Source organism: Juglans regia, chromosome 8 (genome assembly GCF_001411555.2).
Source record: "Juglans regia cultivar Chandler chromosome 8, Walnut 2.0, whole genome shotgun sequence".
Classification (NCBI taxonomy): Eukaryota; Viridiplantae; Streptophyta; class Magnoliopsida; order Fagales; family Juglandaceae; genus Juglans; species Juglans regia.
The window spans coordinates 11,072,352-11,216,530 of NC_049908.1; the positions used below are offsets into that span (position 1 = coordinate 11,072,352).

General features: G+C 36.5%; 8 protein-coding genes across 15 annotated transcripts in view; 5 read left to right on the forward strand and 3 right to left on the reverse strand.

The window, feature by feature from the left end:
• Positions 1-2,545, reverse strand: part of LOC108980661 (60S ribosomal protein L18-2-like) — a 2,884-nt gene extending 339 nt beyond the window's left edge. The window contains exons 1-6 of one of the 2 annotated variants that reach the window (XR_001994417.2): positions 2,417-2,532; positions 2,237-2,326; positions 1,993-2,121; positions 1,395-1,577; positions 458-664; positions 46-162 (exon numbers count right to left, since the gene is read on the reverse strand). Coding sequence is in view for 1 of the 2 variants with exons in the window: in XM_018951661.2 (XP_018807206.1) it covers positions 4-162; positions 1,395-1,577; positions 1,993-2,121; positions 2,237-2,326; positions 2,417-2,419 (564 nt within the window). In the remaining variant the exon portion in view is untranslated. Of the gene's footprint in view, positions 163-457; positions 665-1,394; positions 1,578-1,992; positions 2,122-2,236; positions 2,327-2,416 lie in introns of both variants that reach the window. The other variant, XM_018951661.2, reaches the window with a different exon arrangement.
• A 16,267-nt stretch (positions 2,546-18,812) lies between these two features.
• On the forward strand, positions 18,813-22,424 carry LOC108980660 (exocyst complex component SEC15B-like). Of its 2 annotated transcripts, none has more exons than XM_035693210.1 (4): positions 18,813-21,389; positions 21,709-21,844; positions 22,011-22,063; positions 22,138-22,424. In XM_035693210.1, the coding sequence occupies exon 1, from the start codon at positions 18,977-18,979 to the stop codon at positions 21,383-21,385; it is 2,409 nt and encodes an 802-aa protein (XP_035549103.1). In that variant the 5' UTR covers positions 18,813-18,976; the 3' UTR covers positions 21,386-21,389; positions 21,709-21,844; positions 22,011-22,063; positions 22,138-22,424. The 2 variants fall into 2 exon arrangements, with proteins under 2 accessions (XP_035549103.1, XP_035549102.1); XM_035693209.1 differs by having other exon boundaries at positions 21,734-21,844.
• Positions 22,425-25,591: 3,167 nt separating this feature from the next.
• LOC108980659 lies at positions 25,592-26,354 on the forward strand. Its single transcript, XM_018951659.2, has one exon. The coding sequence runs from the start codon at positions 25,705-25,707 to the stop codon at positions 26,221-26,223; it is 519 nt and encodes a 172-aa protein (XP_018807204.2). The 5' UTR covers positions 25,592-25,704; the 3' UTR covers positions 26,224-26,354.
• A 17,957-nt stretch (positions 26,355-44,311) lies between these two features.
• Positions 44,312-45,262, forward strand: LOC118349242. The gene has a single exon (XM_035692996.1). It carries the CDS (start codon positions 44,500-44,502, stop codon positions 45,013-45,015), a length of 516 nt encoding a protein of 171 aa, XP_035548889.1. The 5' UTR covers positions 44,312-44,499; the 3' UTR covers positions 45,016-45,262.
• A 10,164-nt stretch (positions 45,263-55,426) lies between these two features.
• LOC108979822 (indole-3-acetic acid-induced protein ARG2-like) lies at positions 55,427-56,132 on the reverse strand. Its single transcript, XM_018950591.2, has 2 exons — positions 55,929-56,132; positions 55,427-55,775 (listed from the first exon to the last, which is right to left on the reverse strand). Exons 1-2 carry the CDS (start codon positions 56,000-56,002, stop codon positions 55,541-55,543), a joined length of 309 nt encoding a protein of 102 aa, XP_018806136.1. The 5' UTR covers positions 56,003-56,132; the 3' UTR covers positions 55,427-55,540.
• Positions 56,133-61,628: 5,496 nt separating this feature from the next.
• On the forward strand, positions 61,629-64,048 carry LOC109008091 (U1 small nuclear ribonucleoprotein A-like). 2 transcript variants are annotated; one of them, XM_018988065.2, is made up of 5 exons: positions 61,629-61,783; positions 61,874-62,046; positions 62,261-62,354; positions 62,990-63,078; positions 63,273-64,048. In XM_018988065.2, exons 1-5 carry the CDS (start codon positions 61,699-61,701, stop codon positions 63,555-63,557), a joined length of 726 nt encoding a protein of 241 aa, XP_018843610.1. In that variant the 5' UTR covers positions 61,629-61,698; the 3' UTR covers positions 63,558-64,048. The 2 variants fall into 2 exon arrangements, with proteins under 2 accessions (XP_018843610.1, XP_018843609.1); XM_018988064.2 differs by having other exon boundaries at positions 61,631-61,783; positions 63,264-64,048.
• Positions 64,049-64,280: 232 nt separating this feature from the next.
• On the reverse strand, positions 64,281-68,118 carry LOC109008092 (mediator of RNA polymerase II transcription subunit 28-like). The gene is made up of 4 exons (XM_035693433.1): positions 68,030-68,118; positions 67,752-67,931; positions 64,734-64,846; positions 64,281-64,586 (listed from the first exon to the last, which is right to left on the reverse strand). The coding sequence occupies exons 2-4, from the start codon at positions 67,927-67,929 to the stop codon at positions 64,452-64,454; spliced, it is 426 nt and encodes a 141-aa protein (XP_035549326.1). The 5' UTR covers positions 67,930-67,931; positions 68,030-68,118; the 3' UTR covers positions 64,281-64,451.
• A 15,717-nt stretch (positions 68,119-83,835) lies between these two features.
• Positions 83,836-92,192, forward strand: LOC109020314 (gamma-tubulin complex component 4 homolog). 5 transcript variants are annotated; one of them, XM_035693632.1, is made up of 16 exons: positions 83,836-84,176; positions 84,266-84,554; positions 84,650-84,786; positions 85,058-85,156; positions 85,244-85,349; positions 86,553-86,825; positions 87,037-87,117; positions 87,192-87,275; positions 88,047-88,133; positions 88,275-88,330; positions 88,468-88,665; positions 88,799-89,024; positions 89,679-89,767; positions 90,275-90,324; positions 90,413-90,478; positions 91,272-91,378. In XM_035693632.1, the coding sequence occupies exons 1-16, from the start codon at positions 83,842-83,844 to the stop codon at positions 91,277-91,279; spliced, it is 2,184 nt and encodes a 727-aa protein (XP_035549525.1). In that variant the 5' UTR covers positions 83,836-83,841; the 3' UTR covers positions 91,280-91,378. The 5 variants fall into 5 exon arrangements, with proteins under 5 accessions (XP_035549525.1, XP_035549526.1, XP_035549528.1 ...); XM_035693631.1 differs by lacking the exon at positions 90,275-90,324 and adding an exon at positions 91,473-92,192 and having other exon boundaries at positions 83,838-84,176; positions 90,325-90,478; positions 91,272-91,394; XM_035693633.1 differs by lacking the exons at positions 90,275-90,324; positions 90,413-90,478; positions 91,272-91,378 and adding an exon at positions 89,132-89,184 and having other exon boundaries at positions 89,679-89,770.
• Positions 92,193-144,179: the final 51,987 nt, after the last annotated feature.

Sequence of the window (144,179 nt, forward strand, 5' to 3'; positions counted from 1 at the left end):
AGCTCAAACTCTGAAACCTTTGCTGTTCCTTTTTCCTCTAGCCCGCTCAAATTTCCTTCCTTTTGACCGTATATAAGGTTTTGAGTGGCTGTGTGGCACACCTGGGGCTGGTCCAAAATGCTTGACAGCTTCCCGAGCATTCTTTGGACCTCTGAGGAGAACCTGCAGTGTTTTCCATTAATCAATTTCCCATACAGTTCCTCTCACTTAACCATAAGATAATATCAATAAAAAAATGCCTTACATGAAATAGAAAGAATCAGTAGTGTAAGGCATAATATTGGAGATAAGTTCTGATTTCTATATCCATTATATTTAATAAATATAGGATTAATTAAGTTATATCAATTAAAAACAGACAACAACTTATTTATTTGAATTCCCAGCAGAACCCACCCCATTTTTATTTGCAAATTCTAGTAACCAGAACCAATCATAGAGAAGAACAAGAACTTACATTTACAAGCCGGAAATGCATCTTTCTTGTTACCATTAAAAAGCCTCTTTCATGCTCCTGTCCTAACCTACCTAAAAAATTAGCTTCCTCAACCCACCTCTGACAAATTACCTAATCAACCCATTGGACCTAACCACTTGACAGCAAATCTAGAAGTCCATCTGGACCACCAAAATTAGTAAGTGCATACACAATTGAAGGAACGTTCTGCAAACATACTCAGAGAAACCGTTCAGTTCATGAAAAATGGCACCCATGAGATATTACAAATATGAAAAATTTACCTAACCATCAAACTAGAGAGAATAAAATGCAAACCTAATTGAAAGGGCACATCACTCTCATTGGATTAGTTAAAGTTAAAGGATATTTTTTATGAATGTAAGAGAAATTTGACTTTTAACTATTCTATTCACATAAATATTCACATTGGAATAGCTATTTTTTCATTATATAATAATAAAATAATATAAGATGAATTTGATTTTAATTATTCACATCAAATCTCCACATTAGATTATATATTTATTTATTATATAGTAATGAATAATTAATAATTTCAAAAATATTTAATTTTTTTAATTATGAAATTATTTTATTTTATTATATTTTACTATTCATAATATTATATATTAATTAGTAATCATATTCTAATTAAATTATAGATTAAAAATAGAAACTAGAAAGACATTGATGGAGACTTTGGGAGAGAGAAACAAATAATATAAAATAGATTTGATGAATAAACAGTGTCTTTCAAATTTAAAAATAACTTTAGAAGTTACTGTAGCTATATTCTAAATATTTAGAATATAGCTATTCCAATGTGATACATTTTATGGTTCAATAGCTAAATTTTCATTAAATTTAACTTTTAATTAATCTAATGAGAGTGCTTTAAACATAGTGAGTTTAGCAATAATTCCAAATAACATACCGTGTTCTGCCCAAGAGGAGCTCTAAGAGTCAGCTGGTCAAATGTCAAGCATTCCCCACCAGCCTTCTCAATCCTAGCTCTGGCAGTCTCTGTGAACCTCAGGGCAGTTACTTTAAGGGCAGGGACTTCATACACGCGAATGTCATCAGTCACCGTCCCAACAATCACAGCAATCTTATTCTCCTATAAACAAAACCAGAAACCGTGTCAATAATAAATGTAAGAAACAATTTCAACCTACACTACAAGGTACTAATAGCATAAACAAATTATATAAAAATTAAACTTTATATCTTAACCCAGTTTCGATACTGAAATCGGACATAGCAACTGAAAAGCGAATCTAAAGTTCAAATTTTTAATTACTCATTTCTAACTAAATGTATTGACAGAATTAAGTTCTTCTACTCAAATTTCCAGATTCCCAAATGATATGCCGTTAGATCACTGTCTCAAAAAAAATTGTATATATTCTTCACTTCTTCTCATTTTTACAGAAAAATAGAAGATATACAGAGAAATACTTATCAAGAATAAGATATATATATATATATAGATATAGAGAGAGAGAGAGAGAGAGAGAGAGAGAGAGAAGCACCTTGCCCTTCATGAAACGAATCAACCTGGAGAGAGACATAGGCGGCTTGTTGACCTTGCTCATGAAGAGCCTCTTCAGTATAACCGCATTGAAACAGCTCCCCGTCCTCCGCACCAGAAACCGGTACAACTGTTCACAGGTCAGCAATACACGTCAACCACAAGCCAAATCCTCCATAGCCACACATACAAATCAGTAAAAATGCATATTTATATACACAAACGCAACGAGAAAGAGAGAGGACCTTGACGAGGAGCTTGAGGTAGATATCGTCGGATTTGGGGGCAGTTCGCTTGGACTTCTTGCTCTTGCCACCTGCGACCAAATCGATACCCTACAAAAGTAGAGAGAAGGTGAAGGTGAGTTCACGAACAGGAGAGGAAATGACCTCTGCGTCGTTAGGTTTCACGGGGTAAGCATATACCATGGCTGCTTATGCTGCTGCACGGCGCGGCCGCAAGAATCGCAGACTAGAGGGGGGATAGCCTAGGGTTTAGGGACCGGGAGAGTCATGTCAAAGTGCTGAGGTCACATTGCACATCGATGGATGCTCATCTCTAGCCGGACACGTGGCAGACATATAATTGATAGAATACTACGTACATGAAAAAATATAGGAAATATACATTTATAATTTGTTATATCATATTAATTTATAAATTTTAATAAAATATTTTTCTGGATCAGAAATTTGTTTAAATTAAGTTGATGGTTAATGTTGTTCTGTGGTCTTTGTTTAACTTGCTTAAAGATGTATTATATAAATAAGAAAAACTCTATGAGCAGTTGATTTTGCACACCCATTGCACACGAATCTATCTAGCATGCCACCCACAAAATGAAACAGAACGTTTTGGCGTGAGAAAATGAGGTGTTGGGAATGAGCGGGAGATGAAAAACAAAGGGGAAAATGTGCACTTTAAATGAAAAGGTGCATTTCCTTCTATTGAAATGGTGAGTTTCGTTTTGTCGATCTTCGTTCTCCGCATGAATCCTTCTCTCCATTCTCCTTCAATTCCCCCGTCCATTCTTCTTCTCTCCTCCATTCCGCTCCCGAACCCTAACTCTAATCGTAGTCAAAGGTTCCGTCGATCCTCTTTCTCCGCGTGAATCCTTCTCTACATTCTCTGTCCATTCCCCCGTTCATTCTCCATCTCCTCCATCCCACGCCCGAACCCTAACCCTAATCCTAGCCAAAGTGCACAAATCAGTATATCCCTTCTCCTTCTCTCCCTAACCCACAGGCACTTAATTATCTTCTCCTTCTGAAAATCCCATAATCAATCTCTCTCTTCTCTCTCTCTGTGTGATTTTTGATAAACTTAGGTTGATTAAGTATGTGGGATGTAAAAGTTAGGTATTTAATTTGTAGTTTTAAGATGCATTTTTTTGTCAAAATTTGATTGTTTGGGTACAAGGATGGTAACGTGATTAGTTTATATCTATGGACTAAAATGGCAATGATATTTCCTCTGATTGTTTCCAGCTTTAGTTTATCTTTGGTTTGAGTTAATCTTAATCCCACGTGTTCTTTTGTTTACTAGATGATGATGCAATTTTGTTGTTTTTATGTGCGTTTCCTTCTGATTTTGAAGAGTTACTTTTGGAAGTTTTATTACAGTTGCTTGTTAGTTTTGCTTGTTTCCATGTTGTTTGCTGCACTTTTTGGAATGTTTTGCATAACAGTATAGAAAAAATAAAATTCTACTTGAGTCAAAAAGAAAAGAAGAAGAGTACTACATGTGATAGAGAGTAAGCTTTGATGCCCCAATTATGATGACCGTAATTGTTTTAGCAAGATGTAAAAGTTAATTTTTAGTGGAAAGTTGCAATCCTTGAGTTTGATATGTGTTTCTTCTTAAATATGAGTTCTAATTGATTTTTCCATGTGTTTGATGCCATTGGAGATGTAGGATTTTTCTCCTCATTTTATGCTAATTCTGGTTTAATAGAAAATCATCATATTATTTGTATATAATCGACTTCTTGTGATTTAGGGTTTTAGTGATCAAGCGTGTTATGTTAAGATCAAATACTAGAACCCTCTAAGGTACAGTTGCAAGTGTTGGACTATGTCAGCACATGTATGTTTGTGCTCATTGACTTATTTTGCATCTTCCTTTTCATATACGATTTTACTGGTTAGAAGTTATGCTTGCATATTGTGCTGGAGCAGTTTAGAAGGATCAATATTATTTGACTTGTCGAGCTGAATGGTTTTGTGAGCATGATGGGTTAAACTGAGTTTGGATTTTGTTTTAATTATTGGGAGCACAAAGGCACTAAGTGTCATGTGTCATGGATATTGGGTGTTAGAGAATTTTTATTTTTCTAGTTTTAGCTTTATTTTTTCGCGACCACACGCACTCAATGTCATTAGAACAAGCGTTGTAACTCTTAACAGATTTAGAATGACATTGTCAGTTTCTTTATCTTCTCTTATTAACCGAGCTTCGAGGAACAACCCAGCGTGCATCTACGGTCATAAAGCTCCACTTAGAACATCAAATACGCCAAGAAATCTGGAACGATCATTATATGGTTGTCCAAAGTACAATATAGAGGTAGAACATATTTTCATTACTCTAACATTTCATTGGCTTTTACAAAACTTTGATATCTAATATACTAGTCGTTTGTTTGTGTATAATCAAGGATTACCATATTGCAACTATTTCAAATGGGCAAATAGTAGTAAAGAGAAAGAGAGAGAACTTGTAAAGATAAAAGCTGAATTATTAAGGAATGAGGAAGAAATTAAAAAAAGAGAGGAAGAGATTGTAAAGAGGGAGTTGAGAGTTCACAATGAATAAGTCGTAATTCAAAGACAACAAACAGACATCAGACGTGAACACACCCTACTTCATGTGTATTGGGTTATTACCATATTAATATCATTATACTTGATACAATCAAAGTGAAACTCCACTAAATGAAAGCTTTCTACATTGTATGTTGGGGACTATTTGGAATGTTATTGTGTATTTTGGAACCTTTCATTAAATTTCATATTAGTGTTGACAATGCTCATTTATGTTAAAGCCACTTTCTAAGATATTTACTTCTTCTCTTAGTCCATGTATGAAGCATAGGGTCTTGAAGATTTTGTATTACTATTTATTTTAAAAAATGCTGAGGTAACTACAGCGTTGAGGGCTGAAGCCGTGCAATTAGCCATCTGAAAATGCCACTTTTGCTCAAACATCCATAAGAATGAACAAAGAGCTAACAAATCCAACATTCAGTAAAAGTAAACTATGGTTCAAAAAAGATAATGACGACTTTGCAATAGGATTAACACAAGTATTTACTTGATCTCCTTTATTGATCTATAATCAGTTGCTCCAACCTATTTCTCATCTCAATTTGAGAAGAAACCCAAAAACTCTTCATACCTAAAAGATGACCTTAATTGCATTCCACCCAGTATTTTAAAAGGTGGCAACCATGAAGACATTACACCTGAGTTGACACTTTTCGATAGAAGCAAATGTAAAGTACTAACTACACAAAAAAGTTTCTTTTGAAAACCACACACTACATGGAAAAACCAATAAATAATTTTAACAGTCCAGGAAGGATTTTTACACAAATTAATAGTTCTATATCCATTAATGCTTGGATTTGCTCTTGGTTGCTGACACACGAGGATTAAAAGTACTTGTAACTTCACCAACACTTGAACTGCCTTAAACTACAGGGTTAAGATATTGCAATTAGCAAAACCTTCAGTCCAAATAAACCAACTAGTAACTTCATCCATACACTTCATATAAATGAACAACTTCAAACATTTTAAGTACATTTTTAAGGAGACATACTAATGATCCGCATGAAGTACATGCTCAATATCCTTGGAATGACAAACCAAAATCCTCCACTACAGCTCCATATAGCTCTGATTGTCTCCCATCACCATTATCCGGCCGTGTTCCATCCACCCCAAGATGCAACTGTGAAGATAATATAATGTAATATAACAGTTAAAAACCAGCCTCATTGATAATGCAAACACCAACATCAACATTAGAGAGCAAAAAAGTTAACATGATTAAGTACACTTTCTTGAGTCTCAATAATTGGTTAGCCAAATTGTGTTCCACTATTTTCCAAAACCTCCATGGTGTTTCCACACGGCTAATAAAAAAAGGTGAGCTTACAATTTAGCTACAAATAAAAATACAATATAATTTAAATAAAAACAAAATATTATTTAAATAGTACAATTTAATAAACATGAATGTGAATACTATCTTATATCCCAACTACAATTTCGCCAAGTAAATTACTGTAGGTGTCAGCAACTTGGGTATCTCCTCCATGCGACTAAGAATCAATATACAAAACCAAATTACATAAAACTAAATTCCAATTTCACTTGATGTATGTCAAACATTGGCCAAAAATATATATATATATATATATATGTATATAACAAACATATTACCTATCTACATTTTCCCCTCTAAGTAGCCTTTTTCATTGTGGTTTTGCACACTCTCAATCATGTTTACTCTCCTCAAATATGACAGTTTGCCTTTGCCTCTCATAACAAGGGGTATGAGTACTTTCTTCGAATTTGCAATTGTAGTTGTATCGACAGTTATAACTTCAACATTGGAACCAGTTTGTTAGGGTGGCATATTGGTGCAGTAGGCCTTGTTCATTGCACATAACTTATGAATCATATTCTCAGTATGCTCATCACAAGACACTGCATTTGCTACAACGTCGCAACGCATTTTCATGATACAAGAATATATGTTCACTTGTAGCCTCGAATCAGCAGCGTCATAACTATTTCGAATAAGACTATATCTCCTTTCATGTCTTTCCTCCATTGATCCAATATGTATTTCTTTGGCAGCGAACGAGTTCAATTAGCATTGAAAATGACAAATACATGTCTATACAATATCTCTCTCTCATCTTAAATAATCCGCATAAACACTTCACCTAACACTCAACCTCATTAAAGTACATAGAATGGGTAACCTCCTTGATGAAATCATCAAGGGGGACTTCATCTTCTATAGGGTACATGACAATTGCACCATCCTTTTGGTGTAGAACTGGAAGATAACCAAGCATCTCCATCACTTCTTGCTAGGCTTCTCTAAATTCAGAGTTCATGTACAACTCCTGAAATATCTTTTCAAGTGGAGAGGTAGAGATGATGGGAATTGTGACATTAAATGATTGGAAGTCTGCTCCATTTTCATTCTCAACTTTCTTCCTCAACCCATTATTCAATTGATCGAAAAACTTTTTTAAGTTTGCTTTAGCATAAACATACCCGTCGAAAAAAGCATTTAACTTCGTTGGGTTGTACTCATTCCAACCCATAAGGAATCTTTGAGGAATACTGGTGCCTATTACGTACACTCAGTATATAAACTCTGAAACCAAGTGTTCTCTTGCAAGTTATACGTTGTAACACTTCCCAACATTTCTCAAACTCCTCAGTAGTTTGAGAGTCATACACATACTGTAGCAACTGACTTTTCAACCTGGTTTTGTATGCAGTATGGGAACCAAGCTTCTCAAGTACCTTTTTCAATATGTGCCACAAGTAAAATCTAAGTCGGCTATTTGGAAACACAGTAGCAATCACATTTTTCATTACTCTATCTTGATCTGTAATAATACTATTTGGAGTTTTACCATCCATACAATTCAACTAAGTCTCAAACAACCATGTAAACATTTCTATATCCTCATTAGAAATCAATCCTACTCCCAGAAGGATTGACTAGCTATGGTGGTTTACACCCATAAAATGATGTAAACGACATCCCAAATCTCTTAGTCAAATATGTGGTGTCGAATGTTACATCATCACTAAAATATTTGTAGGCTGCCCTACTTCGTGCATCCGCCTAGAAAATATTCCTCAACCTAAAATTATTATTCAAATTCATTAGCACAAAGAAGACAAGATTCTTGTATTGCATCCTAACAAAATACTCACAGAGTGCTCTAGCACTGCCACTCCCAAAACATCGTAGGTGGCATGCCTTGTCAATATAATTATGTTAGTCGTTTTTTAAGAATGGCAACTTCTCAAACCCACTCGTTTTCATGCACAAGAGTCGTAAAACTCTTATTCACGTCACTATTGCATCGAAAGAACCTTGACTTTTGTGGACTTAGGTCGTGATTGTGTGTATTTTGAACAGTTAACACTTTCAACATCCCATCAATTAACGTAGCATTTATCTTTGCCTTACAATCTATCTTTAATGCGGGACGTGGTCTCGTGACATTTGACGTTAGGTTCCATGCCTTCCCACCACGAGCACAACCCAACGTGACATATCTGAGACTCTCATTCTTGTCCCTTTTACTCATTTGCGTCATTACCCTGAAACCGCATTGTTTCCTATATCTCTTATAATAATAAAAACTAAGTCTTCTTCGAATTTAAACATCATTCCTAACAATGTTATCACCTCTTTCAATATGCACGGTATTTTGTGTCTCGAACTCATCATCAACTTTGGCTTCAGCATTATTATGCATAGATGGCATAAACAAAGTTTCGGCCTCCCCAGAGTCAAGTGTGGCCTCTTGAATTTCTTCCTCATGAAGCTTGTAGAGTTCAAACCAATCAGTGGGCTAATTGAAGAGTGAAATGTGGACACAAGATTTCCCTCCAGTTTACAACAATATAAATTCATGTTTAAATCAACATAAGTATAATAAAAAATAAGTACACTACTTAAAAGAACGAACTCATCACGAACTAGTCCATGGAGATGGGTTGGTATCATGACGAGAACAAAGGGTGGTAACCACGCATTGGTACATGGCATCCATGCATATAATTTGAGAACTTCAGATATCACCTGACATATAAACCAATATAAATAAAAGAACTAACTATGTAGTGATAAATCTGGACATTAATAGAATAGTTAAATAAACTTCAATTAAAATTCTAAATACCTGGGGGGCTAGATTGGTTAATGGATTTGTGGTAAGAGGCATTGAGAAATGTGGATTAAATTATCTTTGTATCACTTAAGATATAAACTAGTCATGATAATGAACCAAAAATGAATTTTAAATAATATTCTGAATACCTGGGTTGATGGATTTGTATATGGATCTGTGGCAGGAGGTGTTATAGGAGATGCGTGCTCTCTCTCTTTCCCCATTCTAGAGAATATTTATCAATATTTTACAACAAAATCATCTTCTAATTGAAAAATTCAAACAGAAAATATCAACACCTCATGAACTTAAAAAGATCAATACATTTTAACCCAATTTGAGCATATATATGCACATTGGAATTTTAACAACAACTTTATCACAAGTTGGAGCTAAATGTGCATTGCATTTAATAAGCACACCCAATCCCTTTAATTTTTTTTTTCGCACAAAATCCATGATAAATTATATCATGGAGTCTATCTACTTGAAAACTAATATATAACAACACATATTTTATATTTTTGACATAACAACATTCAATTTGGTAGAGAAATTTAAAATTAAAATATCTTGCAAATGAATGCTTTTAATTGGTACTCTCATGACTACAAATGAATGCTTTAAATCCAAAAATAAATAAATAAATTATACAGGTGCCAAGAACAATAAAACGTTCGAAGTCTATGAAGAATAATGAATAATACAATCATCAGCAAGGCTTCCAAAATTTGAACTACAAGGTATAGGGGAGGGAGTGTTAATATAAAGTATAAATAATTAAACCTATATCTTTTCATCAATTTAAACTTTTGAAATAAATGTTGATTTCACAGTGGAAACAATACGTAAACAGCAATATTAGAACTTTCAAAATTACATCTTTTTAGCATTTCATAGATAATTAGAGCTAAGGTGGAGATCAAAGGCAGGCAATCTGGCTATATTTCTAAACAAGTATTACTTCAAACGTGTGATCATCGAGCAAGTTATGGGATTTGAATGATCAACATTAGAATTTGTTACCTAATTTTTAAGCTCATAGAGTACATGGAACAAACAATTAATTTGATTGTGAGCAAATACTGGAAAATGAGAACAACTATAGAAGTCCAAGTGCAAATAAACAGATATAATTTTTAAAGGATATTAACTTGCCAGCAGTCTTAATGCCTAAGAATATTAAATTAGCTATTAAGCAGGTCTAGTTTTTACTGGGTATTTACTTTTGTGAGTTTTCATATTAATCCTATTGAAATCCTCATGACCCATTCAAAATAAACAATGATATATATGAGGCATGGGAAAAACAAAGCAGGCCTCCAAATACAGAGCATGCCTCTTTGCTACAAGTTTTGAAGATAGAGACTGGGGCAAAGCATCAAATCCAAAATAACTTGTTAACTCTTTCAAGAACATAGTGAATCATATCCTCAGTTTCTAACTCTTCCAAGAACAAAGAATCTAGGGTTTTCCTTCGTATAATCCAAGAAAATCAAATAACGCCAACCAAAAATGTTAATGGGGGAAATGTGCGTACCAACCAAAGATGACACCAAAGAGTGGGGAGCTTCTAGTGGATCTAATGATGGAGGCATGCAACGGACCTTTACGATCTCAGAGAGAGATGTTGGTCAAAATGGCACCCACAAACAGAGAAAATGGGGAGTGCGAAAAAGGGATTTTGATAGACAAACGAGATTTGGGGAAGAACGAGGGACCTAGGCTTTCCTTCTGTCGTCTTCTTCTTGTTTTGTTTTTTTTATTTTTTTAAATATAATATAACTATTCTGCCACGTCGGCGAAGTGTGCAATTTTGTCTACGAACTTGCCTATAAGTAGAAGAACTGTAGAAATAAAATAAAAAAAAATAGTCAAATTTTGCTAGCATTGCACATAGCTGCATTCAACTATAATTTCACAAATGTTAGTTTGACGAGAAAAATCCACAATATTATAAACAATTATAATTTGACACTCATCATTTTTAAGATGTTGACGTCCCACCTTATTTACACTTTTTTCCCATAATAACAATCTCATGCGGTATCGTCCTCTCATTCTATGAAGGGTGAGGTTCTCTCTTTGTCCAGACAAAAGTTTGTCTCTTAGGCTTGTGAGATTAAAAAGAGAAGTATGGAGGATGAATTAGTAAGAATGCGGGAAGGTTTTAGCCTCATTGATAAAGAGAGGCAGGAACTTATTCAACCAACAACAAATTTGCATGAATCTTTGTAAAAAGGGAAGTCATGTCTACTAGCCTCAATCCTCGCAGACAAAGCAATCAACAAAGAGGCTTTCAAGTTGACTACGTCGAAGATATGGAAGTTAGAAGGATGGATTCAATTCAAAGAAGTTGGAGATAACCGTTTCTTATTGGAGTTTCAGGAAAAACAAGACAATGACAAAGTGATGCTTGGAAGGCCTTAGTTATTTGACAGATTCCATGTATGTCTACAAGAGTTTGAAGGCCACACTCCCCCAAAAGACATATCCCAAAAGACATATCCTTTTCGAAGGAAGCTTTCTGGATCCAATTACATAACATGCCCATGCCTAGCATTACCAAGAGGATGGGTACTCAAATAAGCTCTGGGATTGGGATTGTGATGGCAGTAGAGGTGGATGACAAAGTGCATAGATGGGGAAAATTCATGGGAACAAGAGTGGAAATTGACATTACAAGTCCTTTAGCTAGAGGAAGATTGTTTAAATTTGATGAGAGGCAAATATAGATTCCTTTCAAGTATGAACACCTACCAACATTCTGCTTCCAGTGTGGTGTTATAAAATATATTAAAAAGTCATGTCCAAATATGAAGATGAGGTCAAGTTCTGCAGATGAAAACAATCCCAGTATGGGCCATGGTTACGTGCAACTTCTGTAAAATTCAGCAGCTGTGACTCAAGGAGGTATGGTGGTGACTAGAAACCTCAAACAGGGTGGTAGACTAGGAACTTCGATGAGGAAACAAGTGACATAGATGGAAAATGAATCTTTGCTCTCCAGCCACAATCAAAGGGGAAACTAAAGGAATCTCTAGCTATACAAGGAATTAACATCCCATTAAAGAAGGAGGAAATCTCTGTGAATTCCCCAGATCAAGATAGTGAGGGAAAAAAGGAGCCAATATATCAGGAGTTGACGAAAGAGTCCTTAATTTATTGAAGTGGAACTGATAAGGGATTTCCTTCCAAATTAAGAGACCTAGGGATAATGCAAAAAGTAATAATGGAAGATTTGGAGACTCAAAGATAGCAAGGAGTAGTTATCAATAAAGCCAACCATCAACACGACTCATCCCTTGAGAAACAAGTAAGTTCTTTGGACTAGTTTCTATATGATCAATTACTTTTCCTTGTTAATTCCAAAAATTAAGCTAGTAGGAAGGGAAGAGTCAAGGAGAAATTTTATCATGATCTTATAAAATCCCCCACAATCTGTAACAATGAAAGTAAGATTGGCTCTAAGAAAAGGCCTGTGAATACCTGTGTGGTGGAGGAACTACATGAAGTAGAGGTTAAAAAACTAAAAACTATGCTCATACCTAGAAGGAGCTTAACTCAGGTAGAATTGGTGGAGGCTGCTAAGCAGTCCCACTAACAGCCATGAATTGCATAAGTTGAAACTACCGAGGGCTTGAAAACTCCCAGATAGTTAGAGACCTTCACCATATGGTGTAGAATAAGAACCCAAGTCTCATATTCCTCACTGAAACTAAGGCCTCGTTTGGATACAGATTCGATTTTACCTCATCTTATCTCATCATTACAATTTTCTCAAATTCTCACAAAAAATATAATAAACTATTCAACTTTATCAAATCTCAAAATAATAATAATATTAAAAAATAATATTCTAATAATATTTTATTCAACTTTCATGTAAAACTATCCCATCTTATCTCACTATCCAAACGTGACCTAAATGTAGCAGGAAAAAGATGGAGAAAGTCATGAGATCTATCATAAGTTTCAAGCATAGCTTTGTAGTTGGTAGCGAAGGGCTTAGTGGTGGATTGGCTTTTCTGTGGAAAGATCATATATCAGTGGCCCTAGAATCCTATACCCAATTCCATATCTCTATAAGGATCACTCATCTTGGAATTGATAAGAAATGGCTGGTAACTAGTTTTTATGGCAATCCTCTGACTTTTAAAAAAAAAACAGTTGGTAGTTTCTAAAAGCTTTAAAACTAGAGGCAGGAAGGGCATGAATGTGTATTGGGCACTTCAATGAGATACTTCATCAGCATGAAAAAAGTGGTGCTGCTATTAGGCCTTATAGCCAACTAGAGAGTTTCAGATTAGCTGTTGAAGGCAGTGGACTCAATGACCTAGGCTTCCATGGTGACAAATACACGTATAGTAATAATAGGGAAGACAAAGCTTTTACAAAAGAGAGACTAGATAGAGCTTTTGGCAACTCTATGTAGCATGATTTGTTTGCTGCTACTAGCATTAGAACCTTGACAACACAAAGTTCTGATCATAGCCCCCTTCTAATCTCACTGGAACACATAATACATGAGGAAAGTAGAAGAAGAAAAATGTTTAGATATGAAGCAAGTTTGGCTTAAAGAGAGGATTGTCATCTCTTAATCAAGACTGAACAAAATAAACCAGTAGTGGAAGAAAATAAGTTGATGGCTACTTCAAAAAGACTACAGAGATGCAAAGAAAAATTAATTGTTTGGAGCAAAGAGGCATTTTGGCAGTCTAAGTCCCTTACCAATCCAAACTCAACGAGATCTCGTATTGGCAAAAGGTGAACTGACTAGCAGGATAAAAGGCATGCAAAAAGAAGTTGATTTGTTGCTCGAAGTGGAAAACCTCAAATTGAAACAAAGAGCAAAATAGAAATGGTTAAAGGACGGGGAAAGAAATACCAAGTTCTTCCACCAATGTGCAAGCCAAAGAAGGAAATGCAACACCATTTATAGAATCACAAATGAGGCAGGCAAAATGAAAACAAACCCAGAGGATGTTAGTGCTCACTTTGAAGAATGTTTTTCAGAACTTGTTTACATCCTCCCAACCTGTAGGTTTTGAAGAATGCTTACAATACATGGACACCAAAGTTACTGTAGAGATGAATAGAAACTTAATCAGATAATTTACAACTCAAGAATTGAAAGATACTCTCTTACAAATGAATCATCTAAGTTCCCAGATCCTGATGGATTTCTTGCTACATTCTATCATAATCACTAGGGCACAATTGGGAAAAAAGTCAATGAAGCAGTTTTGTCTGTACTCAATTCAGATGGGAAGGTTGATAAAATCAATGTGACTTATATAGCTCTCGTTCCTAAAAAAAAAAAAAAAAAATCTCATACTAAAGCATTTGGTTTAGGTCAATCAGTCTCTGCAATGTCATTTAGTAAATCATTTCTAAGATACTAGCCAACATATAATAGATTTTACCTGGGATTATATCTCCAATTCAATCAGCTTTTGTTCCAGATAGGTTGATTTCAAACAATATCATTGTAGCTTATGAAGCAACGCACACCATGAATAGCATATTATCAAAAAAGTCAGGTTAAATGGCTTTGAAACTTGATATGAGCAAGACATATGATTGGGTATAATGGAATTTCTTAATAGCATTACTGAGTAAAATGAGATTCAATCAAAGATAGACCAAATTGATGATGAAGTGTGTTGAGTCTGTTACTTCCTCTATTCTTATCAATGGCAATCCTCAATGTCTCTTCAAACCCTCTAGAGGAATTAGGCAAGATGATCCATTATCACTTTACTTATTCATCCTATGTGCTGAAGCATTAAACTCTTTACTAAATTATGCTGAGCAATCAAGAGCAATATTAGGGATCCCTTTGGCAAGAGGAGAAATTCACATTAACCATCTCTATTTTTTTTAGATGACAATTAATATTTTGTAAAGTCAATTCTTTAGAATGGAGTAGAATGATAAGCATACTGGAATGTTATGAGAAGGCTTCTAGACAAAAGCTGAATATGGACAAAACCTCAATACAGTTTAGCAGGAATACCCCGAGAGACTCACAAAAAATTGTATTGAGTATTGCAAGAATCAGATCCACACTATCATATGAAATTTATCATGGATTACCTGCCCTTGTTGGTAGATCTTGAGCAAACTCATTCAGAAGCATCCTAGGCAAAGTTAGACAGAAGATCAGAAACTAACAAATGAAATTCCTCACTTAAGCAAGGAAAGAAATCTTGCTCAAAGCAATAGTGTAATCCTTACCCACATTCAGCATGAGAGTGTTCAAGCTTCCAGGATGTCTATTAAGAGATAGTAACAGAGTAATGCACAATTATTGGTGGGGTTAGCTAATGAATAACAGAAAAATCCATTGGATCTCTTGGAGCAAGATGGGGAAAGCAAAATCAACTGGTGGTCTTGGGTTTAGGGACTTGGAAAGCTTTAATCTAGCTATGTTAGCCAAACAAGGATGGAGATTGACTCAAAACCCCAATTCTTTAGTAGCTCATGTGTTACAACAAAAATATTATCTTGAGCAATCATTTCTTCAAGCCAAGCTAGGCTATAGACCATCATACATCTGGATAAGTATTTTAGCAATAAGGCACTTATTGAACAAATGACTATTCTGGGGAATAGGTAATGGTGAGCAAACTCTAATATGGCAAGACAAGTGGATCCCAAAACCCTCTTCATTCAAAATACAAAGTGCAGTCAAAATTCTGGATAAAGAAGCAAAAGTAAATGAGCTGATTGATTGTGAAGTAAGAACTTGGAGGACCTCTCTGATTGATGAAATCTTCCCAAATGAAGAAGCTAAGATCATAAAGAATATTCCTATTAGCCTTTGTAGCAAGCCTGATAAGATAATTTGGAAAGGAATCTCAAATGGATAATTTATAGTGAGAAATGCTTATCATATGCACAAATAAATGTAGGAACAACACAAGGGGCATACATCTTGCAGTAGAATTCAAAAGCATCCCTGGTCAGTCATATGGAAATTAAAAATACCTCAGGCTAATAAAGTTTTTTGTGTGGAAAGCATGTCATGAAGCTATACCAACAAACTTAAATTTCTACAAAAAGAAAGTCCTAGAGAACCCAAATTGTTGTTTAGAAGAAGAAGAATCAGTAACTCATGCCCTGTGGAGATGTACAACAACACAAGACATATGGAGCCAGTGTTCCAAGCAAATTCAAAAAATTCATTTCAGCAAGGATTCATTTTCAGAAATCATGGAGGCAATGTATGAAAAATATGAGCAAGAACAATTAGAGGCGATTGTTGTGACTGTTAAAGGACTTGATAGAGAAGAAATAAATTTATTTTCCAAGCTGAATTCATCCACCCACACATGGTAGTGAAACAATCAAAAGAGATTATGCAAAACCTAAAAGAAACAAGTTACCAAAGCATAAGAAGGTCATAATAGTTAGTAGCACAAACCAAAAATGAGATCCTTCACCTCAGAATATTATTAAGATAAATTGGGATGCTGCTATTGATAAAGTTCACTGCAACATAGGAATTTGAGTAATTGCTCGTGACTAGGAAGGTAAAATTCTGGCCACAATGAAGATAAACATAAATTTATTCCCTGACCCTCTACCTGTAGAAGCCTCTGGTGCTCTTCATGCTATAATGTTTGCTCTTGATTTGGGTCTAACGAGAATAATACTTTAGGGGGACTCACTGTAGGTGATTCAAGCCATTAAAAAGGAAGAGGAAGATTGGAGAAGTGCAGGGATGGTGATTAGTGATATTAAGCAAAAGATTAAAAACTTCTCTAAGTGGATTGTGAATCATATCAAAAGAGAAACTAATGTTGTAGCCCACACTTTGACTAAAAATGCTTTACATATTTCTGATGTAATTGTTGATATGGAGGAATGCCCTTTCATGTGTTCTTTCCTTGTTATCAAGGATTTGATCAATAAAATGATCTTGTTTAAAAAAAGACATCCCACATTATTTAAGGTACAATGCATTTAATTCCTCCCCTGGCCTCTGCATTTGAGCCAGTTTTTTTTTTTTTTTTTTCATTCAATTAGAAAATTCAGGAAATTGAGTTCATTTAAATATTCGTTAGAATTTTACTCGTACAAGTATCTAGATTTCGCATCCGCTTCTATTAGGATGCGAGTTGGAAATGGGGTGTTTGCACCCAGCTAGGTTGGGCTAAGACGCTCTCCCCAACCCTTGATCCATGACTCAGCGAGCTAGGTAATGCAAGGAATAAAGTCCAAGCCAACCCATGGGGGAAGAGAAAGGCCGCCCTCCCTCGAGCCCAGTGCATTAATGAGGGAAAGACCGGTTGAAATCATTTCCCCTGAAGAATCGGCAGCATTAAATGCGATGTTAAATGATGACATCGAAGTCGGGTCCCTGTTGCTGATAGGAACGACCATATTAAATGCAGCATCATGCCATCAAGAATGGAGGATATTCATTACAATGACAACAAGGTCTGGGATCACTCAAAAGACTTAGTATAAATGGGAAAAGGCTGGTAAGAGAAGGAGGTTGATCACTCTCTTTAGGTTCCCAGTAGAAAACATATTTTGAGTCTAGTATCAAAGGTATCATGGACACACTTGACCACCGGATCTTCCTCCTTTGCAGGCACTCGAGACGTCGTCGTAACTGGAGGTTACAAAACACGTCTTAACACGAGTACGGTTATATAATATAAGTTCTGGATTAATATTCGATACCTATAATTGGTTTTACATTTAAAAAAATTACTTTATAGATAAAGTGATATATGTCATTTTGTATTTATAGCCATCTTCTTTAAAATAGTTTTTAACAAATTTGGGTACCCAATTACAACACAGATAACTAACTACATAGTCACAGTTTTTAACTAAGATTCCATCCGAGTTATAATCGATTAATCCGAACGGATATCTAGATTGCATTATAAACTCATATGTAAATTTAAGTATCTGAATCTGCATCCAAGTTCGCAACCCTACCTCCCATTGTTGGAAAATGAACAAGGAACATTCTCCCGTTGTCGGGGGCAAGAAGCAAGGATCACTCCATCCATCCCTCTTCATATATGAATTGTTGTAATTTTATTTTATTTTATTTACTTCTTTATTTTTAATTTTTTAAATGACATGAAAACTTTATATACATGTACGTGCGTTTTCTGTGTGAACACGTTTTGATTTTTAATATAATGTAACATGATAAAATTGTGACGTGGGCAGATTTTATTGGGTCGGCAGGCGAGCTATAAATCCAACAATCACATACTAGATCATAAAATTGAAACTAAAATCTCTTCTTGAAAAAACATATAAATCCAACAATATATAAAAATTAATTTTTTTCATGTGAGTCCTATATTTTATTTTTTTTTTTAAAAACGATTATGCGACGGTTGTATAATTTACGATTGTAAATATATTTTTTCATAAATAAATAAATAATATCTATTTTTAAAAGAACAATATTAGGGTTACCAAATCCACCGAAAAATTGTTCCGTATAAATTTTTTTAACCCTTTTTTTATATATATATTCCTTTTTAAAAAATATATAAAAACCTAATCGAAGCAAATTATATTTGAGATCTCCTATAGAAATAACTATCAGAATTTAGAAAGAATAATGATATATACACAATATATTATATAATATATTACTTAATAATATTATAAAATGAAGATATATTTAGAAAATATTTTATAAAAATATATTTTATTTAAAATATAATTATATAAAATGTTGTAAAAAATATTATATATAAATTATTTTTCATTTGGAAAAGTTCTCGTACAACATCCACCATTTTATCTTTTGCTTTCTTGGTTCGGACCGCCATTCCGTGTCAAACCTCCGTTACCGGATTAGAAAATAGAAAGCCAATTGAGTCAATGACAATGTAATCCTCCCCCCCTCCACAAATACCAAACTACCCTCGTTCAATCCCTCAAGAGTCAAGACTCGAGTTTTACCCACCATGTTCCAACTGCTACTGTTCTCTTTCTCACGCAGTCTCGCCGAATAAATCTGAATCTCCACCGTTACGTTCACTCCACCACGCGCATCACGATGCACTCGACGAAGTCACGCCGGAAAGTGGCTCCGAACGGAGCTTCAGCCGCCGTAGATAACGGCGCAGACTCGGCAGACAAGCTGGAACAGCTCCTTCTCTCCTCGGCCATCTGCAACAACGAAGACTTGGGCCCGTTCATCCGCAAAGCGTTCTTGTCGGGGAAGCCCGAGACGCTGCTCCTCCACCTCCGCCACTTCGCCCGATCTAAAGAGTCCGAAATCGAGGAGGTCTGTAAGGCCCACTACCAGGACTTCATCCTCGCCGTGGATGACCTCAAGTCACTCCTCTCCGACGTCGATTCTCTCAAGTCCTCCCTCTCCGACTCCAACTCCAGGCTGCAGTCCGTCGCCGGCCCACTCCTCTCCTCCCTCGATGCCTTCCTTGAGTCTCGCACGGTTTCTCAAAATGTCAATCTTGCCCTCGAATCGCTCGCCAACTGTAGCCGTCTGATCGAGGTCTGTTCCCGATCCAACTACCACTTGTCCAACAACAACCTCTACATGGCGTTGAAGTGCTTGGACTCCATTGAGACCGAGTTCCTCGACAAAACGCCGTCTTCCACGCTGAAGAGGATGCTGGAAAAGAAAATCCCGGAGATTCGAGCGCACATAGAGAGGAAAGTGAGCAAAGAGTTTGGCGATTGGCTGGTGGAGATCCGGGTCGTGAGCCGCAACCTCGGCCAATTAGCTATCGGCCAAGCCTCCTCGGCGCGCCAGCGCGAAGAGGATCTCCGAATCAAGCAACGTCAAGCCGAGGAGCAGAGCCGGCTCAGTCTTCGCGACTGTGTTTATGCTCTGCAGGAAGAGGACGACGACGAAGATGATCACAACGCACCGAGCAATGACAGTAACAGCAGCTTCGATTTGACTCCTCTATACAGAGCTTATCACATACACCAAACCCTAGGTCTTGAGGACCGGTTCAAGCAATACTACTTCGAGAACCGGAAGCTCCAATTGACGTCGGACTTTCAGGTATCTTCTATGACTCCGTTTCTAGAATCCCATCAAACATTTTTCGCGCAGATCGCCGGGTTTTTCATTGTTGAAGACCGGATTTTGAGGACTGGTGGGGGTTTGATTTCGAAATTGGAGGTCGAGAACTTGTGGGAGACAGCCGTGAGTAAAATGTGTTCCGTCTTAGAGGACCAGTTTTCTAGGATGCAGACTGCGAACCATTTATTGTTGATTAAGGACTATGTGAGCTTGTTGGGAGTGACTTTGAGGAGGTATGGGTACCCGGTGGATTCCTTGTTGGATGTCTTGAGCAAACATAGGGATAAATACCATGAGCTTTTGTTGTCGGATTGCCGGAGACAGATTAGTGAAGCCCTCGCGGCCGATAAGTTTGAGCAGATGCTAATGAAGAAGGAGTACGAGTATTCTATGAATGTGCTTTCCTTTCAGCTACAAACGTCGGATATTGTGCCGGCCTTTCCTTATGTGTCACCCTTTTCATCTACGGTGCCGGACTGTTGTCGAATTGTGAGGTCCTTTGTGGAGGATTCCGTGAGTTTCATGTCCTATGGTGGGCAGTTGGATTTTTATGATGTGGTTAAGAAGTATTTAGATAGGCTGTTGAGTGAGGTTCTGGATGAGGATTTATCGAAGCTTATCAATACATCTGTGCATGGGGTTTCACAGGCTATGCAGATGGCTGCCAACATGGCTGTCATGGAGCGTGCTTGTGATTTCTTCTTTCGACATGCGGCACAGCTCTCGGGGATTCCCTTGAGAATGGCTGAGAGGGGCAGGAGACAGTTTCCATTGAGTAGAGCCCGTGATGTGGCAGAAGATATGCTCTCTGGGTTGCTGAAAGCCAAGGTTGATGGTTTCATGACACTAATTGAGAATGTGAACTGGATGGCTGATGAGCCTCCACAGAGTGGGAACGAATATTTAAATGAGGTTATTATATATTTGGAAACTCTGGTTTCAACTGCTCAGCAGATATTGCCGGCTCAGGTCCTCAAAAGGGTTTTACAAGATGTTCTTTCTCACATCTCTGAGAGGATTGTTGGAGAATTATATGGTGACTCAGTTAAGAGGTTTAATGTAAATGCGATAATGGGGATTGATGTTGATATCCGGTTGTTAGAATCGTTTGCGGACAATCAAGCTCCAATTTTCTCTGATGGGGATGCAAATCAATTGAAAATGGCGCTTGCTGAGTCGAGGCAACTGATTAATTTGCTCTTGAGCAATCATCCAGAGAATTTTCTGAATCCAGTAATCAGAGAGAAGAGTTACAATACTTTGGACTACAAGAAAGTCGTAACAATTTCAGAAAAGCTGAGGGATTCTTCAGATCGGCTATTTGGAACCTTTGGGACACGGGGAGCCAAGCAGAACCCGAAAAAGAAGTCCCTGGACGCTTTGATTAAAAGACTTAGGGAAGTTAGCTGATTGGGTATGGGACCGTATGTACAATCCTTCTTCTTCTTCTTCTCTTACCTGTGCTGATTGTCATTTGGATTTGTTCACAGTGGTTCTTTTCTAACATTATTTCTGAGGGTAAAGCCTGCCAATTGTTGTCCACTGACTGTCTCATGAAATTTTCATATTTTATTTGTATGTATCATTCATAATAGCTATGTATTGGTTGTGTTCTGATATTTTTTAATCCATGTTAGTTGATTTGCTTTTATATCTTACTTTGACTTCCTTGGATTTATCTCTGATCTATGAATGCAAATGTAACTCTATCCTTATGTGCTAACTCTTCCAAGTATCATGACATCTGCTGCATGAAAGTATGACGTGATGTGTCATGGTCACATGCTGATGTGGGCTGAAGTTACTCGAGCCTAAGGAAAAACGTTTGAACGGGTTACGTCAGATTTAGTCAATTTATAGTACAAATTGGTATGTCATTTCACTATTAAGTCAATGTTATTTTCCATTTTCTTTTTCATTACTTAAGTTTTGAGAGAAAATGCATGTGTCTATGATTGGGATGAGTTATTCCTTTTATTTTGGAATTTATTTCCTTGTTGCTTGTATGACTGATAGATGTCACCAATGTGACTAGGTCTAACCAAGACTGATCAGATAAGTTGCATCAAGGCGATCTGCACCAGTTTGGTAAATAAAATAACTAATTGCACGATGTTGATTCACTCTAGAACTGCTGCTTCTAACCTTTTTTATACTGTTAGGTGCCATGGTAGGCCAGATGCCATGTTCAGGTCCTCTCTTTGAGTGTGTCTGGATAAAAGGATTGGAGAAGGAAATTTATGGGGATGATGGATAAATCCATTGTTTGATCGCTAAACGAGGATTGAGAGGAAATAGAAGTGGGGTTGGATAGGCTTACCACTTGGATATTTTCAACATGGAAAATGGTAGGGGGACTGAGAATGATGGTCCCCCATTTTGACGGATACTTTTTTTATTTTTTTTACTTAATGATTAAAGAAGTGACTATTAGTGAATTGTTTTTTTTTAAATGTTTAAAGATATTTGGAAAAAAAAAAAAAGTGCATTTGCACTTATCGGTACAATGCTGGGGGCACCATTCTTTTCAATATTCTGCAATTATAAATTGAAACTAGTAACACTCTGATGCCAGCCATCTCATTCACTATTATCTCCTCTGCCTGAGAGCCTGCTTTAGTTCACTTTGAATTGTGCATGGTCTCGAAGATTATCTGACATTATTGAAATGATCAATAAAGGGACACCATTTTAGTGATTAGGCATGGGATCGATATTAACAAAAGACTTTTAAGTACTTGATTTTAACCTCAATATTATGCTGTTTGAAACTGCTAGGACAACTCTTGAAAGAAAACACAAGAAATGAAACAAAATGAGGTTAGGTAATACAGGATGCAAACTTAGGCATATATACTTGTAATGCTGGCATTCCAGCTTCCTACCTATGGCCACAAAGGCAACTGCTTAACTTATCATAACATACTATGGTGGATCACGCTAAGGTTCGTGGCTTGTACATCTATCACATTCACACAACTACATTGGTATCATGCATCTCTTATGACCATTTTTAAAGCTTTTTTCATAATTTGTCTTTTATATTTCTTATCATGATGCATGTAGAATACATAATGACATAGCTTATCGTGATCATAATTGAAAACATATCATGATGCATGTAAAACATATAATAACATGACATTGAAACTCATTTTCATCATGTCATAGCTGGATACGTAAAAATGAGCTTTCAATACACAATCGTACATGCATAATACATTTTTCTTATTGGTACCGGGTGGCCGAGAACAAAGTCTCGACTAATGTCTGTTTGCACATGCTCTCGATAAGGATTTTTCCGTAAGTGCTCTTCTGGTACTTTAGGGGGAAGTTTCCCTAGTCCGATAGTCTATAGAAATTGTTTACATTCAAGAAGATTCGTCATACATACATAATACTTTAAAAAAAAAACATTGTTTACCATACATGTAAGGATATGATCATGCTCTTTATCTCTTTGCTTCTATCGATAACAAACGCGTCGATAATCACCTACTTGAAGTTGTCAGAAAAGGGTTGGACTTGATAGGATGAGACTGGTGCTTTTTTTAATCTCTTGAAACTGCAACAGTTATTCACTCCGTTTGGATACAATAACCGTTTCATCTCATATTATTTCATCATTATAACTTTCTCAAATTTATAAACAAAATATAATAAACAATTCAATATTTTCAAATTTCAAAACAATAATAATATTAAAAAATAATATTCTAATAATATTTTGTTCGACTTTCATCTCAACTCACTATTCAAACCCACCTTAGTGTATTGGTATTTCTTAAAATATTTGAAGATATATATAATAAATATTTGAAAGAAAAAGAAAAGAAAAAATACAATTTGTACTAGAGGCACGCCAAACCGTCAAACTTGAGCGGCATGGTAGAATCACCCAACATTTACATATGGGCTATTTAGATACAATCTTCAATGAGATCTAAGGAGAAAGAATTAATTGAGAACCAAGGTAGTCTTAACAATCTGAGAGCATCTTTGACCCCTAATGGTTTTAACAAGCAGCAAGCTTGAAATAAATATCCTGTTGATGGAAGCGTTGTTGGAACAAATAGAAGAATATATGTTACGACCTTTCTTTATCATCACAAAATTGAGACTGCTCACTAAGGGATGGCAAAAATGAAGTGAAATGAAATAAGAAGATGATTGATGATGAATTGGGATAAATAGAAACGCTGGCAAGTGGCGATGAAGCTAGGAATTTGTGAATAATAAGTACAATTATATGTGAGTATTACCTGCCCAAGAAGGTTTTTACAACGGATTACTCACTCTATGCCCCATAAATATATATATGCATTGGCTTTAAATAAATCTAAATCCAATGCCTAACAATTAACATTGAGCCTTTTGCTCGTTTGGATTCAGAGAGTGTTTCTTCACATTTCATTTTATCTTATCAATTTTCTCAAATTTTTACACAAAATATAATAAACAATTCAATTTTTTCAAATCTCAAAATAATAATATTCTAATAATATTTTATTTAATTTTTAATTTTTATCTAAAATTATTTCATCTCATCTTATTATCCAAATCAACCCCACAATGATAAACTCTTCTTCTTCTTCAAATTATGAAGCCTTCAGTAAATTTTCAAGCCCATGAGTCTATACTCCAACTCCCAACAAAATTCCAAGCTCTATTTCCAAAGTGGATGTAATGAAAAGAGTAGTGTTGTTTAAAAGGGTTTACATCACACATTATTCACGTAATATGATTTGATTTAAAAAATAAATTTTAAATTTTACAAATTAAATCATGTCATGTGAATAATGTGTAGTGTAAAAATCTTCAAATGAAATTATTGTAATTAAAATGAGTAATTTTAGATGCAATCATATATAACGATGTACTATTCAAACAAGTTGGATAAATAAATAGAAGATAATAACTAATTTATAATTCTTTAATATTATATCTATGAAATAATGATGATTATAAATAACTTTAAAAATCGATGTTTTTACAAAATTAGCAAGAATTTGCAGGTAAGTCTGCTTTTTAAAAACTCGACCATACTTTGCAGAGTCGTTATGATGTTTTCCTTCCATCCAGTTCTATGAACGGCATTACTATTGTTTTTAATAATGTTTTATTTACAAAATGGTTGCATGTCTATCATTTTATCTCAATGAGAATACGTTAAAATGTCGGAGATAAATTTTTATTAAATTTATGTATTACATCATGCATATTCAATAAAATATCATTAATAGATAATGAGGACTTAAAATATGTGATATGAATAAAGAAAAATTATTCTCATCAGTCAATATTCAACTCTCCATGTCTTATGAAGAACACCTACACATTTTATGAAAAACGTCTCACATCCTATGAAAATGTTATAGATGTGGAGTGTGAGAATGAATAGTAGCTGATGCATAGCATTCCTCTTCAACAACTACGATTAAAAATGATTAAACTTAACATAAAATAAAAATGACATTTTGCAATGATCATCCACGAACACTCAAACGTATATAAAAGGAATATCCTTTTTATTCAACCAATTTTCCTATCCATCATCTACCCCTTGCATCACCTGTATATATAAACATATGTCCTTTTAACTTAATTCCTACCCACCAGACTGTTCACTAAACACAAACCAGGAAGTCAAAGAAACCCATCTACCAGTAGTACTAGTACCACCAAAGACTTGTTATTCAGCAGATCATTGGCCGGGAAATAGTAAAAACATGAAACCCATGTCTCCCATCGTTACTATTCTGTGCCTAATCCTCTTCTTTCTCCTCTCCTTTGCAACCCCATCTCCATCTCATGACTCCCTCACTGCGTACCAAGTTGTTGAAGAATATGACTTCCCGGTGGGCATTCTTCCCAAGGGCGTCTTAGGCTACGAACTGGATAATTCCACGGGTAAATTCTCTGTGTATCTGAATGGCTCTTGCACTTTTTCCATTGATTCTTACGAGTTGAAGTACAAGTCCACCGTCACGGGTGTCATAGCCAATGACAAGATCTCCAGTTTGAGTGGCATCAAAGTCAAGGTGCTCTTCCTATGGCTCAGCATTGTGAGCGTCACTCGGGACGACGATGAGCTGGCATTCTCCGTTGGGATCGCCTCGGCGGATTTTCCGGTCAGTAATTTCACTGAGAGCCCAACCTGTGGATGTGGCTTTGATTGTGTGACGAGTGGTGAAGGAATTAGGAAGATTAATAAGCCCCTGATTAGTGATCTTCTGTACTCTTCCTAAATCAGATTTGCTTTTTGAATCGAATAAAATGGCTGTAACAATATTAGAATTAGCAATGACTTTGCTGGCAATCCTAGGGAAGATGCAATGACTTGTCTTTATCTTAATTTCATCTCGGAATTGGGTGTGTTTTCTCGGTGTCTTTTAAGAATGTTTCAAAACAGATAAAGCATAGTTCTAAACAGAAATCTTACGCTAAAAAACTTATAAATTGACGTGATTTAGACTCTATTTAGATAGTAAAATTATTTCATCTTACTTCATCTTATTTTATTATTATAATTATTTTAAATTTTTATATAAAATATTATAAATAATTTAATTTATTCAAATCTCAAAATAATAATAATATTAAAAAATAATATTTTATTAAATTTTTAATTTTCATTTTAATTCATCTCATTTCAACTCATTATCTATATATCATGTTGTAATAAGATATGTGTTGGATCTAATTATGTGTTCCGGAGATCAAAGGACACATAGTACTTATAAAGTGGTCAAACATGGGTTTTTTCTATATAATATTTTTCTGATTTTCCCTAAACACATATTAATATTTATACAGCGATCCGTAGAGAAACTGACATAATATGATTTGAGTGGTAAAAAAAATTAATTAATTTATTTTTTAAATTAAATTATATTATCACCGTGTAACCTTGTAAGTTATGCATGTAACTCATAATTCTGGTTTTTAGTATACATAATTGTTATTGCAAAAAGTGGCGAAGTAGTTTTTTTATTTTTATTTTTTGCAATGGCAGATTTTGTTGAAAAAATTTAGTACATTTAATGCAAAAAAAAATCATACCGTTCGAATGATTTTGCCCGAACATGCAGTTCATACCCCTGCATACAATGAATAGTATTATAACTCTTTAGTATATCGTATAATTTTTTTAAATTTTTATATAAAATATAATAAATAATTTAATTTTTTTAAATCTCTAAATAATAATAATATTTTAACAATATTTTATTCAACTTATCTAAAATCATCTCATCTCATTTTTCAAGTGAAGACTTTCAAAATATTTAAATACGGTTTGGATGCTGAGTTAAGATGAGATAAATTGAGATAAAAGATGAAAATTAAAAATTAAATAAAATATTATTTTAAGATTTAAAAAATTAAATTATTTATTATATTTAAATAAAAATTTAAAAAAATTATAATAATAAAATAAGACAAAACACTTTTAATAGGAATATACCGTATTTTGTCTGAACTTTGCAAAGTGTTCCAACACCATCATGAACAGTAATAATTAATTAGGCTTAGGAGTTTGTACCTATCGATCATGCGCACCAAACCTCGTTGGCAGAATTATTGTTGTAATTTTCAAAGCATTTTGACCTGTTGGTTACACTCATGCAACTTTTATATATTATATGCTCTCTCTCTCTCTCTCTCTCTCTCTGAAATTCAGATAACAAAAATAAGAATTGTTGACGGTTGGCCCATATCCATATATATAACAAAAGAAATACTTGATTTATAAAGAATTTCTATAAAAAGAATTAAATTTATAAACTTGATTTGTTTTGATGTGATGCATTGTATTATAAAATTTCATTTTATCATAAATTATATTTAGGACTTGCTTGGATATAAAAATTATATCATCTCATTCCATTTATTATTAAGATTTTTTTAAATTTTTATATAAAATATAATAAATTAATCAATTTTTTTAAATTATAAAATAATAATAATATTAAAAAATAAATATTCTAATAATATTTTATTCAACATATATAAAACCATCGCATCTCATCTTCATATCCAAACGAGCCATTAGTATATTATTTGAAACTATGTTAATTTACTAAATTTATACTTATAAGATCTTTTTATAAATATAACACTTTTATGCACCATCGAAACCATTTTAGATTAGCATCGTGGATTGAGAGTGCATTCTTAACTACCACTAACTAAAATGATCTTGTAATCGTGTCTTTTATCTTCTAAGCGTATGTCCTAGGAGATTAGCATGGATTAAACTTGCTAGTTATGATAACACTAAATCCTTGTAGATGTCAAAAAAAAAAAAAAACATTAATCCTTGTCATAATCAATCAAATCAAAATGACATTTATCCCGCGCTAAAAACACAAAATACCTAAATCAATCAAACGTGACACACGTACTCTCCACAACCATGCCACTAATTACTAGTGTAAAGGGTCCAATTCCGTTCGATTTAAAAGAAATTTTAGAATGAATTGGTATATATAAGTTTTAGAAATTTAAAAATTAATACGGATCGATTTATTATTAAAATTAAAACTTTTAATTTTTTCAGTTTCAATTCTATCCGATCCAATTTTTTGGTTTATCATATACATGTGTAACATTATATAAATTTAATATTATAAATTTTTTAATAGTAAACTTAATCTTCAGAATTTAATATTTATTATTAACAATTTCTAATTTAGTAATGTTCAATTATACTAGTATAGTATAAGTAGCATCAAACTTATTAGTGAGATTAATAAACTTGAATAATAAGATTAAAATAATATAATTAGTATCTAATTATACTAGTATATTAATTTTATGCTATAAAATTAATAGATTTGAATAATAAAATTAGAATTTCATATTATATTAATTAGAAATTTAACATATAATATATATAATATAAAAAATTAAATATATATATATATATACAGGTCCAGTTCAGCTTAAGCCGGTTTTCAAAATTTTAAAACGGGTACCGCACCAGACCGGTTACAAACTAGACGGTCCGGTCCGATCAGGTTCAACCAGCTTTCTAATTTTTTCCTATACCCATACCACTAATAACAATACATTATCAACAGAAAATGAAAACTTACCAACTGAAAACCCCTTTATCACGGCAATGGCTACCACATCCATATTTGCAGCAGCTAATTCTCAATTTTGTCAACTTTATATTTTTGTCAATTACCTTGTATAACTAGTCTCCAACGGTACAATACCTCTTGTATTGATGTAGTATAGATTATAAATAACAATAGTAGACTCTCAGTATCACTCACGGTGACTGAGATATTTTATCAAACAGTTTAAGCTCACATTGTCTTTATAGTATCCAGAGCCCGTGTTAGTGAAAAGAGCATTCCTCCATGGAGACCATTGCTCTCAACGTGGAAACTTTGTTACTCTATGACTCAACAATAGCAACTATCCTTTTTGGTGTGAACAACTCCTAGCCTTGGCTAAGAGCCAAGATCTCGTTGATCATCTCCTCCGTGAGGACTCTGCTCCTCCAGAATTTGACATCCCGTCCAATGGAGCATCAGGTTCAGGCAAATCAGAACATTCCATAGATTATTTGCAATGGCTAGCTCATCGGCACTCTCTCAAAAGAGGCTATCAGCCTCATCATGGGTTTGGACTTTGCCCACCAAATCTGGGTGGCCCTTAAGGGGGCATATGCACATGACTCTCAGGAGCGAGAGTTCCATCTCACTCAACAGTTAACCTACCTAAAGAAGGAACCCATGACTCCTCTTATAGATCACCTCTGCGCCTTCAAAGGTTTGTGCGACAACTTGGCCTCAATTGGACGACCAGTTGCTGACGAGATGAAGGTGTTTTCTCTATTGAACAGCCTCGATGCCCGCTATGAACCTTTCACCACCTCGATGCTAAAACCACCCATGTCATCCTATGTCGAGATCCTCCCACTTCTCCAAGGGTATGAAATCCGCACTTCTCTTCATGACTCTAACTCATCTTTTGCTTTCTATGGCCAATAGACAAGTACAACGACTTCTAAAGACCACCTTGGTGGTGGCCGATCTCAGCAAAGGGGGTTCTCCTCTCGTGGCCAAGGGTTTCACCTTGCAAGCCACTCAACCTGAGAGTCTCGCACAGGAGCTCCTTTAGGAGCTCCATCTTCTACATGTGAGCCTAATGATTGACCCACCAGACACCTATCAAATCAGTGGTAAAAAGGGTTATCTTGCCCTAAAGTGCTAGAAAACATTTAACCACTTGTTCCAGCCTGATGATATTCCTCAAATACTGGCCGCCATGATGTTGGAAAGTCTTTCTCCTTATAATGAATGGATTGTAGACACTAGAGCATTTGTCCATATGACAGGTAATATAAGTATGCTTGAAAATTTAAGTCTATATCTTGGTACTGATGATGTCATTATTAGCGATGGTAGTTCACATGCTATTATACATGTTGTTGATACAGATATAAATAATGATAACACTAAAATTAAGTTACGTGATGTACTTTTAGTGCCTACACTAAAAATATCTTTTATCTATTGGGCAAATTACCAATGATTATTCTTATAACTGTGAATTTTATGGTGTTGATTTTTTTGTTAACAAAAGGGAGACCAACCGCGTCCTAATAAGTGGACGACAGAAGGGTAATCTTTACATCTTATCTACACCTTACGAAGCGCACTTCTCCACTTGTTTTTGGACTGCCTCTAAAGAAGTGTTACATTAGCGTTTGGAACATCCTCAGTCCTCTACTATCCAAGTACTAAAATCCAAAGGACTTATTCAACTTTCTAGACCAAATAAAACTCAGTCTATTTGTGAAAGTTGCTAGTTAGGCAAACTGAGCAAATTTTCTTTTTTACCCTCTTCTATTTTAAATCATGCTATATTTGATAAAGTTTATTATGATTAATGGGGACCTGCCCCTGTTATTTTTGTTCATAAATTTCATTGTTATGCATGCTTGGTTGATACTTTTTCTAAATTTATGTGATTCATTTCGCTTTGAAAAAAATTTGATTTTTTCTCAGCCTTTGTTATTTTTGAAAAATATTTAGAATGTCAATTTAATAAAAAAAAATTTCAAACCGATGGGTTGGTGAATTTGCTAACAATCAATTGACCTCTCATTTAAAATAAAAAGACATTATTCACTAGTTTTCATGCCCTCATACCCTTGAACAAAATGGCGTTGTGGAATGTCGTCATTGTACCATCTGTGAACTTGGTATGATGATGTTTTTCCACTATAGCGTTCCAAAACATTTTTGGGTTGAAGTCTTTGCCACTGCTACCTTTTTAATTAATCGTCTTCCCACTACTACTCTTAATTTACAATCACATTTTTTTATTCTTTATGAAATTTTTCCTAATTATCGTTCTTTGCGTGTTTTTGGATCATCCATAGACTTGGGACACCAAGCACAATAAATTTGATCCCAAAACCTTACCATGTGTCTTTTTAGGATACAGTGATCGACATCATAGGTACAAATGCTATCACCCTCCTACTTTTCATACTTACATTTCTTACCATGTTGTTTTTTATGAACTTAGTTTTCCTTATAAACATCCCAGGAATCTTCATCGTAGCTAACCCTCTGACTTGACTTTGTTTATATTTGACCTCTGGATTACACCTCCCTCTGCCCTACCTCCCCCTACTCCCTCCTCCATTCTCCCTGAACTAAATATTCCCTTACCACCAACCACCACCTCTCACACCCCTGACCCAATCCTTCACCTTCCTACTCCCTAAAACTTTGCATCGCCTCCATCTCCATGTACTTCGTCTTCCCCAACCCCACCTCAGCCCCTTGAACATAACATGATTACTTGCTCCCGTGCCGGTATTCCCAAACACAATCCCAAATATGCAAATCTCCATGATATCTCTACCATACCCAAAGAGCCCAAAACCATCCGCTCTGCCCTCAATCACCCAGGTTGGACCCAAGCTATGATTGATGAGCTGAAAGCATTGTATGTAACAATTGGACTCTTGTCCCTCCATGGTTGTTATTGGTTGCAAATGAGTTTTTAAAACCAAACTCAATGCTGATTGTACTCTTGATCAATTGAAAGCTCATTTAGTAGCAAAAGACTTTCCCCAAATAGATGGAATTAAACTACCATGAAACTTTTTCTCCGGTGATCCAACCAGGCACTATCCGCACTATTATCACTATTACTCTGATCAATCATTGGGACATTCGTTAGCCAGACATCAAGAATTTTTTTTTCTTAACGGTGATCTTCATGAATCTGTCTGCATGGAACAACTTCCAGGTTTTATCCTCTCAACTCACTTTTCTCATGTTTGTAAATTAAATAAAGCTTTGTATGGTTTAAAACAAGCCCCATGTGCATGGTTTGTTAAGTTCGGTAGTTTTTTACTCACTTATGATTTTAGTTGTAGCATTGGTGATTCCTCTTTATTTGTTTATCGTTCTTCTTGTGGTTGTCATATATTACTCCTATATGTTGATGATATTCTACTCCCTAGTTCCTCCACAAATTTCCTTCATGAGTTTATCTCAACCCTTAGCAGTCAATTTTCCATGAAAGATCTAGGTCCTCTCCAGTATTTTTTAGGATCCAGATCACTCTAACTCTTGATGGCCTTACCCTGACCCAAACTAAATATGCTCTTGACATTTTAGACCATGTCCAAGTGACTCACTGTAACCCCATGGGTAGTCCCATGATGGCTAAGACCAAAGGTCTTACGTCCACTACTCCTTTTACTAACCCAGCTAAGTATCGCAGTCTTGTCGGTGCTCTTACCCTCACTCGCCTTGACCTTGCATACAATGCTCACTTTGTGTCTCAATTTATTTACTCTCCTACTGAAGCTCATTTTAAAATGGTTAAACGTATACTTTGTAAAGGCACAATAGATTTTGGACTTCATTTTATATCCAACTCTACACTTGATCTTTATGCTTTATTTGATGCAGATTGGGTTGGATGCTCTCTCACCCGATGCTCCACGATAGACTATTGTGTCTTTCTCGATAGTAATGGCATTGCTTGGTCTGCCAAAAAGCAACATATTGTATCTTGCTCGAGCACTAAAGCTGAATATAGAGTTATGGCCCACACTACTGCTGAGCTCACTTGGATCTCTTTCCTTCTTCAGGACCTCGACATCACGCTCCACACATCACCATTATTGCTTTGTGATAATCTATATGCAATTTATATAACTGTTAACCCAGTCTTCCATACTCAAAGCAAACACATTGAGATCGATTACCACTATGTACGTGAACGTGTTGCTCTTAGTCTTCTTCATACTTGACATGTTCCAGCATCTTTGCAACTTGCTGATCTTTTTACCAAACCACTTGGGCGCCCAGCTCTCTATCCTCTTTGCACCAAACTTGGCCTCGTATCTCGACACAATTTGCGAAGGCATAATAAAAATACATCATCAACGGCAAATGAAAACTTACCAAATGAAGACCCCACCATCATGGCAACGGCTACCACATCCATATTTGCAGCAAATCCTCCCAATTTTGTATTTTGTCAACTTTGTATTTTTGCCAATTACCTTGCATAACTAGTCTCTAACAGTACAATACCTCTTGTATTGATGTAGTATAAATTATAAATAGTAATAGTATACTCTTAGTATCACTCACGATGATTGAGACATTTTATCAAATAGTTTAAGCTCACATTGTCTTTAGCCACCACATGACACACCCACCCCATTATCCCTCTCTCACCTCTACATGATCTCATAAACGAACATCCCTAGGAATATAATCTCCTTTAAATGTCTAATGCACACTAACTCAAACATACCATCAAAAAGGCTAATCATACAAATATGCTTGGCTCATCACATGTGGCAAGTCAACCAACTCAACACCTATAACGTCCGAACGCCGTGTTCGAAGAGTATCATGATCTCATGGGTAGTCCTAGTAGAAAAACACAACTTTAAAATGGTTATAGATGAGATCACCCTAATAATAAATTGACTAAAGAAGTTGGAAAAATGAATGGGTAGTGCTATTGTGCCATCCAAGTTTGCCCACTTGATGTGCCCCCTAATGCAAATTCTACTTTTTAAAAAAAAATAAAATACAAGTGCACTAATAGTCATTTCCTTAACCATTAATTAAAAAAATATTAATAAAATAAAATACATGAGCAGTCAAATTGAGACGGCAAACTCAGGGGGTATAATATCATTTTTCAAAATGAATAGACTCAAGATTTCTAGGTTTTGGAGGAACAAAAGCGATTATGATTCTTCTTATTGAGGGGGAGAAGAGCTCCTGGGGGAGGAGGAGTCGGAGAAGTACATCAGGTGAGGGGGCTTGGGAGGGGAGTTGGGGGAAAATCAAGTTTATGGGGGTTTGAAGAAAGAAAAATGAGGAAAAGGGTGAGAATGGATATTGGGATGGTGGTAAATAAGCATGTCAATCAAAAAAGTTTTACGGGTATAAAAATATTATATAGAAATAAATTTATAAAATGACTTAATTTCATGTATTTCATTAGAATTATTTCATGTATTGATTTTCTGCTGGATCAAGAGGATATTAAATGGAAGCAAAGGGCAAAACGACATTGGCTAGAAAAGGGGGATAGGAATACCAAATTTTATCATGCTTGTGTCAACCAACGACGAAAGAAAAATTGCATTAAGAAGATTATGACCGCGGATGGGGTGGTGCTAACCGAATTTGAAGATATTATGAATGGTTTCTGGCAACACTTTTCTCAGGTATTTCTTTCTACTTATCCTACTGAAGCTTGTATTAATAAATGTCTAGATGGGGTGAACACTAAAATTTATGAAGCTATGAGGTATGATTTGGAAAAAGAGTTTACGAGTGAAGAAGTGGTATTTGCTTTAAAACAAATGTCGCCTCTTAAAGCTCCCGGACCCGATGGTTTCAGTGCTAGTTTTTTCCAACATCATTGGGAGATAGTTGGTAGTGAGGTGACTCAAGCTGTCTTGACTTTTCTGAAGAATGGTATTATGCCTGCGGGTTTAAACCATACCATTATTGCTTTGGTTCCTAAGGTAAACTCTCCATCTTCTATGAATGAGTTTTGCCCCATCAGCTTATGTAATGTATTATACAAATTAATTTCCAAAGTCTTGGCAAATAGAATGAAGAAGGTGTTGGCTTTGGTGATTTCCTGGAATCAAAGTACTTTTATTCTCGGTAGGCTTATTACGGATAATATTATGGTAGCCTATGAACTCTTACACACAATGCAATCAAGGAAAAAAGGCAAGGTGGGTAACGTGGCAATTAAATTAGATATGTCTAAGGCATACGATAGGGTTGAATGAGATTTTCTAGAGGCCATTATGTTGAAACTGGGCTTTGGAGAGAAATGGACAAAGCTGATTATGATATGTGTTAAATCAGTGTCTTATTCAGTTAAAGTGAATAGTAACTATGGTAAAACTTTGTTTCCTTCAAGAGGCCTAAGACAAGGTGATCCCTTGTCACCTTATCTATTTCTTCTTTGTGCTGAGGGGCTTAGCTCTTTATTCCAACAAGCTGCGAGGAATGGTATTATCAAAGGGGTAGCTGCGTCAAGGGGTAGTTTGTCCATTAATCACCTATTATTTGTAGATGATTGCGTCATTTTTTGTAAAGCAACACAAGAAGAATGGTGCTCAGTAGAACAGATTCTATGTTTGTATGAATGTGCTTCGGGTCAGACTTTGAATAAGCAAAAAACTTCTGTTATTTTCAGTCCTAACACAAACTCTGAGGAAAGAGAGTTGATTATTGATTCTACTAATGGAGAGTTGTTTGAACTTTAATCGATACTTGGGCTTGCCTATTATGGTTGGGAGATCCAAGTATAATACATTTAGTGTCTAAAGGAGAAAATTTGGAGAAGAATTAGTGGCTGGAAATCTGCGATGCTTTATGCAGCTGGGAAGGAAATTCTTATTAAGAGTGTGTTGCAAGCTATTCCTACTTATACTATGAGTGTGTTTAGATTATCATCCGGTTTGATTAAGGAAATTAAAGCTTTGTTCTCTCAGTTTTGGTGGAGCCATAAGAGGGGTGTTAAAAGCATTCATTGGAGGAGTTGGGAAAGACTAGGGGAGATTAAGAGCAAAGGAGGGCTGGGATTCAGAAATCTAACTAGTTTCAATAGAGCTTTCTTAGCAAAACAGGTATGGCGAATGCTTCAATCTCCAAATTCTTTGGTGGCCCAGATTTTTAAAAATAAATATTTTAGAAATTGTGGCATATTGGAGTCAAAAATAGGATACTCTTCTTCTCATATATGGAGGAGTCTATGGTCTTCTATCAACCTTTTGAAGGAAGGTGCAATATGGAGAGTTGGAAATGGACACAGTATAAAAATTTGGTTCGATAGGTGGCTACCACAATCATCTTCTTTTAAAGTTCAGACCCCGATAAATCAGCTGGATAGGGATGTTACAGTTGCTGAGTTAATAGATGGTGCCTCTTGTAGTTGGAAGCTTGAGTTGGTACAAGCAGTTTTTAATTCAGAAGAGGCGAAAAGCATATGTAGTATTCCTCTTAGTAGAAGGGAGATTAGTGACCAACTGATATGGGCAAGAAATGCTAAGGGGATATTTTCAGTAAAAAGTGCTTATGTTTTGGACTGTATATTGTCTAAGCAGTCTAAGGGTGAGTCATCGAATGGAGAGGCTAGTGAGAAGCTGTGGAGGCAGTTATGGCAGCTGCAGATCCCAGGGAAAATTAAACAATTTCTATGGAGGGCTCTAACCAACACTTTACCAACAAAGCAGGTGTTGAGGAAAAAATTGGTAGTGGAGGAGGGGTTGTGTCCAGTTTGTTTGAGGAACGAGGAGTCCATTATTCATGTGCTTTGGAACTGTCCTGCTTCAATGGATGTTTGGGGTGATCAGGATAGTCCTTTAAGGAAATGGAATTCAAATTTCCAAGACTTTAAACAGCTTTGGGAGAGTCTATTCAGAAAATTGGATGATGTGGTTTTAGCGCAAGTGGCTGGTATATTTTACAAGTTGTGGTCCAGGAGGAACTGCTTTATTTTTAATAACAATTTTCATGGTCCATATGTTCTTCTCAAATCTGCATTAACTGATATGGAGATATTTCAAGACATTCATAAGCTCCCATTGGCTAATATTGACTGTATACCTCGATAGGTATCTGATATGAAGTGGACACCACCAGTTGATCCTTTGTGCAAACTAAACTTTGATGCGGCCTATGACGCTGAGAAGCGACTTATGGGCATTGGTATTGTGGTGAGAAATAGCAGGGGAGAGGTTGACATCGTGGTGGCTGCTTCATGGATGCATGTTGCTTCTGTTTTTTTAGCAGAATGTTATGCTCTTATAAGAGGTATCCGACTCTGCCAGGAAATGAATTTCACTCAGGTGCTTTTGAGGGCGATGCTAAACAAGTGATTGATGGGGTAAATGGGAATACTGAGGATTATCTTCGGAGGGCCAACTGATTGAAGATATACAGGCTGTATTTTTTGCTCAAGCTGGATGGAAACTGTGCTTTACCAGACGATGCAGCAACCAGGCTGCCAAAATTGGTATAAGTTTAGAAGTGGAGTCTGTATGGATTGAGGATTGTCCTTTGGATATGATGACTATGATTCAGTCGAATAAGTCCTGTATCTCTTGATTATTTTAATGAAATTCATTATTCTTTCAAAAAAAAAAACACTTTTGTGTCGAGAAAGAGTTGCATATGCCAAATTATTTTCGTTGTTGGAAAGGTTGAATGATTTGGTTCGTTGTGAAGTAATATAGTAAAATTTAAATATTGTATAAATTATTTTTTTAAGTTAAAATCTTAATATGACGAGGGATGCTTGCAAACGAAATGATAGATTTGGATCTATATATATCCATAAGAGGGCTGCTAGGTACAGTCCCAAAGGGGAGGCCCCGTGCACGACATTGGTTGTCGTTTAGTACATATCAGCAAACTGGAAATGACCAAAATGGGCAGAATACGATTTCCGTAATTTGAGTAAAATACATACCTCTGCGTTGTGCCGTAATTTGGCCAGAAACCGAATACGGGAGGAGCCTTTCGAATTCGTTTTGCCGCTTACCCAGCGTGACCTCTGCGCTGTGCTGTGCCGTTCGAATTCCGGTGTCGTCCTCAGCTCCACCACCACCACCACCATCGGGAACTTAGACCCATCCCAGCCCATCCCAACCCAGCCCAACCCAGTCCACGCGAGGTTCCTCCACCACTGTGTTTCTTTGCTCCTCCACATCCATCAGAGGTAATGTGGCCTAAATGTTAAAGAATTTTTTTTTTTTGCACAAATCTGAATGTTCTCAACCAGTGGTTGAATTAAATTTGTTGAATGTGTGTCGATCGTTTTTTTTTTTTTTGTCAATATTAATTTATATAATAATAATATTAGATTACAAATGCGAGTCCCCTCTCATAAAAATAGGTAGATTTAGAGTAATAGTCAGTGTTATGCATAAGATTTTAGAGTAATAAATGAGGATTTTGGTCAGTGTTATGCATAAGATTTTAGAGTAATAAATGAATGCATATACGGGAGTCTAGTAGATTGAAATCCACATTTGTTTTTCTTGAGATTGGGTCATTACTCATTAAATATTACATAGGGGTGGGTTCATTTTTTATAGAAAAGTCGATGGAAAAAGGGAAAGAAAGCACAAGGCGTACGAGTAGTGACACAAGGCCTACTAGCACTACTGCATTCACTGAGGTATTATTTTTCCATTCAAAAGTCATGTTATTTGTCTGATTTTTAATTTGGAAATAAATCATTATCCGATTTTATTTCAAGAAATACCAAAACCATATTATCCAGATTGGACAGCATATAGCTATATGCATAGTTACCATGGGATGATGCCACAATCATTTTTTCCACCATTTGCTCCTCGTCCAAATGCCGACCCTTATACATGGAGAAACGAGGTAATAAACTTTATGATTCAGAAGTTTCAAAAGTTTCTATGCTTGCTTAAATCCACTTTGTGAATGCTACATTTATGATTTTTTATTGTAAATTACAGCAGCCAACGGGAGTACCGTTTAGACCAGCAAATCCATATCCTTTTGCTCCTCCAATTCCCTATTCGGGATGTTCAAGTAATCCTAAGGAGATGATAGAACCCACCTCATCTACTAGGCGATCATTATTTTCTTCTGAAAGTAATACTTATAATGATAGCTCAAATGTGGGAGACGAGTTTATTGAACAACAACAGGTATACCACAAATTGTTGCATTGGGTTTGGTTTATACCTTCCTTCCTGATGATCTGTGTCATGGTATATTACAGGAGTCTGATAATGCAACCGTTGAAGAAGTACCATCAATGGTTGAGGAAGTACCATCAATGGTTGAGGAAGTACCATCAATGGTTGAGGAAGTAGTACCGAGCAGTCATGGAAATGATGATGATGGTGTTATGGATCCAAGGCCAGGGATGTCATTTAAAACTGAGGAAGAGTTGTTGGACTTCTACAAGCAATATGGAAAACAGGCTGGATTTGGTGTAATAACCCAAAGAAGTAAAAGAGAAGAGGATGGGAGTGTTAGATATTTAACACTTGGTTGTGCTCGTGGTGGTAAGGCAAGAAACCGTACTACGAATGTTGCTAAACCACGTCCGACTACGAAGACGAACTGTAAGGCAAAGATTAATGCTATTTTGCTTGATGGGGTATTGCGTATAACAACTGTTGAGAATGCACACAACCATGGGCTAAGTCCGAAAAAGGCAAGATTCTTTAGATGTAATCAACAGATTGATGAGTCTGTAAAAAGACAGTTAGATATCAATGACAAAGCTGGCATAAGTATGGCTAAAAGCTTCAACTCATTAGTTGTCGAGGCAGGTGGATTTGATAAGCTTCCATTTGTTGAGAAAGATGCAAGGAATTATATTGACAAGGCCCGACACCTTAGACTTGGTAAGGGAGGTGCTGATGCACTTCGTCAATATTTTGAGAGAATGCAGTATAAGAATGATGGGTTTTATTCTATGATGGATTTGGATGACAATGGCAGATTAAAGAATGTTTTCTGGGCCGATGCACGTAGCAGAGCAGCCTATGGGTATTTTGGGGATGTTGTGACATTTGATACAACTTACCTAACAAATAGATATGGTATGCCATTCACTCCTTTTGTAGGAGTGAACCACCACGGACAATCTATACTTTTTGGAGCAGCTCTGATTTCAAGCGAAGACACTGATACATTTGTTTGGCTATTTGAAACTTGGTTGAAATGTATGGATGGGAGAGCTCCAAAGGCAATCATCACTGACCAGGACAGGGCTATGAAAAATGCGATAGCAATAGTTTTCCCTAATACTCGGCACAAATTTTGTTTATGGCACATCATGCGAAAGCTACCAGAGAAGTTGGGTTCCCATTCACAGTATAGTTGTGGTTTAAAAAGTGCATTGCAAAAATGTGTTTATGATTGCCAGACTTCTAAAGACTTTGAGAAGTCTTGGGAGATGTTTATTGGTACATATAATTTGCATGAAAATGCATGGCTTCACAGTCTATATAGTGAGAGAGAGCATTGGGTTCCTGTATATATGAAAGATACATTTTGGGCTGGAATGAGCACAACTCAGAGGAGTGAGAGCATGAATGCATTTTTTGATGGTTTTGTGCATTCAGGGACGACATTAAAAGAATTCGTTGATCAGTTTGACAGTGCATTGAAAAAGAAAGTAGAGAATGAGATTGCAGCGGACTTTCACTCATTCAACTGCTCAATTCCATGTATTACCCATTTACCAGTAGAGAAGCAATTTCAAGAATTATATACTAACTCTAAGTTTAAGGAAGTACAGTCCAAAGTAATGGGGATTATTTATTCTCATTGTATTCTCATCAAGACAGAAGGTAAATTTCAACGTATCAAGTTAATGATCAGTTGCAAGTTGAAGATAGTATCAAACGAGTTACCTACCAAGCATACTTCAACGAAGATGAGTGTGAGGCAAAGTGCATGTGTGGACCATTTGAGATGAGAGGCATTTTATGTAGACACATTCTCCGTGAAGGATGTCCGATCGGTGCCTTTAAAGTACATTATGGATAGGTGGGGGAAGGACATTAAACGTATGTATGCTTTAATTCGCAGCAGTTATGATGATTTGAGTGGTAAACCAGCTGCTGGTAGGTACTCTAATTTGATTAAGCTTTGCTATGAAGTCGCCACAAATGCAGCAGGAGATGAAGATAATTCAATGGATATGATGCAGAAGTTACAGGCAATGAATTTGCTTTACTCAAAGACCAAGAACCAACCTGCACTACCAAATGAGAGTACTTTGGTCAATGAAGTTGAAGTTAGAAGTTCGAAAAAAGTGTTAAGTCCTCTCGTTGCAAGAGGTAAAGGGAGGCCCCCATCGAAGAGGTTGACACCTGCAATAGAAAAGGTCACAAAGAAGTTACAAACTAAAAATAAACAGTCCGAGACTGGTGCCAAGAGGAGAAGAAAAAATGTATTCTCATTGTTTCTCATACAATTTTTTAAGTTCGTTTCCCAATTATATTTAATTTACATTTTGTGTGGTTAAAATGTAGGCAACCAAACTTCCAGAAAATGTAGGCAACCAAAGTGGCGCTGCAAAAACAACAGATGAGATGTTGAACATGACTGGCGCTGCAAAAACAACAGATGAGATGTTGAACATGACTGGCGCTGCAGCAAGAACAGATGAGGTCGTACTTCCTATCACACAACAAAGTGTCCTTACACAGGTATGTAGTAGTTCATATATATGAATTTTTACTTAAGTATGACAATACACTTAAATGTGATTTTTAAGTGTACATTGTTTTTTTACCCAGTTACAGGTGGATCCTCAACATCATACCTATCTTGACAATTGATAATCGGAAGTTTGCAATACATTGTGGTCGCCTTGGGTTTTAATTTGTATTAAGCTGGTTCCTTCAATGTAAGTTGGTAGTACATGGAGGTGTTTGTGTTAAGTTGGTTAAGTGTAGTTTGTATTAAGTTGGTTAAGTTGGTTGTTTGTATTAAGTTGGTTCCTTCAATGTAAGTTGGCAGTACATGGGAGGTGTTTGTATTAAGTTAGTTAAGTTGGTTGGTTGTTTGTATTAAGTTGGTAGTTTGTATTAAGTTCGTTCCTTCAATGTATCTTGGCAGTACATGGGAGGTGTTTGTATTAAGTTGGTAGTTTGTATTAAGTTCGTTCCTTCAATGTATCTTGGCAGTACATGGGAGGTGTTTGTATTAAGTTGGTTAAGTTGGTTGTTTGTATTAAGTTGGCAGTATATAAAAGGAGTTTCTATTAAGTTGGTTGTTGTATTAAGTTATTTCCAGACAATTGGAGAATGCAAATTACTTGTTGGACTTCTATTGATGAAGAATGCAAATTTATTGTGTATTGCATACATTATCCCAGCTTACTAATAGTAGAAAAGACATTATATTGAAGGGATCATAAGTCTGGTTACACTGCATATTACAACTTCGACAAGGCTACATATTAATGCAGGATGTTTACAAGTCAATGAAACGACTAATCGTAGCATACAACATGATATTACAAGTCCAAACTTAATCTTCTATTGATCTTGATCGTAGCATACAACATGATATTATAATTGAAAGTCCCCAATATACGCAGAGTAGCATGCGTGCATGACTAACATCTTTGACTTGACTATGAAGCTCTTCCCGTTCATTAAGAAGATTCAACACTTTTATTTGAATGTCCTCTTCTCTTTTACGAATCTCTTCCCTTGCATGTTGGAGTTCTTTCTCTCTTTTTTCGACTTCGACCTCTCTTTTTTCAATTTCTTCCTCTCTTTGTTGGAGTTATCTTTCCCTGACAATTGGACTTTCATTTTCTTCTTCAAAATCTGCCCATATAAAGTAATTGCAGTATGGCTTCCCTCCTTATTGTACTTTGGACAAGTATAAAAAGGTCTTCTTGGATTTCTTGAGGTGTTCGAGACTTTGAGACATGCAATCAACCCACATAAACATGTTGGAGCATTTTTCAAATGACGATCAACCAAAGAAGATGATGATTGTGATTGCGATGAAGACATTGCACTTTATTACACACAAACAGCCTTGCAACAAGTAATATTAAAAGATTAGTATACCCTCAAAACTATTTTAAAACAAATATACACAAACAGCCTTGAGACAAGTATACACAAGCAGCCATGACACATGCTTTGGTGCTGGAACAAGTATACACAAACAGCCTTGACACAAGCAGCCAGCACTCATTTACACTTAGGTAGATAGTTAGCACTTACACATTTACACATCTCACTGCAGTATGACAAATTAAGCACTAATATTCCAAAATCAACACAGAGGAATACAAGAGACAAGCATACCCAGTTACCTGCAGCATAGATTTATACAAGACAACACAAGGATCCAGACTCCATCTCACTGCAGTATGACAAATTAAGCACTAATATTCCAAAATCAACACAGAGGAATACAAGAGACAAGCATTATTTGATTACCTGCAGCACAGATTAATACAAGACAACACAGATTTATACAAGACAACAAGCATCGACCTTCCATGTCTGAGTAAAATACAACTCGGCAGGGACAAGTGCATTTTTTAGTTAATAAAAACAATGGGTGCCAAGGAAATAAACAATAACATGTAAAAGATTTTTCCGTGCAAAGATTCAGATATCCAACAACAAGCATCAACCTTCCAGTTGTCAGGACAACACAAGACAACACAGATTTCTCAGCAAAGCAAAGTTTTATACAAGACAACAAAAAGAAAAATACATTAACAAATTTACAATGGGTGCCAAGGAAATAAACAATAAAAAGTACAAGATTTTTCAGTGCAAAGCATCAGATATCCAACATGTCGAAAATAGAAAAAAGAGATTGGGAAATGAAGGGTACGACGCACGAAGGGGACTCGGTTAGGGCTCAGACGGGGCTCAAGATGAATCTCAATCGGTTTAGAATGCATCGGCTATCCGGAGGAAATGAACCAGCGGCAAATGCGAATGCCTCGTCGTCCTCAAGAGTGCGTCGTCGTCCTTAAGAGTGGATTGCTCAGAAAGGAACGAAAGGAACAAAGGGGTATGGCGGCTAGGGATTCTGTGCAAAGAAAGGGGAGAAAGGGGAGAAAGGGTTTGACGACGTCGTTTGTAGAATCCACGCTGGGGGCTTGCACTTGCAGAGTCCGTTTCTGCACGACGTCGTTTGTAGATTAATGAAACGGTCCGTTTCAGTCCACGCTGAGGCTTGCACTTGCAGACCTGTACTCGGGAGTGTATTAAGAATTTCTCTTTCCATAATCCCATATCTCTATTGTCCATATGTGCTTTAGGCCTTCTGGTTTGACTAGAAGAACTGCCACGTGAAAGCTGCAATGCAACTCGTTGGTTATCTACGTGACCCGTTTTTCCAGTTTGTCCTTTCCTGGCATCCAAACAACCCCCGAACATCGAAAGTCGAAACAGGAAAAAAAGGGAAGGAAAAAAAGATCCATATTCGAAGAAAATGGAGAAAACCCCAATGTCTCTCACGGCAATCCTCACCCTTTTCCTTCTCCTATCAACACTCGCCGCATCATCCCCCACAACCACCACCGACGATGCGCAGTCCGTGTACAAGGCCATCCAAGACTTCAACTTCCCCGTTGGTCTGCTCCCCAAAGGTGCCTTGGGATACGAGCTGGACCGATCCAACGGCAAATTCAGCGCATTTCTGAACGGCTCTTGCAGTTTCTCCCTCGAGGGCTCATATGACTTGAAATACAAGTCCACCATCAGCGGCTACATCTCCGAGAACAGGCTCACCAACTTGAGCGGTATCAGCGTCAAGGTCTTGTTCTTGTGGCTGGATATCGTGGAGGTGGTTAGGGACGGGGACCAGCTTGAGTTCTCTGTGGGTATTGCATCGGCTTCTTTTCCTATCGATAGTTTCTACGATTCCCCGCAGTGTGGGTGTGGATTCGATTGCGATAATGGCCAAGTAAGGAAATTTAAATTCAATCCTTTTGTATCTTCTATGTAATCGGAATTCTGAACTCTATCATTTTTTTTTTTGTGGGATTTGGATGGTGGGTTATATTTCACAAGAGATTAATGGCAATAGGTTTCGGTTATCTATCTCGCAAATGATGAATTCTGGAACAAAGTCTTTTGTTTTACTGAGGTTTGATTATTTAACTTTTGAGTGGTCGTTTACATTTCTTGTATAGAAATTCGATTTGTACAGAACCACCTGCAATGAAAATTAATAGGGACTGCGGTTTGTTTGATGTTCTGGGAATATGGTTGTGATCTTGTTTCGAAAACACTGTAAGCTGGCCTGGTGGGAGAGAATGGAAATGGCTTGAGTACTTTGTTTTCATGTCAAAAGGGAACCTTCTGTTACGGACCTTGGCTGAGATTTGTGCTACGTGGATTGGGGAGGAATAGGCGAACTGGAATCATTCCAAAAATTGTTGAGCTGAATAGCTCTGTTGAATTGATTTTATATTGGGGGAAATGGGAAAAGTTTTCTGACTACGCTAGATTGAAGTGGGAGATGCAATCAAGATTAGACTCTGGCATGGTGTATGTAGTGTCATGGTATGGCTAATCAAGGAGGTTTCCCTGATGTGTACAGTGTTGCTGCTCTTGTCAAAGAGACAGAGGTTTCTATGGCAGATCATCTGGAGGAGTAATGACAAAACCGGTTTTACAGCTACATTTTTAAGACCTCATTTGTTTTCAGAAAACATTTTATCTCATCTAATCATTACAACTTTTCCAACTTTCAATACAAAATAAAATAAACAATTCAACTTTTTCAAATTCTAAAATAAAAATAATATTAAAAAATATATTCTAACAATATTTTATTCAACTTTTTAACTTTAATCTCAACTCATCTCATCTCATCTACGAAAACAAATGGGGCCTAAATTGAGGGCACTTTTGTAATATAAGTTGTAAAATAGTTATAGGAGAATCATTAATTTACAAAATGCAGTGATGCACCCATTTGAAAGAGATTTGTAAAAAGGGTTGTATCTTTATAATTTTCCTTAAGATATCTAGCAACCTTTAATGTAAGTTTTATTCAAAAGGCCCATGATTGGGCTGTAGGGGCCTATACAATATTCTTTTATATGTTATATCCAATAGTTGGAGAAGCAGAGGGGGTGAACGCAAGCTCCTGCAGACCCCTTCCAAGAAAGGGATGTTAAATGCCCTGTCTTTCTATATTTGTTCTTATCCCCTGTGAATCTGCGATAACAAGCCGGCGGACTAAAGTCCCCCAAGATCTGTGTAATTTTCTTGGATAGCCTCATCAGAGGCATTAACACCAGGGATAGTCTAAGAAAAAGACACATTGTTGTGATTGATTGATTTAGCATGCGTAAGAGGAGTGGGGAGCCTATGGATCACGTTTTACTCCATTGTGAAACGGCGGGTGGGGAGTGTCTTATTCAGCCAAGTTAGATTGGCTTGGGTCATGGCAAGAAGTGCAGTGGACCTTTTTAACTCTTGGAGAGGGTTACGTGATTGCCCATAAATTGCAGCAATGTGGAAAATGGGTACCTGTTTTCATTATATGGTGTATCCAGAGGAAAATGAATGATAGAAATTTTTATGAGTGTGAACAGAGGATGAAGGAGCTATCGAATACTATTATTACTTTTCACATACTTTTACTATTATTCAATATTCTATTATTACTTTTTCATTACTTTTTTACTATTATTCACAAACATTCTCAAACACTTTCACTGTCCAAACGTATTAGTTTGATGGCTATTAGTTTGATGTATCCATGCTTAAGGGTCCATGTTTGCTTCTCATCGAAGCCACTATTTACCTGCTGAGGGTTACTTTGTTGATATATGATGTGACAAATCTTAACATACAAAAATGATGACGAATGCTATGGCAGTTTGTAAATTTGAAAGATCTATGTATCATGTAGTTGTGTTTGGATGTTGAGATGATCTGAGTTGATTTATGAATAGTAATATTTTGTTGGTCCCATTGAAATGTGTTTGAATGGAAATAGATTGATATATGTGTTTAAATGTATGAAATAGGTTGAGATGAGCATTTAACTTTTTTATGAAAAGTTGAAAAAGTAATAGATCCACATAGCATAGTAACTGTCTTAAGCTCAGATAAAGGAAGTAGGTGATTGGTGAATGATTTGCATGAACAAAAGAATGATTTGCATGTACTTTTGTTCACTCGATTTTTTTTTCTAAGTCACTCCTTGATTATTAGCAGACAATACGATGAACTGTTACTAAATTTGTGCCATATTGTAGAGCTGAACTGTGTTTGTTCCTCAACAGTGCAGTTGCCTTATTTAAACTCAAAAGCTTGCATATAAAATCTAGGGAATTTCAAAATTAGTAAGGTTGTATGATTGGAAGACATTTCATTGCTAGTTTTCTATACATAAAGAAAGCGTAGATAGGACTGTTCACCTGACCTGAACGGGTCAAAAATTTTACTTCTGTACCGACCTAAATTTTTCGGGTCGGATGAAATATTTTTTAACCGAAAAGGTCTAGCCGGATTTTCGTCCCAAAATTGCCTGGATTTTTTAACCAAATATTTTTGAAAAAGAGTGGAGTCTATTATTAAAAAATTAATTTTTCATGTAAATTCTATATTTATTTATTTTTTATAAAATGAGTGCACGACACTTGTATAACTCATGACTGCAAATATTATTTTTCTTTTATTTTTTTCCCAATGAATGAAGGGAAGCAAGACGTGTCTATAGATTAGGCACCTTAATTTCGGATGAGAAAGTGTTGTAATATGTTAAAGAACAAGTTAAATGCGGGAAAAGTTAAATGTTTTATGGGCACAAATCCTCATTCTATCGGTGTTTCTTTTGAACGAAACGCCTTATGTTGGTGTTGCAACTAAAGATTATGAAGTTGATGTTTTGTAAAGACTACAGCCGGGCACGTATGAGGAAGAGAGTGGGAAATTGGATTTCCAAGCGTTTTGACCTGAACTCTCGAATCTAAAGTGGGATAATCTAGAGTAGAGAGATATAGATATATAAAGTGAGTCTCACAATATTTATAGTTGTCATAGTGAATTTTTTATTAATAAATAATGTGACTCATTTTATGTATTTATCTTTCTTCCACTCAGCATTGGTCATTCAACTCTAATAGCGGGTCCTAGTTTTAGAGAGAGAGACTCATTCTCTTTAGAAACCACTACCAAATCAAAACTTGCGCAGAGGGGGGATGAGCTTTGGCTTCTCTCTCTCTCCTCCCTCTTTCATCCCTCCATCTCCTATCTAGTTTTCTTCTTTCTTTTTCTTTTTTTGGTTGTTTTTTAGGGCTAAGTATGGCGGAAGGTCGATCTGTTGCTCTCTAGTGCCCAGCGACCACCATGCCCCCTACCGTAGGTTTTCCAAGGCGGGTAAAGAATTTCGCCAAATGGCGCTACTCGTCAGCCGCACGCACAATCCAAAGTGGGCGCGTGAAATCCACGTGTCACCGCTAAGGGTATTCTTTTGCCGCCACGTGCAGCTTTTCTCGATCCAAGGCCACCGGTTACTTCAGACTTGACTGACCGTCATACTCCCAGGGTGGCGTGTAGCTCTCACACGCCCTCACAATCATTTTGTTTTTTTTTTTTTCCTCAAAGGTTGAAAATGCGGTTTTATGTCTTTCTAAGATGTAATTCATTTTTTTATCATGTATCTTTAATTTATGTTATGTCTTTTGTTTTAGAAAAATAAAAACAAAAAATACATAATCTCTTGGACTTTTGTGACTTTTGTCCATAAAGTGTGTCTCTTGGATTTTTGTCCATAGAGTGTATCATCTACTCTGTCTTAGACAAAGTATGGGGTTTGTAAATTCTGTCTTGGACAGAGTTGTGTTGTCTCTCAGATAGTGGTTTGTAGATATTTACAGTATGGACTAGACCATATCAGTCACAGTTGTGTATTGGAAAGCTATTAATATTATAGTTGACTTATTATGTATGTTTCATGTCACAGTTGTAATATTCGTTATTAGTAACTGTAGTATATTTAAAAAAAGAGTCTTTCTTCCTCTCTAAACTCTAGGATTTTTGTCGGGATCCAAATCTCAAATCACCCCCAAAAGTAGTTTTATTTTGTCAGAAGTCTTAAAACGCTACCAATTGATTTCTCTTTACCCCATAACATGTGACAAATGTTAACCCTGTTACCTATAAATTTTTTCAGATCCAACTCCTATTATAAATTTTACGACCTCGTTCGTATTGAATGAGACAAGCAAAAGAATAAAGATTGAAGTACAAATACTTTTTTATATTACCTGATTTTATAGGTTTTTTTACATACTAATGTATGGTGATTCAATAAATGTGTTTATATATTGATTATTTTCATAAATGGTAGGCTCCTAAATTAGTGATGTGTTTGACATTTGGAATTCTCTCTATCTTTCCAAGTTAGATCTCTTTTTTTTGTTATTTTTTTTCTATCTTTTGTGTCAGCTTTAAACCTTGTCCTTCATGCGTCTGTCTTGTCCCATTAGCTTTATCTTTGTCTCCTCTCCTCTCCTCTCCTCTGTCAGTGGGCTTTAACTTGTTATGCGCCTTTGATTGGGCTTACACGTTTAAATTAATTTAACCCCCGAAACATCGGCAAACAGGCATTTTTCTAAAGTTTATGCTATTGCTTATTTGACTTGGAAAGATCTTGAATAGAGATATTTTCAAATTACTCATACGAATTGGATGGTCTAATCACTAATATTTGAAAAAGGTGCAGATTCTATATAAATGCTTTATTTATATCTCTCTAAAGTTGCGTTTGAATATTGAATTAAGCTTAATTTTTTTATAAATAGTACTAAGTTGAGTAGTAGAGAGAATTATATGAGATCCATCTAAACTGAATTTAAATTATATTTAGATGTTAATATGAATTTAGTACTTTTTATAAAAAGTTAAAAAATATTATGGGTTCTACGTATAAAGATGTGTCAAGTTGAAATATGTTATGGATCTCACGTGTAATGAGATTTTGAGTTGAAATAAGTTTAGTAATTTGAAAGTTAGATATTTGGATGTTAGACTCGGCTTAAAATGAAGCTAAGCTTAGCTAAGTGTTGTAACCAAATGCAGCCTAGATTAAACTATATAATTCGATCAAGCAATTAAAAAATCGGAATTTTCAAAGAAATTGCTAGAAGTGATACATAAGTGTACGTATATTATGATAGCAAAAGGTTCCTTATCAATGAAGAAGATTTATAGCAGAAGGTATAACAGCCGTGGAAGTTATAATGTCCTCCATTATTATTAAATCCAATCCATAAATCGTCCTCGTATTGCCTGCACTCATAGCTTCTCTCTTTCTTCCTCTTACAGGAATATAATTGTTCTCAGATCTTACTTTAATTTCACTATTACTTCACTATTATTTACAATTCATATAATATGCTCTTAGGTCTAGTTTGATTAATCAGATACGAGAAATTTATGAATAATAATGAGACAGTTTATGAATAATAGCAGTAAAATAGTTTAAATTAAGATGATTTATGATATTTTAGAAAATGAAAAAAAGAAATTGAATAAAAATATTATATAGTTAAAATATTGTTAGATATAATTTTTTAATATTGTTTTTATTTTGAAATTTAAAAAAGTTGAATTATTTTTTATATTTTGTTTGGAAGTTTGAGAAAAATATAATGATTAGGTAATAATTAGATGAAAAAATTAAGAATTTTAAATTTTAAAATTGAAAAGTGTTTGCATTTAAATGATGTTTAGATAATGAGATGAGATTCGGGCTCGTTCAAATAGTGAGATGAGATAGTTTCAGATAAATTGAATAAAATATTATTAGAATATTATTATTGTTTTGAGATTTGAAAAAGTTGAATTATTTATTATAATTTGTATGAGAATTTAGAAAAATTGTAATTATAAGATGAGAAGAATTAAGAGTTTCTATATTTAAATGTAATCGAAATAAAATGAAATGAAATGAGATGGATTGAGATTATTTATGATACCAAACAGGACTCAGTATCCAAGCGGATCCTTAATTGTTTTGGATACAAAGTCCCATTGAAATTGCATGAATTCCGGAAGGAAATTAAGGTCAAAGCCAACGTTATCAACTCTTATACGTAAACTGCAACGGCCAATTCCTCCCATACATCTCTCCAAATTGATGAGCAGTTAGCAGAACAAATTGTGCTCTTTGTTGACGTGACATATTCTTACCTTATTTAATATAAAGGGTATCGGCAAGTCACCACATCTACCTTCCAACATATACAAGTAATGTACACTTCATTAAAAAAAAAAAAAAATTGAATTTATTATTAAATATTTATTTTTTTACGTAAATTCTAGATTTATTTACCTTTTTTAAAAAGAACATATGAGATTTGAACACATTAAAATTATAAATATCATTACTCTTTTATTTTTTTTAATAAAAAGCAGAATTAAATTTATAAATAATAGGTACCTCTCTTTAGAACTAATAATAATTAGTAGTGGAAAACTAATAAACGTGAGCGAGAGCGTAAATAAAATATAGCAATGCTACATACAATCTCTATTTAGCAATACAAGTCTAGGTAATTTTATCTTTAAAATTTTCTAAAATTATAAAAATATCTCTTTTAAAATTATGATTTTTCTCATTTAATAAAGAGTCTGCACATACCGTCTCCACTTAGAAACTGTAAATAGAATTTCTCAATAAAATAAGCTAATCTCATATTTCTTGACGTAATATTTTGTTGGGAATAGAGTGATTTTTTACATGATCTAAGCTTCTCCCCTATATTATAGTATCACATAAGACACAAATTAAAAAAAAAAAATTAATAATACAGCATGGCGAGGAGTGTTTGAGACATTGAAACCACGCACATGGACAGAGTTTAGGATGTTCATAAGAAAAGGTACATAATATTTTTCTTCTTTTGTATGATAAGCATTATATTCCATCAACAGTGCCTTGGAGAGCCAACTATTTTAAATAGAAAAATGATATTAACATTTTTAGAGTTTATAAGTCTCACACATTTCTTTAAAAAAATAAATTCTTTTGAGATTTAAATAAAAAAATTATTATTTAATAATAAATTATATTTTTTTAAAAAAAATACGTAAAATTTACACACTAATTCTAAGATTATATCTAAACTTACTCATTTAAATATAAGTTAGTGTAAAGAACAAAACCGAGCTTGAATATTATTATTTTTAATTCATGCAACCAATCCATTAATGCATGTTTTTTTTTTATATTTTTCAAAAAGGTATATTGTCTCCACCACACGATTTATTTTATAATATGGTGTTGGAAGATAGAATCTTAATCGGCACATGCCAACCTTCAAAAAGAGCCACCTAGCTAATTTCATGGCAGCTACTATGCAGGGACATTGGAGTGTGCGAAACCCAATCATTCGTTAATATTTATTGAAAATATAATATAATTAAAATAAAGATGGAGCATAGTGGAGTAAGAAAGATTTGCTGCATATTTTTTATTCTCGGTGGTATTAGAGGTTGGCTACATTTGTTTTATTAAGAGTAATTGAAAGAGAAAGATAAACTTTCTTTTTAGAAAGCTCAAATCACTCTGAGTGTTTTCACTGAAAATGAGGATGAGATTGTGTGAATATATTTTTCATCTTCCTCTCTCTCTCTTTTTTCTTTCTATTATTATTGTGTGAATATGCTTTCATAGTAGTGTATGTTTTCTCTCTCCTCTCCACCAGTTCTATTTTCGTTAGATTTATTGCACTTCGACCACCATCAGTCGACAAGTATCCCACCACACAACGTTACTACCACCGATCTACTGGAATGTAGAAAAGAAGTAGCAATTATTACAATGAGTATAAAAAATCTAGCATGGCAAATCGTTTTGGGGGCTAGTGACCAATCGATGGCCGGTGATCCAAAAATGCACAAATAAGTTTTGTGTTGTCATGATCCAAGTAGATTCATTGCATCTAAGTGGTGCGACGAAGTAGGACAAGGTATGAGTTTCTAACTGCATCAATTCTAAAATTTGTTGTTGAAATTCTCTTCTCACATTCTCACTACTTCACATATTTAGATCGAAAGAGCTAAAATTATGTATAAAGAGATTGAGAAGGTCACTTCCAACATGGAACACTATTGGTGTCTATTGAGACACTAACCAAAATGGTAGCAACATATGTCCATGTTGTTAACAAGAACAAAACTACGTGGAAAACGCCCAACTATGACAGAATCGACTCCATTAGGAGACGACACGATAGATGACAATATATAGGTCATTTCTGAGAGACCTCTAGGCAAGAAGGTTAAAACAGAAAGAGAGAGAAAGAAGAAGGCTAGAGAACCTTCCGATGCTGAATTTGTTGAGGTCTAAACTAGCATGAGAAATGATTAAGCCATATGCACTTTTGAAAGAAGATAAGCTGTCAGCAATTTAAATTCTAATAGGGCATAATTACTAATGGAGAAAAAGAGGAAGAATGATATAGAGAAAAGGAAAATCGATATGAAGATAATGAAGTTAGATCTTGTTGGCATGAATGGAATGCAGCAAGAGTATTTCTTAAATCTTCAAATAAAGATTTTCGAGGATTCAAGGAAGCGATTTTCATCTCCATCTCCATTTCAACCTTTAGAAGATGTGTAGCCTTTTGTTGGTGTAATGTTTTGAGATTATTCTTATCCACTTAATATTGTAATTAAACACTTTACAATTGGTTTTAGTAGTTGGGCAACTACATGTGGTTGAAATACATGTGGCTGTGGCTGGGCAGCAACTATTGCTTATGCTATTTTGTGACTTTTTGTTATTTTGGACTTAATATGGGTGTTTGTGATTGTGGGAAGCAACTATATGTGAACGTTGTACTGATGAAAATTTTCTATTTTGGGTGTTATATATTTTTAGTTCAAGTGATGAAACCTGTTGTGAAGCAGTACCATCTTAGGTGTTATATATTTTTGGTTCAACTATATGTGAAGCAGTACCATATGTGAAACAAACATGTATTTTCTAACTTGGCTCGTTTTCATCTCTGCATGAAATATAGCAGGCAGTGTTGGATTGTGATTGTTATTTGTGTGTAAGTATATTTGTGTTGGATTGTTGGGTTATAGAAGGCAGTGTTGGATTGTGCACATGAGATTTTTATTTACATATGAAACTGTTATTGACGATTATTAAAATAAAATAAAAAGTAATTAAAAATTAAAATTAATTAAAGAAATAAAAATAATAAAATTTTATTATTATAGAGAGTATGATAGTTAATCTAATATAATTTATAAATTTTAAATTTTGAGTGATTAACTAAATATAAAAAATTTACATATTAATCAAATTTTAAAGAATGGGATGAACAATTCAACGCCCCGAAATTTCGTAAACTTCAAAGTTTAAACTCAGATATAAAGCGTTTTTAATTTGAACTTTAAGTTTTGTTTTCTAGGTTGCTACCTTGTTGTTGACAGCTTCCTTGTTCAAATGGGTTTTATTAGCAAAACTCTTTCAAATTGTCAATTTTTTTTATTTTTTTATTTTTTGTGAAAGTTTTAAAAGTGGATGTTGAAGTTCACTCAATTTTATTTGAATAGTAGTAAATTGAATAGTAATGAATTGAATAGTAGAAAGAGTTATGTCAATATGTGATCTATCTAAACTGAATTTAAAGTGTATTTAGATATTAAGATGAGTTTAGTACTTTTTACGAAAAGTTGAAAAAAATTATGAATCTCAAGTATAAAGATATGTTAAGTTAAAAAAATATTGTAGATCTCACATGTAAGGAGATTTTGAGTTGAGATGAGTTTAATAATTTAAGAATTAAGTGTTTAAATATTAGATTTAATTTAAAATTAGACTGAAGTCAATTGAGTCTTAAAACCAAACCCAGTTTTAAATATCTAAATGTATACTCTCTTACGTGTTTTTCCTTAAAAAAAAAAAAAAGATATATATCAACCCACAAAACAAATTATTTAGTATGGAATAACTTTTAAATTCCAATTTCCCAGCATAAATTGTCCAAGTTGGGAGACCCTGACGAAAGACAAAATAAAAAGCAGATGCAGATCGATATATAGAGTATAAAAACAAAAACCAAGCAAGAAGAGAACCGCCCCACGATCCCATGGCTTAACCCTTACACACAAAAGGGACATCCAACATCAACCGCCGACGCCCACAAGTACAGTCCGAGGTATGTATCTTCCTCATGAAACGCTCAGACCAGAGCAAAACCACCTTCATGATCGGGATTTCTGGAAATATGATAGAAAAATGCTGTCTTTCATTCCGAGTATTATTATGGGTAACGTAGATACATTTTTTTTTTTATTTAAATGATTGATATTTGAAACAATTTAAAATGTGTCAGGAAATTTTGGGGATGGGGACTCCATCTGAACATCTAAGGTAGGAAGAATAGATATGAAATTATTCCATTCCTCAAAATCAGAAGCTAACAAATCTGGAAAATGTTATACAACCCGTTAACTATCTAGTCGACAGTAGTACAGATCGAGGGCACTCAGTGCTTGCTTTTCAAGAGCAGTGCACGCAGTTCGGCCACGTCGACCTCGTCCATGCAGTTCTCCGGTCTGTAGTAGCCGGTAACGGGGTCTGGGACCCAGGCCACCTTCTCGGTGGAACCCGCCGCCGCAGCATCTTCTCCTGCCTTCTTCACCATCCTTGCACCCGATGAACCCCCTCCTCCTCTTGCTACCGTCGCCATTATTCCTTGTGACGACGCCGCGTATCCACGCCTGTACCAGGGGTAATAAAATAATGGAATCTTATACGTCTCCGCATAGAATATAGATTTGTCTCAGAAGAACGAGCATCGATTTAACGGGACCAATAAATTATAAAAACACAGTCATAAGGTGTTTGATAAAATTTTGAGTTTTTCCCAGTACCTGCTTATAGCATTAGAGAATCCATCGACGAGGAGAGAAGAGAAAAGCTTAGTGTTGGAGAGAGAGCGAGCCATTGTGTATTACTCGTGAGCCACCGCAGAGAGATTTTCCAGCGAGGAAAAAGAAAACCTTCCAAGCGATCGAAGGAGAGACAGAAGAGAAACCTCAACGTATTCGACCCTACCCCAAGAAAGCTTCTTTGGAGCAGAGGAGGAGGCAGGGGGCTCTATATATAGGGCCGAGTAGCGAAGTAGGGCAAAACAGATGGGACCCATTAATCATATATATTTATTGAATAATGTTAAGTATGTTAAAAAATAACGAGATTTATTATTAAAAACTTAATTTTTTTATATTTATTTTTTATTTTTAAAATAATTGTACAATATTTATATATTTACGATTATAATTATTATTTCTTAAATTTATTTATTTAATTTTTGAAAGGTTTTATTTCCTTTAAAAAATAATTTAGTTAACGTTTTAAAAAAATAAAAACAATTTAAGGAAAAGTAACTAGGAAATGAAAAGAGAAAGGTACGAGCAGTTGCGTCCACCAGTATTAAACAGACAGACCTCGTCACAGCGTCCAACGCCTCTCGTTCTTTGCGCAACCCTTCCACGGTTCCACCCACCTGATCTGTTCGGAGAGAGCCTCCTCCTCCGTTTTTTTTTTTAAATTAAAAATAAATAGTCATATAATTTGTTAAAAATATATTATAAATAATTGATTTTACTTATTCTCATCTATTTAAGTCTTTAAGATAACTAATAATTTCTAGTATTAGAGAGGAAGTTAGTTCAAATCTTAACTACATACTACATCTTATCTAGTTAAATATTCACGTATTAAATTCATTATTGAGAAAATAGTATGAGAAATACTATTTAAAATATAATATGCATAAGTAAATCTGCATTTTTTTCGATTTAAGTTTAATTAGATGCTTTTGAGTTATATTGAGAGTTATATTCTTAGAGCATTCTCATCCAATTTCCTTCAAAATTTTCTATAATTTAACTAAAAATCATATTCCTTAAAATTTTTCTTAAATTTTACTTATTTTTCAAAAATCTTTTACATCTCATTCTCTATTATTTTTCTTTATTTTATTAAAATAATATTTCTCTATTTTTTTATTATTTTTTTCTCTTACTTATATTTACAAACTTAATTATTCAATATTTTTTCTTATATTTTCGAACTATTACTCTAGTGAATATTTTAAACAAAAATTTAAATTATTTTTTTGCGGGTATGATAATATTTTTAAAATTAATTTTTTTATATTTTTGGAATTATTTAAATTATTATTTAAAACTATAACAAATATGAATATGACATAAAGTATAGATGATTGGAAGAAGAATTTACTTTATTTATTAGAATAAAATATTGATAAAAAAATGATTTAGGAGATAAATAGTGATTCCCTATATTTAGAAAACCATTGTTAATTTCCTAAAACCTTTCCCTATAATAGAGATTCGGATGCAGGGAAGATTTTAACTAAATCTCTAAAAATTTTCTTAAATTATAGGGAAAATGTACCTTTGTGGTACCAACATTCACATTCAGTTTCTTATAATTTTCTTTAAATTTTAGCTAGAAATCATATTTTTTATAATTTTTTCTTAAATTTTATTCATCTTTAAAAAATTTCGTACATCTCATTTCTTATATTTTTTCTATTCTAGTAAAATAATATTTTTCTATTATTTCTACATCTTTAACTATTCCGTATAAAATATCTATAAAAATTGATTTATGAGATAGATAGTAACTTTTCAAATATAAGGAAATACTGTTCACATCCTAAACCTAACCCTTAAAATAAGGAATCGGAGTGCTTATTTTGTCAAAAAATTAAGTTATTCCCTAAAATTTAGAAATTTAGGAAGTATAGAGAACCGATGGAAATGATCTTACAAGTACAATCGTCTCTCGTTTTTTTGAGTTCTTTGTTTCTTAAAAATTAATATACTTAATTATTAAAATTATATTTAAATACTTAAAAAGAAGAAAAGTCGGGACAAGTGGTGCAGTGTGAGCATCTAGAAAAGGGCAAGGAAGGCGGCGGGTAGCAACCGTCCATGAACGTGGGCGTGTGGAAAAGACGACGGGAACTGGAAGAATGAAAGAAAGAGGCCCCGACCGACCTCCGGGTCCAGGTGGAGACAGGCTGTTTCTGTCTCGGTCTCTCTACTCACCACACCAAGGGATTTTTGTGTCGTGCACCATCTTTCCATTACTACCTCTTTTCTTGTTTTGTTCTGATGTGTGTTCTGTTCTGTTCTTTGCTTCACATTTTTAGGTGGCTATCATTCCAACCCTTGTCATCCATCCTAGAATCAAATAATATGCGGAATTGATAAAAAACTATAAAAAAAAAAATACTTCCTTTTAATTCATGTTAAATATAATTTTAGATTATATAATTTTCGTACACTCTTTTTAAAAAAATAAGATTTACTAATAAAAAAAAATTATGTGATGTCAACATTTAAAAAAAAACGTGTTTGCACACTTAAGACTGAAAATATCATTTTTTCTTTATTTTTAGAGAATTTATATTTGTAATAATAAAATACGCAAGTGTTACGCACTCCTTTTAAAAAAATGAGTAAATATGAAATTCACATAAAAAAATAATTTTTTAATGATATATCTTACTCTTTTTTGAAAGAAATACACATCATTTTTACAACATATAACTATATTTAATAGTACAAGACTTAAATAAATAAATCTCATATAAATTCTCGTAAAAAAATATATATTATTTTAAAAAAATATAAAAAAACTACTTTTTATTAGTAAAATCTATTTTTTTTTATAAAAAATTTATATAAAATTTATGACTTGTATTTAATATTTAACACTCGAACTGTGCTGCGCATCAGCCGAAAGCTGCAACACACCTTTCATTAATTTTTTTTTTTTTTTTTTCTTTCTTTCACCCAGCACGTTAGGTGTGCTGGGCTTCTTCACACGCTGCTTCTTGTGAAGAAGAAGTATTATTCTTAACACTCGCACCTAATGCTGTTGCTGGATTTACATGGATATTCGTGTATCAAATAACTCCCAAAAAGTTATTGCCAATTAATAAAAATCTAGCTAAAAAGAAAAAAAAGCCATGCATGTGGCAGTAGTCCAGGCTGTTCATGACAGACATACGATGCATCATGAAAATGGAGACTGGCTGGATTTCATTTCCCTAGCTGGGGGATATCAGTTTAAAGTGAAACCCGTGAATCCCACAGCAAGAGTACTACTAGGCCTGCATGCAGCATCAACAGACTTCGCTTTTATTATTCATTCGTTCCTTCATTTTCTGATCTGTTGAGACGGTTAGAGGTGACAATTCGTGTTTTTGGTCACGTTGATATTGTTTCGAGTTATAAACATTTGATCCGAATCCAATCCATTAAGTTAAACATATTAAACTTTCAAATCTTAACTCAATTCATCTAAATAACAGATCGTGTCATGTCATCCGTTTAATAATTAATTAGAAATAAATTAAAATAACACAACCTATTTAAACTCGTTTCATGTAAACGGATTGAACTAACACGCATAATTCATTTGGTCTGATTAACATAATTTCACATAGAAGTTAAAATCTATATTTAGTAGTAGCCATAATATCTTAAAAAATATATCAATATTTTTCAAATTTTAACATATAATAAAACCAATATTACAAACTGTAAAATAACAAATATAAGCATAAGTCTAGAATTATAATCCCAATAATAAAAATATTTTTTTAAAGTATACTGAAAAATACCAATATTACAACTTAACATAATAAAATTTTAATTTTGAAATAAAATTTAAATGAATCAAAACGGATTGATTTCATGTTAAGCGGGTTGACCCATTAATAAATCGTCTCTTAACGAGTCAACCCGTTTTGATCCGAATCCGTTAACATCAAACTCAAATCCGCTAATTTTGTGTCGTGTTCGTGTTAAGTTCATGGATCGTGTCATATATTGTCAACCCTACTAAGACTACTGCACTGCCAACTGGTATGTATCTTGAATAATGCTACTTGTCCCAACATGGGTCTCAACAATTTTTTTTTTTTTTTTTAAACTTAGTAATTAAGGAAATATTTTTGAATGAGTTGTAAAATCTTTTTCTTAAATGCTTAAGGATATAAAAAATGAATGAGTCTTTTATTTCTTGGTATTGCATTACAATGGGCACCGCCTATTGTTTCTGTTTTGAGTGTTGTTGTACGTTGATATGAAGATCATGTCATTTACAGCAGGACACTTCATGGACATTAACACCCGTTACATGCTCTCCTCCTCACTTTACATTATTTCAGAAGCTAGCATGCAGTAATGCTGCCGCGCGCTATCGGCCATCGGGGGCAGGACTTGTGGTGCCGGCGGTCCACTGCAATGGGACAGAGTCAATGAGTCTCGTAACTGCCGGCTGAGTAGAAGTGGAACTTTCTCCAAAAGTTTCAACACTGTATTAACTATTTTAAATGGAAGAGTGGACACTCGTCTTTTAAGTTGATGTTAAAATCTCAAGACCATCTCCCATATCTTTAAAGTTTAAACGGATCATTTCAGATTTAGCTCTACTTAATTGCGCATGTCATCATAATTATTGCAATCACTATTTGCATTTGTGACGCGTATCCTAATTTAATTAGGTCAACTCATAAGATATGTTATGATACTGTTTGATACAGTCTTAATATGTATAAATCTACACATTCTATTTAAAAATAAGTTGACTTTATTATTAAAAAATAATTCTTTTATTCGAGTTACAAATTTATTCAATTATTTAGATTTAGGCTGTATTTGATTTCTAAACTAAGCTGAGCTCAATCTAACTTTAAATTGAGCCTAACATCTAAACATCTAATTCTCAAATTACTAAACTCATCCAAACTCAAAACTTTCTTATATGTGAGACCCATAACTTTTTTCAACTTAAAACATCTTTATATGTGGGATCCACGACTTTTTTCAATTTCTCATAAAAAATATTAAATTCATCTTAACATATAAGCACACTTTAAACTCAGTTTAAATGAGCCCCACATAACTTCATTCACTACTCAACTCACTACTGTTCATAAAAAATTCAACTCAACTGGACTTAAGTCAACATCCAAACGCAGCCTTACTCAATCTAAAATTGTAATTATCATTTCTAGAACGAAATTATTAATTCTTATTTTAAAAAATTATATATTATAGTATTGTCTGAATTTTATCTTATTATGCTAATGCAGCATTACTCATTAATTACTGAAATGATTTCTTTAAAGTAATAGTTGATGCATTAACCTAATAATAGCGTAATACATAGCATAATTGTTTCTTTTATAACAATCAAGATCAATCTATCAGCAAAGCCAATTAGAGTTTTGAGGAACTAGATTGGTCAATCACTCTCAAACCAGATTTTATGTGTGATTTATATTTTAGTGTAGAGCCTAAATAATCGTGTGTGATTAATAATTGTTTTAACAAAAAAAAAAAAAAAATCACACATCCTCTATGTGATCTGATTTGGAGAAGTTTTATCATTTGGGCCCTTATGGGGCTGAGCCTATCAATTGAGCATCTACTGATATGAGGTATGAGTTGTTCCATTTCGGCCCACTGAAAAAACTTCCAAGCCCATATGGAAACGGTCTCAGCCTGCGGGCACTGTTTAGGGTAATCTTTCCGATCGTTAATCTGTACAGGAATAGCGAAACCCTCAAAGCCCTGCACCTTCCCCCCTTCAATGGCAGAGGCTACTACGGGCACTGAGGTCCCTCCCAACGTGACTATATACATCAACAATCTCAACGAGAAAATCAAGCTTGAAGGTACTGAGACATGCACTCTCAATCTCCCTCCACATCTTTCTATTTCGAATCTTGTTTTTTTTTTTTTCAATTTTGAATTTTAAATGGCAGAGTTGAAGAAGTCGCTGCTCGCTGTGTTCTCGCAGTTCGGGAAGATACTGGAAGTGCTGGCGTTCAAGACACTGAAGCACAAAGGTCAAGCGTGGGTGGTCTTCGAGGACGTCTCCTCCGCCTCCAATGCCCTTCGCCAAATGCAGGGCTTCCCTTTCTACGACAAGCCCATGGTACAATTCGTTTCCATTGATTTCTCAATCCCCATTTTTTTTTTTTTTTCCTTTCTCGCTTTCAATATTTTGTGTTTACTCTTTTTTCTCAATCCCCTCAGCATAAAGTTGCCTGCATTGCTTTTCTCTCACTCTTTTTTCCAACTTCCGTTGCACTTGAATTTGTTTCTTTTGTTAACAATCAAATTTGATGGATATTGTGTAATTAACACAGAGAATACAATATGCAAAGACAAAATCAGATATAATTGCCAAGGGTGATGGTACTTTCGTTCCACGGGAAAGACGTAAGAGGCATGACGATAAGGGTAAAACACTTCCCTCTTCTCTGTTCTCATGTCTCCTGAAACCTTTTTTTCTTTCTACTCGTACAGTTGGAACTCTTTAACCGTCGAAAAGTTTTCTTCAGCATATTTCATGAGTGTATGTATGCATGGTTGTATCGTGTTTCTCATCTTCTCTTTTTCTCTTAGGCGTGAAACGATGTTTGGGTTTTGTGGGATTCAATTCAGTATCCTGACCATTTTAGAACTTGATGTTGGTATTGACTTTTTAACTTGGAAGTTCGTAGAAGATTTTGTCATTGATGTAGATTCGGGATGTGGATATGATGTGATATAGCTATGGTGATTTGAAAACTCCATAAGTAGGATGAACTAGGGCTTTATATATTAACTTATTTTTGTTTATTTATAGTTTTAAGTTTTGTTTTTAATCAGACAAGCATCCATTCTTTGCACGTTAGTTGAACTTTCCTAGGTTTTAACTTGTAGCTATTAGAAATAAATGAAATTCATGTGCTGTTTGGAAGATGGCTTCAGTATGTGTTTAGGAGGATCCACGTTCTATATCATGCGTTCCAAAGTTAAAGTTAAAGGGGTACTGCTGATTTTTTATTACCGGTTTGTCTTTTAAAAAGTTTTAAATGCATCCAATTAACCAGGAAAGAAGAAGAAAGAGCAACATGATGCTAATCAAGCTGGAATGGGTTTGAATCCTGCTTATGCCGGTGCTTACGGTGCAACACCTGCTGTAAGTACTAAGCATGTTTTCTTAAATTTTGGGCATCAATTCTGAATTCATCGCTAGATACGGTTTCCGAAACTAGGATTTTATTAAACATTGGAAATGCCTGTGCTTAGATGCAGTCTGATGGGCGTGCAATTTCCTAGTCTTTACTTAATTTTCTTTATGCAAACCTTACTATGTTCGTTCAGCTCTCTCAGCTACCTTATCCGGGCAGTGGAAAGCCTATGCTACCAGAGGGACCTGCTCCACCAAATAACATTCTGTTCGTGCAGAATCTTCCACATGAGACAACTCCCATGATGCTTCAAATGCTCTTCTACCAATATACTGGTTTTAAGGAAGTTAGAATGGTGGAAACAAAGCCAGGGATTGCCTTTGTGGAGTATGGAGATGAGATGCAATCAACGGCAGCAATGCAGGCACTCCAAGGTTTCAAGATAACCCAACAGAACCCTATGTTGATCACCTATGCAAAGAAATAGACGAATGGGTTCTGATCACCTATGCAAGGTTGCAATTGCATCTTCAACTAGATGTCACCAGCTGAATGAGTTGTCATATATTCTCGTATGCTTTTTTGTTGCTTTGTTACATTCTCAATCCAAAGTAGCCGTTAGAAGTGAGAGCATGTATTGTAGCAGTTGTAATATCAGTTATGGTCTTTTCGCCCCATTTGAGAAGAATTAAGTAGCTTATCAGACTGCTTCTTGGTCAACCTGCCTAAAGTTTCTTTTATGTTATTCGATGAGCTCAGAAACTGTTACTAGGTTTACTATTGTTGCCCTGTGTATCCCACAAACTTGAATCTCTCAATCATCTTAGCTGAAATTGTAGCTTTCTCAATCTCAATGCTGCAATTTACAAGCCAAAATCTGTTTGTACAACATTGGAATGAGTTTTGCTTGAATGAGTTCCACAGATGGCACTTTGCATCGGTCCATTTGAGGCAACTCAATTCCATTCCCTTTGCTGAATGTTGCAGTTTGCTATCTCTCATTCAATCATCCATAGCACCATGCAAGACTTGGAATTTGTAGCCGTTATGTATTCAAGAAATATTTTTTGTCCTAATCTCATTTTGAAGCACTACAGCCACAAAGAAATTAAACAAGTAATTCTACAAACTGACGTGATTTCATGTGATATGTCGGATATGTTTTACAATAAAAGTAACTTTACAATATGACAAATCATATCAAGCCACATCAGTTTGTGAGATTATTTATGTGTAATCACTTTATGATTAGAGTATTTCTCATTTTATAAATTACAAAAAAGGGAGCGCAGTATCAATCCTATGTGATCAGGAGCATGCAGCACCAAGAAATTTGACTCCAATTCAGAAAATAGCGAGCTTATTGCTTACAAAATACACCCTACACCCTCTTCAACTCGATGTTGTGTTTGTCCACTTGGTCTTTCGAATCTTTTCTCCACCCTTGGATCAGTCTCTCTTGCTTCTTGATAATGTCACTCTTTATCCTTAAGTCTTCCTCCATCAAAGCAATCTCCTGTTAAAAGCAGAAATCGCAATGAAGACTTCGAGTTCACAGTAAATTTCAGGAGCAGTGATAGGATATACAATATCAACTGCAGATGGTCATTGCAATACCTTATATTTATTTATTTATTGAGAAGTAATGCGACCTTTGAGTTACCTTTCTAAGTGTTTCAACCTTTGTTGGCTGATCTTCACGTTGCAGGCCAATAAAATTAAGGTGAAGCTTCTTGGCAGCCTCCATAAAATCTCTGGCATACCTTTCCACATCAACTGTCAGTCACAAATTTGACACCTTTTAGCATGTACTAAATGTGAAGACAGACTGAGCCCTTAAATGAGTAAAGCTTTCCAGAATCCAAATACACCTCATAAAGATTTCCGGAGAAAATAAAATAGAAAAAGGAAATGCCCCAAGATCTTGGGAACCAGAAGGATAAAATTTACGTTTGGATAGTGAGATGATCTCAAATGATCTGTGAATAATAATGAAAAAGTAATGATAAAATATTGGATAAGAGTGAATAGTAATAAAAAGTAGTGAAAAGTAATGATAAAATATTGAATAGTAGTGGAGTAAATCTAAAACACAACCTAAGAGAGTACTGGGAAGTTCTGTAGCAAGAAAAATAGAAACACTAAAGGCTTTCTGCAAGCTCATTGTACACGAATTCCACAGTCACTTGTATTTTGGGACATGAAAGAGGTAATCTTTATGTAAGGTTTTCTATTAGTTCACTATCACTCACCCTTGAGATGATTATCACTGATTTTTTCCCTCTTTTGTTGGGGTAGGGGTGAGGGTGGGGAGGGGTAGATTAGCGACTGACAGTTCAATTCCATCTCCCAAAGGAGGAATATCTATTTCGTGGGCAGAGCAAGCTAAAGTACCCATCAATGACACTCCATATTCCCAGGACAAAAAATTATCCAAGCACAAGGAAAGAAGCACCTGACTTAAGCAAAAGCAAGCCCCTGCACAAATGATTTGTAATCATCACCAAATCCTCATCAAAGGAATTATGGATCTTTGAAGCCTTAACAGAGGTTCTACCCTAGCATTACAAAGTTTCCACCCATTAGATGAAAAAAATGTTTCCTAAAAACAACCTTTTGAACACATTAAATATCTTACTCCCTCAAACCCAAAGCCAACTTACTGAACACCTCCCAACTAAAGTTTTTGAGATAAAAAAAAAGATGGACTATCAAAATCTCCAATGATTTTGAGATTTCTTTTAGGTTGTGCACATGAACATCAACTGTTGATTTCACTACTGAAAATTAAATGAGAGGAATCAAAATACTTATGTAAAAATATTAATATGCCCAGCCACATTTTTGCGAATATTTTTTTTTATTAATAACAAATGAAAAAATAAACTTGAGAGTGAGAGAGATATGTCATGATTGAACTAAACTACAACATCTAGCAGACACCATCCTTCTAAATAATATCAGTTAAATACCAGAATAATCACTTAAGCCTATTATTAGCCTTCCAAGAACAATACTCAATGTACCAAAGACAATAAAAAGTTACCCAAAAATAGAAGAAGATGTTACAACTTGAACATTTACCCCACAGATAAATGCTCCTCAACTACTATAAGCTAAATGGCTTAAAACATTCTTGGCCATTAACCACGAAGAATAACCTAACTTTTTTACAGAGTCTTCTGCAAAGCAATAGATGAAAATACAACTGGCAACAGGAGTGGAAATGTTATGTTGAGCTCTCATTGATACCTTAGAAAGGAATCAATACAATCCCATTAATAATCATTTATATTCCAGAAAACCCTAAATTGGTGCGCACCTCCAGACCCTAAATTAGATCATCCTTAGTTTTGCAGACTTTCACACTTCTACATTTCCTTTCTCAAAAACATCAAAATATAATCTTCTTCCTCAAATTATAATTTTCCAACAGCTCAATTAGTTTTGCATTATAATGCTTTGATCCTAACTACAGCATTCTATGCTCCTCCCTCACAATAGTTCAACCACAAAAAGACCATTTTGGAAAAGTGTACCACAAAGTGCACTGATTGAATAGATCGATGTACTACTTCCTTTATATCTACACTCATAAACCCCAAGGGGTTGGCCCAAGTGCTGGTCTTGGGGCACTCCCTTCAAGGTCCAAGGTTCAACACTTCATGGGTGCAAACAATCATTTGGGCCCACACCCCCTGGTGAAAAGCCAGTGATTTAATTAGTTCCGTGTAGGGAAACTTCCGAAAGTGTGGTGCACGGGACTGGGGTTTACTCTACAGGGGTGAGTCCGAAGGGCCCTGCCTTGGAGAAGCTCCCCGACATAAAATAAAAAATAAAATTAAAATTAAAAAATAAATAAAAAAAATTCTACACTCATATTTGATTGACATTACTTCTATAACATTTTAAGTATTCAAGACAACCATCTCTAGGTAGGCCTTGATGATTTGACTCTCTCTAAAATTTTCCAAAGTCGGCTTTCGAATTCTTCCCCGTTGTCTTACATCTTTAGTTTGAGTAATCATTTAGAAAATAGTCCTCTTTTGAAACAAAACATCTATTTCGGCTGTTACCTTACGGGGATTCTATAACCAAAAATAACGCTATAAGCATCATGTGATTCCTTGACTCCAAAACTAGAATGCAAAACACAGTCTCAAGGAGTCAAGCCTACGGGTGCACACCCTTACGTTATTCACATTCATGTTTGGAAATTATAAATTTTTGGGGACTTCTCTACAACTGATACAGCAAAATGCTTCCACATTCTGCAGCAATATTATGCTTTCTAAGTCGTGAATAAAAAATAAAAAAAGATTTTTCGCGCAAATTGTACAACAGGTCTCTTCAAAATTTAGCAGAGAAGACCAGCACAGAGACTGTCTTCTAGGAAGGTCCAAGCCTCATCAAATTAAAACCACTCCTAGGCTAATATATGCTTGACGCTATGAAGAAACACAAGGAAGAAAAATTGTCCTATTTTCAGCAACACAAAAAGAAAAAATTTATAATGGAAGTGCAGATAATAGCCCTTCGGGTCACGCAAAAAGAGCAATGCCATTATGCCAAGCTAAAATTAAGACAGATGAAAGAACTATACCAACGGATTCTTTGATGAGTTTCTATAAACATGAATGACCAACAAGAGTCAGAAGAGTGGGGAAATGGGTCTACTTACTCTGATGAGAAGGGTGCGGAGAACGATCTATAGCTTGAAGCTCTCTCGCGGGCAAGCACGGAAGCAAAGCAGCCTCTAATGCCATGACGCAAGCAATCATGTCGTCCCTTGGAGGCGGCAAGGACTGCAGTTGTGAATCAATCTGGTGAGGCTGATCTACCGCTTGTCGCTCCACCATTTCTATTCAACAAAACCGATAGGGAAAAAAATCAGGAAAAAATACAACAAAGTCACACACGACACAACACGAGAGAGAGAGAGAGAGAGAAGAAATGTGCCTGTATGACAACTATGTTTCAAAGACTCAGAGAAGCCTAGACAAAAGTGGTCATGAAAAGCTCCGATTTAAGGTCTTTTTGGGTCTTTCCAATCGTTGGTTTTTCCCCCGAAAATGGACCTTAGATTGAGAAGTGTACGAAATAGAATACGGACGCGGGGCTTGGCCGTCGACTTGAAATTGGCAAATTCCGAGAACTAAGTTTGTTTTTACAATTCATTTCAATTCATCTCATTTAATTATTATAAATTTTTTAAATTTTCACATAAAATAAAATAAATAATTTAATTTTTATAAATTCTAAAATAAAAATAATATTAAAAATATATATTTTAATAATATTTTATCATCTCAACTCATTTCATCTGTAAAAACAAACGAAGCCAAAGAAGAGTCTTGAATTCCGTTTCGTTTGAGGTATTGAAAGAGAATATTTTAGTATTGGTACGTTTTGGTGTACCGTTTTAAAATAATCGTAATATAATATATCTATACACACACGAGTTCTTCTATATACAATCGTAAATATAATTAGCGTGTAGTCGTCCATACCATGTCAGATGCATATTATTTTTTTTTCTTTTCTCTAAATGCACATGTTCTCTCTCATTAGCTCTCTCTCATCAACGGTCTCTCTCTCATCAACTCTCTCTATCTCTTGCCATCGGGTCGTTCGGGTTGTCTATCTCATCAACTTTCTCTCATCAGCTCTCTCTCACAGCCCGGTAGTATTTTGAATTCGAAGGATTTGGGATGAGTAGTTTTCACGTGAGTCCTGTTTACACGCCGTTTGCACCAGGCGCTTATAACAAGCGTTTTACTATACGCACTAGTAGTAGTAATAGGCCCTAGTCGAGGAAGAAAATATAGTGAAATAATATGTCAAACAAATAAATAAAATGTGATTGGTGCAATTAAAAATAATGGATTGATGAATATGATACATGACGAATAATTGAATATGATGCATGAAAAGATTATAATTATAATGATATGGTAAAGAGGTAGAATAATTAGATTTAAGTTTAGGGAAAAAAATAATATCAATGAAAAGATACAACACTAAATTTAAAGAAAAGATATTCTAGTTTATTAACGACATCAGAGCTTCAAGGTTTCAATTTTAACTTTTGATTCTAATGTCTACTGAATCTATTTGAAAATATGGAAATCAACAATCCAAAAAGATATAACAATAAATTCGAGGAAGAGATAAATTTTCATTTTGTACGAAGAAGTACAACATGATGATGTCAACGAACTGGCAACTAAGAATATTTCAAGTACTCTCACTATTATTATTTATTCTATTATTACTTTTTATCTATTTTTTTATTATTCATTACTTTTCATATATTTTTTACTACTATTTAATATTCTATTATTATTATTATTATTTTTTATTATTATTTATAAACATTCTTAACACTTCTCAAATATCAAACCCTAAGTGAAGAATATATTAATGATTGCTGCTCCTGGATATAATAAACATTAATGCAAAGAAATTGAGGATAAAAAAAAAAAAAAAAAAGGATATATATGACAAGAGACAAAGCTGGAACTAATTCAACCAATAATTTATATTCTCATAAACTTTGATAATTTATATGTAAAGATAAAAATCTGCAACCTAAGAAACCAATGATTTATATTCTTATAAGCTCCCAAGTCATTCCATTGTTTCTGAATTCTATCAATTATGACCCTTTCATGGAGTCTTCCAATGTTTGACTGACATTGCATGGAAAATAAAACCTAGTACTTGAGAAAGAAAATAAACCAACAAGCCAAAACATAATATTTACAGCCAAAAATAGAAATTGAAGATGTTGAATACATTTTCATTCACTCCTTTTCAAAAGAGATGCAACTTCACAAAAAATTCAACAGATAGGATTCAGAATTATAGTTTTTATCCTAAAAGGAGCATATATATAACATATATGTAAATGTCTTTCATAATTTGTATTAACAAAGGTACAAGAAATTTAGGTATCATAGTATTTAATAGTTATGAAAATTTTGTGGGAGTTGTTGGTTAAAAACCCATCTATATTTGTTGCTCGTGTTTTCTTAACATCACATATGTGTAGATTCAGTTGATAATAATTAATATCAATTTGTTTTTTTTTTTTTTTGATTTTTTATAAGTAATCCACTGTATCATTTAAAAATTAGATGGCTTAAGGGTTGGGAAGAAGTGAAGAATTATGTTCTTGAGAATTTAAGTTTCATTCGAACAATGTGAGTTTTTTTTAGAATTGAATTGTTAGATGCGAAATACAAAGTGTTGTAGAAAGCCGAAAAGCATAGTGTTTGGTTAAAAAATGTTAATTATACTTTGCTCTCTCGAACTTTCATTCAATTCATAATGTATCTCCAAAACTAATAATTATATCAAAGTGGACTCTCAAACTTTTAAAACTTCTCAATTCCCTCATTTCGTCTACCAGCGACGTTAAATCTAACGAAAATTCATTGTATATGCTGCTCATGTGCATAACATTCACTGTAAGGATATAATTTTCATCTAATTTATTATCATTGACCATATAAAATATAAAATAATATATATGCTATCAATTAATAATAAATAATAAATTATTAAATAATTTTCTTTATTAATTTATATATGGTTAATGATTAATGATTTATTATTAACTGATAGCATATATTATTTTATATTTTATATGGTCAATTATAATAAATTAGATGAAAATTACATCTTTATAGTGAATTTCTGTTAGATTTGAGTCTGCTGGTAGACAAAATGGGGGATTAGGAAGTTTTGAAAGTTCGAGGGTCCACTTTGATGCAATTATTAGTTTCGGAAGCACATTATGAATTGAGTAAAAATTCGAGTAAGTAAAGTGTAATTAGCCCGGTTAAAAAAGTTAAGGCTCTTAAGTTGTAATGTCATATATGGCAAGACTCAATGAGAATTATAAAATAGTTTTCAACATACAACCAGTGTATTGAAACTAAAAGGAATACCAATGGTGTTTATCATGGTTTCGAGCAAAAAATAAAAAAATGTTTGGTCATAATTGATTAATATTATAAATGCAGACTAAACTCTTTTTCTACATAGAAGAAAAATCAAAATTATTTTTTAATTACCACGGATGATTTGCATGTACTAATTATTACTTATGATATATTCATACATTCCATATTGTTTTATATGTAATAAAACAATTATGTTTATGATAAATTGGCATCAAATCTTTGATACATCTATTAATTTTGTACATGAAAAGAGTTATAGAGAAGCAAGTTAACATTTTTATCAATTTTATTAATGGAATTGTATAACTGAATATGTTTTTATGAGACAATACAAAATGTTTTATTAGAAGAGTTGATTACCTCGCCAATATGGTTCATAAAATACATAATTGCTGCCAGTTCATGTCCTGTACCTTCATGCTCCTAGTTATAAGTAATGAAAATAGAGTTGTGAGTTTATAAAGTCCACATATGCTCGATATCTATAAGTAATGATAGTAGAATTGTGAGTTCAAATAAATACAAGCCATATATTAAAGTTTTGGCATTTATTAACCATAATTTAAAATCCAAACATAAGACACGTATCGCAGTTGTGAATTCCTCATCTGCTTGCAATGATAAGAAATGAATGTCTCCTTATGTTCGTATCACGTTCCTTTGTTACATCCAATGCAAGACACGCAATAGAAGATTTGATGCAGATCAATTACAACTATCTTTACTTTTATTTAGAATTTTGATTTCTGTATCATATTTAGCATAGATACTAGCGTAAAATGGTCAAAAGGATATAAGAGCCATTGAATTGTCAAATTAGATTATATAATAGCAATGTATCGAAGAGTAATCAAAAGAATATTAATTACCAATTTTGCAATGGTACTGCATCGAGAATGAGATGATTGATTGTAAATATGCTTGTTGGACGAGACGAAAAAGGCAATCCTATATTAGAAAGACATGTCAAAAAGATTGCAAATATATAATATAAAAGAAACGATAATATATTTTTTTTGGTAAAAATATCATTGTAAGAGCCAACCTTAAGATGTGTTCCAAGAATGACTAGTTTAGTTCCAATAATTTCATAAATCTTTACACACTCAGAATGCACGGACCGACCCCACATTATTAGACATATGCTTTTGAGGTTGCAAGATTCATGCAAAAGCATATCGAGGTTTAATGTGTAAATAATACAAGAAATAGTTAAATCTGAAGGTTCATAATAATTTAGAAATAGTTTAATTTTTGTTTTACCTCTGATCAATAATATATATTTTCTGAATTGTTGTTGGTCCATATGTTAAGTTTATGTCTTGAGGTGGCTTGATGTCGATTGCAACCGCCAAGAGGTCTAATCAATTGTATTTTAGTATTTATATTTGAATAACAAATAAAATTATGAAAAGAAAGCTAAAAATACTGAAGACATAATTACTTATCTCTACAATTGTGTCCTTGTAAGTGTTGAGTTCTCTAAAGGGATTAACGTTATACTCTGGCAGCTTCAATGCTTCATCGTCATCGAGAATTTTCTCAATGATAGTTCTCGAATTTAAGATCCATTGATATTGATGCGTTTCAATCCTATGTTTTGGATCTAAGGGTTTGACATATGCATTATTAACATAGTACCATCGAAAGATATTCAGTGTGTTGTCACACAAGTCTATGTCTTTGTCAAACATTGTAGCTTGTAACCAATTCCCTTGCAAAACATAAGAAAATTTTGCATTAAATAATAATCTAATTGATTATGAAGTTAGATTTTGTTAATAAAAATTATAATATTTTGAGAACGCAACTGAGAGAAAATGCAGTTTTAAAGGCTCATATGTAATGATAAAATTAGGGCTGTAAATTAACCAGTATGTTCAATAGCCCGCTCGGTACTCGCTCGATTAAACTCGAATCGAACTCGACTCATGAAAAAAAAAAGCTCGCTCGTCAAAACAGATACCCACTCGATTAGTAAGTGACACATACCCAACAAAACTAGACTCGACTCAACTAAGGCTCGTTAAGGCTCGCTCGTTTATGTCCAACTAAGGCTCGTTAAGGCTCGCTCGTTTATGGCCAGATCTTCATGCAGCCGAAAAGCCACCAAATGTTGATCTTCAATATGTAGGTGCAAACTATATACATATGGATATATTTTATTCAGAGTAAAACTATATATTCTCCACATCGCTTTAGGTGGAGCAATCTATTGAACAGATTGAAATTGTTGTATTTCATTTACCTTTTGAGTAATTTGTTCAGAAATCAAATTAAAAACAACACAATCATGGCCTTTGTAGATTTATTTATAAAGGTATTTAACAACCTTGATCGTAGAAAAAGTCTCTACATTAATGTGAGAATTAAATTTTTCAATAAGATGTGGTTTATATGGAACAATCTAACAATTATCCAAAGCTGCCTCTACGAGGGATAGAGAGAATTTACCTTGGGAGGTATAAAGGAAAGTGATAGAGATCCCAGCGATTGAAGTACAGGTAAACTAAGTAGGGCCTACAAAGCCAGAGTGGGCCAAGGCAATATTAGAATACTTGGACACAAGAAAACTCTCTGAGGAGAAAGAAACAACATATAAGATAAAGAGGAACACATCACAGTTTGTCAGGATTGATGGAATCATATACAAAAAGAGCTTTGCCGCCCCATTGTTAAAGTGCGTCTTACCTGAGGAAGCCTAGTACATCTTGGCGGAGATATATGAGGACGTCTGCGGTAACCATTCTGCAGAAAGGCTTTGGCTATGAAAGCCCTTAAGACGGGATACTACTAGCCCAATGCCCTTAGATACACCAAGTAGTTTGTGAATAAGTGCATCAGATGCCATATCTATGCTCTTGTCCCACATTGTCCCATCGAGAAGTTATTTTCTATCACCGCCCCATGGTCGTTCGCTCAATGGAGAATTGATCTGGTTGGTCCATTCCCGCCAAGGAAGGGAGGGGTAAAACATGTAGTCGTTGTTGTAAATTATTTCACAAAATGGGCGGAGGTAGAGCCCCTTGCAATCATTACGACAAAATCCATCACCAAATTCCTGTGGAAGAACATTTTCTGCCGGTTTGGAATCTGACACAGTATAATCTCCGACAATGGAAAGCAGTTTGATTCAGAACATTACAAAGAATGGTGCAAAGAGCTGGGAATCCAAGCCAAGTACTCGTCACCAGGGCACCCACAAGCTAACAGTCAGGCAGAGGCAACAAACAAATCCTTACTTGGGATTTTAAAAAAGAAGCTCATGGACAGGAAAAGAGAATGGGTGGAAGAAATCCCAGGGGTGTTGTGGGCCTATGGACAACTGTGAAGACCTCAACAGGCGAAACACCACTCATATTGACTTTTGAGAGCAAAGCAATCGCCCCGGTAGAAGTCGGCTTACCTACGCACCAAACCTGCCACTTCGGCCAACTTGAAAACAACAAGGCGCTGGAAGAGCACCTTGACCTCCTAAAAAAGAAAAGAGAAGAAGCTGAGATTCAAAATATAATCAACAAAAGTAAGACGGAGCGCTACTTCAACAGACGAGTCAAACCTAGATCTTTTAAAGTTGGCGACCTAGTACTCAAAGAAGTGGGAGTGACAACGCAAGACGAAGGAAAACTCAGACCGCGATGGGAAGGGTCATACGTAGTAGTCGCTAGCAACTGACCAAGATCATATCGCCTCAAGGAGGCGGATAGTCAAGGAAAGGAGTTGTAACACCCTTGGAACACCAAGCATTTGAAGAAATTTTACCATTGATCCTTTTCTAAGATGTATTCAACAAAGCAAAATCAATAAAGATGGATAGTTGTTCAACTTGCGCGTCCCACCCTAGTGTTACAATCACCAAAGTCAAGTCCAAAGACTTGAGGTAGAGCCAATGGGAGTGGAGGTCAAGAGACCCCACGACCCCCCGAGTTAGCCTGCAAAGTTGATTCCAAAAACTTGCGGTGGAGCCAATAGGTGTGAAGGTCAAAAAACCCCATGACCCTCCCCCCCCCAGGGCCACTTAGTTACCAAAGTTGAGTCCAAAAACTTGTTGTGGAGCCAATGGGTGCGGAGGTCAAGAGACCCTACGACCCCCTATACTTAGCCATCAAAGTAGTGTCCAAAGACTCGCGGTGGAGGTCAAGATACCCCACCCCCCCCCAACACTTAGCTGCCAAAGTCGAGTCTAAAGACTCACGGTGGAGCCAATGGGCGTGGAGGTCAAGAGACCCTGCGACCCATCTACTTAGACACCAAAGTCGAGTCCAAAGACTTGCAGTGGAGCCAATGGGCATGGAGGTCAAGAGACCCCACAACCTCTCTACATAGCCATCAAAGTCGAGTCCAAAGACTCGCGGTGGAGCCAACAGGCATGGAGGTCAATAGACCCCATGACCCTCCTACTTAGCAAAGTCCAAAGACTCGCGGTGGAGGTGGCAGGCAGTGGAAATTTATATCAATAACGCAAAATAAGGATAAACCAAGCGCCAATATTACAAAAAGAAAGCTCAAAGGGAGTCGTATATCAATAATGCAAAACGAGGCTAAACCAAGACTCAAAGTATTGTTTGAAATAGAAAGAAAGAAGAAAAGAAAAGAAAAGAAAAGAAAGAAAAAATATTCATAAAGGTGGAGCCGCCGGAGGCTTCGAAGGCGAAGGTGCAGACAAGAAGGCGTCAGGTATCGTATCGCACCCCAAATCAACCACGAATTGGCATGAAACCTCATCAGGTCTGAAGGCGTCAAGGTCCAACCGCCTTAAGTCAATTTGAGGATGTGATAGCAGGTGAGATCGTAAGTGGGCCATGCCAGCCCCATATCCATATCCAAAGGCTTGATCCTTAACACCTCTGGTGGCTGCCAGTTGTGGAAGCAAACAGACTAGTTCACCCCTCGAAGCAGCCAATTCTGATTCTAGTTCCAACAACCGCTTCTTGTGCTCCTTCACTTTCATATCTAAGTGTAGCCTGGTTTGGTTCATTTTATCATGTTTGGCATCTGCTTCTTCCTTGTCCTTCTTCTTGTATGCAGTATACCTGCTGTGCAGATTCTCGTAAGATCCCTTCATCTTTGATAGCTCAAGGCCAAATTGCCTACGAACTTCCTCATACAATGCCTTCACTTATGAAAGCTCAAGGGCAAGTTGCTTATGGGCTTCCTCAGAAGAAGCTAACGCCTGGGTAGACCTCAAGCACCTTTGCTCGACGACATCCAACAACTGTTGAGAGGAGTTCAACTCTCCACTCGCGCGGGATAACTAGGCTCAAGCAGAATCTCCTTCAGACTCCACCAATTACAAGGCAAAGTTGTTACGTGCGTTGATGGATTTGGCGTGAAGTAGCTCACTGCGAAGCTCAGATGCTTCGTCGCAAAGGAGCTCGAGGTCGTCCTCCAGGGAATGGATGTGCCCATCAGACTGCTTTAGGTAGGACTCTACCTCAGTTTTCTCGACCAGTAGACAACTCAATTCCTTCTTAGAAAAAAACACAAACATTCACCTGGTACATACTTCTGACTCCAAGTTGGTGCGATCATCCACAATCCAAGCCGCCAGGTCATTCTACACCCTGCAAGGCACAAGGACATAATAAGGTATGGGCCATACATGTAAAAGAAAGTGCAACTAAGCCAGCAATGTCATACCGAAGATAGAAAATTTATAAAGCATTGAGCCATTTTTGCCATTACTCCATCCTGGGGAGGGGAATGCAGGTGAGAAGGCCCTTCAACCCCTTCTGCCATGGCTCGCCCCTAAGATGGTCATATGGAGGGAGCTTAGATTGGAACCTTGGTCCCCACAGTCATCAAGGTTCCCTTCACAGACAAAGAGTCCACGACATAACTCTGGGCACTGCCATCAATAGGAGTCACGACTTCAGACACCATAACCCCAGCAACGCCCATAGAGAAGGCATCATATATGTTAACCGCAAACTCGCCGCCGCTTGGAGTTGAAACTGAGGAGAGGAGAGAAGGGAACTCAAAAGAGGGCGTACCCATTGAGTTTGGCCCTTTTGGGGCATATCAAAATCAAAGGTCGTGGCCAAGTTGGGAAGAGGGTTGGCCCATGAGCCCATCAAGGTCGTCAAGCCCAAGAGATGCAAGTAGCAACGCGTGTACAGGAAAAGCAAGGGGCATCTCCCCCCAGGCCCCGCAGTCGTATTAGCACCAGAATCAACGTCCACCTTTGGCCCAACATCATCAGCTATGCCCTTGATGTCTTCAGCAAGACAATTAGTAGGTGCCTCACCCTCAGCACGGAGGAGACATTTTTTAGGAGTCTAAGAAGTCAGGCAGCAAGCCTTTTCTTTGAAAAGGGCATCACAACCTATAATTTACACCCCTAACGTGAGAGGGGTTAGGCACAACATGGAATCGGTCAATGTTGGTGGGAGTCAAGAGCTTCTCAGTCCACAGGGCATCCTCATTATCTTTGGCCCAACTAAGGACTATGTCGACACGAGAATGCTCTCAGCCAGTCAAATCTATAAGAATCTTCTTGTCATATCCTTCCCCAATTAGCTCGGATGAGAAAGTCCCATACAACCATTTCAGAGGCTGGGAATTCCCAACCACCACTAGAAATAAGAGAAACTTTCTTTTGTCATTGTTTGGCATTCGAATGGCAACTTTCATATGTCGCCAAATGTTGTGAGCGAACACGAAAACTACAAATATTACTTGGTAACCCTTTCACAGACTAGAAAGACAGGACTTCGCAATCAATCAGGTTTGGTTACGTCTCCCTATAGATTCCAGAACCATACGAAACACCACGCATGAGCACAAAAGCACACGCAAGCGTGTGAATGAAGTTGGGCAGTTGCTAATTGAAGGAAATCAAGGACATTATGAATGACGTGGAAGAATGGAAGGCACAAACCTTGCGTTATGGCACAAAATGGAATAGCAACTCTTCCCGAGAAACCTTCCTCATTGACGGCGCCCTCGGAGGTAAGAGTGAGAACCACGACGTCGGGGATGTGATACGAAGTCCTCAGCCTTGTTAAGTCACGGGCGATAAGTGTTGAGCACCACATGAATCCCTCAAAGAAAGGTAGAGTTTGACCATTAGAGGATTCGAGTGCAGAGTTGGAGGAAACCCTTGTTGGGACTTTGGCAGAAGCTTGGTTGGGAACATGAGAAGAACCACGCTGAGCCATTACTGTGTAAACTGGAAGAAACAAGATAAAAAATGGTGAAGGGTTGTGAGTTTTAGAAAAGGTTAAGGAAGGAATGGAACAAGAAGAGGAAAGGAAACGAGAAGAGAAAATGATGGAAGAAGATGAAAGAAGTGGAGTGGGAAAAAGAAGCAACGGTGAAGGGTTTCTTGGGAAGGCGAAAGGGTGACAACGCCGTCAGCTATCATTTTTTAATAAAAGAACAAAAATAAATAAATAAAAGCACGGAAACAATTACAAATGACGTGGGCCATGTCCTTAACATAACAGAAAGTTAAGTTTTCCAAAGCCCACAACTTCTCTAGCATAGACCCTTAGTGAGGTAAAATGAATAATGATTCCAGGGGTCATCCATTTGTCTTAAATTAGTGGGGTAGAGAGAGCATGAATTGATAAATTTTTCACATGCAGGCATGAATGAAATTAGCGGGATAACTAGAAGGGATATTCAGGGGCCTAGAGGGATAAGCCCATGTGTTGGCGGGCCCAAGTCTGTGGCTTCAAGAATCGGGGTTAGTCTGCAAGCCCAGGGATTCAACCTACAGACGTGTGGAGGATAATGCAGTGAACAGATAATGCCTCCGTTTGATCAGAAAGGTTATCCTACCAATTTATTATAAAGCTATCCAAGATAGACTCTAAGGTCAGTCATTATCATCACCTTCACGCTCCTATAAATAACACCTAAATGTAACGTATTTGGCATTCATTCATATACTTATATTGAGATAACTTCTCTCTAACTTAGATATCGAAGTCCCACTGGGCACACTGTGCCACCATCTCCTCTGTTGTAGGTCTCGTGCAGTTGATGGTGTGAAACAAGTCCTTAACTAGAGGTTTTCGAGGTTTGTTAGCTCGCCTCTTTGCGCATTGAATCCTTGGCAGAACAAAGGGTTGCTGGGTTTCCTTACATAATATCCTAAACTTTTGAGTTTCCTCAATTACATGGCATGGTATGACATAGCTTGGAAAACGTTTTTCTCCACACCCAAACTTCGAATTTACTCATTGCTTCTACCATAGGCATTAACACACACACACACACACACACACACACACACACACACACACACACACACACACACACACACACACACACACACACACACACACACACACTCTCACTCTCTCTCTCTCTCTCTCTCAATTGCATCTATAAATACTGAACTTCCTCCTTCATCCATTCTAACTAAACTACACCCGCCATTATTCAATGTTAGTAGTCTTGGTGGGTGGGAAGCTCCTTGCTGGAGAAGCAGGCCAGGCACATGTAATGCTCTTGCTCTTAATTGCCAGTGAACTCCTTTCACGTGCTCCCCTTCCCCAACATGGGTTCCTCACCCTTGTCTGATCTCTTCAGCTAGTTGCCTCCCGCATGCACTTGCAACCTGCAGATAACTAATTACTAGCTATGCAACAATTCAATATTCTTACTTCAAAACGCCAACTAATTCTTTGGAGACCAATTATATGCATTTACATCGAGACCTCATATCCAAGAAGTATGAAGAGCTGATGAATTCTAGTTCATGAAACGAGGAAAGGAACGTTCAAAGTTGGGTTTTACGAATGTGTGTGAATAGATGTATTTGGCCAAAGTTCCATTTTTTTTCTTTCTTTTAATTTCCTCAAAATCAAATGCTATTAGCGATCGAGTTCCCTCAAATATTACAAATTATCTGCACTACTATATATATATATCCTATTACAAGAGAAGAAGCCCACAGGAATTTTGAAGGAATACTATCCTCCTCCCGTTTGCTTTGCACTTTATGAGAGTGGTCTCTCAGAGTTTACAATCCAAGACACCAATGATTTTCAATAGCCTTGTTGTTGTCTAGTCTAAGGATAACCGCCCCAATGCATGAATGGATCGAGGCGGATGCTGAGTTGTGGTTCGATATGATTGCTTCCTTGGTTGGCTAGAAGATGCTCTACTATATGTTTGTCTGTAGGAGTTTAGGGTGTCTTCAAGCTAGAGTGTGGAGCTTTAGGACATGTTTGATTATAAGTGAGCTTTTGAGAATGTTTAAAAAAAAAATTAAGATGGAATATTGTTTATTGGGTTTTGTGAAAACTTTGGATGATTTTTTTAAAATATATTTTGTATTGGAATTTTGTGAAAGTAGATAAATAACATTAAAACATTGTATGGATATAATTTGTAAGAGATTTGTTGTTTTGGTTTAGGTATAAGTTGTTTTGATTTTTATGTGTTTTACTTTTGAAAAATGCTAGTATGCCCTGATCTCATTTTACCCCCTCATTTTGACAATTCATGTATTTAATTTTTTTTAATTTATTTTTACTTACTGATTAAGGAAGTAACTATTAGTGTATTGGTATTTTCTTTTAAAAAATATGTTTAAAAAATGTTTGAAATGAAAAGCAAAAAAAAAAAAAAAAAAAGAAGAAGTGCAATTTGCACTAAGGGGCACACCAACTGGACAAATTGAGGGGCATAATAGTACTATCCTTTACTTTTTTATTAAAATCTAAACAAATAATTGATGAAAAGTTGGAAATATAATTTTTTAAAAGTTGAATTAAAAAAGATTGAAATTGTTTTTTTTTAAGTTAAGAAAACATGGCCATACTGCCTCTTCTAAAGCTTCCATTGCTCATGTGTCCTAGTATTTGTCAAAATTACTATTTCATATCACTATTTTATAACATATTTTATAAATAATTGCTATGACAATATCACTTTATTAAAAATATTAAATCTTTTTATAATTTGGATTTTAGACTCTTTATAATTACCTTTCATCTAAGATAAAGTTACAAAAGAGTTACAAAAGAGATTGTAATTATTATCATTACTCTGACGATCCATTGGATGCAATGGATTGGGTGTTGGAGTCGTGTTGAGTTGGGCCGTGAAGCTTAGATTAAATAATTAAATATAGTGGACTCTAGGAAAAGTTTTAAAATGTAAGGGTGGGTAGCTGGCCACCGCATCAGGCTTGTCCTTTCCCCCATCCAGTTCCCACTTGGGGCGGGCAAGCAGGCAGACACTCACACGCATATGGGTGCCGATGGACATGGCCTAGGTTGGACCCAAGCCCAAAGGTTTCTCCCATCTATTTAGTCCAAATTATATATATATGTTAAAAAAATATTTTTTTTAATAAAAAACATCATTTTGAAGATATTGTTTTGGTGTTTTAAAACCCCATGGAGTAGTATATAAAAATAATAATAATCCTAATTCATTTTCTCCCCTCTTCTCTCCCTCCTATTGTTGTTCGACTTCTACCTCCCCTTCTCTCTTCTTCTGTTTTTGGTTTCCTCCTCCATCACCACCCCAACCTTGTACTAGGTAGAAAGTCTTCTTCTCCTCATCTCTTCTTCTTCTTCTTGAAGATTGTGAGACACCCAAACATACCATGGACTATTTATTGTAGAATTCTTAGAGCATTGACATTGGATTGTTCATCTCATTCTTCAAAATTTGACTAATATGTAGCTTTTTTATTTTTAGCTAATTACTCAAAACTTGAAGTCTATATTGAATTAGCTAATTACTCAAAATTTGAAGTCTCCCGTACAATATCCATGCTAATGTTGAGCCAAGCCGACATGAGGAGATTGTCCTCCTCTACAATGAAAGACACACCTAATTGTGTTTTCTTATTAGGTGGCCTTTTTTCACTTTCCAATTGTGTTGCTTGGAGTACAACATTATCATGTCTGCTAGCTATTGGGGTGAAGTTTAAACTGGGCAGCACAAAATTTGCGGCATTCAAAATTTGCAACATTTTTTGAGCAACAAATTGTGCTACTACTACTATCATTTAAAGACTACCACTATTGTTCACAAAATATAAATCTATACTTTCAGCACTACCACAATTGTTGCCCAAAATTTACAGATCAAATAAAATCACAACTACATAACAACAGCTCATAGTTGCTGACCACCTAGGGTGGTGAAGAAAATGTGATGTCCATCCTTAAAGAGAGTATTATTGTACAAAATCATATGTAGATTATATGCAATCAAAATATAACAACTTATGCAATCAAAATAACTAATATTTTGTCTGGAGAATAACAACCATTTTCACAAAATATAACAACATATAAAATAGCCAAGTAGTAGATGAGGAATTTTCACAAGACAACTCTCTCTCATATACACATGACCACTTGGAAAAAAGAGGCACCATTAATTCAGTGAACAACCAGATGACATATAGTCTTGGAAAACAAAGACAAACATTCAGTTCATGGATACATATAGTTGTTGCCCACATTATCACAACTTGTGCAATCACATTTTTATCTTCTTCAATTTTCAAAGTTTTCTCAGTAATTAAACAGCAGGTTTCCAGAGAATATTATTAATTTTCGAGAACAGGAAATCCTCTAAGCCAGCCTACGGAGAGAGAGAGAGAGAGAGAGAGAGAGAGAGAGAGAGAGAGAGAGAGAGAGAGAGAGAAGCATAAAATGCATTTAGGAACAAAAGCACACAATGTAATTAAAAAATCCACCCCAACAAATAATATCAAACCAAAATTCTCCAAGAAAATAAAAAATCTCCCCAAGATAACTTCGAAAAGAAAAAGAAAAAAAAAAGACAGATAAAAATCCAGATCTACAAAATATCCCGAATAAAACTTGTAAAACGAAAAGGAAAAATCAAACAACGGAAGAACCTAGATTTGAATGTTTGAGATCGAGTGCTAGGGCATATAATTTTACTCTGTTGCTAGGATCAAATCTGAACCTCACCAATGGAGATGGAGTTGTGGGAAAGAGTTGACAAAAATTGCTAGGTAGTGGTCGCCAGAAAGAGACGTGCAAGGCAGAAGGAGATGTGTAGGGCAGTAGGAGAAGAGAACTGTGCGATAGAAAGGGAGGGAAGAAGGAGAAATGGGAACGAGTCGTGGAACTGGAAAGAGAAAAAATGATAAAGAATTCATTTGACTTAGCTACAATAGTCTTTATATATGACTTGAAAGATAAGATATATTGTAGCAAATATCTTGGACAACTTTTATTTGACTAATCCAATGTAGATGAAATTTGAGGGGCATTATTTAAATTATAACTTTCACTAACATTTGATTAAACCAATGCCAGAGCTCCTATGTTGGCAGAAAACATATTTCAGAATAAACTCGCGAAAGTTACTGGCTTATCTTAAAAGACTTTGAATTTTTACTATTTTTGTAAATTATTGAATATTAAAGACTTCTAAAGCTACTGAGCAAGGAAAAACATAGTCAAAGAGTCTTTTTATGGGGAGAGTATTTTGTAATGTACAGTGTCTGCAAGTCTTAAGACTGTAAATATTATTTTTTATTTTGATATTATTGTGTTGTCTTATGATTACTACTATATATAGTTTTAGAATGTATAAATACATCATATTTATTTTAAAAAAATGTGAAATTTACTATTAACTCGTGGAGATATGATATTTATAGATTTTTTTAAAAAAGAATGCTCAAAACTTATAGGTTGTACAAACCAATTCCGGTAATCTTATTTACGTGGGATTGCATCCCAAGAGTCTTTTACTTGTAAACGACGGTTCGAGACTTCGTGCTATAATTAACTATTACGTCCAAACTTTCAAATCGTGTCAATAAGTTTCTTCCCAAAATTGGCCATGCCCCGTCCGACAAAAATACAACCCAGTGCCACCAAATCCCTGCCCATCCCGCCGGCGAATTTCAGTCTTTTCACCGCGCACTTCAAAACTACTCCAACTCTTTTGATTTTGGAGCCCAAGTACCCCTCTCTCTCTCTCTCTCTCTCTCTCTCTCAACCAAAGAGAACAGGCACAACAACAATGCTGCACGAGCTTCTATTGGCGCTCTTGGGCTACACAGGCGATCTCATTATCGAAGAGCGAGATCACCACAAATCCTCCCTGGCACCCGATTCCGGCGACGTACCTTTCAAGCTCGCTCCCGATATCTCCTTCATCGAACCCAGTGACCGGTCACAAAAAATTTCCAAACCTCAATTCCTCAAAACTACTTCCGTATCTGACACGCTCATATTTGACGTTTGCTTTCCTGTGGTTGCAGGGAGCTTATTGAGAGGATTATTACCTTGGGGTTTTACTACAGGGAGCTCGATCGCTTCTCGACCAAGTCTCGTAATCTAAGCTGGATAAGATCCGCGAATCCTTCTCCTTCACCGAGGGATTCCGAGTTTCCTTCGTCGCAAGTGAAACCGAGCGTCTACCGCAGAGCCATTGCCAATGGCATTGTGGAAATACTGGCGGTCTACAGGTCCGCTGTGCTCCACATTGAGCAGAAATTGTTGGCAGAAACCGTCCCCATCTTGGCAACTGTGACTCAGGGCCTCAATAAGGTCCTCTCCGAAACATATTTCTTTTTCTTTTCAATTCGTCGTCTAAATTTTTATAAATAATCCTGATAGAGATTTTTTTTTTTTTTTAATTTTAGTTTTTTGTTCTTTTACCGCCTCTATATGAGCTTGTTCTGGAGATCGAGCGTGATGACATCCGTGGAGGTCAGCTGCTTAACCTCTTACAAAAGCGGTGCCACTGCGGAGTGCCTGAGTTGCAGACTTGCATTCAAAGGTATAGTCTTTTTTTGTCTCTCGCTTTTTTGCAAGTTGATTAGTTATTATTTGTTTCGCCATGAAGATAAATGTGTTAAGGTTTATAGTACGTTTTTCCTATTCTGATGAATGCATTGAAATAATATTCATATTTCCATAACTTTAGATATATGAACCATATCTTATGTAGTATCTATAGTGAGAAAAAGCATCTCATTTATGGACTTGCAAACTGAATGCTGAGCTGATTATTATGTTCTTTTATCAATTATTGTATGTCGGAAGCATAGGCTTCTTTGGCATGGGCATCAGATCATGTATAATCAACTTGCGTCATGGATGGTTTATGGGATTCTTCAAGATCAGCATGGAGAATTTTTCATTAGAAGGTAACAACAAAATGTAATCTTCCTATGATTGCATTTGGTTGGAAATTATATACCTGAAAACGATTCTATGGTTTTCCTACTTTGTAGGCAGGAGGATAGGGAATCTCTTCCAGACATGTCTGAGAAGTTGGCACGCTTATCAACTGATGATGCATCTTTAACAGATTGGCACATGGGTTTTCATATTTCTTTGGTATGATTAAACTTTGTATCTTGCAGTGTTTGTGTTATTTTTTTTTTTATTAGTAAACGATTTTATTAAATAATAAGACAACTAGAGTGTTATGGAATGAGGTGTTCAGCAGATTAGAGTTAGCTTGGGTTATGCCCGCGAAAGTGGTTGCACTTTTGTCTAGCTGGACAAATTTAAGAGGCATTCAACAAATTAAAGTTGTGTGGAAGATGGTTCCTATCTGCATCCTGTGGTGTTTGTGGTAGAAACGCAATGATTGGACGTTCAAAGACAAGGAGAGATCAATAGAGGAACTAAAAGCATTTTTTATTAGAAGTCTATGTACATGGGCTATAGCTGTAGACTTTAATGGCCTCGATTTACATGATTTTCTTGTCTCTATTGCGTCCACATAGATAGGGCATCCCTTTGTATATCTCCTTGTGTTTGTGTTATTACTCACATGAAAATCACCGTCTGATTAGTATATTGGCTAGATCTTCCACTTTCTCAATGTAATCTGCTTTTCAATAACAATTGTCATGTCTGTTCTGGTCTAACCAATAACGGTTAGAGTATAAGACATGAAGTTTATGATACTATGCTGCAGATGTCATTGCTGTTTTTGTTGTTTAGATTTCCTTTATATGTTGCAAAGAGATTATTTTGCACAACTATATTTTTAGTGTTGGGCTACACAATGAGCAATCATAACTGATCGTGAGAGCCTTGTGTATGACTTTAAGTTTGTGAAGCATTTTTACTCGTTAATGATCACCAAGTATCTTACTCTTCAGATTGGCTATACTGCACAAGCTTTGGACTTTCTTTGCCTATGGATCCTAAGGATGTTTATATCAGCTAACTTGTGCATTCTAAATGCTGTCACATGTTTTGATATTTTATTCTATAAATATTGATGTGGCTATGACTATGCTATACACGACAGTAAATTTTGTCTAAGGAAAGGACACTGCAGCTCATGCACCTATAAATATGATGCACGAAGAGTGCATGCTTCTTATGCTGCATTTACACAAAATATATGTGTCACTTCCCAAAGACTTGAAGGAGGCGTTGTGACTATTGTGGAAATAATATTGTTTTGTTTCCCTTTTTTCTACCTTTATCAGTTTTTCGTGTCGTAAGTTTTCGTTTTAATGCACTGATCTTTGGAACTTTATTGGTTTTCCGAGTTGGTCAATCTTTTATGTTATTTTGCAGGATATGCTGCCGGAGTATATCCATATGGGTGTTGCAGAGTCAGTTCTTTTTGCTGGTAAAGCAATCAGGGTACTTCGAAATCCAAGCCCTGCTTTTAGGTTTCGGGATGCTGTTTATCATCTGCAGATGCCTAGAGGCTCTCAGAAAATTCAAGGATTTACTGGCCTTTTTTCCTTCCATAAGGAGCCTCTCATGGATAGTAAACTGATCGGAGAAGAATTGCTTCCACAATCTGAGGCTGATAAGATTGAAGCTATGCTTCTAGACCTAAAGGTTTGTTGCACTGTGGTACCCCTAACATTCACATTGTGTGCAACCTGTCTTTTGAGAGAGGTTTGGACTATATTTGTTTACTGCACCAAATAATGTACTTCTGAACTCTAGTTTTTGTACTGACTTATACATGCTTTCTAATGCACAATGTTTCTGTGCCACACTTAAAATTCAGATATCAAAGGTTAAGAGCCTGGTTTATTTTGTGCAGGAATCATCTGAGTTTCACAAAAGATCATTTGAGTGTGCTGTAGACTCTATTCGGGCTATCGCGGCCAGTCATCTTTGGCAGGTCTGAGGGTGACAGAAATTTGGTTCTTTATCTTTTTTAACCATCTTTCTGAAATATTTTATCCATTTCTGCAGCTTGTGGTTGTACGCGCTGACTTGATTGGACATCTGAAGGCCCTAAAAGACTATTTTCTTTTAGCAAAAGGAGACTTCTTCCAGGTAAATGATGGACAATAGCTAAATCTTTTTTTTTTTTCCTTCCCTTCTGCACTTTTGAAAAAGTTTCATGGGTATTATTTATGCTATTAATTTCATGATGAGAAGGTTAACTCCTGCTCACTAGTCCCTATCTCAACTATTTTTACCTATATCATAGGAAAATCACACTTTACCCCCCCAACTGAATTAACACTCTTCTATAATATGACCACTAAACTATCAAAGTTATTGTCTAGCCTCCTAATTTAAAACTTAAGTTGGAATTTATCCTCTCATTAATATCTGATCCTTAAGATAGAAAAATGTGGGGTGGGGTGGCATGGCATGATCTTAAAATTGGGTGGAAGGACATGTACAGGTTTTTGTAGACAATGTATGAGTTTCTCTGTTACATAATGAAACGTGATACTTAAATCTTGTGTAGGATATGATTGCCATTGGTAAATTCTTTATTTAATGGTCAAACACACCCTACCAATTTTGCACATTGACTTGTGGAATACCTTATGTACTTTTATCATATTTAAAATGTAAAACTAATAAGTATGAACATTGCTACAAATGATAAATGATGGTAGAAGTTTAGCCTAGTTTCCCTGTTCTATGGCCGAATTGTTGGTGTTTATAAATATAGATTGTATTTGAAAAATTTGTGGTTGAATGTAGGTTACAGTCCATGTGGAACAAAAACTATACCGATGCATATAGATATATAAATGTCAATTAAATTCTGTGTACATCCAGTTTTCTAATAAAAAATTATTTTTCCAGTGCTTTCTTGAGGAGAGTCGCCAGTTGATGCGTTTACCTCCTCGCCAGTCAACTGCTGAAGCTGATCTCATGGTCCCATTTCAGTTGGTAAGTTAGCATGAGATGACTTATGATGAATAAGATTATACCCATTAATGTAGCTGAAGTGTCTATTGTTTCAGCTTGCTTATTTTTTAAATTTACTACCAATTTTTGGAAAGAAATTAATTGGTACTACCTGCCATGCAGGCTTCATTGAAGACTATCAGTGAGGAAGATAAATACTTTTCTAGAGTATCCTTGCGGTTAGATCCAATATTGATTATTTTTCCTGTGATTTACCTGAAAGCTTGACTGTATGGCCCTTTTGCTACCAGTCATATCACTTAATTGCAGAGTTTGATTAACATCATTTACTCATTGACACATCTGATTCTACTAGGATGCCTTCATTTGGATTCACAGTCAAATCCTCCCCAGTAGATGTGCTGAAGACAAAAGATTATGCTGATGGAAACTCAAGTTCTGCTTTGTCGAATGCTTCTTCAGAAATATCCCTTGATGGTTGGGATGGTATTGCCCTTGAATACTCAGTTGATTGGCCCTTAGAGTTGTTCTTTACCCAAGAAGTGCTCTCAAAGTAAGATCCTACTGATCCCGGCACTCGTGGATGCTTTCCTTTGTTTGTTTTGATTTTACCTGCAAAAATAATTGCTATTGTGAAACTGCTAACTGATACTCTCACACACATGTTAATAACGAGTGTGCTCCAGGTATCGCAGGGTCTTCCAATATTTGCTGCGGCTTAAGCGAACACAAATGGAGCTGGAGAAATCATGGGCTTCTGTGATGCATCAAGATCACACAGATTTTGCCAAACATAGGAATGACCGCGTAAATTGCCCAGTAGCTCAGCAGCGAAGGCAACGGTTTAGACCAATGTGGCGTGTTAGAGAACATATGGCATTTCTGATCAGAAACCTTCAATTTTATATCCAGGTCATTATCGGTACCTCTTATAGTTTCATGTCTATATGTTGCTCTATGCAGAAATCGGAACAAACCTTTTCATGTATATGCTAAGTTGTTTGTTCAATATATGCCAGATCATGGTGTGGTATAGGCTGATACAAGGATACAACATCTGATCCTGATCCATGTATGACGTGCTAAGTGAATATAAAAGAATGCATCATATTTAATGTCTCAAGTATCAGATGATATTTTGATGTTAAAAACCTATTTGGGGTATCTTGGTATTTTTTGCCAACCATAGCACGTTACTAGAAAATAAAGGAGCATGAATAAGTAGGACTTTGGGTTTATCAACTCAAATTTGTTGTCTCAACTGCTTTCTACATCAATATGCTGCTAAGTTGCTTTTGATTGGATAACTGATTGAATTGCTGTTGATTTTTACTCCTTGCACAGTTTCACATCAGTGCATAGTGCTTTTGAATAATGTGGAGGCCCAAGTGTCCAGTTCTTATTTGGTAACTGTTTATACAAACAAAAGGGTTCAGTAAACCATATATTTTCATCTCTTCTTTGAAGCAATGTGTTCTAAATTATGAATGTTGCGATTTTTCTATGCTCATTGATCATCTGTATACTCTGTTTGCCTTCTAAAAATTTCAATTTTTTTTATTCCAGGTGGACGTTATAGAATCTCAATGGAACGTTTTGCAAGCCCATATTCAAGATTCTCACGATTTTACTGAACTTGTGGCTTTTCATCAAGAGTAAGTAAAATGAATGGTTTGTGATTGCAGGTTGCTTCTGAATTATCATATTGTGAGATATTCTGGAAGCTCTTGATTGCTATTGTAGACTGAATTGTCTAAAATGTGTAGGGCCGGTAGCATCATATGGTAATTCAATAGTAGGGTTACTGCACTTTACTATTACAAGTAAAGAAGTTGTATTTGGAAAGGGCAATGGCATGTTGGGGTTGGTCACGAGCGTCTAGTTTCCATTTTATTATTCCTTGCTTCCTTTCAATTTTCTGTTGGATATCGTTGGCTGATATTGTCACTTTGCACGTCATACATGGAAGTTACATATCCTCATGTATGACGTGCAAAGTGAATATAAAAGAAGTTACATATCCTCCAAGCATTTGTGTTTTCCTTTTTATGGAAGCAGCTCAGCTTTTTCTCTATTTGCTTGATGAATTTGGTGAAGGGATGCTTGTGTTCTACACGTGTTGTTTTTTTATAGTTTGATCGTCAAAATTCTGTACTTTCCAGATGTTTTTGTCTCCAGCTTAATGTCAGTGTAATTCTCAACCTTCCTACAGGTATTTATCAGCTTTAATTTCTCAATCTTTCTTGGATATCGGTTCCGTCTCAAGGATTTTGGATGGAATTATGAAACTTTGCTTGCAGTTCTGTTGGAATATAGAAAACCAAGAAAACAGTTCAAATACATCTGCACTGGAACATATAACAGAGGTACCTTGTTATATTTTCTCACATGTATTAGATGGATTCTGCTAGTAGTATTTATTGCCGTCATTTCTCTTCATGCTTTAAGTTGGTCCAGTTGCCTTAAACTTGTATTTATTACACCGCTTAATGCTCCAAATGTGCCTTTGATATTGTCAAAGTGATTGTTCTCTGATGGTTCCTGCTTGGATGGTGTCGAACATAAAACTTGAAGAATTTCCAATATTCAATTATTTCTTTTTCTTCCTGTAGAAGCTGCATTTCTTAATTTTAGCATCTTGTGCAGTTATTCATCTTCTTTTGATTATTCTTGAGACATCCATTTGGAGAACCTGCAATTGTTGCAATCCTTGAAGCTTTGAACATGAGAGATGCAACCATTGCATATCATGGAAGACTTGTGTCCTGAAGGATCTCCCCCCTTCATCCCCCACTTTTAAAGCAGCATCACTGGAAATCCAGTCTGCACTAAAACTTGTCACTTGTTCTGCTGAGAGGTGGTGCGCTGTTGTATATATAGAGTTGATTGAAGAAAAGATGAGACCCTAATTTGTTTTGTTATATTATATTTGGCACAAAGGAGTACCGCGAATCACTGCTATTGTCATGAGAATTGACTTGATATGAAGCTGTTCGCCTCTCTGGCTGTTTGTACTTTGTAATTTGCACTTTATTAATTGCAGGAGCAGGCCCGATTGTGTATATCGCACATCCTCCAAAATTTCACCTATTGAATGTTCCCCCGAGTGATTTTGATTGGTTCATATTTCAGTTAATCGTTCTCTTTGATTTCTTTCAGGAATTTAACAAGAAGTCAAACTCCTTGTACACTATATTACGCAGTAGCAGGCTTGCTGGGAGTCAACGAGCTCCATTTCTGAGACGTTTTCTTTTGCGTCTAAACTTCAATTCCTTTTTTGAGGTATTTCCTAGCCGATGTTTTCTTTTACTTATAACATATGGCTTATAACTTTGCTGACAATATTGTTTCTCTTAACAGGCAACTGCAAGAGGTGTCCTCAATGTTGTAAGACCACGTCCAGCACTTCCTGTTCTAGATCAACAATAGCACCAATTCACTCGTCAAGTTTGATTTTGTTGATTGCTAAATACAAGACGACTGCCATGTGAGCTCTGATGAATCCATTCGCGGTTGTATTTTGAAGATTGAGTGACAATTATTTTTATTCAGCGCTAGGCTGAAGAGAGATTCCGATTCTCACCTGGTCGTTTCATTGGACATTTACATGGCGCTTCTTCTACCCGGCATTATGATATGCGTGTATCATCAGCTTGAAGATGTTCCTGTTACAGTCCTAAAATCGATTGAGGCTTCTGGTAGTTGTCAAACTGTAATGGATGTGTTCTGCATTCTCATCTCATTGCCAGCTTCCATTTGAAGTTAAGGTTTGGATTCTGGTAGCGGTTTGTGGTCTTGGGTTTGCTCTGGCCCTAATGAAATTATGGTACGCTTTATTCTCTCACTTGACTGTATGGTAGCATTCGTGTTAGGTGGAGTGGTTGGTTTGCTGACATTAGGCTGACTCTATGGTGACAACTGATTACTGCGGGCATTCAGTTGGCGTTTTGGGCGGCTTCTTCTGATCTTCTGTCTTTGTAGATACAAAAACTATATTATTGATACCTTGAAAAATTTTCTGGATATATGACTTTATATTTATATATAAATTGAGGGAGAGAGTATTTTCTTTGTGGGTTTGTAGTTTTTTCTCCTCATAAAAAGGGTGTAAAGAGGTGAAACTCTCCTAGTAATACCCTTACTCGTAACCAAGTTTTCCTTCTAATTGAGCCATAGTTTGAAACTCTCCTAGTAACACCCTTACTTGAACCATTTCATTATTATTTACAAAATTCTGAGATACTTTGGTTGCATTTAGTTGTTGAGCCAAATTTAACTCATCTCAACTTACGTTTGGACGTTGATGAGTTGAGTTGAGTAGTGAATATTAGTATTTTGTAGGTTCATTGAGATGGGTTTAACTTTTTTAAATTGAGATGTGTTAACTTTTTTAAGGGTTCAAGTTTCCAAATGAATCCTTAACTTTATTTTTGTTTTTATTTTTAATCTAATCATTCTTGCTTCTATTTTTCTTACTGTTTTTATTTTTCTCTCTTTTTTTTATTTGTATTTTTACATTGTGTTTTAGAAACCTCGAAAGGGTGCTACTGCTACTGACCCATGTAATATCAAGCAAGATATCTCAAGAATTGGGAGCTTTCAATCCCCGGGATTTTCCTCTTTCTTTTTAATTATCATTGCAATAAAATGAATTAGGTGCACAAGAAGAGAAGATAGAGAGTTCCAACTAACATCATTACAATTAACACTAAGTAAAAAAATAAAATTAAAAAGGATAATTGATCCAATAAATTGTCTCGGACGCATATTCTTTAGAATCCAGAGAGGTGACCACCAAGAGAGATTTTGTGCTTGGCCCTGATTGGACGGTGTCTTTCATCTCATTATCACAATTTTATCAAATTTTCACTCGAAATATAATAACCAATTTGACTTTTTAAAATTTTTAAATAATAATAATATTAAAAAATAATATTCTAATAATTACCCCTATTCCCAACTTTCTCATCTCTGATAATTACCCGTATCCCCACCATTCTTTCTTTTTGATCAACAGCTGCATCCCAATTGGCCTTTACATAGTTCGCCCTTGGCCTCTTCCATTTCTGATTCCTCCTTTCTTCACTTCTGTCTTGTCTTTCCTTTACATTCTGTTGAGCCATTTGGAATTCTTTGAGCCCTCCCTTGCTGTCCTAACCACTTGACTTTGACTTTTGAGCTTCCCTTCAAATATGAATTCATTTCTTCTCAACCATAGGCTCCTCATAACAGTAGCTATCTCTTCCATTTCAGCCTTACTCACCCTCTCCATTAATCTCTCCCACAAAGACAGCAAGTCATCTTCATTCTTGTTCCACTTCTACTCCACACTATAGAATTCTGACCATACATCACTTGTTGCAGGGCACTGCCATAACACATTCATGGTTGTTTCCTCTTCCTTTTTACAAATAGCGCAGTAAGGATTTTCTATGATTTTCTTTTGAAATAGGTTCCTCCTAGAAGCTAGCAGCTCATACCTTCTCTCCACATGAGCAGATTAACATTCCTTGGGAGCTTCAGCTCCCATATACTTCTCCATCTACTATCCACTTCTCTTCCCCCATAAAATTCACCTAGATTTGCCTTTTTTCTGTCCAACTCCAACCAATACGCACTTTTAACTGAGAATAGGCATTTTTCAGAATGGCCCCACACTAGCTTGTCTTCAATATCCATTCTACTTAATGGAATGTTACAAATCTGGTCTGCTTCGTCCTTATTAAAAATTCTTCTAATAAGCTGCTCATTCCATTCTCCTATGCACTACATTAATTCACTAACTTTTGCATCTTTATCCAAAATTGAAATTGGGAATTGTATGCTAAATGTTGAAGGAGTAGATAGACATTTTTGTCCCCACACCTTAATGTTGTTTCCATTACTCACCCTCTATCTCAGTCCCTCTCTCAAGAGGTTCACTGCATTCCATAAACTCCTCCATATAAGAGATGTTTTATGGCCCAGATTTGCTTCCAACAAAGAGGATGATTTGAAATACTTTTCCCTATAAATCTTAGCTATCATATTACTTGAATTCTGGATAAATCTCCACCCCTGCTTTACCAGTAAAGCCATGTTAAAACATTTTTAAGTCCCTGAACCAAAGTCCACATTTTTCTTTCTGCTTTCCGATCTTCTCCCAACACCACCATTGCACACTGTTTCCTTTTTGTTTGTTCCCCCACCAAAACTTTGCAAGCATTATGTTTAGTTCTTTACATAGACTTTTTGGAAGCTTGAACACACTCATAGTATAAGTTAGTATTACTTGGAGTACTGCCTTAATAAGAACTTCTTACCTTGCAGCTAACAGAAATGTATTTTTCTAGTTATTAACTTTCTTCCAAACTCTCTCTTTAATGCATCTAAAAGTGTTATACTTCGATCTTCCAACTACAAGAGGTAAACCCAGGTACTTCTCATAGCTGCCTCTCATAACTGCTCCCCCTAACTCCCTTATCCTCTCTTTAACATCCTCCTTCGAATTTGTTACTCTCTGATTCATGCATAGAAGGATTGGTATGTGGTCTGAACTCCTGGCTGTCAGTACTTCCACCCACCCTTCTTTGAAAATTCCTTTCCAGATTGAGTTGGCCACTGCTTTATCCAGCCTTTCTTTGGTAAAAGACTCATCTTCCGCCCCACTTCTCATCATGTGCCAAAATTTCATTGAAGTTGCCCACCACACACCAACCATATCTCTCTACAAGTTTTAGTGAGCCCAATAGCTTCCAAGATTCTTCCCTCAGATTGGTCTCTGGCTGCCCATAAAAGCTTGTCAGCAACCATTTTTCTTTTTTCCTTACCTCATTTGTGATCAAAGCACTAATGTGCCTATGTGAATAGTTCAAAACGTTCACTTCCATCGATTGATCCCACAACAACATTAAACCACCCTTCCTTCCAATTGGTTCAACCACGAAACAACCTTCACAATTAAGCCTTCTTTTAATTCTTTCACTCTTACCACTCCTCAACTTAGTCTCCATAAAAAATACTACATTAGGCCTCTTATCTTTCACCAAATGGCAAAGGTCTTGAACTGTCTGAGTGTTTCCAAGCCCTCAGTAATTCCAACTAGTGTTTTTGTGGTGCTTGGTGGGGCTGTTTGACAACCTCCACCATATTACTTGTTTTTTCACCCACCACCCCATCATAGTATCCTCTCGCTTTTTTACTAACCCTCTCCTCCTTCTCCCTTTCACCATCAGATCTCAACAATCTTTTTAAAGTAGATGTGTCTAATATCAAATCACCTAGCTTACCCTACTCTCTAGCCCTTCTCTTCCATGCCCCATTTGCTTTTCTTTTACTAAGAGTACGACTCATGCAGAAACTATCAACCCCTTCCTTTTGGACCTCCCTTCCTTCTGCTACCTCCTTATCTTTTGTGTCTGACTGATTCCCTTTCTTTTCAATTTTTTGGATTTGTCCTTCTACCTCCCCTTCAATATTTGACTCTTCCTTACTCTCTACCTCCTTATCTCCTCCCTCAGTCTCCCCACCTTCTTCCCACTGTACCTTCCTTGACTTCTGCACTAAGTCATTGTCTAAACATTCCTCTCGTCCTACTCTATCTTTCACCTTTGCCTGTTTTTTATAATCCCAGAATGAACTTCTCAGGCCCTCTTTCTTTTTTGCTCTTATCTCTGCTCTCATCCAGACTCCAAATTGAGCATCTCCCTCCCCCTTCCCCTTACATCCTGATTTCCTGTGTATAATGCTTCCACAAATAAAATAAAAGTGGGGTAACTTCTCATATTTGATCAGGATCCAATGAGCTTTCCCTTTTACAGTGATCGTCCTCCCTCTCGCCAGAGGTTTTTCCATGTCTATTTCTGTTTGGAGCCTCAGATAAGTCCCCCAATCACATCCATCGTCTTGCGTATCAACCTCCATAACTCTGCCAATGGTACCTCCTAAAATCTCCCCTCGTTCCTTATTCGTACACACCAAAGGTAACTCATGCATCTGGACCCAGAAACATTCCCTTCTGAAGTTCATTTTCGATGGTGGTGTGAACCCATCAAACTACAATATGACAAACAGTTGGTTGTCAAAGAGCCATGGCCTTCCATCCAGTATATGCTGCTTATCATCATGGTTTGCAAACACCACTACAAAGATGTTTTCTCCCACCTCTTGAAACTTGGCTCTCTTACTAATCCTCCAAACTTTTGTCATTGTCGATTCTATCACTACTTGGCTAATGTTCCTCCCCACCCATACCTTCCCATCCAGACTAAGTTCTTCCTTACAGTTCAGATCCTCCTTTTCGTCATCCCCAAAATCAACCAGAGCTTCTTCTTCCGTTAATCTCAGCTTCTCCCATCTATCCTCTATATCATTCATCCTTCTCTACCTCCCGTTCTCTGTCGTATTCACCGGATTCCTCCACTTCTAGTGATTGACAGAGTCATTTTGGTGCTCCCCTCCACCTCACAACCACCTCTGAAATTCTGTTAGAATCTTAATGGACCCCACTTCACCTCATCCTTTCCTAGAGAGAAAACGAGAGAGAAGACTCATTAATCTTTGTTAGAGACTCCTTTTGAGTGATGTGATGATTGCGGTATTTTAGACCGAAAATACCGCAACCACATGCAGGCTTGGATAGCTTATGATGATTGTGGCCACATTCATTAATTGTGGAACTAAAGATGCTACTAAGTTGGACTTGAAGATCAAGGATTAAGGCTACGATTGGATGTTGAGATGATGTCAAATTATATGTTGATAGTAATGAAAAAGTAGTAAATAGTAATGAATTTTTTGGGAATAGTTGTAAAGTAGTCTCACTTAACAAACACGGCCTAAGAATCTATTGGTGGAACATGTTTCGTAGCTAGCCAAAAAATAGTAGTTTGTTTTTTTTTTTTTTTTTTTTTTGACATAAGATAATTGAAAGAAGTTTATAAACAAAGATAACCTTGTGGGGGAAAGGAGGAAGGAAGAGATGAGAGAGGGAGGCCTTCGATTCCGATGGATGGACTTTTGGGGAAGGATCACAAGGTTAGAGAGAGGGAGAGATTTGGGCCTCGATCGTTTGGTTACGCTGAACTGAGATGAGATGTTTTGTTAAAAGTTGAATAAAATATTGTTATAATATAATTTTTATTTTGAAATTTAAAAAAGTTGAACTGTTTATTATATTTTGTGTAGGAGTTTAGAAAAGTTATAATGATTATATGAGATGAGATGAAATAATTTGGTTTTGTGTAACCAAATCAAAACTTAGAAAGCTAGAGATGGAAAGCGAGTTTTTGTTCGATCCCAAAATTGAAATTAAGGGAAAATTAGACTTATTATCCTCCCATTAACAAGTGTTTTGCATTTTATACCCTAAATTACTAATTTTCACCATTTTAATGATTGGGCTCGAATGGAAGACGCTATTTAACAAAAAGTAGAAACTAAGTGGTGCAAAATATAAAATTTATTTTTGTTTCCTTAAAACATTTTATGATATGCATATACATTCACATCTTATCATATTTAAGTGTATCTTAAGTCATTTAATAAAAAAAAATAACGAGTGTTACAATTTATAATAATGTGGATTAAGGCATAGATATGTCTCTAAAGTATCCAGTACTTGTGACACTAGTGGATAAGTAAAAAGAGATTTGTTGCTCTCAAAAAGGAACACTACCAAAAAAAAGATAGAATTGTTGGTGTTTATATTATCGGCGGTTGTTTATGCACGGGTAAAAACATATTATTACCGGCACTTAATTTGTTCACCGCTAAATAATCACATTTTCTGGCATTTATATTGTTACGCTGGTAATAATATATGGCTTTGGTGACGTTTATTAAAAAAACCAAAAATATATCAATTATACGCTGGTAAATTACTCGTTTTCCGGCGTTTATATTATTGCGCCAGTAATAATATATAACTTTGGCGGCATTTCAAAAATTGCCAAAAATTAATCAAGTTCATGTCGGTAAATTATTGAGTTTTCTGACGTTTATATCGTTACGCCGGAAATAATATATAGTTTTCTTTGGTGTTTAACAAAATGCCAGCAATTGATCAATTTTATGCCAGTAAATTATTGAGTTTTCTGGCATTTATATTGTTTAAAAAAATGCCTACAATTGATCAATTTTACGCCGATAAATTAATAGTTTTTCGACGTTTATATTATTACACCAGTAATAATATATATTTGTGGCGGCATTTTAAAAAAGGTCGACAATTGATCAATTTTACACCGATAATTAAAAAGAGTAAAAAAACTTATTTAAATGATACAAAGAAAAAAAATACTTAAGTTCTTGCCACAAAAAATAGAAAAACAATCATAATGTGTCACTGCCACCACCTCTCATGCTCAATAAACAAAACCAATAACTTAACTATCTCTAATACCAATACCCGAATTTATATGTGGATAACGGAAATGCTTCTGCTCCGCTTGGTCTTTTTTCGCACTCTGAAAGAGAAGGCAAAGTGTGCTATATATATATATATATATATATATATATATATTTGCCATGTTACCAAAATACCCCCAAAATCTGAGTTGAATTTTTGGGGTGCCCTACCGTCAATGGTATAACGTATTCTAGTTTTGGAGGGAGGAAGGTTCAATAGAACTATAGAAGAGAGTTCGCGCGTCGAGATCTCAATGCGACACCGTTTAATTTCTCTCCTTCAATATTTAATACGTAATGTTAAATATAGTAATGTAAGTATTGTGCATTTCTTTTAAAAATTGTTATGCAAGTGTTGTATATTCATTTTGAAAAAAATAGGGTCTATTATTAAAAATTTAATCTTTTAATATGGATCTCATATTTATTCTTTTTTAAAAAAGAATGTGGTGCTTGCAAACTTTATGACAAAATATGTTAAAATATGTTGGGAACCTTTTGAATTCTAATGATTGGTTTGAGAAAAATATATAAATTTAAGGGACTTTTCTTTATAAATCACTGATTTTACCAATATGAGAGAGCTTCCTAGTTGCTAAAACAATTGAACATACACAAACAAAAAGCACTATAAATATATTGTACAAAGTTACCGAAGTATCAAAACTGTCTGAATATTATACAAACTAATACCTATCAAGTTATGGTTGTCTTCATACATCATTCATTGAGTAGCTATTCAGTTTTCACATTTGTATCATGAGTAGATGAAATGCTATACAAAATTCGATTGTTCATTCAAAGAATGGGTTATGAACCCAACTAGTAAAGGGCATCTTACTAAGATTCACAACTTTCAAAAAGAGTAGTAAAATTAATGCATAATCCACTACTTCACCTAACACCTGACTTCAAAAGTTTTATAATCCGTTCCAATTCCAACTTAGCAAAATGGAGCAAACGTCGATATATGACATAATCATAAATATTATCTCAATTAAGGAAAGTTGCAAATACCATTAAACTAAAATATTAATATAATTTGAGATTCTTCGCTTATAATCCCCTCAATCCCCATCCTCGTTGTTCTCTTCCTCTTCTTCATCATCCTCTTCTTCATCTTCATCTTTATCATTCTCCTCTTCTTCATCTTTCTCTTCCTCTTCCTCTTCATTCTCTATTTGATTTTGTGTTGAATCCTGAATATAAATTCCTATGAGGGTCCAAAAATTCCAAAATAAGGTTTATTGATACCAACTAAACATATGTGGGGTGCTCATCTGTGCATGCACGAATGTGTTTACTAAGTTTTGCAATTGAGTTAATTCGTTCCACATTTTATCGAACACTTCCTTAGATATACAATCTTCTTGCGTAGAAGTTGGTAGTGAATGTTGACAAGTTTGCCTTGTAGGGGTTGGCCCATACCCCAAACCACGCACACGTCTAGGCCGTTCTGGGTCCATAATTTTAGAATAAACATCATCTGATACCCAAACCATGGTTCTTCTAGACCCCCTTTCTATGGAACTTGTATCCTGTATTAAAAGTTCCTCAATCTTAGCCTGTAATAGATAATAAAAAATACACATTCTTCATCTTATAAATCCATTAAAATTAAAAAGTAATAAATTTGAAAATAAACATATACCACTTTCTTTCTCGTCTCATCATTGTAGTGGGCGCCATCCCTTTTCTTATGGGTTGTGACAAACAATTGGGCTCGACTTGGCAATGTCCCAGTTGATTTTTGCTGCGTCCAATATTCTAGATTAAACACATATATTGAAAGCAACGAATTAACAAATATTCAAAAGTAAATAAATACTAATTAAATAAATACCGCATCATAGGTATATCTTGCATAACTTTTTGATCCTCCACTGTGAACAACCACCTACTTCTTATGACACTCCTTATTTTTATTGACTACAACATCACAACGATGATAAGAATTATGACTAAAATAACTAGTTGGTTGACTTTCTAAATCTGTAAGAGAAATGCGAGCGTTGTTACTATATATTCTGGATCGAACCAAAGATTGGCCAACTCCGCTAGTTACGATAAGTCCACCTTATTGGGACTTGCCCTTGCCACAACTTGTGCTGCAAAGGTGTCTTTTTCACGTAGTAACTTTTTCTTCAAATCGTGCTTGTAGTCTTTCCATTTCTTCCGAGGTCTTTCAGTATCCATTTTTTGAATGCATCCAATTTGTCATTAGGAACTTTAAACTTGTCCTATAATCAAAAACCATTTACACAAGTATATGTTTTGCTTTCTAACAAAAGTTTCAAAACATACCTCTTTAATTACTAATAATGGTTTAATACAAGTTCTATACTATTATAAGACCCCACGCTTCCTCCTTTATGGTTTTAGGCACCGACCTCCAATCCTTATAAATTATTGGAACCAACTTATTAGTTCTCGCTATAAGGCCACCAAACCTTACCACCTTTGAGTCTTGTTTTTAGATGGGTTGACCAAGATTATTGAGCTCCAAATCAATTTTCTCCCAATCTGAAAGATGCCAAATGTCATGAATCGAGTGCAATGGTTTCTTTACTCTACCTCCATTAGTATATGCAAAAATGGATTTAGTGACATTGTTACTATTTTTTAAATGTGCAGTCATAGTGAAATAAATAAGAAGTAAGATAAACAAAAACATACCAAGAATGACAACAAAATGATCTCCAATGTCGGAACACAAGTCGACATTTTCTGCTTCCAGATGTGGTTCTATTGGTACAGGTGTGCATGGCTGGATCTCTCTGCTGATCTCTATATGTGTGGATAGTTGGCCTTTTATTTGTATCAATATAGAAGGTTGGGTCCTTTTTTATGAAGATAATGATGACTGAGAAGGACAATCTACAGAAGGTGATACCTTACCATCCTATCAACGGAAGAGGGCGGCCCATCGACAGAGGGTAATGAATGGGCCGCCCTATCAAGGGATGTGTATGATTGCGTCTCACTATGGACAGCTGTTACTGAAGTAGATTGTCTTCACAAGTGTGGTCGGAAAGTCTTTACCTTCTTTTTTTGACCCATTGTACCTATACAAAAACAAGTTTACATATATGCAAATCAATAGAAATAATAATATTTGTAGCATGATATGATATAAAAGTAAAGTTATAAGAGATATCATGTTAAAATGTCTAAATATATATTTCTTACTTAACACTATTGAGGAGTTTCGATCATTATTCCATCTATATCATTTCAATCGTCTTAAAAAATTTAACTCAGATTGCGTTTGAATGTTGAGTTGATTTTTTTATGAATAATAGTGAGTTTAGTAGTTGAGAGAGTTATGTGGGGCTCATCTAAACTAAGTTTAAAATGTGTTTGGATGTTAAGATGAGTTTAGTACTTTTATGGAAAATTAAAAAATATTGTGGGTCTCACGTATAAAGATGTTTTAAGTTGAAAAAGGCTGTGGGTCCCATGTGTAAGAAGTTTTTGAGTTTGGATGAGTTTAGTAATATAAAAGTTGGGTGTTTGGATGTTAGACTCAGCTTAAAATTAGACTGAATTCAACTGAACTGAGTTCGAGAACCAAATGCTGCCTTAATATTTATATCCAAAACAACACTGATGAAAGTCCCTAGACGACAGGCCGCTAAAAAGTTAGTCTAATTTTTCTTTAAATTTGAAAAAAAAATTAGATCACAACAATATTGAAGTCTAAAACTGATAAAGATATATTATTTAATAATTACTGCTATTAATGCAATAGGAAGAAAAGAAAAAAGAAAAAGAAGAATAATGAAACATAAGTGCCTCTAAAGAGGAAGGCTACGTGGGAAGAAATGAAAAGAAGAAGAAGAAGAAGAAGAAGAAGAAGAAGAGTGTTTGGTAGAAGCCAAAGAAGAAAATATAAGTAACATTTGGCAGCCTCACGCCAACCTACAATGATACTTTGCCAGGTCTAGAGGCTTCAAATTCAAAAGTTAAGTTTACATTTTAATAAATTTTTACTTAGGAAAAATTTAAGAATCTTCTTTATTTATATAAGTAGAGCTTAGTTGGCTTTATTTTAAGGGTTTATGTCCTGATAAAAGGCTAGGTTAATTTAGTTTTGGACAAATAAATGATTCTAGTAAATTTGAGTGAATTACATTTCATACATTATAACTTGAAGCTAAAGTTATTTTAAGGTTTAGTGGTCTAGTTGTATATATCCGTGTTTTTCAATGTCTATTTCGGCATTAGTCTAACTACATTCATCTATTATTTAAAACCAGGAGTTAAGAGTTTGTTTAAGGTCTAGTAGTCAAGTTCTATATAGTTGCTGTCAAATATCTTAAGCAATTTCTTGATCATTCAATCTACACGCGTTAGCCTTGTATTTTGGCTAGTAGCCACAATTTGATTGACAATATAGAACGGTGTTGAAGAGTTTGTGTTGATAGTATATATGTTTATATCATTAATAGTATTAATATTACTATATCACTAATACTATAGTGATTTATATAATAATTTATATATAGACTTAAAGTATGTTGCTATAAGACCATAAAGTATAAATTGTAATTAATATACAATATATACTAATGTATATTAGTATTACTAATTTACTAATATAATTATCAAAAGGATTAATATATTGAGAATTTATTAAGCCACAAAATGTTATTAATATATATTTTATTTAAAGCATCTAATCAAATAAATATTCATGTTTAAGATTATAATAACCTTATTATATATATTTTTTATATTAACATAAAATTATAATAACATTATCTTATATATAATATATATAATAAAATATTATTATATATATTATATAATATAAAAATATTATATTAACATTTTAATTACAGAGAGGATTGGAATATTTGGATCAAAGAGTACTGATCAAGCATAATATTAGTAAAAAAGTTAGAAAGAAAGAGGCGTGCATACATAATATTAGTCAACAAATTAGAAAGAAAGTGGCGGAACCAACAATTTATTTGAAGAGGGGCCAATTTTTTTTACTGTATGACACATTTATGTAAAATAAATAGAAATTAATAAGTTTATTATTTCTCTTATTAATTTTAATTTAATTTTGATTGGATCACATCTTTGAAAATAGATATTATATAGAAATTATACAAAATTTAAGAACTATATATATATATATAAATTAGAGAGAGACATTTCTAAATATATTGAATTTTACATAAATGTTTTTGGGGCCCTAAACGTGGTTCCGCCACTTCCCAATGAACTACTGAAAACTAATGAAAATTTAAGTTAGCGCACTGCCTCAAATTTTCTTGAATTTAAATTTCCCTCTCATGGGCAACGCTGCAATTTTTAGTATGAAGTGCCTCTTCCCTCAATATTCCAGAGTTTCACATCATGAGTATTAGCCCACGAGATCAACCCCACCCACGCCTTCAACCAAAGAGATGCTAGCCCCGGCCACGCACACGTCAACCTTCATCGAAGGAGAACTGGACAAGACCACCCATTGCCATAGCTTCTCCACGCCATTGCCATCCTGAACCAAAGAACCAAGCAACACCTAGATTAGCCTCCGCCTCATGCCGTTACTCCATGTTGCTGCATCACGAGAAGATCAGCCATGACAGATCACATGTGCCTCGTATGACCACCACCCAATGCAACCGAGTCCTCTCATGCACAAAGGAAGTCCCTCCAACCACTGGAGCCGCCACCCTCTGCGCTTGGAAATCTGTGTTGGAAGCCACATGTGAGAGTATGCCAAGAACCAGCAACCACCTGTGTATATATAAGTACCGATCCTGCAGCCTCTGTTTTAAGCAAGAAGAGCAGAGCATTGTCTCCAAACCGAGGGCCATGTCTTCCTGCAGTTGGCCACAACGCCACTGCAAGCGGCAACAGAACACGCCATGAGGCAAAAAACAAGCCTCCACCGCCCAGTTGATCGATATTCAGCACCACTGTCTGCAACTCCGATCCCACGCCATTTTAGGAGTAAATCCCCTCACATCATGCTTTTTCTCTCTATTCTCTCTCTCTCTCTCATCATAATATTTCTCCCTGCTTCCATAGTACACTGGACTGTCATGGATAGTCTCCGTCGCACATCCCCTATTCGGTTCTGCTCTCATGGACTTTGCAGAAATTGTTACAAAGATGCGGTAACTCCTCTCTCATTTTTCATCTGTCCATACTCTTCATCAAGCTTTGCTTTTTCATTTTTATGCTTGTTTGTTGATGTAGTTTGTTGAACTAGGTTTCTGTGGGACTGCATGCATTGGAGGATCAAAAATCCTGATCTCAAGTTTAGTTTTTTTTTTTCCCACTTTGCAGTTGTGGCCTAATTAATTGACAGGCATGTGATCTAGTCTTCCTTTAAAATGTAGAACTGACGGCTCTGTTTCAAGCTATGTAGTATTGCTTCAATATTGCTTATTTCTTCTTATATATTTTATACAACTTGCCAGTACCCCATACACGTTGACATGAAGAAATGCAGAAATTGGGGAAATGCAGAAAGAAATATATTTTCTATAACTTGCTAGTACCCCATAATTATTTTTTTTTGTGTGTTTTGGGCGTATGTCTTACATTATTTTGGACAAAAAGAACTGGGTTGGTTGGATCTAATTAACATAGTGAATTAATTAGAGTAAATATATATATGTTTGGAAAAGGGAAATCAAAAGATCGATTATTGCTTCTCATTTTGTTAACTTTTTTCCACTTTCCATCTATTATTCGAAAATTTCTGATGTCTCGATCATTCATAGGGACATTATGGTACTAGAAGCACTTCTTTACATTTTTTGTAAAAGGAAGAGATGAAGTAGACTTTTACGAGAGGCATCTGGGGAATGAACTATGGAAAGCCGTACAAATTCTGTTTGGTTAATATATCTGTAACAGAGTTTAAAAATGTTTTGTGAGTTGACATGTTTAGGAATTAATGATCTATTATATCATTTTTATTATTAATTTATATATTATATATATTTTTTTATTGTGGTATATCTTAGTATCGGGGGCGCTCAGGCCCGGACTCGTGAGGCGGTTTCTATCAACTTCGTTATTCTCTTCTCAATCCTATGCAGCCGCCACCGCTACTGGTTCGGCCTCTGTTGCTAACACTGCTAGTGATAAACCTGCCGTTGCTCCTTCGACGACCCTATTTGTCTCCGGTAATTTTTTTCTTCAGCACAATTACTATTGGCGGAGTTCGTGTCTACCATGAGTTGATTTGATTGGGCTTAATAAGAGAACCACGTCTGAGAAACTTCAGGAAGAATTTATTAAATTTGGTGAAGTTGTTCACGAGTGGTGACGGACCGTAATTCTGGATACTCAAGGGGCTTTGGTTTTGTGAATTATGCCACCTTAGAAGATGCAGAGAAAGGAATCAAAGGGATGGATGCAGTACAGGTGCAATTTGACTAGATTTCTTCTTGGCACAAACTTAGTCAGTGTTTTATTGCTGTGCTTGGTGTTGCAGTTTCTTGATGGATGGGTAATTTTTGCCGAACATGCGAGGCCAAGAACTCCTCCAGGACAGTCGGCATCTCCAGAAACTTACCAACATTTCCCACCTACAAGATGGTGATCGGTTAAACCATTAATTGGATTGCGAGGTATCCCAACATTTGAAAGGAGAACTTGCTGTTGTTTATGAAACTCTTTGGTTTGGCTCAGGACATTTGTTGGTTGGACGAAATCTAAGCAGCCGCTTCCATCCGCTGAGTGATGGAACGCCGATAAAAAACACTCAAAGACTTATTTTTATTTTTATTATATTATTATTTCGAAATTTTAGGGAAACAAAATTGTAGTATGTAACTTTTTAATTTTAAAGATAATTCTATCGGATCCTTTTTTCCCTAAATAAATGGATTATCTCGGCTTAAAAAAAAAAGGATTATCTCAATTATTCTCGAGATTTTACGTAGCCAAAAAAAAAAAAAAAAACATATCCGGGCGTTCAACACGGTGTTAATTAATGCAATGTGCGGACAACGAGCTAGTGAAGGTGTTTACATTAAGCCATTAATTTATGGATTGCGGTGGCAACGTACTCGTGCCGGCTTTTATATAAATGTCGATAATTTATTCAATGTGTCGCCAATGTATTATTTGTGATACTTCATATTTTAGTGTATTTTAATTAAAGGATTATTTTAATTAATTTAAATATTGGTTCTCTTGTTTTAAAATTTATTGGGTTTTTCATTGGTTTATTTCATGATTTTTAAGTTGTGAAATCTATTTTGGTGTGCTTTCTTAATATTAAATATTGTTTTGCATTTAAATTGTTCTTTAATTTAAATTAGTTGTTTGTAGGTTTTAAAATTATTGGGTTGTTGGATTTAATTATTTTATTTTACTTAGTCTTTGTGTTTAAATTATTTTATTTAAATTTATTATTTTGAAATAATTTTCGTTGGATCATTTTGTGACCTAAGATGTGAGGGTTGGACTTCATTTCTTTCCCTTCATTTTTCTTTTTCCTCTTCTCTTTTTTCTCTTTCCTCTTTTTCTTTTTTCTTTTTCTTTTTCTCCCCTGCTTCCTCCCGCGCACACACGAGCCCCTCTCCTTTCTTCCGTGCGTCGTCCTCCAGCCTGCCACCGTGCGCCTCCGTCTGGCAACAGCGTCCAGCCCATTACCTTCTCCACTAGCCGGTGACCCCACCCCTCCAATCTCAGCTCCTCCCGCCCTGCCGTTTGCTCCCACGTGCAACACAAAGTCACGGCGTTCCTTGTGCTTGCGCGTAGCCGTCGCACCACCACCGGCCAGCATTTTTTCACCACTTCATCCTCGACATCTTAGCAACCTAATTCACCCAACCCCAACTCCGATTCGCCACCGGTGAAGCACATTCATCAACATTTTCGTCTTAGGCCTTGTGGTCTTCGATCGCCCTCTACGCCACCACTCACGGCCAACCACCACCACCACTAGCTTCACCGACATCCCTAAACCCTTCCCTAGCAATCTCGGGTCTTCGTTTGTACCCGTTCGAAAGAGGGTTTTTGAGACCTACGACCACAGTGCATTTGGCACTGTTTTGTTGTTGTGTTGCCAATTCGTGCAGCTCTGTGATCCTTCAGAAATTATAATATAGTACTGTAAGTATTTTTCCAAATAACTTTTGAGATTTAAATGTATTTTTACACTAACTCTTTTATTTACTTTGATTGGTTGGTTGTGCCGGATTGAGCCCGAAGAGTAAGGGGGTCCGTTGGATTAGAGGATGGAGTTGTTTGTGTGATTGGTTTATATTGGGATTTGTTGGTTGTTGGATATTGATGTCGTTTCATGTACATTGCATGTTTGCATGCATGTTCATGTTTGTAAATGGAAACTAGATTTTCGTGTAATTGCATTCATGTTCATGTATTTATTGAAAATTGGATTTTCATGTGAAAGGAAAGAGACTATAGGGATGGTGGTAGAGTCCCGCCTACGGTGCACGCGGTAGGGATTGTGGTTGTGTCCCGCCTGTGATTCTCGCCTACGGTGCATGCGGTAGGGATGGTGGTAAGCAGAGATGGCGGTATAATCCCGCCTGTGATTCCTGCCTACAGTGCTCTAATATGTATTCATTTTGTGAAAATGAACTGTAGGGATAGTGGTAGAGTCTCGTCTATGATTCCTGCCTACGGTGCACGCGGTAGGAATGGTGGTAAGCAAGGATGGTGGTTGTGTCCTACCTACGATTCCAGCCTACGGTGCATGCCGTAGGGATGGTAGTTAGTAGAGATGGTGGTATATTCCCGCCTGCGATTCCCGCCTGCAGTGTCCGATAAATGGTTGGGTTTTGTGTAAATCATTTTCTGGAAAAATGTCGGATTATATTTTTGGCTAAAATGAGATTTTTGGCTTGTGTTGGAAAATAATCATTTTCAAAGAAAATGAGGTTTTGGGATCTGTTTGTTGGTTGCATTAATACATTTTTTTATCTTGTGAGTTGTTTGGATTATTACTTACCTGCGGTACCGTTTCGCAGATTTTGATGTAGATGTGGATGACGAGCCTTAGGCTTTGACTCCACTGGAAGAGTGACTTAGGGTTGCTCTCGTGTATCAAGATTTGATTTATCACCCGTTTATCTATTTGCCCTTTGTGATACATTTTGGGATAACTGTATAACTTTTTTAAAGGTAATTTATTTTGGATATTTGTATTTAAATTTCTGGTACTTAGTTGACTTAAATTATCCACTACGTTGTTTTTGTTGTACACTTTCTGCATGTATACACTTGGCACTTATCGTTGGGATGTGTGACCCGTGTTGTCATCATCCAGACGTCACGATCCCCTCTTTGCCGTACGACGGGTCGGGGCGTTACACTATTATTGGCGTTTAAATAAATATCTCCAATTTATATTATGCGTCGGCAATGTAATAGCAGTGGCGTTTATGATAACGCCGTTATTTTCATTAGTGGTGGCATTTATATTAATGATGTTAATTTAATAAATGTGTCACAATGTACTATTAGTGGCGTTTAAATAAATGCCACCATTTTATATGATGTGTCGACAACGTATTAGCAACGGCGTTTATGGTAATGCTACTATTTGAATTAGTGGCGGCATTTAGATAAATGCCGTTAATTTATTTAATGTGTCGCCTGATAGGATAACATCCCACATCCCATTATTCACGCCTTCAATCTCTTCATTATTCTCTGCACTAAATAGCTGGATTTGTCTCCTTTATTCCCTCCTGTATTCTCTCTCAATTGTATTTATTTAGTTTACGTTAGTTTCCATTACAGTTGTATATTCCTTAGATGTTTATTCTTTCATTTATTTTATTTTGTAATCTGTAAGGTTTATATATATGACAATACACAAGCCTAGCAAGTGCAGGCATTTACAGACTTTACATGGTATCAGAGCCTAGGAAAATTCCTGAATAATGTCGTCGTCTTCTACCTCGCAAGCTCCTTCCTCTGCTAACCCTTCCTCCCTTGAGTTCTTTTCCACCAAAGCACACCTAACCGATATACCAACCAAACTTGCATCCACAAATTACTTATTATGGAAAGCCTAGGTCCTTCCTGTTTTACGAGGCCATGGTCTCTTAGGCTATCTCACTAATGAATTGCCCTGCCCACCCACAATGGTCTTTGATGCTACTCATCAGTTAGTATCCAATCCAGCAGCAACAAAATGGTTGCGTCTGGATTAGTTGATCCTTGGCTTGATCAACAACTCCCTGTCTGAAGCACCTATCTCACAAGTGATAAATTGTGAGACGTTGCATGAAGCTTGGGAAGTTCTTAAAACTTTGTATGGTCGACATACTCGTGATCGTGTCCAATAGATGCGTGGAGAGCTGCAATTTCTCACCAAAGGTTCCTCGTCTATGGAGGAGTACCTACACAAGGCCAAGTCGTTGGCCCTTTCTCTCCATGGTGTCAAAAAACCGATGGATGATGATGAATTCATCAACTGCCTTCTTCGTGGCCTTGGCTTCGAATTTGATCCTATTGTGGCAGTTATAAATGCTAGAGATAATTTTCCTTCTCTGGAAAATGTAATCAGTAAGCTCCGAGACTTTGAGTTGCGCATTTCCTCTGTTTCTCACACAAATTCCTCCCCTGTTGCATTGTATATAAATAGATCCTCTGGACCAAAGTCCACTGGAAATAAATATAATCGTGGCAGAACTTCCAACAATCATGGACTAGGTTATCATGGGGGTCAACATTCAAATGAACGCTCGAATGGTGGACGTGTTTCACAACCTTCAAATCGAGGAAATCATAATCGACATGCAGTCTGAGGTGGTCGAAGTTTCCGCATTACATGCTTTCGTTGTGGTGGCCCAAATCACAAAGTTGATGCATGTTGTGTCTCAGATGAAGAGGCCGATCAGTACTACACCTTCCTTACTATTCAAATTGGTGATCATGTTGATGACTCATCCAGATATTGGCGCAAACCTTCATATGGCTCCGACAACAAATGAAGCTCAAGGTATTAAACCATATATAGGAACTGACATGGTAATGGTTGGAAATGGGTCTACTTTACCTATATTTGAAACTACCAATTTTACTCTTCCTAATACCTCAATGCAGTTGAAAAATACTTTGATTGTGCCAACTTTATGGAAAAAGCTTCTTTCGGTTTCAAAGTTTATCACTAACAATCACTGTTGTTTTATGTTTTATCCTTGGAGTTTTTTGATCAAGGACATGCGGACAAATCAAGTGATGCTTAAAGGACCTGTGCATGATGGCTTGTACCCCTTGTCCTCATCCATTAAAAGAATAAATCCAATGGCTCTCCTCACCAATAAAGCCTCAGGAAATATATGCCATACTCGGCTTGGACATCCCAACATTAGAACTCTTCATAATTTATTTCCATGTCTTTCTATTACAAAGAAACAAGTGGATTTTTGTGAAAGTTGTGTTACGGGAAAGTCTTTCAAATTACCATTTCAAAATTGTAGTTCCCATGTTCCCATATTTCTTCACACTCTTCACACTGATGTATGGGGGTCGGCTCCTATAACATCATTTGATGGCTATCGTTATTATCTAGTAATAATCGATGAATTTTCTCGATATATATGGATTTTTCATTTAGCACGTAAATCCGACATTATTACCTTATTTCTAACATTCATTAAGATGGTTGGAAAATAATTTAATACCACAGTCAAATGCATTCAAAGTGATGGTGGTGGAGAATTTGTCAACCATACCTTAAAGAATTATTTTGCATCCCGTGGTATTGTTAAAAGATTTTCTTATCCTGGCACTCCCGAGCAAAATGGTCTAGCTGAATGGCACCATCGCCATATAGTTGAGACTACTCTTGCCCTCATGGATTACTATTCAACTCCTACAAAGTTTTGGTCTGCCGCCTTTAACACCGTAGTTTTCCTTATTAATAGGTTGCCAACTTCAGTTCTTAAGGGAACCACTCCTTAGCAATTGGTTTTTAAATTTCCTCCATCGTATGAGTCACTACGAGTCTTTGGTTGCATGTGTTATCCTTTTCACTCCTTTTGGCCGGACCAAACTACAACATAAGTCCACTCCTTGTGTTTTTCTCGTATACACGTCTCAATATAAGGGGTATAAGTGCATGGATTTAGTCACGGGACGCATCTATATTTCTAGACATGTGGTTTTCAATGAGGAAAAATTTCCTTTTTTTGAGTAGGTTCCTATCCCACTGAAACCAATGTGGTTTACAAATAGACCATTACCCAAAGTCATCATACGAGAGCCACAAATTGAATCCTCGGCACCAACTATTGAAAACACAAGTCAAATTCTTGACTCTGCTACATTGCCTACAGAAGCACCACCTCATGATGGTCTTGAATCTAATATACCATATGCTTGTGCAACTGAACCTACAAGAACCCATCCAATGATAAAACGTACCCAAGATGGTACAAGAAGGCCAAAAACCTTTTTATCTACTCAGCATCCAGTTCCAGTTTGCTTTGCCATTGATTTAGCAAAAACACATTTGGAACCCGAAAATTTTAGACAAGCCAAGCACGATCCAAAATGGCATCAAGCAATGAAGTCCGAGATTGATGCTCTCCATGAGAATAAAACTTGGAGTCTAGTACCCCTCATCTCCCGACATGAATTTAGTCACAAGCAAATGGGTCTTTAAGGTTAAAACAAAAGTCGATGGTTCTGTAGAACGCTACAAAGCACGACTTGTAGCTCGTGGTTTTACACAGCTTCATGGTTTGGAATATGATGAAACTTTTAGTCCTGTTGTTTGACCTGTCACCATCCAATTAATTCTTCACTTGGCTTTATCTCAAGGGTGGCCTCTCAAACAATTCGACGTTAGTAATGCTTTTCTACATGGCAAGTTGCAAGAAACAGTGTACTTAACTCAGCCACAAGGATTTGTAGACCCTCAACATCCAGAATATGTTTGTAGATTGCACAAGACTTTGTATGGGCTTAAACAAGCTCCTCGCGCATGGTACCTCAAATTTAGCAATTATCTTATGCAATTGGGTTTTCATAGATGTTTGTATGATAATTCCTTATTTTTTCAGCATGATAAATCTGAAGTTCTCATGCTCCTGATTTATGTGGATGACATAATCCTCAGTGGAAGTTCTCCCTTTTCCATGGCTACATTAGTTCACACTTTATCAGTTGCTTTCCATATGAAGGATCTTGGCAATTTATATTATTTTCTCGAGGTCCAGGTAAATCGCACCAGTGACGATTTATTTTTACATCAGTCTAGATATCTTTTATCATTACTACAGAGGTTCGGTCTAGATGGTGTAAAACTAGTGTCAACACCACTTGCTTCTGGATAGAAACTTTCAGTTCAAGAAGGAATTATTTTAGAAAATCTTACTTCTTATCTATAGATGTGGGAGCCCTTCAGTACCTCACCTTAACAAGGCCAAATGTGGCCTTTGTTGTTAACTTTGTTTGTCAGTTTATGCAGGCACCGTGTGAACCACATTTCCAAGTTGTTAAAAGGATATTCAAATATCTAAAGGGTACAATTCATCTTGGTCTTCACTTCACCAAATCACCACTAGTTGCTTTCCAAGGTTACTGTGATGCAAACTGGGCTGGGTTAAGAGATGACAGACGCTCGACATCTTGTTTTGCTATTTACATGTGATCCAACTTGCTGTCATGGGGAGCCAAGAAGCAAACCACGGTTGCTCGTTTGACTGCAGAAACAAAATATCGAAGTTTAGCTTCAACAACGGTGGAAATACTTTGGTTTATGAATTTATTGAAGAATTTGGGATACCAACTCTCGGCACCTACACTACACTTAGACAATATTAGTGCAATCTGTGATGCCCCAACCCCCTTGTACAGCAACGCGGGGATCGTGATGTCAGGATGATGACAACACAGGTCACACATCCCAACGATAAGTGTCAAGTGTGTGTACATGCAGAAAGTGTACAACAAAAATGCAGCGGATAATTTAAATGTAGTCAACTAAGTATTAGAATCTTTTAATACAAATATTCAAAATAAATTACCTTTAAAAAGTTATACAGTTATCCCAAAATATATTACAAAGCACAAATACATAAACGGGTAATGAAACAAATTTCGATACACAAGAGCAACCCCAGGTCACTCTTCCAGCGGAGCCAAAGCCTAAGGCTCGTCATCCTGGTCTACATCAAAATCTGCGATACCATAAAACGGTACCGCAGGTAAGTAATAATCCAAACAACTCACGAAATAAAAAATGCATTAATGCAACCAACAAACAGATCTCAAAACCTTATTTTCCTCGAAAATGATTATTTTCCAACACACGCGAAAATCCCATTTGACCCAAATACAAAATCCGACATTTTTCCAGAAAATGATTCACATAAAATACAACCATTTATCAGACATTGTAGGCGGGAATCGCAGGTGGGACTATACCACCATCCCTGCTTAGCACCATCCCTACCGCATGCACCGTAGGTGAGAATCACAGGCGGGACACAATCACCATCCCTGCTTACCACCATCCCTACCGCGTGCATCGTAGGCGGGAATCACAAACGGAACTCTACCACCATCCCTGCTTACCACTATCCCTACAGTTCTTTTCCACACAATGAATACATATCAGAGCACTGTAGGTGGGAATCACAGGCGGGACACAACTACCATCCTTACCGCGTGCACCGTAGGCAAGAATCACAGGCAGGACTCTACCACTATCCCTGCTTACCACCATCCCTACAGTCTCTTTCCTTTCACATGAAAATCCAATTTTTAATAAACACATGAACATGGATGCAATTACACGAAAACTCAGTTTTCATTAGAAACATGATCATGTGTGCAAATATGCAAGGTACATGACACAATATCTAATAACTAGCAATCAACAAGTGCCAACACAATCCAATCACACAAACATCTCCATTCTCCAATCCATTTGAACCCCCTACTCCTCGGACTCAGTCCAGCATAACTAACCAATTCACAGTAAAATGAGTTAGTGTAAAAATACATTAAAATCAAGAAAGTTATTTGGAAAAATACTTACAGCTCTATAATATAATTTCTGAAGGATCACGGAGCTACAAGAAGTGGCAACATAGCAACAGAACAGTGCCAAATGCACTGTGGCCGTGGGTCTCAAAAACCTACTTTTGAATGGGTACAAACGAAGAACTGAGATTGATAGGGTAGGGCTAAGGGATGTCAGTGAAGATAGTGGTAGTGGTGGTTGGCTGTGGGTGGCAGCGTAAATGATGATTGAAGGCCAAAATGCTCAAATCGGAGATGGAGATAGATGGGCTTCACCGGTGGCAGATCAGAGCCAAGGATGGGTGCATTAGGTTGCTATGAGGTTGATGATGAAGTGGTGAAGAAATGGTGGCTGGAGGTGGCGCAACAGCAGCGCTCGAACACAAGAGGTGCCGCGGCTTTGCGTCGTGCGTTGGAGCTCACGGTGGCGCGAGAGAGGCTAGAAAAGGAGGGGTGGGGTTGCCGGCTGGTGGGGGAGGCAGTGGGCTGGGCGGTGTTGCTGGACGGAGGTGCAACGCATGGGGAGAGAGGAAGAGAAGTCCTTCGCGCGCGGGAGAGAAGCAGAGAAGAAAAGAAAAAATGAGAAGAAAAATGAAGAGAAAAAGAAAAGAAAAAGAAGAAAAGAAAAATGAAGGGAAAGAAATGAAGTCCAATCCTCACATCTTGGGTCACAAAATGATCCAACGAAAATTATTTCAAAATAATAAATTTAAATCAAATAATTTAAACACAAAGACTAAGTAAAATAAAATAATTAAATCCAACAACACAATAATTTTAAAACCCAGAAACAACTAATTTAAATTAAAGAACAATTTAAATAATGAACAATATTTAATAAAAAGAAAACATATTGAATTAACAATTAAAAATCTTAAAAATAATATAACGTAAATCATCTGAATTTAAAACAAGAAAGTTCATAATCTTAATAAATGCAATAATTTACTTAGTCAAAATACACGTAAAAACAGGGTATCACATCCTCCCCCTCTTAAAATAAAATTTAATCCTCGAAATTTGTAAGGTCAAACATCACACTAAAGCAGGATACAAGATACAACCCAAAACATGCTCGAAAAGACCATACCATCAACAACTCTCAACAAGCATGAGTAATGCACTCCCAAGTCTACTCCTATTGGTGATTCCATTATGCTTGCATTAGTCTCCCAATGACACATCACGTCTATTACTCCTAGGGCGGCCATGTAATCCAAAATCTCCATTTCCACAAAAAAATTACTACAAGACTCAGCAAAACCCAATTATTATTATTATTCTCGTAACATGAACTGCGCTAACCTCAATCAACTCCTATGTTAAAACTCACAAACCTTCATTGTATTCTACACATTGGTAACCTATTAGCTACTTCTAAAGTTAACCATTAATAAACATTTCCATCATCCAAACCTATTCCCTCAAAATTAACAAGAATTATATCTTAAATTCGCACCACCAAAAGTTTAATCTCTAATTACAACTATCATTTCAAATTTTTAAATCACCAATAATTCATTAAGATCAACACAAGGTTTGAATCCTTAAATAATATCACAACATAACACCATCAAGTACAAGGTAGCCCAACACCTACTAACTAGAAAACTCTTGCCACATTTTGATAGAAAATTCTTGATTTCCCAAAACCATGAATAATGTCCTCAAAATCACCAAGAATTCCTTCTTGAATCTGCACCAACTATTATTCTTAAATTTGAAATGGATCAATCCTAAACCCTGCCACTAAAACCTCGAAATAATAACAATCAATATCCAAACTGGACCAATACCTTCAATCCTCAAAGAAATAATCCCCTTGAAAATTCCTATATCAATAACTCAAATTCAATCAACCCCATTAATGGTCACAGACTAATTAGTCTCCAAAATAAATCAAGCTAACACACCAAGCCTGCAGAATTGAAAAAAAAACTCCAATCTCATTATAAATCAGATCTTCAAATCTACAATTCTAAAACCTTAAATTATATAAGAATCAATTTCTAAAATCAGTAAGATTGACGAACGTATATCCAACAATAAAACAATCAACTCCTGAAGCTTTCAAAATCTAAAACATTAAATGATAACAAATCATTTCCTAAAGTCTGCAAAACCATAAACTTTTGGTGAAATTCACATAAATCTATCCTTAAAAGTTTGCTGAACTTACAACCTCCTATTCTAAAGCCTCATGTCAAATCTCCACAAAATCTAAAATCTCAATTATCCTACTCCCCAAAGAGATCACCCAAACCAAGCCGTTCCTTTCATGCCTCAGATCACAAAAGCAAACCAAGTCGATAAAAGTTCAAGCCTACTACTCTAAATATTTATACCTAACAATGACATTCTCGATCATACCATCTTCCTGCCATAACGTAACCCTCAACCCCACCTTCAACTCGAAACAAATTAAAATATAACTATAGCAAAATAAATTTAAAATACAACAAGATAACATGAAATAAAATAGAACAAAACCAACAAAATAATAAAACTTACAATAAATTAAAACCATTAAAATAACATACTTCAAACAAAATAATTTCAAATCGCAACTTTAAAACTTTCTGGTACTACACCTATTGGACACGTGGTTTTACCCAGAGTCGAACTGTTCTGATACCACCTGTGACGCTCCGACCCTCTTGTACGTCAATGCGGGGATCGTGACATTGGGATGATGACAACACGGGTCACACATCCCAACGATAAGTGCGAAGTGTGTGTACATGCAGAAAGTGTACAACAAAAACGTAGCGGATAATTAAAATGTAGTCAACTAAGTACCAGAATCTTTTAATACAAATATTCAAAATAAATTACCTTTAAAAAGTTATACAATTATCCCAAAATATATTACAAAGGGCAAATACATAAACGTGTAATGAAACAAATTTCGATACACGAGAGCAACCCCAAGTCACTATTCCAGCGGAGCCAAAGCCTAAGGCTCGTCATCCTGGTCTGCATCTAAATCTGTAATACTATAAAACGGTATCGCAGGTAAGTAATAATCCAAACAAGTCATGAGATAAAAAAATGCATTAATGCAACTAAAAAATAGATCCCAAAACCTCATTTTCCCCAAAAATAATTATTTTCCAACACATGCCAAAATCCTATTTGGCCCAAAAATATAATCCAACATTTTTCTAGAAAATGATTCACACAAAATACAACCATTTATCGGACACTGTAGGCGAGAATCGCAGGCAGGACTATACCACCATCCCTACCGCATGCACCGTAGGCGGGAATCATAGGCGGGAGACAACCACCGTCCCTGCTTACCACCATCCCTACTGCGTGCACCATAGGCAGGAATCACAGGCTGGACTCTATCACCATCCCTGCTTACAACCATCCCTGCAGTCTCTTTCCTTTCACACCAACGATGACAAATAAAGTAAAAGAAACACAATCAAGAACACGACACAGTATTTACGTGGTTCGGCAAATTGCCTACGTCCACAGGAGCTGCAGAAATCTTATTAACCAGAGGAGATTACAATCACTCAATCTCAACTCACACTCTCTAGGGCTTTTTTGCTCTCTTAGACAATATGCACTCACAAGACAATTGTTCTCTCTCAAAATATACTTAAGGTCGTCCAACACAAGTCTAATATGACATATATATAGTGAGTGGCGCTGGAAACCCTAAGCTGGCAAAAAACTGCATAATTCGCTCGAGCGGACTGTCAAGCGTGACTCGAGCGAACAGCTAAATGAACATTGGCTTGAGCGGAGTGTCAAGCGAATACTAGGGTTTGTGTCTCGCTCGAGCGGAGTGTCGAGCGATACTTGAGCGAACTCTCTCTGACTTGCCTTTGCTCGAGTGGTCTGTCGAGCTTTGTTGAGCGAACCTTGGCTCGAGCCAACAGTCAAGCCAACTTCAGCAAACACTTTTTCAGCTCCAAAACCAATCTCCACATATACTCCAACAATCTCTCACTTGGAGACTGGGTCTCCACATGCCAAACACTGTTTCCAGCAAGCTCTATCATCTCTGCAGCTCACAGCTCCTGTCTTCAAGCTAGAAGACGCACTGAAGTTGAGCCCGACTTTAGTCTTCCAAATACATCACCCTTAGTCAGCACATCCACAGGGCGATTCACAACTCCCACTACACTAGGAGTATCCGGTCTTGAACCGATCTTGGCAACCTTAGCCAACTTTCCCAGACTTTCATGAGGAACGACAAAGCTGACTGCCTTTGGCTTCCTCACATGTTTCGTGCGATCAAGCCTGCCCTTTTGCAATCTTATATTTCCCTGCACATCATTGATTCCTGATGTCAAATACAAATAATTAAATCTCTTACCATGCGCTAGGACCAGCGCACCCTTAGTGATCTTCCAAGCTCCTCTAGAGAACGCTATTGCAAAACCGCTGTCATCAAGCTGTCCCATAGAGATAAGGTTTTTCTTCAGATTTGGAACATGTCTGACTTGCTGTAAAGTCCACACGCTCCTATTTGGAAGTGTGATGTGCACATCACCCACTCCCACTACATCCAGTGCCTCTCCATCAACCGTATACATCTTCCCAAAATCACTAGCAATATAATTCTGCATGATTTCTCGATGTGAAGTGTTATGGAACGAAGACCCTGAATCCAACACCCAATCATCAATCGGACTGTGCACTGCAAGAAGTATGGCATCATGAATTTCTTTTGCCACTACATTCACAGCATCATCATTAGAACTTTCTTGATTCCTACAGTTTCTCTTGATGTGGCCCAGCTTGCCACAACTCCATCATGTGATCTGCTGCCCATATCTCATCTTGCTATTTCCCCTGCTCTTGGAGCTTGATCTGCCATGTCCTCTGCCCCTATTGTCAACAATCAGGGTCGATCCAGAACCTGAGGACTCACCTGAGTCTCTCCTACGTACCTCTTCAGCAAGCACCATGTCACATATGTCATCATAGTTCAGTTTTGACTTGCCGGCTGAACTACTCACAGTCATCCTCATGGTCTCACAACTATTTGGCAGCAATGCCAACATAATCAATGCTCTGATCTCATCATCAAACTCAATCTCTACAGAAGACAGTTGATTTGTGATCGTATTGAATTCATTCAAGTGTTGGGCTATAGACATATCTTTAGACATCTTCAGATTGAACAATTTCTTCATCAAGTGCACCTTATTGTTCACAGACGCCTTTGCATACATACCTGACAAAGTCGCCATGAGTTCTGCTGTGGTTCTCTACTGACATTGTGTGCCACTGTTCTGGACAAAGTTAGCCGAGCAAGACCTAGAACCTGTCGATCTAACAGGGTCCACTCAGCATCAGCCATGCTCTCCAGCTTCTTTCCCAACAGTGGAAGGTGGAGTCTTTTCCCATAGAGATAATCCTCAATCTACATCTTCCAGTACCCAAAATCAGTGCCGTCAAACTTCTCGATTCTGGGTGCGTTCACTTTATTTCCAGCCATCATTTTCTTTCAGATCCGACCTTTGCTCTTGATACCAGTTGTTGTGAAATACTATACAAAGCACACACACCAACGATGACAAATAAAGTTAAAGCAACACAATTAGGGGTGTAAACTTAAACCGGAAAACCGGTCCGGACCGGACCGGACCAGTTTTATCGATTTTGAATTGGTCCGGTCTGGAACCAGTTTTTAAAATGTAAAAACCGGCCGGTTCCGGTTCAGGAATTTTTTGGCCCGGATCGAACCGGACCGGACCGGTTGATTAAACAAAATAAAAAATAATATTTTTATATATAAGTTTTATACAAAATATTTTATATATATTAAATATTAATATATATAAGTTTTATATGTAATGTATAATTATAAATTTTTATGTGAAATTTTATATATAATATATATTCATATATGAAATAATTTCTTATTATAATTTATAAATTATTACATAAAATGTTAATACTAAATTACTAAAAGTTTATAACTAATACTAATGTAATTATACCAATAGTCTAATATTAATACTATTATATAGTCTAATATATTAATAAAAGTATAAAACATTTTTTTTAAATCAAATCTTTTTTTTTATAAACAAATTTTTAATGACAAATTGTGAAACTTACATGTTAAAAAAATTGAAAAACCGGACCGGACCGGACAGGAAACCGGTAAAACCGGAAGTACCGGTTACCGGTGCGTAATCGGTTTTGAAAAATACAAAACCAGTACATGCCGGTTCGGTCCTAAATTTTATCCAAAACCGGACCGGACCGGACCGGTTACACCCCTAAACACAATCAAGAACACGACACAGTATTTACGTGGTTCGGCAAATTGCCTACGTCCACAGGAGCTACATAAATCTTATTAACTAGAGGAGATTACAATCACTCAATCTCAACTCATACTCTCTAGGGCTTTTTTGCTCTCTTACACAATATGCACTCACAAGACAATTGTTCTCTCTCAAAATATACTTAAGGTCGTCCAACACAAGTCTAATATGACATATATATAGTGAGTGGCGCTGAAAACCCTAAGCTGGCAAAAAACTGCGTACTTCGCTCGAGCGAACAACCAAATGAACATTGGCTCGAGCGGAGTGTCAAGCGAACACTATGGTTTGTGTCTCGCTCGAGCGGTGTGTCGAGCGATACTAGAGCGAACTCTCTCTGACTTGCCTTTACTCGAGCAGTCTATCGAGCGAACCTTGGCTCGTGCCAACAGTTGAGCCAACAGTCAAGCCAACTTTAGCAAATACTTTTTCAGCTCCAAAACCAGTCTCCACATATACCCCAACAATACCGACATGAACTTGAGGGGGAATGGTAGGATAACATCCCACATGCCATTATTCACGCCTTCAATCTCTCCATTATTCTCTGCACTAAATAGTTGGATTTGTCTCCTTTATTCCCTCATGTATTCACTCTCAATTGTATTTATTTAGTTTACGTTAGTTTCCATTACAGTTGTATATTCCTTAGATGTTTATTCTTTCATTTGTTGTATTTTGTAATCTGTAAGGTTTATATATATGGCAAGACACAAGCCTAGCAAGTGCAGGCATTTACAGACTTTACATTGCCAACATATTATTAGTGGCGTTTAAATACATGCTACCAATTTATATGATATGTCGGCACAGTACTAGCATCGGCGTTTATTGTAGAACAAATTTGTTTCTAGAGGTGTTGACAAAAGGCATGCCATTGAATGCGAATTAGTCAGTCAAAAGAAGCCTACACGAAAAGATTATTCCTTTGTTTGTTTGTTTGTTTTTTTAAATTAAATCAAAAAATAAATATCCTATATACATATGGTCTCGATCATGGCTTTGGAAATTAAGAATGAAAAATACATTGGTCAAAAAATAATTATACAAAAGTAAACTTACAAACTTATATAGTTTGATTTGGTAAGTCAGATTATAAAGTTATTTTTATTATAAAAATCTAACAGATTCTATATATGAACCTGTATCAGTTTGTAGGTTTATTTTTGTATAATTTATTTGTATCTATAACGTACGTTTTCAATTAGAATTACTGTCTCTCTCTCTCCTGACATTAATTAAAATAAAGAAAGTAGCATAACCAAAGAATTCAACAGTCAACCACGAAACCCACTTGCCCTTGCAGGTTTCAAAATCATCCAAACACAAACAAATTAAGCAAATTCTGAATCCTGAAAATTATATTTATACGTTTATTCTTCAAATAATCTTCTGATCCGTTCACACCGTAGTATTTGTTTCAACAACGTCACAGTTTGATGCAATTTATGTAGATATGATGTCTGTCTTCATAAAAGAATAATTAATGATATATAGAAAGAAATGGTAAATATCATTAGTCATAGTTAAATAAGGCTGCTTTCAATTTAGGAAAGAAATCCCTTTACCGAAAAATTGATCGGTTGTAGTGGGAACATCCAATTCATCGCACACGAATTATGTAAGTCAATTACATACTCCCTAGGCATTGAGTTGTTTTTATTTTTTATCCTTTATTTTTTTTATCTAAAAATCTCGGTGACATTTTAGTTTGTTGAAGGGAAAAAAACAAGGAAGAAAATGGTGGATGCTGATCCGATCCATATCCAAGCAAATGCAATGTATGCTCGCATATATAATGTAATGAATCCCACTGAAGATTAGATTAGGACACAGAAATGGTTGTATGAAATACTTGTAACACGTGTAAAGTAGAAATAATCGACTGCTTACTTATGGAAATATTACAATGACTCGACAACAAGAATTAGAAATAACGACAAGCATAAACGACAGACTCCATGCTTAGACGGCAGCAACTGAAAATACTTCCAAAACACTGCGTTTAGAGGTTCCCTTCATTTCCCGCCGTTTTCTCTAGAAGAGATCATAACATATAACTTAACATCAGAGACAAGAAATTGGCTCCTTGAAGATCGTATGATCCCTACCGATCTGCTTCACATCGGATACAAAACTTCGCGTCCTAATTTTAAACAGCTCCAAGAAAACCCAAAAAATAAAAAGATAAAAATATAAAACTATAGAATGATGGAACGCTAAATAATTAAAGAAGGAAGAATATGTTTTAATCTTCTCAATTCTGTGTAGAGTCCACCACCGAGTTGTGACTCTTAGAGGGCCCGGAAGGCGGCAGAGGCGTTCCTTTGGGGAGGAAGCTGAATACTTCGGCGTGGTATTGAAAACCGGTCCTGTGCTTTTCCTTGAGATCAGGCCTAGTACTGTCCACCGTTATTGTTACGCCAAGTCTTGCTGCAGTGCAACATCCATTAATAACAAGGAAAACAAGGATGAGACAAAGAGTATTGCGCCGAAGATTTGAGGATTTAGAAGAAGAAGAAGAAGAAGCCATTGGATCAGAGTATTGAGCTAGAGATCAGGGAGCGAGGTTTAAGGAAAGAGTTCAAAGAATAAATATAAGCTTGGTCTTACATATATTATATATAGAATATATTACGTGTGAACTGTAAATTGGCACAACATTGAATGCGAATTAGTCAATGGCTAATTGTGTGTGAAATCGAAAAGATTCGTCCTTTGATTGTTTCTTTTGACTGACTGGCCTGCCTATGTTAAGACATTTTTTTTAACTCACTGCAGGTTGAGAGTAAATTAGCATCAGCAAGCAGGTGATCTAATACATCCCGGATGAAACTTAAAAAGGTATTAATTCTTTTTCCTAGTTTGTTGATGCCTTGAGACTTATGGTTCTTAACGTGTGATAAATTTGAGGTTGATTTATTTTTTGTTATCTACCTGAAGTTTTGGCTTCTTTTTCTCATCTTTGTTTGACAGCCCGGCCAGTAGGCTGGAATCATTTGATTGTTCAGGGATTCCTTCGGTTCAAATAGGACATACAACTAAAGATACATCAAGCTCAGTTCATGTTAGGGTTTGAATTATTGGTTAATCGACAGGCTTTGCAAAAAGAGAAGCCTTTAACCTTCATGATATGATGGAAATTATTTTAAGAACTGTAAATTTATTAGTGCCTCAGAAACAAGTCTGTTCAAAACCATGTAAATTTGAGTTTTGGAGGCACAACATTGAATGCGAATTAGTCAATGGCTAATTGTGTGTGAAATCGAAAAGATTCGTCCTTTGTTTGACTTCAGGTATCTACCTGACATCCACAAGTTGACTAGATTCAGTTATCCAATCAATGATTGTACGTCTGCCTTTACAATGGTCAATCTGGTAACCCCCACAATATTTGTAAATGCATGCATGCAGGTTTTTCAAGTCAAAGATATCTGCTAAAAGTATGCATGTATGTCTATATTACACGAAGATTATATCCATTATTTTATTTTCATTATCCTCGAATGACAGAACAAAATCGAAAAGTAATTACGGAAAAACAAGGGAAAAATAGATTTTCACCCTCCAAGCAAAGCACGAAGGGTCAACTTCACAGTTTCATTGTCTCGTTAGTCTATCAAATTTATAACAATCTCAGATTACAACAAACCTGGCTCCTGGGATTAGAATCTAGCGCAATAATCGGGCTATCGAATCAAATTGGAACAAACGAAGTCCCATTAGTGAAAAATCACCAAACTACAAACCAAGAGTAATTCTAAACGAAATTCACCTTTGAGACAACAAAAAAAACAAGAACTTTTACCAAATGGAATCTGATTACATGGAATGGTAAGTGTCGGAGTACCCGGAGTTTAGGGGTGGAGTTCTTTTCGACACCGAGAAATTTGACTAGTAAAGATTAAGGGCATGTAAATTTGACTAGTTTGCGTGACACGCTATCCCATCACACCATCACAGCTTCCTCTCCACGACATCATGGACGAAGTCGGGGGGTCCAACGAAATCAAGCAGGTAAAGGTCGCCATCACAGCTTCCTCTCCAACAAAATTGGCAAACTAGTCAAATTTACATGCTTTTTTATCACGCAAACTTATTTCTGGAGTTGGTTTACTAAATATTTCAAATTTAATAAATTTAATGGAGAAAACAGCAAATTTAGCACTATTCACATGGTCAGCTAATTTTCATGCAACGAAAGCTGACACTTATGAAAGGATACGAAACGAGTTTGAAAATAGCAACATTCGTTATATTTTTCTTTCTTTCATTTTGCAACTTAATAAAGCACCGACATTGTCAAACTCTCCACCATAGACATGTCTTGACAAAAATTAGGGCACCACAGGCATGAATAAACACTTACAGTCAACAGGCATGTGGTGCCTGTTAAAGGTGGGGGTTCGGGCTTCCCGTATAGACATGTCTTGACAAAAATTTAGGCAAGTGCTTTTGCAAGTGTAAATTCGAAGTTCAGACTATATATTTGATGTGACAAGATCTGCATTATTTTTGTTGGGGACTGTGTGGCAAGGATGGTTTGTTGATTTTGGTTAAGTTTGATGGATATATATTCAAAATTAGGGCACCACAGGCACTAATAAATTTACAGTTCTTAAAATAATTTCCATCATATCATGAAGGTTAAGGCTTCTCTTTTGCAAAGCCTGTCGATTAACCAATAATTCAAACCCTAACATGAACTGAGCTTGATGTATCTTTAGTTGTATGTCCTATTTGAACAGAAGGAATCCCTGAACAATCAAATGATTCCAGCCTACCGGCCGGGCTGTCAAACAAAGATGAGAAAAAGAAGCCAAAACTTCAGGTAGATAACAAAAAATAAATCAACATCAAATTTATCACACGTTTAGAACCGTAAGTCTCAAGGCATCAACCAACTAGATAAAAGAATCAATACCTTTTTAAGTTTCATCCGGGATGTATTAGATCACCTGCTTGTTGATGCTAATTTACTCCCAACCTGCTCTCAAACTTCATCAAAATGATCAGAGAAGTTATTTGAGGACGCACTAACTTTACCTACAGCCACACCACAGAGAGGACTTCCCACGTAATGTCAGAATATTCCCTTGTTGACAGCTTAGCAAAAGTTTGTTAGAATATTCCCTTTGTAGCAGCTTCTAGAATTAGTATGTTATTCTTTGTTTTATTCTTTGATTCATTGTATATATATACAGTTGTCGTTGTATGCTTTCTAAATTTAATTCAATGAGAATTCCTTCTCTTCATCCTTGCTCTCTCTTGCTATTTTCTTCCTTTATCCGCAACTCCTCAGATTTCAACACCTGCAGTGAGTTAAAAAAAAGTCTTAACATAGACCGGCCAGTCAGTCAAAAGAAACAAACAAACAACAAACAAAGGACGAATGTATTAGTGCCTGAGTGATTGCCGATCATGGGCAACACGTCAAGTATCGATTCAAAGTTGAAAATCACATTCCGATCTTGAAAGTGGATCTCCCACTCCTCCTCATTAAACGGTTTCCATGCATACTTCTCAGCTTCTGCGAACTTTCCTGTTTGGTTTCGATGGATTCGAGTCTTTATATATAAACATAAATCAAATCATCTTATCTTTTGTGGGGTTGGAGTCGAATTACGATTAAAGTTCATTTTGAAAGAATGATAGTAACTCCCGATTCAGTGGTGAGTAAACCATGTGAAATTGCAAGTCTTTGGAAGAAACAACCGATGAAAAATCAACGGTGAGTAAAACCCCCAACAGACAACCAGGTAGTAGGTTCATAGGTGGTGGATACGAACCTATTACCCTCTCCTTACACTTTTTGCCGAAAAATACAAAAAGTAAAAATTCGCAAATATTGTGAGAAAATCCATTTAGGCATATGGTAAGCCTAAATAGACGACTACACTTAATGCACATTATGCCTAAATAGAGTTTGACAATGTCGGTGCTCTATTAAGTTGCAAAATGAAAGAAAGAAAAATATAACGAATGTTGCTATTTTCAAACTCGATTCGTATCCTTTCATAAGTGTCAGCTTTCGTTGCATGAAAAGCTGACCATGTGAATAGTGCTAAATTTGCTATTTCTCCATTAAATTTACTAAATTTGAAATATTTAGTAAACCAACTCTAGAAATAAGTTTGCGTGACAAAAAAGAATGTAAATTTGACTAGTTACCGAAGTATCAAAACTGTCTGAATATTATACAAACTAATACCTCTCAAATTATGGTTGTGATCTTCATACATCATTCTTTGATAGCTATTCAGTTTTCACCTTTGTATCATGAGTAGATCAAATGCTATACAAAATTCGATTGTTCATTCAAAGAATGAGTCATGAACCCAACTAGTAAAGGGCTTCTTACTAAGATTCACAACTTTCAAAAAGAGTAGTAAAACTAATGCATAATCCACCACTTCACCTAACACTTAACTTCAAAAATTTTATAATCCGTTTCAATTCCAACTTAGCAAAACGGAGCAAACGTCGATATATGGCATAACCAAAAATATTATCTCAATTAAGGAAAGTTGCAAATACTATTAAACTAAAATATTAATATAATTTGAGATTCTTCACTTATAATCCTCTCAATCCTTGTCCTCGTCGTTCTCTTCCTCTTCTTCATCATCCACTTCTTCATCTTTCTCTTCCTCTTTATTCTCTATTTGATTTTGTGCTGAAGCCTGAATATAAATTCCAATAAGGGTTCAAAAATTTCAAAATAAGGTTGATTGAGATTAACTAAACATATGTGGGGTGCTCACCTGTGCATGCACGAATGTGTTTACTAAGTTTCAGAATTGAGTTAATTCGTTCAGCATTTTATCAAACTCTTCCTCAGATATATCATCTTCTTGCGTAGAAGTTGGTAGTGAATGTTGACAAGTTTGCCTTGTAGGGGTTGGGCCAAACCCTAAACCGTGCACATATCCAGGCCATTCTGGGCCTATAACTTTAGAATAAACATCATCTGATGCCCAAGCCATGGTTCCTCCAGACCCAATTTCTATGGAACTTTTGTCCTGTGTTAAAAGTTCCTCCGGGCTCGACTTGACAATGTCCCAGTTGATTTTTTATGCGTCCAATATTCTAGATTAAACACATATATCGAAAACAAAGGATATTCAAAAGTAAACAAATATTAATTAAATAAATATCGCATCATAGGCATATCTTGCATAACCTTTTGATCCTCCGCTGTGAACATTCACTTGCTTCTTACAACACTCCTTATTTTTATTACATTTTGACTACAACATCACAAATATTATAAAAATTATGATTAAAATAACTAGTTGGTTGGCTTTCTAAATCTATAAGAGAAATGTGCGCGCGTTGTTACCATATATTCTTGATCGAACCAAAGATTGGCCAACTCTGCTAGTTGAGATAAGTCCACCATATCAGGAGTTGCCTTTGCCACAACTTATGCTGCAGATGTGTCTTTTTCATGAGGTAACTTTTTCTTCAATTTGTGCTTGTAGTCTTTCCATTTTTGTCCCAAGTCCTTCAGTATCCATTTTTTGAATGCATCCAATTTGTCATCAGGAACTTTAAACTTGCCCTACATTCAAAAACTATTTACACAAGTATATGTCTTGCTTTTTAACAAAATTTTCAAAATATAACTATTTAATTAATAATAATGGTTTAATACAAGTTCTATAGCATTATAAGGCCCCACGCTTCCTCCTTTATGGTTTTAGGCACCAACCTCCAATCCTTATAAATTATTGGAACCAACTTATTAGTTCTCACTATCAGGACACCAAACCTTACCACCTTTGAGTCTTGTTTTTTTTTTGGGTTAACCAAGATTAGTGAGCTCTATATCAATTTTCTCCCCTTCTGGAAGATGCCAAATGTCATGAATCGAGTGCAATGGTCTCTTTCTCTACGTCCATTAGTATATGCAAAAATGGATTTAGTGACATTGTTACTATTTTGTAAATGTGCATTCATAGTGAAATAAATAAGAAGTAAGAAAAACAAAAATATCCCAGCAATGACAACAAAACAATCTCCAATGTCAAAACACAAGAAATGTGCATTCCGGATGTGGTTCTATTGGTACAGGTATGCATGGCTAGGTCTCTTTGCTGATCTCTATATGTCACTACAAGAAATCAGGTATTTTTCAGCTCTCAAAATTATCGCAAATACATATCTTAATCGCTGCTTTTGGTTATTTTTGGTAATTTTTAAATCGCTGTAGGTTCGATGAAATCCTAAAGCCCTTTTAGATCATATCGGCAATTTCCAAATAATTTTCACCGCAACGTGTACAAAACATCAGTTTTAAGTAATATTGTTTGAGTGACTGACCTAAAATAATAAGATAAATATACTGTTAATAACATAAACTGCACTTACTGTTGTCAAGTAAAATAATTTTGTTTATCCAACAGTACCCATGCCTTATGATATTAAATACTTAGAAACAGGAAATATAAAGGAAAAGATTGAACTTTCATTATTATATATGCCTTGAGAGCATGTAGGATTTCCATTTTCAAATATTTGAGCACCATTTCCATCTAATTTAATAAATTAATGACATTCAATTCATCCATTGAGGTGGAGAATTCACATTAATGTAGTTATGGGCTATACACTGGGGTAGACCAATCGGAACCCAAAACTTACAACTTAACTACTAAATATTGAGAATACATCGTTCAAATATGTCAACTGTGCTGCTCCTCTATCTTTATAAATTATATCTAGTCAGATTAGTACATTATGCACCTGGGCATGAGGGGTGGCCAGAATAGCTCCTTACAAGATTGCATCAATGCCCTTATACTTGGCCACGATATTTGATATTTCCATCTCGACAAACTCCAATCCGACAATTATAGATAAAATGCATCAGTACACACCATTAGAATAGTTATATATAAAGGACCAGTTATATATAACAAAACGTTCTATTTATTTAAACCAACATAATTTCATCTACAAAAGCATGTAAGCAAACCTCAATATGAGTAATCCATCAATCACTTCCAATATCCAACACCCAGATTTACATGTTGAGTCTTATAAAAAAAAACTACAACCAAGTATGATCCCATGCCAAACCACCCACCAGTCCCACTTCCCCTCAACTTCTTTTGCCACTTTTATCAAAGCCAATTATAGTCGTTGATGAGCAAAAAAAGGCACCAAGAAGACAGATTTATACACAAACTTCAATGACAAGAAGTTTCTTGTAGCTTATGTGCATAAACTACAAGAAACTTCTTGTCATTGAAGTACTTGAACAAGACAAAATACTAATCATGTCCAGCGACCACAAGAAAAAAACAGTTAGGCTAAGGGAACCATAAACAAAGGGAGAAGGCCGTATAGATAGGAATTTTAATAAGATGAAGGTACAAACCATCTTCTATTCTGCAGTTTACTTCAGAATCACCTTCACAATTTGCCCATAATGATAGTGGCATGCACAACTGCTCCTTGAATCTTGCAGACAAAATGCAAATGTCTTTTTTCCTGAGGAAATGCAACAAATTTACCTTTTACACTCCATTCAAATATTATAAAGTAAAAACTTACAATAAGCAAGGGAAAAACTATAGATGAAAGCACTACAAATGCATTCTTTTTGTCCCTCTTTATTGTGGTTTGACGCCAATACATTTAAAATCTAGCAAAATAATCTTCTGTTACTTAACTTTCAATAAAATCCTCAAATTTATGGGATGACTAAAACAATTTGGAGTGTGAATATTGGAAAATTATTTGCAGCTTACTCATTTTTGTGTTGATGTATTGAGAATTGTCTCTGAAGTTCAAGATCATTAATGGAACTTTAGAAAGCTGCCATATTTGTTGATGTAGAAAATGCAGGGAAGACTAGAGGTAAGGTCTCACGAGGTGGAAACCATACCTATGACAATTGTCCAGTTTAGAATTTGTCAATCCCAGAAAATCAGTTATTCAAACCAAACTTGTGGCGCCCCCGACCCCCCTTAAATAAAAACACGGGGATCGAGACGCCCGGATGATGAGTTTATGGTGCATCATGATGTTGTGAATTAATGCGTTGAGCTAGCTTTAGCTAGCTTTAGACTAATATGTTGATTTTGCACTCGATGGTGTGAATTTAGGAGAAAGCAATGGTACTGTCATTATTCAATTTTTTCATGCCATGATCATCAACCTCAACCATCTCCTCAAACTCCTAAAAGTCCTCCATGACAGATTAGGTAAATGGGAAAGCTATTTTATAACTGTTTCAATACACATTTTTCCATACTTTTTTTTTTGTGTTTTATTATTTTCTGTTACTTGAATAGAACACACCAAAGGAGTGACAGTGAAACAAATTATCCTTTTTTTCTTTCCCAATCACCAATTTGACCTACAATATAGTAGGTCAACTCGTTAAAAGCCACGCATGTTCTATTTGGGTTCCAGTTTTGGATTCCCCCATGCTTTCGGTTCCAAAATCATAACCATTTGTTTATTAGTCAGTCACACCTAAGATTGAATGTATTGATTTTAAAATACATTATAAGCAATTCCACAGTTACATTATATATATACAAACACATAGGCAATTTATACATAAATTGAAAGAGCAAACCACCCCTATATCTATTTGACCTAAACGGTTTCATTAAGAACATAGTCTAAAAAAATAGAGTATCTTACCATGTGGAGGGGAGGACGGGATGGAAATGAGTTGGATAACCCACTACTGCAGGAAATGGGTTTGCTTGATGTCGAACGGCAGAGTTGGGAATGTCAAAAGTCGCACTATTTGAACTGGAATTGGTAGAAGAGTGAGTGATGCACGATGATGAGTGGATTTTGCTTCAGATGTGGCCAAATAGGAGGAGTAGCTCTGCTGTTAGTGATTGATTTCGGTGGAAGAGAAAGCCGCGTAGCAAAGCATTTTGAGTGGGTTTTGCTTAATGTGAGGTAAAGAAAAAATTAGTGGAGAAGAAAAAGTTGGGGAGGAAGGTGAACTCAAGATTTGGGAGTGTACGAGAGAAAAGTGACAGGGAGGGGGGAAAATGTGATTTTAGTGCCTTTTTTGAGCCCTTTCATTAAAGATGTAATTCCAGCGAAACTGTCCGTCGCAACAAATTTTTTTCCTTTTTCGGTGATTTTTTTTTTTTTTGCTGCAATTTAAGTTAAAATCGCTGCAAAATATTTTTCCAAAGTCGATTGGGTTTGGAGGCCCCATCGACAAACAAATCGTTGAGATTATAAACTAGTGCGGCAATTTTATTAGCAACAAACAACAAATCGTCGGAAATAACATTATTTCTTGTAGTGTGTGTGGACAGTTGGCCTCCCATTTGCATCGATGTAGAAAGCTGGGTCTCTTTCTGTGAAGATAATGATGGCTAGGAAGGACAATCTATAGAAGGTGATAACTCCACCATCCTATCAACAGAAAGGGGCGGCCCATCGACAGAGGGTAATGAATGGGCCGCCCTATCAAGGGATGGGTATGATTGCGTCTCATTATGGACAGCTGGTATTGAAGTAGATTGCCTTCGCAAGTGCGGTAGGATAGTCTTTGCCTTATTTTTTGGACTCATTGTACCTGTACAAAAACAAGTTTACATATATGCAAATTAATAGAAATAATATATGTTGAAATGTCCAAATATATATTTCTTACTTAACACTATTGAGGAGTTTCGATCGTCATTCCATCAATATCATTTCAATCGTCTAAAAAATTTAACTTAAGGCTGCATTTGGATGTTGAACTGAACTCAACTGAGTTGAGTTTTTTATGAATAATAATGAGTTGAATAGTAGAGGGAGTTATGTGGGGCCCATCAAAACTAAGTTTAAAGTGTGTTTGGATCTTAAGATGAGTTTAGTACTTTTATAGGAAATTGAAAAAAGATTATGGGTCCCACGAATAAAGATGTTTTAAGTTGAAAAATGTTGTGGATCCCACGTGTAAAAAGATTTTGAGTTGGGATGAGTTTAGTAATTTGAGAGTTGGGTGTTTGGATGTTAAACTCAACTTAAAAATAGACTTAACTCAGCTGAGTTTGGGAACCAAACGCAACCTTAATATTTATATCCAAAACAATATTGATGAGAGTCCCTAAACGACAGGCCGCTAAAACTTTAGTCCTATTTTTCTTTAAATTTGAAAAAATAAATTAGATCACAACAATATTGAAGTCTAAAACTGATAATATGTTATTTAATAATTACTGCTATTAATGCAATAAGGAAAAAAAAGAGTAATAATGATACATAAGTGCCGCTACAGAGGAAGGTTACGTGGGAAGAAATGAAAAAAAGAAGAAGAAGAAGAGAGTTCGATAGAAGCCAATGAAGAAAATAGAAGTAACACTTGGTAGCCTTATGCCAACCTACAATGACACTTTGCCAGGCCTAGAGGCCTCAAATTTAAAAGTTAAGTTTACATTTTAATAAATTTCTACTTAGGGAAAATTTAAGAATCTTCTTTATTTCTATTAGTAGAGCTTAGTTGGCTTTATTTTAAGGGTATATACGTTTATATGATTAATAGTATTAATATTACTATATCACTATATATAGTTAATAGTATTATAAGTGATGTAGTATTAGTATAACTAATACTATAGTGATTTATATAATAATTTTTATATAGACTTAAAGTATATTACTAATAGTAATAGAGTATTAGTATAAGACCATAAAGTATAAATTGTAATGAAGGATTAATATATTGAGAATTTATTAAGGCATAAAATGTTATTAATATATATTTTATTTAAAGCATATAATCAAATAAATATTCATGTTTAAGATTATAATAACCTTATTATAGATATATATTATATATATAATAAAATATTATTATATATTTTATATAATATAATTATATATAATATAAAATATAGTATATTAACATTTCAATTACAAAGAGGATTGGAATATTTGGATCAAAGAGTACTGATCAAGTATAATATTAGTAAAAAAAATTAGAAAGAAAGAGGCATACATACATAATATTAGTCAACAAATTAGGAAAAAAATGGTGGAACAAACAATTAATTTGAAGAAGGGCCATTTGTTTTTCCTGTATGACACATTTATGTAAAATAAATAGAAATTAATAAGTTTATTATTTCTCTTATTAATTTAAATTTTGATGGGATCACATCTTTGAAAATGGATATTATATAATTTCAAGAACTGTAAAAAAAAAAAAATTAGAAGAAAGAAAGAAAGAAGAAGAAAGTAGAGATAGACATTTCTAAATATATTCAATTTTATATAAATGTTTTTGGGGTCCTAAACGTGGTTTCGCCACTTCGCAATGAACTAATGAAAATTTATGCCTCAATTTTTCATGAAATTTAAATTTCCCTCTCATGGGCAACGTTGCAAATTATAGTATGAAGCGTCTCTTCCCTCAATATTCCAGAGTTTCAAATCATGAGTATCCACCAACGAGATTCAGCCCCACCCACTCTGTCAACCAAAGAGATGCTAGCCTTGCCCATGCACACGTCAACCTTCATCAAGACAAGACCACCCACTGCCATAGCTTCTCCACGTCACTGCCATCCTAAACCAAAGAACCAAGCAACACCTAGATCAGCCTCCGCCTCACGCCGTTACTCCATGCCACTGCATCACGAGAAGCTCAGCCATGACAGATCACATGTGCCGCGTATGACCACCACCCAATGTAGTCGAGTCCTCTCATGCACAACGGAAGTCCCTTCAACCAACGGCGCTGCCACCCTCCACGCTTGGAATCTGCGTCGAATGCCACATGTGAGAGTACGCCAAGAACCAGCAACCACCTGCATATATATAAGTACCAATTTTGCAGCCACTGTTTTAAGTAAGAAGAACAGAGCATTATCTCCAAACTGAGGGCCATGTCTTGCTACAGTTGGGCCAAGACACCACCGCAAGCAGCAACAGAACATGCCGTGAGGTGGAAAACAAGCCTCCATCGCCCAATTGATCGATGTTCAGCACCACTATCCGCAACTTCTATCCCACGTCGTTTTATGAGTAAACCCCCTCACATCATGCTTTTTCTCACCATTCTCTCTCTCTCTCTCTCTCTCTCTCTCTCTCTCTCTCATCACAATATTTCTCCTTGCTTCCACAGTACACTACCGCCTCCAAGCCACCTTGCCACCGCTTCGTAGTTGCTCTCATGGAGAGTCTCCGTCGCACAGCCCCTATTTGGTTCTGCTCTCACGGAGTTTGCAAAAATTGTTACGAAGACGCAGTAACTCCTCTTTTATTTTTCATTTGTCCATACTCTTCATCAAGCTTTGCTGCTTCATGTTTATGCTTGTTTGTTGATGTAGTTTGTTGAACTAGTTTTCTGTGGGACTACATGCATTGGAGGATCACAAACAATGATCTCAAGTTTAGATTTTTTTTTCCCACTTTGCAGCTGGGCCTAATTAATTGACAAGCATGTGATCTGATCTTCCTTTAAAGTGTAGAACAGACTGCTCTGTTTCAAGCTATGTAGTACTACTTCAATATTGCTTATTTCTTCTTATATATTTTATACAACTTGCCAGTACCCCATACATGTTGACATGAAGAAATGCAGAAAATGGGGAAATGCATAAAGAAATATATTTTCTATAACTTGCCAATACCCCATTGTTGATGTCGTGTTTCGCAGTCCTGGGTAACTTCATGCTGACAGTGTTCGAGCGATCACATGCACAGTAACTAAGGAGGGACCTCAGGGTCCATTGATCCTCTGATGCCTAAGTCAATAATGATGAAAGAGATAATAAATAGTAATGAGGACGAGAGTGTAAGGTGATAGTGATTGATTACCTTGTCTGGTGATGGTGGTGTATTATTTATAGTTGCCGATCAGGTCTCCACCATAGTGGGGTATTGCATAGTAGGGGATAATATGCTTGTGCTGTTGATTCAACAAGTTGCTCCTGTGTCGTCACCTCGCCGAGCTGTGAAGTGCTCAAGGTTGCTGTGCATTGCTCAGGCCTTGGGTAGTATTAAATGTGGCATGCCTTCTACTCTGGGCATTGGATGCGGCATGCTTTCTGCTATGGGCCACATTGAATGCGACACGCCTTTTTCCCTGGGCCGCATTGAATACGGCACGTCTCCTGTCCTGAGTCCCTTCCATCTTATTAATGTTGGGTGTGATCTGCCGTAAACCCTCTCGTCTAGTGATGAGTGCTATACTCCTTCCTTCTCAAGCTTTGTCATCGTCCTGCATTTTCTGTCCCGTTAGCATGATCTAACCCGGGCATCATACTCGAGCCCTGACCTAAATACTACTGTGCACCTGAGCCCTAATCTAGCCCATGTCTTCAGCCCAATTCCACCCAAACCTCATATCTAGGTTGTAACCTGGGCCCTACTCTTGGCCCAATGTAAGGAATTTTCTCCCTTCACAATACCCTGTGAATTTTTAGCACACTTGTGGGTTGGAAATTCTAAGTTCCATTCTCTCTTTAGATCTCTGACCTGGTTATGCAAAAGGTGAAAGGACACTCGCCTGTTTATTGTTGATGCGAACCGATCTCTCCATAATCATTAACGTCGTCTTCATTAATTAAAGCTGATTTTTGGTGTGCCAACGTTGCCCGGGATTGGTTCATTCCACGTACGCATGCGGTAGGAAAATGTCACTCCGTATTCCTATAGTGAGGCGTCCCTTCGAATCTTGTGCCACCATTTTTGATATCTAATCTTTCCATCACGCTGTTCATATTTATTTCTTCTTCCTCATTCCTTCTTCTCTTTCTTCCCTTTCGTCTTCGTCTCGTCCTCCTCCTTAGTTTCTCTGAAGCCCTAAAAGACACTCCAATTCTTCCGTCTACTCTTACCATGACCAAATGGAGTGCGAACGAGGCCCGATTCAGTTATTATGCTGGGAAACAGTGGACGTCAGTATGACTAATAACAAACTTTGTTCGTTCTGCAGAGAGTTCCCCATTCCTGCTGGAACTATTCTGGAAATCCCTTAACCTCACATTACAATGGTGGACGAGGATGGCCTGTCGACAAAGGTGGCCCTTTATCCTCACATGTTTTCCCATTGGACTACGTATGCCATTTTGCTATCTGATGAGTGACATTCTGGATTTCCTGAAACTTGCTCCGGCGCAACTCAACCCTAATGCTTGGCATTTAATCATGGCCAGTTGCATGGCCTTTCGAATTGTTCTGAGCAGCTTAGATTACCCCGACCTAACTACTCAGGAGTTTCTGAGTGTGTATCGAATCAATCGGCTTGATGAGAATATTTGTAGCTTCCAATCCTATTCTACCGAAAAATGCTTCACTATTTTGGAGAGGCATTACTCTTCAATAAAGGAGTGACACCGGCGATTCTTCTTTGTTAGGGGCTCAGACTGGGAATGACTGGAGGGGGAGCGTGAATGCAACGAGTTCCATGTTCGATCCGTTTGGGGTAAGGTTCTGACCACCAAATCTCTCGCTATTACATTATCACAGAGAGAGGAATTCAGGATTGCTTTTGTAATGTCATGGGTAGCGGCTCATCCAGACCTAGCCGAATTTGACTCGTTATTGAATGACGAGTATATTCGCCACTATATTGTTCTCCCGCACTGCGCACATGTGTTAGGTCGGGACTTCTTATCGGGTTCACTCTCTGCTCCAAGAGAGAAGCGTCGTGCGGCTTCTCCACCTGAAGGTAATTGCGCCAAGCGGTCCCATACAGAGGAAGAGACTTTCGTTCCCACCCAGTCAGTACCTGCCAAGGAGATCCCTGCCACTTCTTTGCGTCCCACTAAGCCAAATGCTCCTCGTAAAAAGAAAGGTGGCTCTCGGCAAGTGGCCTCAGAGGACAGTTCTCACCTAGCCGCTCCATAGAGCAGCTCCCACCGAGCTACTCCTAAGGGTAGTTCTCATCGAACTGCCTCAGAGGGCAACTCTCACCGAGCTGCTCCTAAGAGTAGTTCTCACCGAGCTCCTTCAGAGGAAAAGTTTCACCAAACTGCAAAGAGTTCCCACCGAGCTTCCAGAAAACAACCCTTCTGAAGGTAACTCTTTGAGATTTCTACATCTCTTCCTTTTGTTACATTATTTTAAGCAAAAAATGATAGCGTTGATCCTTCCTCTCCAAGTCCCACTAGGGGAGATGGGGCAGATGTTGCCATTGCTTTTCTTTTTGCTTCAGCCTTTGACCACTGGGTGCCTCGGAGTCTCGGTCAGGCGACGTGAGTTTTTCCCTCCTTGGAGGAAACTCTCCTTCAGGAGGAGGTTCCCTTGCACAAGCTACCAACACGCTTTGATGAAATGCTCGACGAGGTTGAGGCATCCTTCGGGGAGTGTATAACTAACTCCCCCATTTCACCCCCTGAGCTCTCCAATCTGGCTTCCCCCAGTGGTCCTTCGATTCCCATTCCAGCAGTCTCCATCTCCCATGTTGGAGACGAGGGGCTAGCTCCTCTTGAGATCATGGTGCCATGCTCCGCGAAGGCTATCGAATAGCTTGAGACTACAGAGCCACGCCCCAAGGGGGCTATGGAGCTAGTTCCTCCTGAAATTCCAGTCTTCTCATCAATGTCGGAACAGACTGCTGAGCCAGTTCCCTTAACAATCCCAGAAGTTACCCCTCTAATTGGCGTCGTTGAGGTATTTTTTTTCCTTTCTTTGTTTCTTTTTATTCTTGCTCGAATTGTTTTATACCGAGCTACTTATTCGTCTTAGGAAAGCGCAGTTCCTCAAGCCGAGTCTTCTCCTTTGTTTCAAGACGACGTTGTCATAGTGGAGGTGGAGGACGATTCTTCACTTGCTTACAGTCCCCCCAGCTCGGTGGCTACCTAGGGCGAGACCTCGGCCCAGGCTAAGGAATAGCCAAATTCTCAGTTCTTCTCCTCGCAGGATCCTCAAGTCGGAGTCCCTTATCAACACGAGGAGTATTTTGGCTTGCCTTACATTTATACTAATGTCGTGCTGCCGCTAGTGTGTGTAGGACCTTCCTCCTCCTTGGGGCAAGGAAATTCACAGGAGCCTGGGCTAGGTTATAAGAAAGCTCAGGCGGAATCTTTTGAAGCTTAAGCTCAGAAGTTCAGGCCCCTTTTTGCCAATGTAAGTACCTTTCCTTTATTGCCGTTTTGATCTTTCATACTTTGCTAATAAATTTTGTTACTGTTGATTTCTCAGGCCGCCAATCAGCTAGCCGATATGGTTTCTCGAGAGCGGGAGACTCTTGAAGAAGATTTTAGACCTCAAAGGGAGTTAAACAAGCTATTGAACCTTCAAGGAGAGAAGCTGATGGGTGACCTCTATGCTCTAGAGGTGGAGAATGAATCACTGAGAGTAGACAACATGCTCTGCCATCAGAAGATCCGTGCTCAACGGAAGGAGGCCAAGAAAAAGGAGCATACGATGAAGGTAATGGCCATGGAGCTCAAGCTTAAAGACAAGGAAATCCAACTGAAGGATGTGGAGATGGATATAATCCGAACGAAGATATCCTCAACAATCGAAGATTTAGAATCTGCAAAGAAAGATCTTGAGGATCTTCGAGTCCAGTCTGATCTTCTCTTTATCGAGAAGGGAGATGCCCAAGCCAAGGGGTCCAGAGGCTAGAGTGCGAGCTGGAGTCTGCTCAGGAAGCACTGAGGCAAAGCGAAGAAACCATCGAAACGTTGGCGAATAAGAAGAAACATGCCATCAAGGTTCGATGTCACATGTTCCACAAATACTTGGGGATAGCCAGGCAAGAAGATATAACAAGGGCTTTAGCCCAAGTCTTAGTTTCCCTTCTAGAATCTTCTCTAGAGGCAGCTCGGGACCGCGCAGACCAGCTTGAGTCCCAACTCAGACAGGCCCCCTCCCTTCATAATAGAGCCTGGATCAATGGGTATAAAGAAGGTCTCGAGCATCTTCAGGAGGTGCTTCTTGAAAATCCCAAGACCGATCTTTGTACTCTGAATCCTCGAGAGCTCTCGCCAAAAACGTTCTCTTATGAGGAAATGTAGACGTGGGGTGTAAAGGAAATGCCCTTAGCCTTCCGCGATGCCCCTTCTTAGTTTCCAACTCCCCTTCTATTACTTGTGCTACATATCTGTTGGTTTTCTTATGTAATCTTCACAATACCAATGAAAATGGTGCCTTTTGATTTTGCATATATCTCTCATTTTTTTTTTATTGCTTACTATATTTGCTGGCTTTTCTTCATTGGATTGTACATCACAATCCATTGTTGATAGGGATTGATCATATTATCTTATGGTTGATAATATTATCAATCGAAGCATCGAGTAGGACCCTCTCATATAGATAGGTACCGAGCAGGCACTCTTTGTAGGGGTGATTGTCGAGTGGCAATTCTTCTTACTGATCTAGATCCTTGTCGAGTCTTCATATTTGTGTGGACGTATGCTGATAATTTGTTTGATATCTTCTCTTTTTTCAGACTTGCATTTGGTCTTTGATGTAACTTTGATAACTTGCACAAAATAATATACCTCTGGTTTATCCGAGTTCGGCCGATCCGAAGCTTTTGACTTCTCTCCCTCTTTTGCCTGTTGCATTTTGTAGTTCTTCACTGCTGAGCTCATGTTCAAGCGTTTACCGCGCAGTAATCTTTTTGTTAAACGCATAAAGTATCTTACCGCGTGGCGTCACTCTTCTGGGTTTTCATCGTGCGGCTCCACTTTTATGCATGTGGGCGTCTTGACCTACTGTTGATTGCACGTTGATCCTAATCTACTTTTATTAACGTCTTTTCATTCCCTGTTTACCTTGAATGTTGTTCTAGTTCCGTCGGTGCAGTCACGGCTGCCGTTAATTCTATCATTAACTTTTCCATGAACTTTGTGTAGCACATCAGTTGAAATTTCTGCATTTAACCCAGTCATTAACTTCTTCATGAACTCTGTGAAATGTGCCAATTGGGATTTCCACATTTAATCTTCTTATTAACTTCTCCATGAACTCCGCGTAATGCGCTAGTTGCGGTTTTCGCATTTACTCTTCTTATTAACTGCTCCAAGAACTCCGCGTAATGCGCTAGTTGCGGTTTTCACCTTTTTCGAATCCCAAGGGTCTACGATTTCCCACGAAAGACGCGTGGGCAATCCAGGGGGTCTTGGAGACACGTGGGTCGCCCAAGGAGGTCTTAGGAGTCATGGTACCCTGAAACGTTAAACGTCACTCTCTCCTATAAAATAGGGCTCTTCCCTTTTCTTGGGGAATTCATCCCATTCCGTCTCTTTCTTAATTCTCCCAAACTTGGCAATCTCCCATGGCTTTCTTCTTTCCTTTTGTGTTTTACGAAAGGCGATGCCTTCTCCTTTGGTGTTCAGGTTGTCTCTGGTTATGGCGGTTTGAATATAAAAAAGAAGCAAACTTCCCATACCTCTTGCTTACGGGGGCCAACCCCCGTAAGTGTTGTATAGGAACTCACTGCCTACGAGTCCTGTATGGAGTAGGAACAAGGCGGTGGTACGGCAACCGCAGCTGAGGAGGACAGGAACAAATAGTTCAAGGTGGCAATCCAATCTTCGGAGTTGATTCCTCTTGCCTCCCTACCGACCGTCTGTTCCCTAGGATACCCCCTCCCGCTCAACCCTGAACCCAGTTCGCTCTCCTGAGAACTTGGGTGGGGTGCCATTGGACTCCCCTCTTCCTGAGAAGAAAGATGAGCACCCCATTTGGTGCTGCGTTGGGATGTAGTTGCATTGCTGAGCGTCCTAGTTCTGCTCAGACGAACCCTGATCTACAGTGCACCCATCTTCTCTGAGAGAAAAGTCCCTCTGCCGATCTCCCTATTTCGTCTGGCCAGAGCGGGATTCCACTAAATGCCATCCTCCCTGATGGTGATATTACACTGCTGACCTCTCTGTTCTGTCTGACCAGAACGGGATTCCACTGGACGTTTTCCTCCCTGATGGAGATATTGCACTATTGATCATCTTGTTTTTATCCGGATGAGATTTTTCTTTCTGTTTTTGTTGCTCTTGTTGATGTAATATTCTTCTTATAACCCTATTCTGGAAATAGAAGGCCTTTATGATGTTTTTTATATCTGCTTGCATGACTCTTTGCTTTTATTCTACTCTTGTATATTGAGCTTTTTAAGTCCAAGCTATGAAAAGTCCACTAGCATGGAGTTTTACCGAGCTGCCATTTTTCCGTTAACTTTTGCTTCGTTCAATCCAGCCCTACAAAGGTCAGATTTGTACATTTAATAAAATATTTTGTGTACCTGACCGTTTGGTTTCGCATCTTTACACGAAACTCGGCGAGTCATTTAGACTACGTTGAGAATAGCTGCTAGCAGGTCAGAGCTCATGGCTCGGTTCCCGTACTTTATACTTCGTGGATTGGCCTTTCTAGGTTGGCAAAGCTCGAGGGCCCTACTCCCTCACCAACGCATCGTTTAGCATCCTTACACAAAGCTCAGCAAGTCATTTAGAGTGCGTTGAGAATAACTATTAGCAGGTCAAAGCTCATGGCTCGGTTCCTGTATTTTATACTTCGTGGATTGGCCATTATAGGTTGGCAGAGACTGAGAGCCCTGCTCCCTCACCAACGCTTCGTTTCGCATCCTTGCATGAAGCTAGGAAGGTCATTTAAACTGCATTGAGAATAGTTGTTAGTAGGTCAGAGCTCATGGCTCAGTTCATGTGCTTTATATTTCGTGGAGTGGCCCTTATAGGTTGTCAGAGCCAGAGCGCCCTGCTCCCTCACCAACGCATCGTTTGGCATCCTTGCACGAAGCTCGGCAAGACATTTAGACTGCGTTGAGAATAGTTGTTAGCAGGTTAGAGCTCATGGCTCAGTTCCTGTGCTTTATACTTCTTGGATTGGCCCTTATAGGTTGGCAAAGCCCGAGGGCCCTGCTCCCTCACTAACGCATCATTTCGCATCCTTGTACGAAGCTCAGCAAGTCATTTAGACTGCGTTGAGAATAACTGTTAGCAGGTTAGAGCCCATGGCTCGGTTCCTATGCTTTATAATTCGTAGATTGGCCATTATAGGTTGGCAGAGCCCAAGGGCCCTCCTCCCTCTCCAATGCATCTTGATCTTAAGTTCCGAGCACCACTCTCGATAATGGGAGCAATCGAACTGTCTCCCATTGTCCAAAATGAAGCTTTGGGAGATTTCGAAGCAACAGACTATAGATTTCTAGAGGAAATTTGTAATCGCTTGTGAAACAGTCAACTGCCACCACGAAAAATTTTACTCCTCCTTTGCCGGAGGGAGAGGGCCAATAAGGTCCAATCCCCATTGTGCGAAAGGCCATAAGGTGATGACAAAAGTGAGTTTCTCGGGGGGCCAATGAGGAATAGGAGCATTTTCTTGGCACTTGAGACACGTTCTGGCGAACTCGTCGGCATCTCTATGAGAGTTAGGCCACTAATACCCTGCTCGAGTAGTCCGTGATGCTAATGCCCTTCCACTAGCATGATTCCCACAAACTCCTTCATATATCTCTGCTAGCACGTACAGAGCTTGTTCGGAGGATATACATTTTAATAAAGGTTCGGTGTAGCCTCTCTTGTATAGGACTCCTTCCACCAAAGTGAATTGAGGTGCTCGGTTCCTAATTTTCTGGGCCTCCTCCCGATCTTCCGAAAGGATTCCCTCTTGAAGATATTTTAGAATTTCTGTGGCCCATTCTGGGGGTTGTAGGACCTCGATAGTGGACACTCGAATCCCTACTACTGCTACGTCAATAGTCTGAATTACAATGTGATCCAGAGTGGGACTTCTTCTTGGCCTGCTAGCCAATCTGCCTCCTGGTTTTCCCCTCTCGGAATCTAATGAATGGTAGAATATTGGAAGAGATCCCTTTCTTCTCCTATCCTTTGGAGATACCTTTTCAAATTTTCTCCTTTCGTAAAGAATTGTCCGGTTACTTGCCCCACCACTATCTGAGAATCAGTCTTTACTTCAACTTCAATAGCCCCCAACAATCTGGCAATTGTTAGACCTGACAAGAGTGCTTCATACTCAGCTTTGTTATTGGTGACTTTGAATCCGAGCTTGAGTGCGTAGTCAAGTTTTTCTCCTGAATCCGTTATTATATGTATTCCTACTCCTCTCCCAGTCCGACAGGATGAACCGTCGACATAGACCTGCCACGGCTTACCCTGGGGCATAATGATCATCTCCTCTGGAAAGTTTGAGAATTTGGCTACAAAATCTGCCAATACCTGGCCCTTTATTGCGGTGCATGGAAGGTACTCGATCTCAAACTCGCTTAGCTCAATTGCCCAGTTAGTCATTCGACTAGACATATCAGGTTTTTGTAATATTTTTCTTGAGGGAACATCGGTTTGGACTTTTATTAGGTGAACTTGAAAATAAGGCCTTAATTGCTTGGCAGTGATCACTAATGCGAATACCAGCATTTCCATTCGGGGGTATCTGGCCTCCGCCCCTCTAAAGGCTCTGCTTACATAAT

Excerpts from the sequence above, each read along its gene's own strand:
- LOC108980660 (XM_035693210.1), top strand. The coding sequence starts at position 18,977 with ATGCACTCGACGAAGTCACGCCGGAAAGTGGCTCCGAACGGAGCTTCA.
- LOC108980659 (XM_018951659.2), top strand. The coding sequence starts at position 25,705 with ATGAAACCCATGTCTCCCATCGTTACTATTCTGTGCCTAATCCTCTTC.
- LOC118349242 (XM_035692996.1), top strand. The coding sequence starts at position 44,500 with ATGGAGAAAACCCCAATGTCTCTCACGGCAATCCTCACCCTTTTCCTT.
- LOC108979822 (XM_018950591.2), bottom strand. The coding sequence starts at position 56,002 with ATGGCTCGCTCTCTCTCCAACACTAAGCTTTTCTCTTCTCTCCTCGTC. Across the intron at positions 55,776-55,928 it reads TTCTCTAATGCTATAAGCAG|GCGTGGATACGCGGCGTCGT; the intron begins GTACTGGGAAAA and ends CCCCTGGTACAG.
- LOC109008091 (XM_018988064.2), top strand. The coding sequence starts at position 61,699 with ATGGCAGAGGCTACTACGGGCACTGAGGTCCCTCCCAACGTGACTATA. Across the intron at positions 61,784-61,873 it reads CGAGAAAATCAAGCTTGAAG|AGTTGAAGAAGTCGCTGCTC; the intron begins GTACTGAGACAT and ends TTTAAATGGCAG. Across the intron at positions 62,355-62,989 it reads TAAGAGGCATGACGATAAGG|GAAAGAAGAAGAAAGAGCAA; the intron begins GTAAAACACTTC and ends CCAATTAACCAG.
- LOC109008092 (XM_035693433.1), bottom strand. The coding sequence starts at position 67,929 with ATGGTGGAGCGACAAGCGGTAGATCAGCCTCACCAGATTGATTCACAA. Across the intron at positions 64,847-67,751 it reads TCCGCACCCTTCTCATCAGA|TTGATGTGGAAAGGTATGCC; the intron begins GTAAGTAGACCC and ends TGTGACTGACAG. Across the intron at positions 64,587-64,733 it reads AGGTTGAAACACTTAGAAAG|GAGATTGCTTTGATGGAGGA; the intron begins GTAACTCAAAGG and ends TGCTTTTAACAG.
- LOC109020314 (XM_035693631.1), top strand. The coding sequence starts at position 83,842 with ATGCCCCGTCCGACAAAAATACAACCCAGTGCCACCAAATCCCTGCCC. Across the intron at positions 89,768-90,324 it reads CTTGTGGCTTTTCATCAAGA|GTATTTATCAGCTTTAATTT; the intron begins GTAAGTAAAATG and ends ACCTTCCTACAG. Across the intron at positions 90,479-91,271 it reads CACTGGAACATATAACAGAG|GAATTTAACAAGAAGTCAAA; the intron begins GTACCTTGTTAT and ends GATTTCTTTCAG.